This window comes from Sarcophilus harrisii, chromosome 4 (genome assembly GCF_902635505.1).
Source record: "Sarcophilus harrisii chromosome 4, mSarHar1.11, whole genome shotgun sequence".
Taxonomy (NCBI): domain Eukaryota; kingdom Metazoa; phylum Chordata; class Mammalia; order Dasyuromorphia; family Dasyuridae; genus Sarcophilus; species Sarcophilus harrisii.
Genome location: NC_045429.1, coordinates 137,011,397 through 137,155,575, shown reverse-complemented (window position 1 = coordinate 137,155,575; position 144,179 = coordinate 137,011,397). Strand labels below are relative to the sequence as shown.

General features: G+C 33.8%; 1 protein-coding gene across 3 annotated transcripts; it reads left to right on the top strand.

The window, feature by feature from the left end:
* The first annotated feature begins 43,319 nt into the window (after positions 1 to 43,319).
* Positions 43,320 to 139,377, top strand: SCAF8 (SR-related CTD associated factor 8). 3 transcript variants are annotated; one of them, XM_023503299.2, is made up of 21 exons: positions 43,517 to 43,569; positions 48,920 to 48,983; positions 75,214 to 75,297; positions 76,634 to 76,678; positions 93,771 to 93,932; positions 97,553 to 97,709; positions 98,292 to 98,422; positions 102,296 to 102,472; positions 103,306 to 103,385; positions 104,665 to 104,782; positions 115,721 to 115,855; positions 116,048 to 116,157; positions 117,234 to 117,427; positions 118,129 to 118,229; positions 125,851 to 125,964; positions 126,531 to 126,687; positions 127,020 to 127,153; positions 131,720 to 131,864; positions 133,818 to 133,886; positions 135,358 to 135,576; positions 137,230 to 139,377. In XM_023503299.2, the coding sequence occupies exons 2-21, from the start codon at positions 48,966 to 48,968 to the stop codon at positions 138,684 to 138,686; spliced, it is 3,807 nt and encodes a 1,268-aa protein (XP_023359067.1). In that variant the 5' UTR covers positions 43,517 to 43,569; positions 48,920 to 48,965; the 3' UTR covers positions 138,687 to 139,377. The 3 variants fall into 3 exon arrangements, with proteins under 3 accessions (XP_023359066.1, XP_012404879.1, XP_023359067.1); XM_023503298.2 differs by lacking the exon at positions 48,920 to 48,983 and having other exon boundaries at positions 43,320 to 43,569; positions 103,309 to 103,385; XM_012549425.3 differs by lacking the exon at positions 48,920 to 48,983 and having other exon boundaries at positions 43,320 to 43,569.
* Positions 139,378 to 144,179: the final 4,802 nt, after the last annotated feature.

Here is a 144,179-nt window from a genome sequence, read left to right as displayed (position 1 = left end):
GCTTGATTAGGATTGATTATTGTAGGCAAAGTATGGCATGTTTTGGGATTTCTCCAGGTTGCATCTTCTGTGGAAGAATGCAGGTTAGAAAACAGACCTCTGAAATTCACCCACTAATCAAGATAGAGACTAGTATATAAAGAAATATTATATCCTTGAACTCTTCTTGCCTATACAGATTCTTGATCAGCTCCTAAGTTCCCTCCTGATCTCTTAGTCAAGCACAAAGAGATTTTGACAAAAAAAAAAAAAAGTGGAAGTGATGAAAATCTGTTGAACAAGGTAGAGAAAAGATTCAGATCCTCCAAAGAAACAGGATACACACACACTGCTTAGGGATGGTTACCAAATAAGGCAGGATAACAGCATCCAGAAAGCTTGGCTCCTTCAGGAGATCACTCATAGCACACATATTTAGAGTTCTTTCTGGGAAACTATCAGCAAACATGGAACAAGGACCAGCACCAAGATAACTCAAGTAGCACCATGTGCCTGACTTGTTTTTAGAGCTGTGATGGTACCACCTCTTGAGGGGTGGAGGGGGATTGGAGGCCGGGGAGGGGGAGATATTCTTCTGCAGGGGAAGGAGAAGAAAGGCTCTCTTAATTAGTCCCAGATGGGAAGGCAGTTTTGTCTCCTTACTAGAAGGTCATGAGTGATTTTACAACTCAACTAGTGCCTTCTGGCAGGGTCTGGCAGCAAGCCTCTGATTGCTGTCACATGGGGAACACCGAAACCAAACACCAGATTTGGGATGTGCATGATGACTTCAGAGAGAAAATTAGTAGATCTATTTGTAGCTAAGTGAAATAAGAATGCAGAACTAGGTGGGGTCTGTTTAGAGTTCTGTGTGCCAGACTGAAGAGCTGTATCTTTATCCTCTTGGCAATGGGAAAGCAACAAAGATAATTGAGTTTGGGAGTGTCATAATAAAATCTGTGTTTTTTATATAGGATACACAGATCATTGGCTTGCTGAATTTGAAATAAATAACAAATAATAGCCTAAGAAATATAGGATGCTTGGTTAGATTTTTTTTTTTTTTTTTTTTTAATGGGAGAGTAGGGATTAGTGGACTTCAAAATCTATGAGTCAGTAAAAATGCAGCCAAAAAATCCAATGCTATCTTGGGCTTCCATTAGTCCTAGAGAAACATAGCTTCTAAAAATAAGGATTTATTTTATTTATTAATACTCTGTCCTGGTTAGACTCCATTTGGTGTATTGTATTTAACTCTGGGTGTCAGAATTATTAAAAGATATTGATAAATGGTACAACACATCCAGATAAAGACAGCTGGGGTTTTGAAAGACCTTAAATCCAAGTGATATGAGGTTGTGGTAGAAGAATTGAGTATGTTTAACTTGGAGAAGAGAAGACATATAATATCAGTCTTCAAGTCTTTGAAGGTTTGTCTTTTGAAAGAAAGCTAGAAGGCAGAACTAGGAATAATGATCAAAAGTTTAATGCAAAGAAGTAAACTTAATAAAAAAACTTCCTATCAATTAAAGCTACTCAAAAGTAGAATGGATTGCCTTTAGAGGTGATAAGATTTTCTTCATTGAAAATCTTTTATTAGATTTTAGATGATAATTTATTAAATGTATTATAGCAAGGTTTTCTTTTAGGTATAGATTGTACTTGATGGCCACTGAGGTCCCTTCCAACTTTTAAATTCTGTGGTAGCAATTTTATCAATTGAATGTATTTCAATTTTGTTTTGTTTTGTTTTTGTTTTTTTACTGTCAACTTGATATTTTATACCTGGACTTATTCCTTTTACACCTCATGTCTTAAAGCTGGAAATGATGACTACCTTGCGCTCTATGTCCTGTTGCTCCTCATCCTTTGCCAAGCCCCAAACTTTGGATCATTCCTGTTATCCATATCCTCAACTCTTACAGCTGCTGAAAAGAGCTGGATGAAGTTACAATAGAAATAACTAGGTCTCTTATAAATTTGCTATCTACCTTTAACTGGACCTTCAAACTTTGCAAGGAAATTCTTTTATTCCTCCCTAAGCAATTTTCTATCTGTTCCAAAACTTATTTTATCCCATCAAATTTCCAACAAATCTTTTCCCCCCACATTCTCAGTTGATGATCTATCTACCTAATATTTACTGAGAAAATTGCTGTGAGAATCCATTTTTCCCTTTTTCTTCATTTCAAACCCTCTCAATTTTCCTCTCCTTTAATCTCTGACAATGAAATGACTCTTTACTTTCCCAAGGACAACCCCTCTATGTGAGGGGTTATCCTTGATCCCAACCCTTTTTATCTTTTCCAATAAATTGGACCTTTAATCATCCTCTCCTTTCTCTAATCAATATTTGTCTATCTTTTAATTCTTTCCTTACTGGCTTTAAACATGCCCAAGTTTGTCATCCTTAAAAACCTTTCACTAGACTATCATCCCTTTATGTCTCTCAAACACCTAGAAAAATTTTCTTGTTTCATCTTATCCTCTCACTTATCAAACTTCTCCAGTTATCAATAATCTCTTTATTGCCAAATCTAATGATCTTTTCTCAGTCCAGAGAAGCATTTCCTTTCCCAATATAGCATTGTTACTGTTGACCCCCTTATGAATCAATCAACATGCATTTATTAAGCATCTACTATTAATCATCATTTCTGGCTTTTTTTTTTAATAAGAATGCAATTACAAAGAATGAAATAATCTTTACTCAAGGACCAGACCAAATACAAGATTTATACTGTATAAATATTTATAACCCACACACATATATTATTGGTTAAATATAAGATTGGGAGGGAGGGGAAACCAGTTGAGGAGGTCAGAAAAATCCTTACACAGAAATTGGTGTTTGAGCAACATATTGAAGGAAGATAGGGAATTTTATGAGACAGAGATAATAAAGGAATGCATTCTAGCTACTGAGGTGTCCAGTGAAGGGGCATAGAGAAGAAAAATGTGAAGAACACATCTATGTGAAGAAAAGAAAAGGCCATATTGACTGGATTTAAGAATGTAAGAGGTAAGATAATATCCAATGATGCTGGAAGGATGGGTTAGGATCAGAAAATAGGGCTTTAAAAGCAAAACAGAGGAGTTTATATTTATTCTATAATTAACATGAAACCAATGAAATTAATTGAGTTGGGGATTTCAGAGTTAAATCTGTGCTTTAGGAAAATTACTTTGGCAGAATGTGTAAATTAGACTGGAGTAGCAAGACACTTAAAGTTGGGATAACAAAGTAGGGGGATACTACAATAACAAGTGAAAGGCAATGAGGATCTGAAATAAGATAGTGTCTGTGTGGGTAGAGACAAAGACTCAAATGCAAGAGATATTATAAAAGTAGAAATTCAAAGAGTAGGAAATTGATTGCATATGTGGAGTGCAAGAGATTGAGAGTTCCAGGATAATTCTGAGTTAACAAACCTAGAAGTTTGGAAGGATGGTGGTGACTTTGATAGAATAGGTAAATTTGGAAAGAGGGGATTTGCCCTTTTTTTCTCTTCTCTGAGTATTCATTACATTACCCCCTTCTATTATCCTTCTATCTATTCAACCATTACTTAGTCTCTTTTGCTGGGCTATTATCTGTATCACATTCCTTAAGAATGGATGTACCCTAAGTTTCTATGTCTTCTCTCTCTTCTTGTTTTCTCATCAACTCTGTGTTTAATTATCATCTCTATATAGATGATCTATATAGGCACATCTATATAACTAGTCCCAATCTCTCTCTCTTAAGTTCCTAACCTTCATTGCCTACTCCCAGACTTACATCTGTTTATTGAGCCCTTCAAACTAGATGTCCTATAAACTCATAAACTCAACAAGTCATGAACAGACTTCATAATCTTATGCCTCACCACAATTTACCTCTCTTTCCTATATCTGTTGAGAGACCACCTTCTTTTGGATTCACAATTTAACAACTTTTAGAGTTATTCTTAGACTCTACTCTCCTTAATCCAACATATCAAATCAACTGCCAAATAATATTTTCATTTATCTTTGAAACATTTCTCATGTCTATCCTATTCTTATTACTCATACAGCCATCACCTTAACTAAAGCTCCCAAAACTTTGTTCCTTCAGCACCTAAGTGACTAAAAAGCTATTTTCCCTGTACACACATGGCCATGAAGTTTGGTCAGATCTTTATTATTTAAACTGTTGTCATAACCTTAATTAGTTTCCATATTTCAAACTGTCTCTTTTTTTCCAATTTTCCAATTTCCAATTTTTTCCAATTCCAATTTCCAAATTTTCCAATTTTCTAATTCATTAAGGCAAGCTGTCAAAGTGATTTTTCTAATATACAAGTCTGACCATGTCATTAGACTTACTTTGGTGGCTCCCAATTATTTCTTTTTAAATTTTAATATTTTATTTTTTCTAATTACATGAAAAAAATTTTTTAACATTTGTGCTTTTTTTCTTTTTTATAATTTTGAATTCCATATTCTTTTCTACCCTCGCTTCCTTCCCCCCCCTTTGAAAAGACAAGCAATTTGATAAAGATTATACATGTGCAGTCATGCAAAACATACTTCCATAGTAGTCATATTGTGAAAGAAAACAGACTAAAAAAAAAGGAAAGAAAATTTTAAAGAATCCCAATATGCTTTGGTCTGCATTCATATTCCATTAGTTATTTCTCTGGAGACAGAAAGCATTTTTCCTCATCAGTCCTTCAGAATCATCTCAGATCTTTGTATTGTTGAAAATAGTTAAATCATTCATAGTTGATCATCATATATTATTGTTGTTACTGTGTACAATGTTCTCCTAGTTTTATTTACTTTACTTTGCATCAGTTCTTGTAAGTCTTTCCAGGTTTTTCTGAAAGCATCTTGCTCATCATTTCTTAAAGCATGATAGTATTTCATAGCAATAGTATACCATAACTTGTTCAGCTATTACCCATTTGATGGATATCCCCTCAATTTCAATTTGTTGTTACCACAAAAAGAGTTGCTATCAATATTTTTGTACAGATAGGTCCTTTTCCTTTTTGTTTCATTATCTTTGAGATGCAGACCTAAAAAAAGTATTGCTGGGTGAAAGGGTTTTATAGGCCTTTGGGCACAGTTCCAAATTGCTTTCTAGAATGGTTGAATCACAACTCCACTGATAATGTTATTTGTGTCCCAATTTTCCCACACCCTCACTAACATTTGTCATTGTTTTCTGTCATATTAGTCATTCTAATAGATATGAGGCAGTGCCTCAGAGTTGTTTTTTGTTTGCATTTCTGTAATCAATAGATTTAGAGCATTTTTTATATGATTACAAATAGCTTTGTTTTCTTCATCTGAAAACTGCCTTTGACTATTTGTCAATTGGGGAATGATTTGTAGTATTATAGATTTAATTAAGTTATATATTTGAGATGAGGCTTTTATCAGAAAATTTGCTATTAAAAATTTCCCCTCAGTTTTCTGATTTCCTTCCAATCTTGTCTGCATTGGTTTTAGTTGTGCAAATACTTTTAAATTTAATGTAATTAAAATTATCCTCTTTACATCTCATAATGCTCTCTATCTTGTTTGGTAATAATTTTTCCCCTTATTCATAGATCTGATGTATGTGGTGGTGGTAAGGTATAAATCTATACTTAGCTTCTGTCAAACTATTTTCTACTTTTCCCAGCAGTTTTTGTCAAATAGTGAATTTTTATCCCAAAAGGCTAGGTCTTTGCATTGATCAAACACAAGATTAGTATGGTCACTTTGTGAGAACTGGATGTGGGTTTAGTTTCTACTTTATGAAGGTTTAGTTTCCTCATTTATGAAATAAATCAGAAAAATGAAATAGGAAACCTAAGAAATGGAAGTTAGGCTAATGCAAAACAAGGAAAACAAAACATACAGAGGAAAGCAATGTAATCAGGGGTAGAAACTCAGACTCATTTGGGATAGGGTGGTTGGGTGGGGAAATGTAATGATGTAATTAGAGAGAAAGAAAGACTCACATTGAGGAATTAGACTCTCCAAATAAGCTGTAACCTTTGTAATAGCCAGCCAATAGAGAATCAGGAAGAATGAACTACATCCAAATAAGGTGAAAGTCAAGGGAAGATGTAATGATATAATCAGGTAGAGATTCATATTCATGTGGAGGAATTAGGTGCTCCAGATAGGCTGTGACCTCTATAATATCCAATCAATGGGGAATCAGGGGAAGGATTTGCATTTTGAGTGACAAGATAAAAAAAGACGTCTATTGATTCTAAGTGTGCCTGTTCTAACAGGACACCCTCTTTTGCAGTTGTGTAATAAAATCGATTTTTAACCTCATCCTTCTTGAGTCTGATAGAATGATTTCTTACAACTTCTTACTATATATTATATATCTAATCAATTCATCAACCATTGTATACTTAGCCAGTACCATATTGTTTTGATGATTACTAATACAGTTTGATGTCTGATATGGTTAGACCACCTTCCTTCACATTTTTTCCCCATTAATTCCCTTAGTGTTCTTTACCTTTTTTCCCAGATAAATTTTTTTTATTTTTTAGCTCTACAAAATTATTTTTGGTAATTTGGCATAATCATAAGAATTTAGGTAGAATTGTCATTTTTATTAAACTGGCTTGGCACCCTCTTAAACTATTAATGTTTTCCCAATTGTTTAGATCTGACTGAATTTGTGTGAAGATTTTGTAATTGTATTCATATAATTTCTGGATTTGTTTTAGCAGGTAGACTCCCAAATAATTTATACTACTTATAGTTATTTTAAATGGAATTTTCCTTTCTGTCTTTTGCTGTTAGACTTTGCTGGTGGTATTGTTGTTCAGTCACAATTGACTCTACATGGCCTTGTTTGAGGTTTTCTTGGCAAAAATACTAGAATGGTTTGCCATTTCCTTCTCTAGCTAATTTTACAGATGAGGAACTGAGGAAAACAGGATTAAGTGACTTTGCCCAGGATCACACAGCGACTAAGTATCTAAGGCCAGACTTGAACTCATGAAGATGAGTCTTCCTGATTCCATGCCAAATAATCTATCCACTGGATACATAAATGACTGTAATTGTCCACAGTTATTTAAATGGAATTTCTCTTTCTACCTCCTGCTGCTGGATTTTGGAAGTAATTTGTAGAAATGCAGATGATTTTGTGGATTTATTTTATATCTTGCAAGTCTGCTAAAATTGTTAATTATTTCAACTGTTTTTTTTTTTTTTTAAATTGATTCTGTGGGATTTTACAAGAATACCATCATATCATCTACAAACAGTGATAATTTTGTTTTCTCATTGCCTATTCTAATTTCTTCAATTTTTTTCTTCTCTTATTGCTATAGCTAGCATTTCTAGTACAATATTGAATAATTATGGTAATAAATGGCATTCTTCCTTCATCCTGATCTTACTGGGAAGGCTTCTAACTTGTCCCCATTATAGGATAATACTTGCTAAATATTACTTAACATTTTAGAAAAGCTCCATTTATTAAAATGCTATCAAAAAATTTTAATAGTTATGACCATCAAAATCTTTTTCAGCATCTATTGAGATAATCATAAGATTTTTGTTGGTTTTGTTATTGATATTGAATGAGATGAGGTGAGATCTTTTAAGACAGTTATCAAAATCGAGTAAGGCTTCATCTACTTCAGAGTTTGAGTAGGCCTGAAGGACTTTAAGCATTGAGTCAAGGGCATACTTAAGTTCCCTTCCTGCCATCCTTCCATGACATCAGTTTCTCCCTATTTCAGTCAAATATGGGCAACTATGTACTTATTGGTCAAGTTCAGTTTCTTGGGTAGTTCCTTCGTTTAGAATGTAAGATCCTCAGCCAATAAGGATGAGGGTCAATGGTGGGAGGGGGTATCTGTGTTAGGGATTAAAAGTGTTGACCCTGCCCCCTAAGGTGCTTCCTCCCTTCAATTGTCTGCTCGATGGGTGGGATGCTCTTCTGGAGAGAATGTATAATAAACTTTGCTTTGCTTCTAGAGATATCTCCAGCTTTTTTTTTTATTAAATGGTGATCCCTCACCATTTATGAACCACACAATATGATCAATTATACTGATACTTTCCTTAAAATTGAACTTGCTCTGGATTCTTGGTATTAATCCTATCTGCTGATAATGTCTAATCTTTTTGATATATTACTGTAAAAATCTTTGCATCAATATTCCTTAGTGGAATTGGTCTATGGATTTCTTTCTGTTTTCATTCTTCCTTCAGCACCATATTTGTGTGATAAAAGGAATTTGGTAAGAATCCTCATCTATTTTTCCAACTAGTTTGTATAGTATTGGAATTAATTGTTCTTTAAATGTTTGGTGAAATTCATTTGTGAATCTCTCTGACCCTGGGGACGTTTTTCTTAGAGAGAGCTTGATGGGTTGCTCAATTTCTTTCTCTAAAATAGGATTATTTAAGTATTCTGCTTCCTCTTCTGTTAATCTGGGCAATTTATATTTTTGTAACTATCCTTCCATTTCACTTAGATTGTCAAATTTAATGGTGTATAATTAGTCAAAGTAGCTCCTGGTAATTACTCTTAAGTTCTTCTTCATTGGTGGATAATTTACCCTTTTCATTTTTGATACTAATAATTTGGTTTTCTTCTTTAAAAAAAAAATCAAATTAACCAATGTTAAATAATGTTAATTAATTTGTTGGAAACCTTAGCTTAAAAAGGCTGAGGCTATTATGATATCATCTCTCCGATGTCTTGTTCCTCTTTGAGAATGAAGGACAAACACCAATGGTATGTCTATTTTATTGAGGGTTTTTTTCCCATAAAAATAGTTTCTAGTTTATTAGTTTGATGTTTTCTTGCTTTTATTAATTTCTCCTTTGATTTTCAGTGTTTCCAGTTTGCTGTTTAATTGGGGTTTTAAATTTGTTGTGTTTTTTTTTTTTTAGTTACATGTTCAATTCATTAATCTGTTCTTTATTGTATTAATGCATTTAGAGCTACAAAATGTCTCCTAAGTACAGCTTTGGACACATTATAAATTTTTGTATGTTGTCTCATTGGTGACATTCTCTTCAATGAAATCATTGTTTCCATGTTTTGTTCTTTGACCCACTCATTCTTTAGGATTAGATTTTTTAGTTTACAATTAATTATCAATATGTTTCCAACACCCTTTATTAAATGTTATTTTTATTGCATTATGATCTGAAAAGAATGTATTTAATATTTTGATTTTCCTGATTTACTTGTGAGTTTTTATGCCCCAAAACACAGTAAATTTAGGTGCTATATACTACTGAGTAAAAAGTATATTTCTTTCTATTCCCATTCATTTTTCTCCAGACGTCTCTCATCTCTAACTCTTCTAAAATTCTAATCACCTCTTTAATTCCTTCCTTGTTTTTGTTTGTTTGTTTGTTTGTTTGTTTTTTGCTTAGATTTATCTAGTTCTGAGAGGATGTGAATGTAGGTTTTTCTGATTCTAAGTCCAACACTTTAAAAACCATATCATACTTCCTTTCTTTTGGTTCTAATCAATGATCTCGTATCCCCCATGGTTCTTTCCTTCCCTGCCAAGTCTTGTTAGCAATTCTGCAGCCACTGTTGTTCTATTTACCTGACTGTAATGGAAGCAAAAGCTAAGCCCAGCAGAAAAATTTCTAATGGTTTTGGAGGAGCTTGCAGTAAACAATGGAAGAAGCCCATTCTCCTTCCTGTTAGTCTAATATATATGTAAAGAAAATAAAGCAGTTAAAATAAGACCTTTGATTTCATTGAAACTTCCAATGATAATATTTATTTTATCAGTGCAAGTAAGTGAGATCTGATCTGATACTTATAGCTTTACAGAGTGGCCTAGGATCCAAAGAAGTTAAGTAACTTGCATGGATTCACACAATCAGTATTTGTCAAGTGAATCTTGAATCAGGTAGTACTCAATTCTAGATTGGTTTTCTATTTCACAGCATTTAGAATAGTCAACATTTTTAAGATGTGAGGAGAATGAGTATGGGGGAAGACAGAGAGTAATTGTAACAATTAATTTTACTTTAACCAAAAATCAAGCTATAAAATATAGAGCTGGGTTAAATCTTTTTCCCCTGAGGCAATTGGGGTTAAGTGACCTACCTGCCCAGAGTCACACAGCTAGGAAGTGTTAAGTGTTTGGATCCAGATTTGAACTCAGGTCCTGACTTCAGGGCTGGTGCTCTTTCTACTGCATCACCTAGCTGCCCCTGGGTTAAATCTTTTAATGCCAAATGAGACATTTCTTAAGGTGGTTCTCCGTGGTACAGTGGATAGAACAGGTGCTCTTTGAACTCAAATCTGGTTTCTGACCCTTAATAGCTGTGCAAATCCTGTAAAATGAGCAGGAGAAAGAATTGGCAAATTACTCCATTATTTTTGCTAACAAAATTCTAAATGGGGTCAGAAACAGACACAACTGACATGACTTAACAGCAATTCATTACTTACAAAGCATAGTATTAAAGATTCTAATAAGTAACATAAAGAGGAGTAAATTAGAGTTATTTTTAGTCATTGATGGAAGTCACAAGAAGACACCAGGTATATAACCACTATATTTTTATTTCAAATAATATTGAATTTAAGGACAGGAGGAATGGAGAGAAGAAAAGAAATATCCTGAGATAGAGACTAGTTTCATTGTAAAAGAAACAACTTCTAGGGTAGGTAATGCTGCAGAGTTAATTAACCTACATAGTAAGAAAAAAGGACAGCTCACACTTATAATGCATGCAGCAAGAAAGAAGTAGGTATAGAAACTTCTAGACACCCTGGCTAGCCCCAAAAGATTTCTCTTTTTCTTTATTTATTTTTATTTTTTTAATTGTTTAAATGGCATTTTATTTCCCCAAATACATGCAAAGATAATTTTCAACATTCACCTTTGTTTATTTTACGCATTTCTGAGTTTTTAAACTTTTTCTTTGACTGCGGGTTTTTGAGTTTTCTGTGGCTTCCACAGACTCCCCCAAAATTCTCATTTAATTCCTTATGCTGACTCATTTAATTCCCGGTATGGGGAAATGTAGAAGGGAGAACTGTATTCTAGACTCATATCAGAAGCTGAGGAGATGGATATCACTTTTTGAAGGTGAGGTAGGGTAGGCTTCTTAGTGTACCTAATAGGCTAGTTGGGAGTGTGGGGTGGTGAGGAAGGAAGAGTGAGGTAAGATATTGTTCTAAACTTGTGAATTTTATTGGTACAGGCATTCTTGTTTAGAAACCCCTCTTCCAAGACAGAGCTGTATCTTATCTCCAATTTGTAATTTTACAGAGTTTCTTAGGGGCCCTGACAGATTAAGCCACTTGGACCTATCAGCTGATTTGTTCAAGTCAAAGGTTGGACTTAAATCCAGATGCTGTGGCAACCTCTATTCAAATTACGCCATACTCCTTTTAAGTTGGATAATATTTGGGAATGGGGATAAGGTATATTTAGTCTACAAACCTCTTTCCCTTCTCAAAAGAAATCCCTATTTAAATTTCCAAGCAATGACTTTGCATAACTTGATAAAATATAAAAAACTTTTAAAATAAAAATTCTGAACTATGCACAAGAATAACACAGAAAGAAATATTTCAGTTTTATGTACTATTTGTTGGATTTAGGTAGCCAAAAAAATCAACCAATGACTATATGGAAGTTGCAGTGAAGCAAATATAGTCTTGGCATTGGGAAAAAAATTCTAACAGTTATCCAAAAGTAGACTAGACTCTCTGTGGAGAGATGGTGGGATCACCCTCCTGAGAAATTTCTTTTCTTTTTTTTTTTTTTAATAGCTTTTTTATTACAAAACATATGCATGGGTAGTTTTTCAACATTTACCTTTGCAAAAACTTCTATTCCACCTTTTTCCCTCCTTCCCTCTACCCCTTCCCCTAGATGGCAGGTAGTCCAATACATGTTAAAAGTACTTGTTAAATACAATATATGTATACATATTTATACAGTTATCTTACTGCACGAGAAAACTCAGATTTAGAAAGAAGGTAAAAATAACCTGGGAAGAAAAACAGAAATGCAAGCAAACAATAACAGAAAAAGTATAAATGCTATGTTGGAGTCCACACTCATTTCCCAATGTTCTTTCACTGGATGTAGCTGGTTCAGTTCATTACTGTTCTGTTGGAACTGATTTGGTTCATCTCATTGTTGAAGAGCCAGGTTCATCAGAATTGATCCTCATACAGTATTGTTGTTGAAGTATATAATGATCTCCTGGTTCTGCTCATTTCACTCAGTATCAGTTCATATAAGTCTCTCCAGGCCTCTCTGTATTCATCCTGCTGGTCGTTTCTTACAGAACAGTAATATTCCATAATATTCATATACCACAGTTTACCCAACCATTCTCCAATTGATGAGCATCCATTCAATTTCCAGTTTCTAGCCACTACAAACAGGGCTGCCACAAACATTCGTGCACATACAGGTCCCTTTCCTTTCTTTAAGATCTCTTTGGGATATAAGCCCAGTAGAAACACTGCAGGATCAAAAGGTATGCACAGTTTGATAACTTTTTGAACATAGTTCCAAATTGCTTTTCAGAATGGTTGGATCCGTTCACAATTCCACCAACAGTGTATTAGTGTCTCAGTTTTCCCACATCCCCTCCAACATTCGTCATCTTTTCCTGTCATCTTAGCCAATCTGACAGGTGTATAGTGGTATCTCAGAATTATCTTAATTTGCATTTCTCTGATCAATAGTGATTTAGAGCACCTTCTCATATGAGTAGAAATTCAATTTCATCATCTGAAAATTGTCTGTTCATATCCTTTGATCATTTATCAATTGGAGAATGGCTTGATTTCTTATAAATTTGAGTTGATTCTCTATATATTTTGGAAATGAGAACTTTATCAGAACCTCCTGAGAGGTTTTCAAGGAGATGCTGGATGGTTATTCCATTTTCTGTTATGTAATGATATTGATTCCTTTTATGAATAAATTGGACTAGATGGTTGCTGAGATCTCTTCCAAATCTCAAATTTCATTGCAAAAACGGTCTATATAAACAAAACAAAACAAAAAAACCCTCTGAATAATGTGAAGGAAAAGACTACCAATATTTATCTGAACTGAGTAGAAATATTTGCCCTTTTACATTAGTAGGCAAAAGCTTAAGTTCAAAGTTTAATTATTTAAAAGTGAGAAGACTCTTTGGTACTTCAGGAATCTTAAAAGTTTTACACACACACACACACACACACACACACACACACAATTTTTTCATAGTTTCTGTTTAAGCCTTGGCTCACCTCTAAAATTTTAAATCAGTATTCTTTCTTTTTATTATATTGACATGTAAATTTTTATTAAATTCTACAGAAGAGACATAACTTTTAATATACTTTTAATCTGATTTCTCATAATACCTGTTATTTTTATTCAGCAGAGCTCTTGAAAGAACTCAAATCATTTCAAATAGCTCCTTTAATGGCAAATAAATATATTTGTAACTAAACTAGAAAATTTTCAATAATACATTAGAAATTATTTTTAACTGGGAAAACATTTTTACATTTTTTATTATAGCTTTTTATTTACAAAACATATGCATGGGTAATTTTTCAACAATGAGTCTTGAAAAACATCATTTTTACATTTAAAGATTCTGATAAAGGCCTCATTTCTAAAATATATAGAGAATCGACTCAAATTTATAAGAATCCAAGCAATTCTCCAATTGATAAATGGTCAAAGGATATGAACAGACAATTTTCAGATGAATTAACTGAAACTATTTCTAGTCATATAAAAAGGTGCTCCAAATCACTATTGATCAGAGAAATGCAAATTAAGACAACTCTGAGATACCACTACACACCTGTCAGATTGTCTAGGATGACAGGAAAAGATAATGATGAATGTTGGAGGGGATGTGGGAAAACTGGGACACTGATGCATTGTTGGTGGAACTGTGAATGGATCCAATCTTTCTGGAGAGAAGTTTGGAACTATGCTCAAAAAGTTATCAAACTGTGCATACCCTTTGACCTAGCAGTGTTTCTGCTGGGCTTATATCCCAAAGAGATCTTAAAGGAGGGAAAGGGACCTGTATGTGCAAGAATGTTTGTGGCGGCCCTTTTTGTAGTAGCAAGAAACTGGAAACTGAGTGGATGCCCATCAATTGGAGAATGGCTGAATAACTTATGCTATATGAAGGTTATCAATATTACTGTTCTATAAGAAATGATCAGCTGGATGATTTCAGAGACGCCTGGGGAGACTTACATGAACTGATGCTAAGTGAAGTGAGCATGGTAACAACAAGACTATACAATGATCAATTCTGATGGACCTGGCTGTTCAACAATGAGATGATTCAAACCGGTTCCAATGAAGAAAGCCATCTACACCCAGAGAGAGGACTGTGGGAACTGAATGTGGTTCACAATACAGCATTTTCACTCTTTTTGTTGTTTGCTTGCATTTATTTTGCTCTCTCTCTCTCTCTCTCTCTCTCTCTCTTACTGGTTGGTTTGATTTTTCTTGTGCAGCACAATTATTGTATAAATAAGTATGCATATACTGGATTTAACATATATTTCTACCATGTTTATCATATATTGGATTATCTGCCATCTACAGGATGCGTGGGAGCAGAGACGGAAAATTGGAACACAAGGTTTTGTAAGGGCTAATGTTGAAGAATTGTCCATATATATGTTTTGAAAAATAAAAAGCTTTAATAAACATTATTTTTAAAGCTAGCTATATAAGCTATATTAAATACAGCAAATATTAAAATTTCAAATTTTTGGGAAAATTTGTTTGGTCAGTTATACCTACATACTCTTTCAAGTTCTTTCCTTTTATTAAATTAAAAACCTATTCCGCTTATTAAATCATCTGACATTTACTACATGCATCATAATTTGGGCAAATCATCTAATTTCACAGAGGCTATTTTCTTCAGTTGTAAAATGACAGGATAGATAAGAAGATTTGTGTTGGAGTTTACATTTCTAGATCTATGATTCTACAATAATGCCTTTTCCACTTGACAGCATGAAAGTGACCTAGCTTCCTTAAAAAAAAAAAAAGTTTAATTTTTAAGCATTTATCTTTCACCCATTGAAAAATTAAAAAAAAAAAAGATGAGGAAAAACATTTATTAAGTGTTTAGTGTGGCCCATACTATGTGCTAAATATTCTTTTCAAATATTATCTCATTTGATCCTCATAATAACACTATTTAGTTAGGTGCTGTTATTATTCTGCTTTTATAGCTGAGGATTTTGAGAGAATGGTTAAATGACTTGTGTAGGGTCACACAGTAAATGTCTAAGGCTGGATTTGAACTCGGAACTTCCTGACTCCTAACCCATCTAATGTACCATTTAGCTCTCACTACAAATATGAATAGTCCAGCAAAACAAATTTCCACATTGGCCACATTGCATTACATTCTGCTTTATAATTCTATCACTTCACTGGCAGGAGACTTCATTTGAAGTTCTCTGGAATTTTGGGTTGTTATCATATTTATCAGAGTTCTAAAGACTTAGAAAATTGATTTTGTCTGTATTGTTCTTGTTATTGTGTAAATTGTTTTCCCATTCTTACTTTACTCTGGATCAGTTTATAGAAGTCTTCCAAGTTTCTTTGGCAAATATCTATTTCATCATTTCTTGTGGTACAGTAACATTCTATTATATTTATGTCATAATATGTTTAGCTCTTCTCCAAAGAGAGCTCTTCTCTCTTTTAGTTTCAAAAAAATTTTTTTCTTGCTACCATATGCAACTGGATTCTTAAAGGCTATGCTATTATTGTCCAAGCATTGTCTCACTGAGATAGAAAAGCTTTGAATATGGGCCATATATTGTCTCTGCATCAGCTATTAGCAAACCATACTAGCTGAATCCAGGAAAACTAATCATAAGACAGCTGGTCACTGGGGAATAAATATTTTTAGTCCAAGAAATTAATGAAATACTTTATTAATGCATGAAGGATTGTGACCTAGATTGAGGAGGGAATATCCATGGACATTTTTAAAGTATTAATGTTATACCTAGAAGCCAAGATGATTAATTTTAGAAATTTTTTTCAATACTGTTTATTCAACTTTAGGGTCTTTCCTCTCAATTTTCCTGTTTCTTTTGATGGGACCATAATACTTTCAGTAAAGTAAGCTAAAAATCTGAGAGCCATCTTTTACTATACCTTTCCCTTGATTCCCACATTTCATCAGTTACCAAGTTTAATCCCCAATATCTCTCATATTCGTTACCTTATTCATATAGGTACCATCCTACTTCAGATCTTCATATTATCTCTTGCTTAAAGTACCATAATATCTTAACAATGACCTCTCTTTCCAACCTCTGTCTTTCTGATCCATTTTTCACATAGTTGCCAAAGATATTTTTAACATATAGGTTTGATTATGCCACTCCACTACCCCCAAAATGTCAGTATTTCCCTATTACTTATAGAATGAAATGCAAGCTCCTTAGCCTTGGGAAGCAAGGCTCTTCAAAATTTATTACTCTATCTTTCCAGACTTCTTTCACATCACTAAACTGTACTTAAATTTGACCTATCATCAGCTCCTTCCATGCATCCTGGAAGCCTGGAATATATTTATCATTTTATGTCTAGCAAAACCTTTCTTTTTCTTTACAGCCCAACTTGTGCTGTCATGTTTTTCTGCTACCTTTAAATAGAAATGCTTTCTCTCACTTCCACTTTTCTTATAGCACTTTGTATCATTCTTTTATCCCCATCTCACCCTACCTCCTTTGCCTATCTGTGTATAGTGTCACTTCCCTGGCAGAAACTGTTTCATTATGTATTTTTGTCATTTGGCATACACTTAATAAATATTTGTTGAATCAAATTCTGCATTCAGCTTGCCTGGTTTCTAGTTTTAAAACTTGTGGTAATCCTATGGAAGCCACTATCTCAATACTTTGCATTCCCTATCTTAAATTATTAGGTGATATTCTGAGTTAATAGGGCTAATAGGAGATGAGTATCATTTGTTAAAAAAAAAAAAATCAGCCACCCAAAACCTTTAAGATACCAACTACATAATTGCTGATTAATGAAGAGAGTAGTTTCTCTGCTGAATATCCATAGCTAGCTGTGTGAAGTGATTAGTAATTATGTAGGTAACTCCTGTGAATATGCAATTTTTACAAAAACCTCAACATGACTTCTACCTCTGTAGGTTTCTTGGGAAATTTTTAAGGGTGACACACTTTCAACTCTGCAAAGGTGGTAAGGTAGATCTGTATGCTGGACTGGTTATTAAAGTGTCTCATAAAATCATTTGACCCCTGATAGTGTTGCTAGCATTCTTTAATGCATATATTGATTTGTTTTGTAAGTAATAGGGCTGGAGTAATTTTTCCCCCCAAAAGTCCCTAACATCTTAGTCATGGTAATAGAATGGGAATGGCATCTTCAGGAATTGTTGGCTTGAAAGGAATGCAGGGAAATTCTGGTTCTACCTGCCTTTTGTCTTTCATTTCCTAGGCTAAGAAGTCAACTTTGGGGCTCTCTTCTTTGGTGTCATCTTTTACAAGTTATAGGTGGAAGAGATGGAAATAGCCCACAAAAAGGGGAGGATTCTGGGAAGATGGTAGAGTAGGTTGGTAAATTTTAAGCTCTCCAGATCTCCCTCAACAACAGAATAAATTTGCACCTCAGGGTGAACATAGACTGGTGAAAAATCAAGAAGACTTGGGGCAGGACAGGATTCCTCAGGGGATCATCCTAGGAAACTGAAAAACAAAAACAAAAACAAAAACACTCCAGGTTAGGGATTAACCTGCATGAAGTGCAAACACCTCCAGGCTCATTCCCCAGAAACACCAAGTGGGGACCCCAGAGGCTAGCTGGGTGTGGCTGTAGCCTCAGCAGGAACTTTCACCTGCCCAACTGTAAGAAGTCTAGGATCTGAGTCTGGGAAGACTGAGAGAACTTCTACTGATTAGAAATGCCAGGCCTAGCTATACTTCAGAAACATGGCCCTGGGTGAGAAAAAGCCAGCACCTGGTGAGTGCAGAGGCAGTAGGGCAGGGAGGCTGCTGACTGCAGGTACTTGCAGGAGCCGGGAGCTTTGAGTTTGCGGTTCCAGGTCAGAGGGGAGAGCTGAAGTGAAGCTAGAGGCACTATCCTCCCACCCCCACAATTAGAGATGCTTACACTAAAACTTCTCATTAAAAAAAAAAAAAAATGAACTGACAAAGAAGAAACTCACTACAGGAATAGGGAAGACCAAGGTTCTTCTTCAGAGGAGGATGTAATGGGCTGAGGTTTGAGCTGATGCACTGAGGTCCCAAGTACATGAGGCTAGATAGTAATTGGGCTATACTCTGTTAATATACATGATTGGATAAAGAATGGTCCCTCCCCTCTCCTCAAGTCCCGATGTTTTTATAGGAAATGATGATTTTGGTGGGTAGAGGCAGGGGAGACAGGAAAGAGAAGCTGGGAGGGGTTGGGCCTGGGTTGAGGACTCCGAGCTGCTGGTTGTGTGGTGCTGGTCAGGGCTAGCTTCTTGACTCAGCTGCACACCAGCTATCCTTTAGTTCTCTTCCACCTCCGATCCTTCTTCACTGAAATAAAGACTGGCATGTTCCCCTAACCAAATTCCTGTCTATGCTGATCTTAAAATACCCGATCTTTCACATTTGGGTTTGGTGGGAACCAAGGACTAGAAAATCTCCATTGACCAAACTTGGGTATTTTAATAGCAAAAGCTTTTTCAAAACCCAGTAACCTTTTTTTTTTTTTTTTTTTTGGCTAAAATGGGAAAAATGCTAACTAAAAAGACTCTCCCCCCCCAACCCCACCCAAGAGTGGTGCTATAAGAAAGCATGATTAAGCTGAAGAAATACAAGGTTTCAAACTTGGGAAAGAATGGCAGGTTTGGGTTGTTTAAACTGCATTCCCCCTTGGATCTTGGAGGAGGAGCAGATCTCTCAGGATAACTGGTCCCGGGTTTGGACAAAAGATGTCCATCATTTTCAGAGGTATGGTCCTCATTCAATTTCCATAGGCATTTTATTTATACAATGTATTTCAGTTAGCACTAAGAATCCCTAGAAGAAAAAAAAAAACCCTTGGCTCCTTCCCTCCTCAAATTAGCCATGATATTAAGGGGAGGAAGACAATGAAGAGATTAAACCATATCCCAGGGCATGGAACTTAAAGTGAGCAAGGGTTGGGTGACCTTTCCCCTCAGGAGGCGGCTTAACCCCAGGAAACAAGTGATTGACTCTCCCTCCACCAATCCACCCTCCAAGGATGGAGGGAGGAGGAGGACAGTGAGGGGGTGGGGGGCAGTGACAAGGACCAATCTTGGGCTTCAAGAGGGCTTAATGAAGGGCCAAAAGGTGTTGGACATCTGGGGCCAAGCACTTATGTTTCCTATAATTTCCCAGTCTAATCCTCAGGTCAACAAAAGTCGAAAAATCGCCCCCTTTTAACTTAAAGAAATCATTAAAGATCTTAAAAGGCCTGCACTAATTATGAGGGCTACATATTATTTAAGATGCTTTAAACAGAATTTGGCTTTTTAATCTTGACTCCTGAACAAATCTATGGAAGGGTATCCTAGAAACCTGGACAAAAATTACTTTTCTGAATATAAGTGGTTCTGAGGATACAAGCCCAACAAAAAGTCAAAAATGCTGTTCATGCTGCCTTCACCTATTTCTACCAAGGTATGGGTCCATTAAATCACAGCACAGGTTAATTATTCATTGCCAATATGGGCAAATTGCTGCTAATGCTATAAAAGCGTGGGATTAATTCCCACAATAAAAATGATAAAGGAGGGGCCTTAAAAAAAATAATCAAAGGGCCAAGATAAACCCTTTTTGACTTTTGGGACGTTTGCAGACTCTATAAAAGAACTAATAGGAAAAATCCAACAACAGATGTTTTTAAAGGCAACTTGCTAAAAATGCTAATGGTTGTGCAAGAAGGTTATTCTAGGACTGCGTAAAGGTTAACTTTAGAGGAGTTCATAAGGCCTTTTACAGTGGAAAGCACAAATCCTTTTATAGCCAGACTATGATGCAAACTTAAAATCCCAACATGGGTAGGCAGGGTCCCTTCCAGCAAAGGGACTTCTAAGAACATCAATGCTTTCAATTTTGTGGTAAAGTAGGGCATCCTGAAAGCCAATGGTTAGTATAAAGGAAGAGTGAGAAAGCAGGGTGGGAAGAACAAGGCCCAAAGTATCCCAATGTCCAAAAATCAACAGAGGGCTTCCAATTGGGCCTCAGAATGTTAGAACAGGTTCAGGGAAACGGATAGGGGCCCAACCCCAAGGGTTTAAACAAAAAACCTTGGGGCATGATAGCAGTGGGCCCCAGAGAAGTGCCTAGATAGCCCAATACCCAAATGACCAAATCACCAAGGAAGCCATATGATGGCGAAAAGGGATTACACAAATCAATAAGCAAGGAAACAACCTGATGGAAGAAAAGGTTACAATTAGGAGAATAGAGTTGTTATGCAGCTGAGACAACTGAGAATACCCTGGAGGGTGAAATCTGTTCCTCTCCAGCCTAAATCCTTTTCCAAGGCACAATAAACGCCATTTTACCTCCTAAGTCGTACAAAACAGTGTCCATCCACAAACCAATGTGAAACTTGGGAATATTAAAATATCCCCAGTCACCAATACAGGCAGACAATTGGCCATACCCCAAAAATATTGCATCAAGGTTTTCCCTTACAGGAATCCTAATAACAAAGGTTTGCCACCCAGATTCTGATTCCAGATCACAAAATCCAGCAATTTTGGAACAGCAGCTATAACCCCAAACCTAAATACAATCTATAAAATGGCCTTCCATTTAAGAAGAATTGGTGAAACACTAATTCAGAATCGGGGGTCATTAAAGCCAATGGCCCAATCACTGAAAATTAAAAGAACACCCCATTTGGTGAAGGAATCAAAACAGCTAATTAGTACTGCCCCTAGAGATAAGACTTTTGAAAAAAAAACAAGGATTTTACTCCTTTTTATGTTTGGAAAATCCCCATCAATCTGTAGGGAAAGAGACGTTTTACAGCAATTAGGGAAAAAATAAGTACTAGTTTTAAGCAGGGCTGTTGAAAAACCCTTTTTCCACCTTGTTCCTATCCAATGGAAAACTGATACACCAAAGTAAAAGAAGAACAAGTACCCTAAATAACAATAAAATTCAGGCCTTAATTAGATATAGTACAGGAACAACTTGACCAAAGGTTACTTAAAACCTTCTCTTAAGTCCTTGAAGAATTCCCCAGTGTTTTTGTGAAAAAAATCACAGAAAATGGAGGATATTAAGGATTTAAGAAAAAGTAGGTGAACAGGTAAAACTATGGGAACTCTTGGCCTGGACTTTCCATCTCCTATAAGTTACCCCTAGGAAGAATGGCCTCTTTGGGTCATAGATATTGAGATTGTTTCTATTCTATCCCTCTGGATAAGGAAGGGAATGAAAAAGATTTTTTTCAGTGCCCCTTTAACAAGAGCCTTATAAAAATAGAATGGACAGTTTTGCCCAGGGGTGAAAAAACCCCTACTATTTGTCAAATGTATGTTGCCGGATGCTCTTGCTCCCAGTAAGGCATTCCCAAAAGTTATCTATTCATTTGGATGACATTTTGGGATGTCACCTGAGAACAAATTTGACAAAAAGACCATAGAAACACTAAGGAAATTACAAATTATACATAACAAAAAATTAAAAGACTGCTCCTTTTCAATATTTGGGATATGGAAGTATACCTAAGGTCTTTAAGTTCAAAAACTCTCATAAGAACAAAAGAAAAAATGATTTTCAGAAATTGATGGAGAATATCCAATGGTCGACCAATTTGGTTTTTTACCTTCAGTTACAACCGTTTATAATGACATTTTAAGGGGAGACAATTTTCACAAATTCACCCGCCAGCTTCAAAAGAAGCTCAAGAGGCTTTTGAGAGAAGTTGAACTGGCTTTTATCCAAATGGTTGGAAAAAGTCCTCAAAAACCCTTGGAATATCAGTTTTGCCCACACAAAGAAGGCACCCAATCTTATCAAGGACACAAAGTGTGATAAAGTGGTGAACCCCCGGCCAAAAATCAAAGCCTTACACCCTACCCAGTGCTTGTGGCAAAATTTTTATTAAAAGGCCACTAAGCAGGCAATACAATTATTGGGACAGACCTGATAAGATATACACCTTTTTATACCAATACACAAATTAATTGTGTTGTAAAGAGACCATCCAAGTGGCAAATTTTAATTAGCCATGGCTCCAAATTTTTACATGGGTCTCCATTAAAAGATAACTAGAACTATTACACCAATTGTAGGATTTAAGAAAAAGTTTCCTAAAGTTCCTCTTCAAGGACCAACAATCTTCCGGATGCATCCAAACATAATATTTGTGCTTGTCTCCTTTGATCTAACTATAAAGAGAATAGTCAAGAACTCCTTTTCAATCCCACTCAAAAAATGAATTTTGGATCATTCTAGCTCTTCCAATTATCCGGAAGACATAAATATAATATCTGATTTGGCCTATTCAATGGGTGGTAAAAAAAATTTTCAACCCAAATAAAATTTCAGCCCTCTAAATATATATCAGCTCTTTAAAAAACTTCAAGAGCAAGTGGAAAGAAAACATCCAGGTAAGATCTATATATTACAATGTCCCTTTCTAAATTGGACTTAGGTCCCCATATTTGGTAATTCAAAGGAAATAACCCTAACTATGTTTTAATACCCCTTTTTTTAAAAGCCCAAACATCTATTCTAAATATCATCAAACTGCTCCAAGCTTTCATTTAAAAATTTGGAATAACAAAAAGCTAGGAGCATAGTAAAAACCTTAGGCCCTTCCCTTTCCACGCTCTAACCCTCCAAGGAAGAACCCTTGTGGTTTTGAGACCCAATGAAATCTGGCAAATGGATGTGACCCATTATAAATCTTTTGGTCGTCTATCTTTCATCCATGTTTTGGAGCCAACCTTTTCCAAGGTTCACTTTTGCAATACCAGCAACCAAAAAGAACAGCCAATGGTCACTAATTCCTCATACAAGCATTCCATTATGGGTTGTCCACAATAAAAAGACAATTTCCCTGCTTATACTTGAAACATTTTGCACACTTTTTGGAACAGTATAAATTTAACACCACCGGCATACCAATCCCTCAAGGACAGGCAATAGTGGAGGGAGAAAGAATATTAAGACACTACTCCAAAAACAAAGAAAGGGGAGCCACAGGTAACCCTAAGAGCTTCTAAATCCTGGCTCTTTATCTATTAACTTCTTGATTTTTGGCAAAAGGTAACTGGCTCCCCAATTTTGGGTTTTATAACCCACGGAAGGTCAGTGTCCAATTTAACAGCTCCACTATCTTTAGATAATCGCCCGGTGATTGGAAGCCAAAGTGGTGAATGGAAAAGGACCAGATAGGCTAACTGCTTTGGGGAGAGGGTTTGCTTGTATCTCTACAGGTGGAGAAGGAATCAGATGGGGAACCAACGAGCCATATTCGCCTTGTCCATCATAAGAAGATGGAGCAGGCCAATGAAACAAAGGAGAAAGACCCAAGAAAATATCGGGTGGTCTGTTTCGTTTGCTCACCATTGGAAACATGGCAAGTTATAGGCGTTTGACTCGGACATCAAAGATTGTTGGACTTCGCCCTCAGGAATCATTGGATTCTCTGAGCCATAGGAACTTGGAAACCCCTCAGGGAATCATTGGATTCTCTGAGGAAATGATAAGACTTTACCCTTCAAAATTCTGCAAGTCAAATTGGATTCCCCTCATAAAAAGACTTTTCAGGACTTCCAAAAACTCAGGGGATCATTGGATTCCCCTGACATTGAAACAAATGGACAATAGTTGGTTTTGGACTATCTCTTGGCTGCTGAAGAAAGGTGTATTACTGTTACCCATTTACATACCCACCTTCTAGGACTTCTGGGTGATCTTTTCCAACACCATGGATTTATATTGTTTGCTATTCCGCTACTTTGCGTGTACAATTCATGTTTGTTAAACCACATCGAGCCTGCACTGACTGAGGGGAGGGTCATCCCCTAATAACCTCCCTTCGTTATTTGCTTGTGCTTTGTAATACCTCCCATGCTGATGGGTTTGTGCATAATAAGACCCTTCCAGCCCAGAAACCCACTAGCAACCCCCATTTTTCCTTTGGTGGCCTTTTCTCCCCTTCCTGAGATGTCAGGTAGGGGTGATCATCTCCTTTTGGTTGCTTTCCCCTTTTCTACAAAGTCAGGAGGCTGGATCCCTCCTTTCCAGTTGGCCCACCTCCTTCCCCGAGGAAGTTAGGGGGCTGGGTCACCCTCCCCGGGGCTCTGACCTCCCTGAGGAGTCCAGGGTTGGCATGACCACCTGTGTTCTAAAAAAAAAAAGTGGGGAGATGAATGGGTAAGGTTTGAGGCCGTGCACTGAGGTCCCCGTACATGAGGCTAGATAGTAATTGGGCTATCTCTGTTAATATACATGGTTGGATAAAGAATAATTTACCACTCCCTTCCAAGTCCTGATTTGTTTTTATAAAGGAAATGACGATTTGGTGGGGTGGAAAAGGAAGAGACAGGAAGAAGAACAGGAGGAGGGTTGGGCTTTGGGTTGGGGCTCCAGCTTGCTGGTTGTGTGGCTGCTGGTCAGGCTAAGCTTCTTGACTCAGCCACACATTGCTATCCTTATTCTTTTACCTCTGATCCTTTTCCACTGAGAATAAAATTTGATTTTTCCCTTTAATTCCTGTCTCGTGCTGATCTTAAAACACATGATCTTCACAGGAGGACACTTGTTAGGATTCTTACAAGGTGCCATGCTAAGTCACTAAAATTGATAGAAACAATAGTTATCTAATTTAGAATGGTTCAGTATGATTGATCTGATCCTACAAGGAGAAGTTATTGGCCAGAACTTGAAACAAGGTACTAAGTGGGATTGAGGAGACAGTGATTAAATCTAGTTTGGGACTGATTTAATCCAACAAATAAAGGTTTCCCGGTGATATAATGATAGATGTATACTCAGTGTACAGCATATAAGCAAGAAGCTCTCAGGGCCAGACACAGAAACCCACTAAAAGCTCTTAGAACCTCAGCTAGGATTCAGTTGAGGAGATTCACAAGCCAGAGAAGGCAGCTTAAGCTCTTGGATGTGAAGATCGTGTATTTTTAAATCAGCAGGAGTCAGGAATTCAGGTTAGGGGAAAATCGTCAGTCTTTATTCTCAGTGAAGAAGATCGCAGATGGAAGAGAATCGGCGATAGCAATGTGTGCAGCTGAGTCAAGAAGCTAGCTAGACCAGCAGCCACACGACCAGCAGCTAGGAGAATCGAACCCAGGCCCAATCTCTCCCAGCTTCTCTTCCTGTCTCTCTCTGCCTCCACCCACCAAAATCGTCATTTCCTATACAACCCATCAGGACTTGCACGGAGAGTGGGCAGGGATCATTCTTTATCCAATCATGTATATTAATAGAGTATAGCCCAATTACTATTTAGCCTCACGTACTTGGGACCTCAGTGCATCAACTCAAACCTCAGCCCATTACACTTGGAACCAAGATTGCAGAAGCCCTCTAAGGAAAAAGCTCCAAGTGAAGGAGAAGACTTTGAAGGAGACAATAAAGGATTTGGACTTTAACTGAAAACACTATAAAAAGGAGGTGATCATGCCCTTCCTGACATCTCAGGAAGGGAGATGAAAACACCAAAGGAAATGGGAAATCAAATCAGATTAGCGGGTTTCTGAAGGGGCTCACTCTTAAAACAGGTATACATAAATCCATCAGTATGGGAGGTATTACACATAATCACATAAATTACATAAGCACATAGTAACATAACACAGGCTAGTAATGATGTGACAAATAACATGAATCAACATGAGGATTTATACATGTCCGTAAGTCCTAGAAATAGTCCAGAAGAAATCTATTGTCTATTAGTTCATGTGCCTGGAATCCAATAATTTCTGCAAGTTTTGAAATCCTGCAATAGTCTCATCAACAATTTTTCATCTCAAGGAATCCAATAATTCCTGCTGGTTTTCAAGTCCTACAACAGTCTTATCTTGTGTTAGGGAATCCACCAATTCCTGCTGCAGATTTTGTTCTTAGGTCTTCTCCTTTGTTTCAAGGTTTTTCTCTTTTTCTGTCTCTCTCTCATGGACAAGGTGAATACGGCTCTTTGGCACCCATCTGATTCCTTCTCCATCTGTAGAAATATACAAGCAAACCCTTTCTCCCAAGCAGTTAACCTATCTATTCCCTTCTATTTACCACTTTCTAGATCTCTGCTTATCACTTGGCAATTACATTGGAGCTGCTCCCACTGAACACTTCCCTTCTGTTGGGTTAAAAAAGCCTGTATTCTCCCCAATTGTAATCCCTTTCTGCCACCTGATTGCTTTTTGGACGACTGACCCTGTAATCCCTTTCTGCCATGTGATTACTTTTTGGCTGATAGATCACATCAGAGTCCTGATCTTCTAAAGACTCTCTGGGTGCAAACTCAGCTGCCATCATGCCCCACCTGTCTTTTATATGATATCTTGGAGCTGGGCCCTGCCTCTCATTTCCCTGGGCCAAACTACATTCTGAGGCCCAGTGGAAGACCTTGTGGCATTTTGGACATAGGGTTTTAGGTCATCTCTCACCCTGTCTTCTCACTCTCTTTGCCTACACTGAGCTCTCAGATGTCCAACTTTTCCACATTGAAAACATTGCCAACTCTCTCTATTAGTCCCTTGCCAAGAAGGACCCTGTCTTCCCATGTTCATCATAGTCGGGGTGTAATAAGCATTTGTGCCCATTGTGGCACAGTGTTTTATAATCTTTTCTAAAGGAGCATCTTTGTGTAGTCCTGTTCTGTGATTTTAGGGAAAAGTTTGGATTTGCTCCTATAAATGACACTCTCAGATTCAAAGTGAAAGTAAAATTTAATTGCACAATACACGGAATAGAATGCTTACAATGACAATTAGTACAGCAAATAATACATAAAAGACAAAGAATATGATTAGGATAGCAGAGAGAGAGAATATATCACTGATCGGGGTGATTTACTTGCAGTGGCTGGGAAACCCCGGTAATTCAGCCTTTGAGTCCCGAACTGGAAAATCCCAGGTAGATTGTCATCTCTGTAGGTGAGGTTTCAAATAGAGGATGCTTTACCCACCTTTTATAGGAGTCAGGACAAAGAAGGCTTTGAGCCAAATAAAGATATATAAGATAGGGAAGTACTAACAAGGGCTCCAGGTGGTTGTAGTCAAGTGTTGCATTGACAAGGGGGCCAGTCCTTATTGACAGCAACTGTTCCAAGGAGTGGTGAGTTCCTAGAATCATGTAGTTGGAGCTAAAACACATGTGGTACGTTCCCAGCTTATAGGTTAAAAGGTTAAAAAATGGTCAAGTTCTCGCAGGAGAAGGAGCTAAAACATAAACTCCTATGGGTGAGAGAACAGTCAAGTTCTCACAGGAGAAGGAGCTAAAACACCTGTTCTTATGGGTTAGGGAATGGTCAAGTTCCCACAGGAGAAGGAGCTAAAATATATGCTCTTATGGATTAGGGAATGGTCAAGTTCTCACAGAAGTCACATCATACCTTGATTAGGTTCACATGGGGATTAGGTTCACATGGGGAAAGTCACATTTTTACAATGATTTGAAATGAACTTACTAATAATATGGAGATTTCCTATTCAAGTCCCCATATAAAGTCCCCATAGGTTCTGCAAACCTCAGTGGCATTTTCCTCAGCCAGTTGTTTTATCATAGTTTTTGTAGCTGTATTTTCTCCAATGGTTCTTGTGACAGCTGTCTGCAAACATTCCACAAAATCAGCAAAAGGTTCATTGGGACCTTGCTCTATTTTTGTGAAGGCTTTACCTCCATCTTTTCTGGGAGGGAACCCCAAGCTTTTATTGCAGCAGTAGCAATTTGCTCATACATTGGGATAATTAATCTTTGCTGAATTTTCTGCATATTGACCTTCACCTGCTAGTTGGTCAAAGGTGACTTGTATATTAACTCCTGTTTGCCTGTTGCATTGGACTTGTATCCTACATAATTCATGATACTCCGGAAGCCACAACAAGTTTTGTCCTGGTTCTAACATGTTCTTGCTATGGATTTCCAATCACTGGGAGTTAAGATTTCATAAGTCAAATTATCTAGTAACATTTTAACATAAGACGATGTATCCCCATAAAGAGTGCAAGCTTTTTTCAAATCCTTAATTTTTTCCAGATCAAAAGGAGTGTGTCTTCTCCTGTTTTGACCTGGAGTCAAGCTCTTCAATCACAGACTATGCATTTATACAATCAGATATATCCTGTCCTTCATTTTTTGCCTTAACCAATTCTTTTTGTAATCTTGATATAGGCCTGCTGCATAAGTGGTGCTGATTGCATTACTGCCTCTCCCTTTCCTCCTTCTCCCTCCACCCATGAAGGGTTAATTGAGGAAGTAGGGTCAGGGGATGAGGAATGACTTAATTTCTCCTGTGTGAAGCACCACACTTAAAATTGTACTTAACTCCATTCTTATCTGATTTTTCATCCTTTTCACCTAGTTTATTTAGATCCTCCCTCTCCTGCTCTTTCTTCTTTTTTCTTGTTCTAGTACTTATATAATTTCTTAAAGCCAGTTGTATTAAATTGCATGTATGTGTATTTTTGGAAATTGAGTTTGGATTGGAGTTGTAGTATTCACCTAGTTGCTCTCCTACTATTTTCCACTAGTCTGGATTCAATTCTTTTTCCTTAGAGAACCAAGGAGATGTGTACTGTTCAGTTTTTAAAAGATCAATGATCTGCTCCCAAGTTACAATTAAACCTTGATTTTTTTTTTATCAGTCTGACCAAGCTTTTGACACATTTTCCTTGAAGAGGAAAGGAAGGCTGTTTTCTAAACATGTCGCATTTTACTTGAAATACTATTTTAGCCCTTTATGCTCTTTCTCTAAGAGTGGGATTATAGGTTTCCTCCCAGAGTGCTCTCTGGCCCTAAGAGCTTCAAGAGAGGTGTGAATTCACAAAGTTACAAAGTTAACTTTTGTGAATCTCCCATACTTGTGAACTCTAATAAGTACTTAAATACTTCTTGCTTATATGAGTTCTCTAAAGGTGTGAACACAAGCATTGTTTCTATTAGTTCTACTTAGTACCTTGTTTCAGATTCTGGCCCAAAACATTTCCTTGTAAGATCAGATCAATCATACTGAACCATGCTAAATTAGATAATTATTGTCTCTATCAACTCTAATGACTTAATAGTTTGTAAAGATTCCAACAGGTCCCCTTTAGCTAAATCTCTCATTATAAAAAGAGTCTAACTAAAATCCTCTCTTTGCAGAGGTTCCAAACATGCCAGCTATACCATGCTTGGCATCCCAAGGAGCCTCTGCTCAGTGGAATACTCTTTTTCAGTGCCATCTTCTCTTTACCCTCACCTATTTTCTTAACCAGACTTTAACCTTACTTCCAATCCCCATAATAAACCTCTTTTATCAATATAGGTTTTTGGGTCTGTAAATTCCTTTACAGGGAACTTCTTGTGCTGCCAGAAGGGAATCCCCAAAACTCCCTACCTTTGCGTCGAATCCCAAGGGGGCGCATGGGAGCCAAACCTACCCTGAACCCCAAACCTGCCACTAGACCTCATTTAACTCCCTGACCACCAGAAACCCTAATTTCATTTGGGTTCCCCAAATCTAAACCTCATCAGTTTCAATTTCTCCACCTGAAAATTTTCTGTTCATATCCTTTGACTATTTATCAATTGGGTAATAACTTTAATTCTTATAAATTTGAGTCAGTTCTCTATATATTTAGAAATGAGGCCTTTAAGGATGATGAATGTTTAAGAGAAACACAGTCTTAAAAGAATAACGTTTAAAAAACATAAAGCTCAGAATGAGTTGAACCTTGTAATGAATACTAAGCATGACACAAAATGCTTTTTTTTAGACATATTGGGGACCTCAAGTGAAGAACTCCTGCTCTAAGGTATGATAATTGCTTTACTGATTCCTCATCAGACCACAAGTCAGTTGCTTTTACTGTGGTCAATAATTTTCTATCTCCAACTGTCCATTTTAGTTTTCAATCTTCAAATGAATTGTTATAAACAAGAGGACCATTATCAAACACTAACTTTGGTAAAATAAAACTGAACATTGTAGTGATAATGAGGGTATTAACAACATTGCTGAGTATTTAGGGATTTGAGCTTTTCATTTCAAAGAGAATAGAAGACTTGTGTATTAATGTAAAACTTTCAGTTATGTGCCAATATTGATTGCCAGGTAATAGAATCAGCAAGCTAACTTAAAATCACTAACACATAGAAAATAAGTGATCCAATTTTTTTTTTTCAAAATAGATTTTGTTTAAGAAAACAAGTTGAAATATGAGGCAATCAGAGTGAGTCATAAATTGTTAATAGGATTTGCCTTTCAAACTTCAAAGTAAACTGTATACAATACACCAACCAGCTCAGACTAATAGAAGAGAGACAATGGATACTAAGACAGTTGGGTCAATAAATTATAATGGCCCCAATGAGCCTAGAGTTTGATTCTAAGGGCCATTTTAGCTTCCTAAAGAGCAAAAGTGTTCCATAGTCAAATACTGTTAAGCTCATCCATCAGTTTATATCTCAGAAAGCCATTGGAAATGGGCAATAAATTGGGCCCAGCATTAAACAGGAGGAGAGTGGGCTGAATGGTCTTTGGAAAACTTCAGAGTTGTTTTAATCACTTCCAAGTTTTGCCTGGAAACAAAAGCCCACAGGATTAATATCCATATCCTAGTGATGTGACACTTTCTGATTAAGTTAGCCTAGAGATAACAAGAAAACTTTCAACCTGGGAATCAAGAGGTTTGGAATTTACTTATCTTCCATCTAGTTCTCTACCTCAAACATGGATGCCCCACCATCCACATAATCTTTCTTTTATTATCTTCTGTACATCTTTCTTCTAACTATATTTTACTTTGATATTTTATACTGATCATGCAAGTCCATTACTGAGAAGAGTAAAAGTTTTAAGAGTGGCTTAAACTTATTAGAAAACAAAATATGCTGGGTACATTTTCCATATTTGATAAAAACTACCATTTTATGTATTCTGGTTTGGCTACTTAGTTCCTTATAGTTTGCTATGACTAGTTTGGAGTAACCTCCAAGAGAAAACACATTCTTTTCCAAATGTGAAAATTTTTATATTTATGTCTACCTCAATGCCATGAATAATGAAGGTTCAGTAAATGTTAGTTGTTGAAACTAGTATTTTCTCTACTGACTTGTGTAAATTGGGCAAATCACTTTGTTTCTCACTTTTCTTCCTATATATGAGATGAAAGAAATAGTTTCTATTTTCAGAAATGTTCAACATACACAAAAAGTACTATGAGCAACTTCCCTTTTCCCCTCATCTTCCCCCCTCCCCATAGAGAAGAAAAAAAAAAGTATGGAAATTATGTTGTAAATTTGTCTTTTTATATTTTTATCTTGAAGATGTTATTAGTGTTCAAAGTGATTCATTGTTAGTTCAAGTATGACTAACTGAAGAGTTTATAAAAGCAAATTAGTCTATTTTGTTCTTTGGCTTAGCATACATTATTAAGCATATCAATACTGTTAAGAAAGGTAATATGTGAACATATTTATTAATACATATTTTAAAAACTTGTGGCACTTTATTTTCTTTAGTGTTTGGCATTTATAGGACATACTGTCACTTAAAACTTGCTACTTGGTGATTTTTTTTTACAGAGAATCAAATTAATTTGAATGTTATTTCTGCTAGTTCCTTTGGTTGTTTTTTGTTTTTTTTTTGTTATTTTTAACATGTCCATTAATGTAGTCTTGAATGCATTTCCTTCAGTTTTGCTTTTTGGGGGAGAGAGTCCTCTTAGTAGAAAGAACATTGCAGAGGAAATGAGAACAAGGTTGAGGCAACAAATCACGTCATCTCAGTTTTCTCTATATAACGAGATAATGTATTAGATGATTTTGAAAATGTAACATTGTTACTTGGACTTTTTATCACAGCCTCCCACTTTAAAAATATGTGATTGTTAATTAAGAAATAGTTTAATTTAATTAATTTTTGTTAAGTGACTATTATGGAAAGTGAACTAAAGATATGAAGATAAAAAAATGACAAGTTCCTGCCCTCAAGGGACTTACAACCTAGTATGCAATGATTGGTGATATTAGGCACTGAGAATGGGGAATATAAAAATGAATACAACATTTTTCCTCATCTTAAGAAGCTTAACAATATATTATAAAAGACAATAGCTTACTTTTCTATTTGTAGCCCCAGCACTTAGCATAGTGTTTTGCATGTAGTAAGCACTTACTAAATGCTTTATTCATTCATTTAAATGTAATAAAAAGTAGAATGTGATAAGAGCTTCAAGAGAGTACTATATAGTTTGGAAGTACATAAGGGGAGGTATGTGTGGTTGTGTGACAGAAAGACAGAGAGCTTAAAAAAAAAACAGATGAAGACACTGAGACAGAGAGAAAGACTGAAGGAGACAGAGAGATAGAGAGCCAGGGGGAAGGGTGAGAGAGTTCATTTCAGGAAATAATAATACTAATGGCTCAGGCTTAATAGCTCAGGCTTTGCTTCTTTTGAAGACCTCTAGTGAACCTACTATTAAAGAAATAGACTCATTAATTAAGAGATTGTTGCTTTTTAAAGTATACACACACACACACACACACACACACATACACACACATATATATATACATATATATACACAAGTGTATATATATATATATATATAAATATATATATATATATATATTAACAAGTATAGTATATATATAACAAGTCTATCTTATCTTTCATATGATGGTACGTTAAGTATCCTAAAGTAGTTATGTCTCCTTTAAAACATTTCTTTCCCAAACTCCTTTAATCAATGCTTGTGTGACATGCTCTCCATATTCTTTATCATTCTAAGTGACTTTTTATGGGTGCTCTACAATTCATCAACATCTTTCCTAAAATGACACCATAACTTAGTAAAAAAATCCAGATGTGTTCTGACCAGGGAAGATTATAACAGAATTAATTACCTCCCTAGAATTGGATATTATGACTCTCTTAATATAGCTTGAAATCATATTAGCTTTTTTCCTGGCATTTCTCGTTGTTATAAAGTACAGAGAGAAACCTTGTGTAATTCTGTTTCAGCAAAGAATTATGTGATTTACCTCTCTTTTGATTTAGTTTAAAAACACATATTTTACTTTGGAGGAATTCTGTTTTTTTTTTTTTTAAATGGTAAAATAGCTTCTCTACTTTCCCCCTCATATCTAAATCCCGTTCATGCTTCAAGTCCACTTTCTGCAATTTCTTTCACATAGCCTTTTTTTTTTTTTGATTATGCTAACACCAAATAAATTCTTCTTTTTGAGTTTCTCTGGCTCTTAAAATCCATAACAAATCACTTTCTTTTTTTTAATTTTTTTTTTATTTTTTAATTTAATAGCCTTTTATTTACAGGATATATACATGGGTAACTTTACAGCATTAACAATTGCCAAACCTCTTGTTCCAATTTTTCACCTCTTACCCCCCACCCTCCCTAAATGGCAGGATGACCAGTAGATGTTAAATATATTAAAATATAACTTAGATACACAATAAGTATACATGACAAAACATTATTTTGCTGTACAAAAAGAATCAGACTCTGAAATATTGTACAATTAGCTTGTGAAGGAAATCAAAGATGCAGGTGTGCATAAATATAGGGATTGGGAATTCAATGTAATGGTTTTTAGTCATCTCCCAGAGTTCTTTTCTGGGTATAGCTAGTTCAGTTCATTACTGCTCCATTAGAAATGATTTGGTTGATCTCGTTGCTGAGGATGGCCTGGTCCATCAGAACTGGTCATCATCTAGTATTGTTGTTGAAGTATATAATGATCTCCTGGTCCTGCTCATTTCACTCAGCATCAGTTCGTGTAAGTCTCTCCAGGCCTTTCTGAAATCATCCTGTTGGTCATTTCTTACAGAACAGTAATATTCCATAATTTTCATATACCACAATTTATTCAGCCATTCTCCAACTGATGGACATCCATTCAGTTTCCAGTTTCTAGCCACTACAAAAGGGCTGCCACAAACATTCGTGACATACAGGTCCCTTTCCTTCTTTATAATCTCTTTGGGATATAATCCCAGTAGTAACACTGCTGGATCAAAGGGTATGCACAGTTTGATAACTTTTGAGCATAGTTCCAAACTACTCTCCAAAATGGTTGGATTCGCTCACAACTCCACCAACAATGCATCAATGTCCCAGTTTTCCCGCATCCCTCCAACAATCATCATTATTTTTCCTGTCATTTTAGCCAATCTGACAGGTGTGTAGTGTATCTTAGAGTTGTCTTAATTTGCATTTCTCTGATTAATAATGACTTGGAGCATCTTTTCATATGACTAGAAATAGTTTCAATTTCTTCATCTGAGAATTGTCTGTTCATATCCTTTGACCATTTTTCAATTAGAGAATGGCTTGATTTTTTATAAATTAGAGTTAATTCTCTATATAGTTTGGAAATGAGGCCTTTATCAGAACCTTTGACTGTAAAAATATTTTCCCAGTTTATTGCTTCCCTTCTAATCTTGTCTGCATTAGTTTTATAACAAATCACTTTCTATAATACTGGAAGAATCTATGATCTTATTAGAGAAGGACATCAATTATATCCTGCCTATAACTGAGTAGACAGTAAATCAACAAACATTTATTAAAAAGTTATTCTGTGCCAAGAACTGTGTTAAGCACTGGAAATCCAAAGGCAAAAAACAAAGTCCTGCTCTCTGTGGGAGAGACCATGTGAAAACAGCTATTTACATGCAAGATATATATATAGTATAAATGAAAGGGAGTCTCAGAGGGCAGGGACAAGTAGCAGGAGAACCAAGAAAGGCCTTCTATAGAAAATTAGCTTTGGGTTGAGTCTTGAAGCCAAGGAATTCAGAAATTGGAAGTAAGGAGTGCGAATCGACAAGTGGGGAGGAATGTTCTGTTTTAGGAACAGTAAATAGACCAATGTAGCTGGATTGTAAAGTGAATGCAATGGAATAAAGAGACTGGAAATGTGGTAAGGGGCCAGGTTGTAAAGGGCTTTAAATGCCAAACAGAGCATTTTACATTTGATCCTGGAGGCAACAGGGAACAAATGGAGTTTATTGAATAAGAAGGTAACTTGGTCACATCTATGCTTTAGAAAAAGTTACTTTCGCAACTAAGTGGAAGATGGAGTGGTGTGGGAAGAGATTTGAGGCAAGGAGTTCACTAGAAAGCTACTGGAAAGTTTGTACAAGGGTAGATATGTAGAATGGAGAGAAGAGAACATAAATGAGACGTATTGTGAAGGTAAAAATGACAGGATTTGACACCAAATTATCTATGTAGTATGGATACAAGTGGGGAATTAAAGCTGGCACTTATTGTGAATCTGGGTGACTAAAGATAATAATAGAAATGATCTACAATGATAAAAATATTGGCAAAAGGGAAGGATTGGGAGTGGGTAGGAGAAAATGAGTTCTATTTTGGACATTGTGAGTTTGAAGTGTCTGTGGAATAACCAGGTCAACACATCAAAGAGAAACAGGTGGTATTGTAGGACTAGTACCCAGGAGAGAAAGGGCTGGATATACAGAGCTGGGAATTGTCTAGAGAAGATAGTTGGGTCTGGAGTCTGAGGACCTGTTTTCAAATCCACTAATGCTTGATCCGTGTATGACCTTGAGCAAGTAAGTTATGTAACCTCCTTGGTCCTTAGTTTACTTATCTATAAAATAAAGAAGTTGGACTAGATGGTCTCTGAGGCTCTTTTTAGCTTTAGATTTATGACATCCAATAAAAGGTGGGATTTTAACTTGCCTTCCCAATTCCAAGCCTAAAATACCCACTGCTTGCCTCTTAGCACTGCATTGTGAATTACTGGTCTTTGCTTTGTTTTCCACATCTCTCCATCCATACCAGAATTCATCTGTGTCTTCCCAGTTAGGAAGATCCGTGATGTGCTTTTTAATGCTCTTTTTTGATAGGATTATATACTCAGAGCTGGAAGAAACTTTAAAGAAAAACTACAACTTTTTCCATTCTACAGATGAGAAAACTGGGGCCCAGAAATATTATTTGGCCCAATGCTATACAGGTATTAAGTAAAAGATTAACCTAAATTCTCTGTCTGCAAATCTAGTTATTCTATTCTTATTCCAACCCATATGTGGGACAGATAGTAAAGACATAATCTCAGAAGTGGAAACAGAGACATTTAGTCCAACTTAAATTGTACTAAACTCTTTCTTACTGTCTCCTCAACTTTTTGACTACTAATCGATCAAGTTTGACTCTTGAGTGTTTGGTTTATTTTTTGGGGGGGTATTCTGGAAACAGGACTCCAGGCTTATCTTTTTAATATACTTCTACAATTTGACATTAATGCAAAGGGCTATATGCAAATTAGATATTGCACAGGGAAATCATCTTTCCTATGGAAGTTATCTCTGGATAAAATAGAAAGTACCTGTTCAAGCTGCCATGTCCTATAATATATTAGTCATTTCCAGCTACATACTACCATTATTTGCCTTCTTGTCTTCTTAACCAAGCATGAAAGGTTATGGAATGTTTAGATTTTGCCAGCTTGGAGAAAATCTTTACTAGGGAATTATTAGGAAACAGTCAGGGACTATAAGAAATAAAAAAATATTTTGCCTAAACAAGAATTTGTAGTGAGTCAAATCTTCAAAAATACTGTTGCTTCCTTTTGGACATTATCAAGGATTGATTTGACAAAAACCATAAAACTAACATCTCATAATAGAGAGCAAGATAAATCTTAAATGGAAAGACCTGGGTTCTACCAGATGCTGATGAGACCTTACTGGCTCAGGAATGATTCTTAGGAGCTTGTGTCAAACTCTTATCTCTGACAGAACTCTGGGTGATGACTAAAAACCATTACATTGAATTCCCAATCCCTATATTTATACACACATGCATTTTTGATTTCCTTCACAAGCTACTTGTACAATATTTCAGAGTCTGATTCTTTTTGTACAGAAAAATAACGTTTTGGTCATGTATACTTATTGTGTATCTAATTTATATTTTAATATATTTAACATCTACTGGTCATCCTATCATCTAGGGGAGGGGGTGGGGGGGTAAGAGGTGAAAAATTGGAACAAGAGGTTTGGCAATTGTTAATGCTGTAAAGTTACCCATGCATATAACCTGTAAATAAAAGGCTATTAAATTAAAAAAAAAAAAACCTCTTATCTCTGAATTTCATGTATGTAGTTCAACAGACATTTCTGGAGCCTTGAAAGTAAAGTAAAGCTTGCAAATCACTGATTGATTGGCATAAGACATCATATAGAGCAGGGCTTCTTAAACTTTTTTGAACATGCATCCCATGTTCAAAGATAGTGGAAAACCCCTCCTACAGAGTGTGTTTGCCTAATATGCAATTAGCTTATTAAGCACACTCATTTCTCATTTACCTTTATTAGGTCATTGATCTCAACTAGTTTAAGCCAGATCCCAACAGTTTGGTAAGACTGTAGTGAAAAAAAATACAGGGACCCATTTCTGATTGGTGCATCTACCTTTTACACAACTTTGTTGATTATTATCACAATTCTTAGAATTCTAGATCTCTATGGAAAACAATCTTTTTTGTTAACTCATCCTGGGGCCCATCTATTAAATAAATCAAACATTTACTGACAATAAATCACAGAGAAAAGTATTTTAAAACAATTCTTTGGGGTGTGTGTGTGTGTGTGTGTGTATATATATATATATACACACACACATATATATGTAATTTTATGTATAATAATAAATAATGCATATAATTTTACCATTTTTAAAGACAAAAGCAAATTTGCATACTAATGAGATGATGTATTTGTTTATTTTTATATAAAGAATTCAATCTTGGCAGAATATCATTTGATACCTTTTACTGTTACGAAATTTTTTGGGACTCCCACATTCAGTTATGCAACCCCATATGGATCATGCCCCACAGTTTAAGCATCTTTGATGTAGAAGAAAGATAAACTGTGTGACTCAGTGAAGCCTTTTTAAATTAAGACCAAAACAGGATTTTATAGAGATACACTCACATAAAATATTTGTTCATTTCTTTGTTGGGGCAATGATAAAGACCAGGAAAAGCATAGCTTTGCATTTTGCAAACATATCAATAAAAATTTATTTGAATTGATTTTCAGATCTGCCAACAATTAGCTGTATGAGTTCATTCTAGATACTTATCTCAGATCAGTTTTCTTCTCTGTAAAATGAATGGATTGGATTAGATAACCTTTAAAGTCCCTTATAGTTTTAAATAGTTTTGTAGGATCTCTATTCTGGATAATTCCCCTCAAAGAATCGATACAAATCTTATAGGTTTTCTAGAATCCTCTGTGGGTTCAAACTAGTACTAGAATTCATGAGCCCCTACTGGTGTGCTTTCTTGTTAAGTCAATACATATTGCTGTAAGAAAATACGATTTGTTCTTAACAGAGACATTTAGTCTGAGATAGTATAGTAAAAATAGCTGCTACAAAATACTGTCATCCTAAATAATAATAATAACAATGATAACTAACACTTAAACAATGCTTATTGTGGGCCAGGCATTGTGCTAAGTGCTTTACAATTATAATTTTATTTGATCCTCACAACCACCCTGGGAATTGTTGTGTTATATGGTTATTATCCCCATTTTACAAATGAAGAAACTGAGCAAATAGAGAGAGATTTAGTGACTTGTCCAAGGTCATATAGCTGATAAGTGTTGGAGGCTAAACTTAAATTCAGGTTTTCTTGTCTCCAGACAAGGTTATACAATTTGGGTATAACACTTCATTTTCCTCATGGAATCTATTGGAACCCTCTTCCCGTCCAGTGCCTCTGCTAGGTGATTTGCTTAGTTGGGCTTCTAACATCTACCACCTATCACTTCTAGACTGCCAGGGTTAGCACTCTTTTATCTAGCTCTCTTCTTTGTTTCCAGAGGTTCCATTCCTTAAGCTGCTTGAACATTGCATTGCAGTATCCATATCTGTGAGGAGAGTGGATGTCTCTGCTGCCTGCTGGATATATGTCTCCTGTGCATCAAGCAGTTTTGCTCTCAAGTAGCATGATTAACAAGAAGGTGGAAAAGACAAAGAAATCCTGTTTTTTGCTCTCTACAGGGATTGAACTTCTTTACCATTAGAAGACACTCTGGACTTCTCTGTCATGCCCCACAGCCTCTGAATCTTGGAAAATGATTTCATCCCGGGAATCCATACTTTGAAAGTACCCCCTCTTTACTGCCCATCCCACACAGCAGTAAGAAATATATAGATATATATTTTTTATTATAGCTTTTTATTGATAGAACACATGCATGGGTAATTTTTACAACATTGTCCCTTGCACTCACTTATGTTCCAATTTTTCCCTTCCCTTCCTCCACCCCTCCCCTAGATGGCAGGCAGTCTCATACATGTTAAAGTATATCTTAAATACAATACATGTGTACAGATCCGTACAGTTCTCTTGTTGTATAAGAAATATTGGATTCAGAAGGTAAAAATAACTTAGAAAGAAAAACAAAAATGCAAGTAGTCCACATTTATTTCCCAGTGTTTTTTCTCTGGGTGTAGCTGATGCTGTCCATCCTTGATCAATTGGAAGTGAATTAGATCTTGTCTTTGTCGAAGATATCCACTTCCATCAGAATACATTCTCATACAGTATTGTTGCTGAAGTATATAATGATCTCCTGGTTCTGCTCGTTTCACTCAGCATCAGTTCATGTAAGTCTCTCCAAGCCTTTCTGAAATCATCCTCCTGATCATTTCTTACAGAACAATAATATTCCATAACATTCATATACCACAGTTTATTCAGCCATTCTCCAATTGATGGGCATCCATTAATTTTCCAGTTTCTAGCCACTACAAACAGGGCTGCCATAAACACATGTGGGTCCCTTTCCCTTCTTTAAGGTCTCTTTGGGATATAAGCCCAGTAGTAACACTGCTGGATCAAAGGATCAAAATCACAGTTTGATAACTTTTTGGGCATCATTCCAGATTGCTCTCTAGAATGGCTGGATGTATTCACAATTCCACCAATAACGTATCAATGTCCCAGTTTTCCCACATCCCCTCCAACACTCATTATTTTTTCCTGTCATCTTAGCCAATCTGACAGGTGTATAGTGGCATCTCAGAGTCGTCTTAATTTGCATTTCTCTGATCAATAGTGATTTGGAACACCCAAGAAATATTTGTTGATTGACTGACTGATGCCACAAAACCTCCTAACTTGGACTCATTCTAACTTTTACACTCTTGAGTGCCATTTCCAGAGTTTAGCCTTAGTAGCTTTGAAGGGCCTGGTCACTTCGCTCATCCAGGAAGCCTTCTTCAAGAAGCTTTCCCAGTCTTCCCTCCTTCTTTACAAAGTAACACCTTATTTAGGCAGCAAGGTGGCACAGCGGATGGAGTCCTGGGCTTGAAGTCAGGAAGATTTATTTCCTTAGTTCAAATCTGACCACAGACGCTTAACCGTGTATGACTCTGGGCATGTCACTTAACCCTGTTTGCTTCCATTTTCTCATCTATAAAATAAGCTAGAGTATCTTTGCCGGGAAAATCCCAAATGGGGTCACAGAGAACAACAACAACAACAACAATAACCTATCAGACAGCTGTGCTTTGACTGGATTAAAACACAAAGTAGTGTGAACAAGATCTAGTTAAGGTACCAGAGACATGTGTCTATATATATGTCTCTATTCCCTATACACTTACAGTGTGTACATATGTCTTCTCTTTAGCATATAAGCTCATTAAGGACTCAACTGAGATTCACTTTTGTTTCTGTATTCTCGGCCCAGAGATCACCTTGATTAATGATGTAACACTGGCCTCCGAGCAGAGACCCTCCTCTGACACCGGTCAAGTCATTTAAGGGTCCCTTTTCTAAGCTACCATTTTTCCTTGTGATCTGAGGTCACTTAAAGATCCCTGAAATCCTTTCAGAGGATCCACAAGGATAAGTTAAGTATTATTTTCACAATAATTCTAAGATGTTATTAGATAGTTTTCTGTTTTCCAATTACTTATATTTGAGGCCGGATTTTCTTCACATATATCAACCAAACCACGGATCGCAAGAGTGAATGCAAAAGCAGATGAGAATCCAGTTGTCTCTATCAAGTCATATATTAAAAAGATATATATGAATAAATTGTGGTATATGAAAATTATGGAATATTACTGCTCTGTAAGAAATGACCAACAGGATGATTTCAGAAAGGCCTGGAGAGACTTACACGAACTGATGCTGAGTGAAATGAGCAGGACCAGGAGATCATTATATACTTCAACAACAATACTAGATGATGACCAGTTCTGATGGATCAGGCCATCCTCAGAAACGAGATCAACCAAATCATTTCTAATGGAGCAGTAATGAACTGAACCAGCTACGCCCAGAAAAAGAACTCTGGGAGATGCCTAAAAACCATTACATTGAATTCCCAATCCCTATATTTATGCACACCTGCATTTTTGATTTCCTTCACAAGCTAATTGTACAATATTTCAGAGTCTGATTCTTTTTGTGCAGCAAAATAACGGTTTGGTCATGTATACTTATTGTGTATCTAATTTATATTTTAATATATTTAACATCTACTGGTCATCCTGCCATCTAGGGAGGGGTGGGGGTAAGAGGTAAAAATTGGAACAAGAGGTTTGGCAATTGTTAATGCTGTAAAGTTACCCATGTATATATCCTGTAAATAAAAGGCTATTTAAAAAAAAAAAGATATATAAAAAAGATATATATATATATTAAAAAGATTTGCAGGGGGAAAAAAAAAGTAAAACAAGGACACTTTTTTCACTAATTTTTGGTTTTGGATAAGTTGATTTCCACAAAAATATATGTGCTATTTAACATCTAATGGGTTTTTGTTATTTTAATTTTTCATTTTGAAATAATAAAAACGATAATAGATTTTAAAAAACTTATCAATGCTCATTTCTTTATAATATATAATATTTTTATATTTATAATGTATAATATATGATCTCTAGCTATAACTCACGTAGACACAAGCGCTCAATAATTTTTAAGAATGTTACGCGAAAAAAAAAAAGAAAAAAAAAAAAAAAAAAAAAAAAAAAAGAAAAAAAAAAAAAACAAAAAAAATAAAAAAAAAAAAAAAAAAATTAAAAAAAAAGTAAAAAAAAATAAAAAAATAAAAAATAAAAAAAAAAGAATGTTACGCGAGATGCTCTCGGGACCGAGGGGCGAAGAAATCGCCCTGCCCCCTTCCTTCTCATCTGGGGGTTTGCTTTATCAGTTCTCCTCCCGATGCCCAGGCTCGCAAAGGCTCGTTAAGGGAGTGATCGCAAACTGTTGTTCATGTCCCGGGAAAAGGCACAGAGCCCACCCCGAGCCTCCCCCTTTGCCCCGGCAGTAAATCAGCAGAGGAGAAAATCAATTTTAGAAAGACCAACTAACACTCCCCCTCCTCGCCCCGCTTTCTGACTCGAGGCAAAGTGGACTCTTAACTGATTGAGAACAAACTATAATCAGGTCAACCCGGCTCATTACAGGGATACTTGTAGAAGGACCAAGCAAAGAGGGCTTTCTGAGAGGTGCTGAGCCCGAGAGCGCGTCTGCAGTACTGCCCTTTGTCCTGTAGGGAACACCACCGTCCCGCTGCCAGGCTCGCAAAGGAGCGGAGGCTACCTCCTGATACTCAGCGCGGGACACTCTGGCCCACCCGCGCAGACATCTATGATTCTCTCCCCCTTCCCCCCTCCGCCCCTCGACACTCTCCCACCCCCCCCCCCACCCCACTTCGTCCCTCCACCTTCCTGGGCTTTCCGTGGCGGCGGCTGTCCAGCCGCCAGGGGGCGCGCTCGCCGCTGCTGCTGTCGCCGCCGCCGCTCTCCGACCTGCGCTGCCAGATCGCATCCGCCATATTGGCTGCCGCAGCTGCCGCCGCCAGCGCTGCCGCCGCCTTTGCCTCTTCCTCCTCCTTTCCAGCCGCCGCCGCCGCCCTTTGCTGGTTCCTGTGTCCCGAGCGGTGGGGAGGAGAAGCGGGAGCCGGTCGGAGGAGGAGGAGGAGGAGGTGGAAGGGGGTGGAGAGTGTGGGGATCAGGAGGGAGTAGAGGGTGGAGAAGAGAGGCCAAGCGCGGGGCGGAGAAGAGCAGGAGCCGCGGCGGCTCGGCCCCTCCCCCGCCCGCCCGCCCCGGCTGCGCTTCTGTTCCCCATCCCGGAGCTCCGCTCGTCCCAGCGGCCATGCCGAGGCCTCGCCGTTCCTGAGGGAGTCCGACCCCCCACCCCCACCCCTTCCCTTCGATTCCCACCCCGGCCCGCAGCGTCTTCGACCGCTCCCTTGGGCGGCCCCTGGCCCAGTCGCCTCTCTCTAGGCCGCCGCCACCGCCTCTTCCGCCACCGTGCGCTGGGGCCTTCGCACCGACAACATGGAGGCCGTGAAAACCTTCAACAGCGAAGTACGTATGGCAGGCCGGTCCCCAGCCTCCTTCCCCTCCCCACACGGGAAAGGGCAGCGGGTGGGGATCCGGGCAGAAGGGGTATGGACAGGGAGAAGAGGGGTGCCTGGGCCGCCCCTCCCCCTCAGCCCTCGGTGGGAGGAGGGACCCTGAGCTCTGGGTCGGGGAGGTGGATGGGGGGGGGGGGCGAGGAGGGCTGGAGGCTTTGGCGCGTCCACTTAAATGCCCTTGGGTTTGGAGTGGAGACCAAAGTACCCGACGCTCCCCTAAAACTGGCGGGGTTCGTTTCTAGTAGTTAATTCTTCGTTGCCATCCTTATTCTCCGCTCTCCTCTCTTGATTTCTTCCCCTCCCCCGCCCTTCCCTAGGACCAGGCTCAGGAAGGGCCCCAGGGATCTTGATGGCTCAAACTAGATAAAGGGATTGACTTTCCAGGGGGGTTACTTTAAGCATCGACTGAATCTATCACGGGGGTGGCGATCGGTTGTGGCCCCATTACACGTTGTGTTTATTACTGGGATGCTGTTGACTAGGTAACGTACCACCCAGAGAACCCTGCAAATGGGATGGAGGATAGGGAGGAGAGGTTAGTCTACAATCCCTTCAATCTTTCTCTTCCTTCTCTATCCCCTACCCCCTAACACACACACTACAGTTAATACGGAAATGGTGAGAGCGGCCTGTGTATCACTGTGCCATCTAGGGAGGAGGATGCTGAGGCAGAAAGTAGAGGCATCTCACAGGGGGTGCCTCAGATACAATGGTACCTAAAGCTTATGTGACTGTTAACTGAGCAGGCTCACTTGGATTGTGGCATTTTCATTATCTATTTTACTGATTCAGCTAATCTGAATAAATTCTTGGTTAGATTCCTGAAGAATTGATTTTCTGTTATAATTAAACTTGGAGAAAAAAATTAAAGGCAAGCTTTTTGTTTAAAAATACTAGGAAATGTACCAATTCAAATAAATATGTATATAAGTTTGGATGCTTTTGCTTACATATATGCACATGAAAATCACATGCTACATCAAGAGATCTGTGTATGTGAAAAAAATTGCACCTTGTCCACTTTTAGGTGCCTAGTTTGGCATTTATTTTGAAAGGAGTTTAATTCCTATCACTACATGTAACTTGTTACATGTTACAAGTAAAGCAAACATTTTCCGTAATATTAATGCTAACCTATATGTCCACTCATTTCTATATTTTAAGTAAAAGGAACTTAAAAAGACCTTAACAGCTTAGTTTATTTTCATTGTTTCCTCTTTTTAAAATTTTCCCATTTGGTATTGGGAAAATATGCTTTTTTGTCCATTTAGGAAAATAAGCAAAAATGAAAATAACTCTTGTAGAAGCAGTCTTTCCATAGTAAGATAGAGTGTAATGGAATTATTGGGGGGGAGGGGAGTTGCTCCTAATTAAATTTTTTTCAAGTCAACAAGTATTCCTTAATCACTTATGTGCAAGTGCTGAGTCAAAAATTGACAGTTTGATAGATTTTTATATTCACTGATTGGAGGAATTGAAAAATTTTATTAATCACAGAACTTTGAGTATTTTCTTCCCAAGTTCATTATTATCTAATGTGAACACCTATATTTAGAAGGTTTTAGTCGACACTGGGTAGTGTTAGGTAAAGCCTTGAAAGCATCGATTGAAAAATACAAATACCATATACTGTTATTAATATTTTAAGATGTTGAGGCAAGAAACAATAGCTTTAAACAGTTTTTCATTAGTGTTTGCAATATAAAATATCACTTTAAGGATGGGGAAAAAATTTACTGAAACTCCCTTCACTTATTTTCACCTAGATAGGATAAAAATAATGTGCCCATAGATGTGTGAGGATTGCCAGTTGGTCTCAAAAGATTTACACAGGTTGTGGGTTTCTTTACATAATAAATTTAACTAAATGGTTTGCATTTCTTATAAGGACAAGTCAAGAACAGACCTTTAAAACATAAAAAGTTTTCAGTGTAGCTGTAAAATAGTGATGAGACATTTGATCTCTAGCATTTTCAAGGATTTCAAAGCATCTCTTACAACCTATGTACAGTTATTTTATAACAAAATATTAAAAATTTTTGTTTTCCATTTGAAAATGAGATAAAATTGAATTTGGATGAATTTTAAAATTAAGAGTAAAAATTGATCTGGTCCCAGAGTAACAAAGTATTATAAATTTGAAAAATATTTCTTTTATTGAAAACTGTAGGGGCTGCTGTTATTCCTTGAATTTGAATTCAGTTTCCATGAACTGTTATTGACACATGATAAATTTCACTGTAAAAATAAAGTTAGTTGTGTTAAGTGAATTTTTAACTTTTTTTTCCCTATACACACACACACACACACACACACACACATTTTAAAATGTTACTTTGGAAGATACCTATTTATTGAGAGTTTTACTTTAAATTGAGACTTTAGAAAGTTTTCTTTTAATATAAATTTTATGACTTCAGTCAAGTTTTGACAAAAGAAATGTGGTTGAGTGCAGTGCAAGGTGTAGAACCTTAGGGGTCAGAATTTTATCTCTAGCTATAAACTGGCATATAACTTTAATTATTTTGGATTTAAAATCCTGTAGATGAAATAAAATGAAAATTAAAAATAGAAAATAGTTACATTGCTTCCCAGTCTTTTCAGTGTCTGACAGAATACTAACACTCTTGGAATAAAGAATAACCTATTCTTTATTCACAACTAATGGTAGGATATATATTCTTATTTTGAGGCACTTGGTAAACTCCTCCTATTTATCCTGTCTTTAAATGGTATTGAGGCCCAACATTTGGTCTATCATTGTCTATGATATTAGTTAGTTTTGACGTAAATTAAAATTTCTAATAATTGCTGTTCTGTAAGAGACATTCCCCCCAGTCCTTTTTCCAAGTTGATATGAGGTAGGGTCAAAATATTTTAGCTAAGTTGGTGAGCAAAATGATTTCTATAATCCACTATCTGATTGAGCCATTATAACAGTTGCATGTGTGTATGTATGTATGTGTGTTGGTGTGTTTTTAGGGGAGTTTATTGCTGTAGCAATGGGATGAGAAAGTCATCTGGGGGCCAGGCTTTTGTTCAAAGGTGTTTCGCATATGGGACTACTTGAATTTATGGTCTCTGAAGATTCTTCTTGATTACTGATGATATAACATGGCTATATGTATTTTTACATATATATGCACATGCATTGCTCACACATCTGTATGCTTATTCACAAGAGCACACACATACACAGAGCTGTGTGTATACACATGGTTGTATGCATACATGTTATTTGATAGTACTAACTAGGTGCAAGTTATTGTGGTGGGAAGGTAAAAGAAAAAGGTATGGTATTTGCTTTTCATTTCTTAGGATTGTGGGAAAACTCTTGTATATGTGGAACAGTTCTGGCCATTTAAAGTATAAGACTAATTGAATGAGTTGGGTAGGCTTAGTCAGGACCTTTACTTCCTCGAATATTAGAGCTTTAAGGTAGCTAGTTGTTGAGTTTTTGTTCCTAGGAGGATTTCCAAGATAGTGTGAGCTCAATTTCATCTATTTATATCTTTTGCTGTTTTTATTTGTTCCTTGTTTCTCACTGCTTTTAGTATACTGGGTTGTAGTCTTGGTTAAGGTGTAAGACATCTGGGTTTATATAAGTTAGGAAACATTTTAGAAGTGTCTGGAAGTTGGTTTTATTTTTGCATTTATTTTAATCTGAAAGACAAAATCTAAAGATCCCTGAGGCCCTTTGGATTCTTTGATTTTTCAGGATTTTTTTCTTTTAGGACCTTTAAGTTATCAAAGACAGATTAATATTATGGTTATTTCTAGGCCTATGAACTTGAGAACCATCATGGCATATGATATTTCCCTTTCACTTCCCACTGCCTTGCTGTCTTTATCTTCACAGCTATGCCCAAACTATACCCTATCTCCATTTCCATAAACATAGTCTGCCCTGTGTCTTTCTTTACTTTGGGTATTTTTCCAGGGTACGACAGTAACTACATCTGACTTTGGGGAGAGCTAATAGACATGAAATGAATTGATAGAAAAAATGGACAACAACAATGAACTTACCTGCTAGGGAACATGAAATTTATATGTAGGTTATGCATTAATATTGCATATGTAGAAAAAATTCATAGAAGTACTGAAATTTTGAAATCATTGCATTTTTCCTTAATTTCATTTATAGTTCATGAGTCTACAGCATGTTTATTAAAATGACATGGGAATGGAATGATTCCAGCTTATGGATTTTTCTAGTTTGCTGAAGGCTAAAAAAAAGTTCTACATTGTAGTATAATCCAAAAAGAATTAGATTTGAGTTCAAGAAACCATAGTCCAATCCTATGCTCTGTAACTTGAGTCAAAGCATCTCATTGGGTCTTACTTTTCTCATCTGCAAAATGAAAATTTGAAGTAGATGTCTTTTTCTTATTAGAAGATTCTTTGATTTGAAAATATACTACTTTATTATTTCTTTGATTGTGAATTCTATACCTTAGTTATTCTGAAAATTTTTTTTTTGGTGGGGGGGATAATACATGGAGAATGGGATAGAGTATTGAAACTGGAAGTTAAAAGAATTCCGGATAATAGTTGGTAAAGAATTCCTGAGTTTAAATGGTAATTTTTCTTTTCTGAAATTAGAGTATTTAAATTCCATTTAATTAGTGGTTCTGCAAAACAGGATTTTATTGTATTTCAGATTTTAATACATTATTCTTTCGTGGGTCAGAAGTTTTGTTTTGTTTTGTTTTGTTTTTGGTGGTTTTTTTCCCTCAGCATAAAATTTATAAGGAGTAAAAAATTTTTTATAATGTTCTATCAACCAGAAATACTTTTTCAATTCTGCCACTATAGCTCCATTTGCAATAAAATAATTGTTAGATAAAGATCCTGAAATACTGTAAGGTCCTTAAATGCCACCTTAATATTGCAAGAAAAATTAAATTGTGTTCAACGTAATTCATGTTAAGTGTATTTTATTGCATTCTAAAATTCTAAAAATTGGTTATCCAAATAAGGCACATGGTAGTTTCTTGCATACCAAGATAATTGATTAACTGTAACATTCACTCATTGTTCCAGATCAGTACAGCTTTAGTATCTTTTGGGGGAGGGGTGACAGGGATTAAAGGAGGACCTCTATACTGATTGAGAATGAGTGATGTTGCTTTTGACAACTTTAGATTTCTCTTTGTAAAACTAGTTTTACTGCCATTGGGTTTACTTCTAGCTCATATGGCTATGTCCTTGAACTTTGGCTGAGCCCCCTGAACTCCTAGGTGAGGTCAATGTGTAGGTTTATTTTCTCAACATCTCTCTCTGCTCCTCTCTCTCAGGATTGTGCCTCTACTCCTGCTTGTACAGACTGCTTTTTCCAGCAGCATGGACACGAGAAGCATAGTAAGACCAATGCAACCCACATAAGGCAGACCATATGGAAAATGTTGGGTTTAGAACTAGTAGTAAGATGGTACTTTACTTATATGGGCAATAGTTGGGAAATGGAAGACTCTAACTTTTATCACTTAAATATAACAACAATTGAGGGGAGGATATTCAGGAAATTTGTTGTGTAATTTCTTTTTTAAAATATGGGCTAAATTCAGGAAGAGTATTGCTACTTAATAGTGATATGTGAATACTTGCAAATACTTGTTCTCTCTGCTTGCATTCTTTTCTATAACAACTTTACTGTTCATTTAGTTGTTTGATATTCAATATTAATATGCATTTTATCTTTGGTGAAAATCTGCAAAGATGTCAGACTTCTTATTGAAGTTCACTTCAGTATTACATTTATCTAATACTGGTAAAGCTGTTTGAAAATCCAGTGAAGGGATGGGGAAATGTTTATTTCCTAAAATTGCACCTTTCCTGTTTTTTTAAAGAGTTGTTTGAAGTATTGATTTTTTTATTACAGAAAAGCACACTGTACCACAAGTATTGTGATGAGGCATGCTTATGAGAAAAATTAGCAATGAACTACTATTTTCCTATAGGAAGCTGTTTAATTAAAATTTTCATTGGTAGAGAACTATTGTGATTACATTTGTTATTTTTGTTGATGGTTTTATTTTAGATCATTCTAATTTATTTTTTAAAAATTTTGTCAAGGAATGATTTTAGATTTTCTATTACATGGCAATATGACTGCATAATTTTAAACTTAGGGAATATATGTAGTATGTCACTTAAAAACATGGGATTTATAGAGTTTTGAGAAATTTTCAGGTTCACATATACCAAATTCATTCTTTGCTTTAATAATTCTTAATTTTAACATTTGATTGAAAAGGGTGGTCATAATACTATTTGAGATTGGATTTCCTTTCACCCTTATTTGCTAGGATTGTGTGGAGTTAATGAGTATGCCAGAGCCAGTTTATTTGTCAATTAAGGAATCTACTATAAGATAGGAGATATTTTATTGTTTGGTGCTGATGGCATTATTTCCACTACTCTGTGTTGGCATAAATCTCTCTTGACACTCCCAATATATTAACATACTGTATTGTTACTTCCAATCTGCCATTGGAGATAATGTCTTCATTGGCATGTCCCATTTAGGGACCAGGTAGGGGGATACTAGACAATAAATGTGAGTATTGGGGACACTATTTTGCTTTAAGGGAGAGCTGTCAAGTAAATTATATAAAGTTGTATTTTATGACCACCACTTAGTATATTAAGGGATAGTTTTACTTGATATTTTTTGAAGCCTCACAGTGATATAAAATTATTGCTTCAGGAGATGTTGTGTATTTATAAATAATAAGAATGATACTTCCAATTAACATGTGAAATTAAGGTCAAATGAAATAGAATGTAGCACTTTGCAAACCTTAAAGTCTTAAGTCAATGCTAGATATTGTTAATAAATGAGGGTACTTCTTATATCCAAGTGTTAAGGTGGGCTAATTTAGGAGTTTGGAAGAATGAAGTGCTAGATTAAATTTAATGTAGTTTAGACTTGTTTTAGTTTCTTCAAGTGTTACAAGGAATTTGGTCAGCATACTAACCTTTAAAAGCATAGTGGATAGAAGTCTAGTGTTGGAGGCAAGGGATGTGAATTCAAGTCTTCTTTAGACACTAGCTATATGGCTATAGGCAAATTACTTCTAGTTGATTCAGGGATTTAAAGTAATGGATGTGTGTCACTCATCTGCATTTGGTGGAGGGGTTTTCTTAGTGAAAGTTTCCTTCACAGATGAAATCATAGGTCCAGCACTGGGTTAAAAGAAACCTTGGAAATGTTTTTATTATATTTGAGATAAATCTTAGTAAACTATTTTTGAACTTCAACATGAATGTGAAGGCTGAAATTTTGGCTAGTAATAGCTATATCTACTATTATCTATATGTTATAATTCTATGTTATTCACGTAATATTTGAATGATCCCAATGTTATAAAATAAATTCAACTTTTAATTAGTTACTTATTATTGAAATAATTTTTGATAGGATACAATATCATCATGAAGTCCAGAGTGTCTTAAAACATTAATTTTTATTGTGATCTTAAATAATCTTGACCTTTTTGGCTACAACAAGCCATCTATATCATTATTATTATTAGTAAAGATGGTTCAGTGATCAGAACTACTATATAAGTCATAATAAGCATAGCAGTGATAATAAATTATTTCCAACCTTGTTTTGATAAATGTTAAATTTGTTCATTTATAAATACTTTTCTACAATTAATACCTTCAAATTCATTCTATTTAAGTATCTTGTTTTTTAGTTTTTTAAAAAGTATTTTTTATGTTGGCCAATTGGTACTTTGTATTTTTAAAAAGCGATTTTTGACTTTTTATTGTAATCATCCCAGTAACCCTCCTTTTTGGATGACAACAGGGCTGCTAAATGGTGTTATGGAGAGCGCATCAGACCTGGAGTGAGGAAGACTCATCTTCCTGAATTTCTATCAGGTCTTAGACACTAGCTGTGTGATCCTGGACAAGTCACTTAATCCCAGTTTGCTTCGATTCCCTTATTTGTAAATTGAGCTGGAGAAGGAAATGCAAACTGCTCCAGTATCTTTACCAAGAAAGCTCTTAATGGAGTCAGGGAGAGTCAGGTAGGACTGAAAGTGACTGAATGAATGAGGATATTCAGGCATGGCCTGATTAATCTATTCCTTATGGCTGATGAAAAAGGAAGGGGGAAAAAAAACAAATTAAGTCTTTGCTTGTATTTCCCCTCGTTGCTTTTTTCATGATAACACAACAGGCAAAGAGAGAGGCAAAGTTAATAGGAGAAATTATACTTTTAATTATTTTTTCTAACTTTGGCACACTAGAGTGCTGGACTTGGAATCAGGAAGACCTGGATTCAAATTCTGCCCCATGTACTTTTTAGCTTTGTGATTGAGCAATTCACATAACTTCCCTGAACCTCAGTTTTCTCATTTTTAAATGGAAATAATAATACTTGCCTCATAGGATTGTTGTAACATCAAGTGAATTAACAGATATAACGGGCATTGCGAAACCAAGTACTATATAAATGCTGTTATTTTTCATGGATTCTCTAGATACCATATTTAGATTTTTTTATTAATGTGGCACTATAACAAAACTTAATTTCAGTGAAAGATATGGATCACTAGTAGAGATTATTGTAATAGATTCAGTTTATAATATCTTGTCCTTCCTCTTACAATAGTGCTAATAATTTATGAGCTTTCAGTGCTGTTTCCAGTAATATTGATGGTTTTTCAGTAATCCATGCACATTATCTTATCCAGTGTTGGATGGAAAAAACAATAATCATCTAGTGAATACTCTGTGCAGATAATAACTATTCTTTGTTGGTAGACATAAAAAGTTTAGTTAAGTTTTTGTCCTGGTGGATAAGTGCTCTGTAACGTTGAGTGGGGATGGGGATCAGGAAATGCTTTGTGAAAGATCCCACTGTTATAGTGAGCTTTAAAGGATGATTAGGTGCAAAGGAAAGAAATACTTTAGGCTAGGGAGCAGTATGAGCAAGGATATGAAGACTGGAGAATTCTGAAGCACTGTTGGGGATTAGGGTGCACAGAGCACTGTAGTTTGCCTAGAGTAGAGAATGTTTTGATGAGAGGAATATAATAGAAGACAAGAAAAGTGAGCTAGTGCCTGGTTGTAGAGAGCCTTCCTTCTCATGGTTTCCCTAGTTTGTCTTCTAATTTTATAATTCAACCTAAACTGCTCTCTTCAGAGTCATTATCATTTCCTTAATTACCACGTCATATTATGACATTTTACCACTCTTCATTCTTGACCTCTCTGCAGCTTTTGATACTGTTGATCATTCTCTTGATGCTTTTTTCTCTCAGGTTTTCATGACATTATTCTTCTGGTTCTCTTCCTATTGTCTGAGTGCTCTTAGTTTCCTTTGCTGGATTTTCATGTGATATCTACTAACCATGAGTGTTCCTCAAGGCTTGGGCCTGTGCTTTCTTTTCTTCTCCTTCTATAATATTTCAGTTGGCCCTTGTCAGCTTCCATGGATTCAGTTATTTCTCTATGATGCTGTTTCTTGGTCTACATATCTATTTCCAACTTTTCTGCTGACCTCTAGTCTCCTATCTCCAGTCTCCTATTAGACATCTCCCAACTAGATGTTCTGAAATGCTTTATCCAAAAAGCACTCATTTTCCCCCTAAAATCTTTACCTTTACCTAACTTCATTATTCTTCCATTTCTTTAAGGTCAAAACCTGAGTGTCATCCTCATTTCTTCATTCATTGTCCCCCAAGTCCAGTCTCTTGCCATGGCCTGTTGATAATTCACCCTTCTTTGCCCTGTCACTGCTACCATCCAGTCTCTTAGCACCTTACACCTGAACTTTTCTAGTAGCCTTCTGGTTGGTCTCCCTGTAGCAAATCTCTCCCCATTCTAGTCCACCTCCCCTCAATGTCAGGGTAATCTTCCAGCACTCTTCCTTCTCCTTTCCCTTCCTTTTTTCCCTCATGCAGTGTCTCCTCATCACTTCAAGGTACAAATATAAAAAATTCTGGCATTCAAAACCCCTTATAAGCTGCTTCTACATGACTTCTTTCATTCTTTCATATCTTTACCCCACTCAACATATTCTTTTATTTACAAGACTGGTTTCTCTTGCTCTTCTTTCAGCAACAAACTTCATCCCTATTCTCTGGGCATTTTCACTTGCTCGGAAAGCTTCCTTCAAGTCCCAGGTAAAATCCTACTTTTTATAGAAAGTCTTTTCTGATTCTTCTTAATTCAAATGTCTATCCTTTTTTTTTTTTTTTTTTCCTTATTTATTTTGTACCTAATTTGCATGTATTTATTTGCATGGTGCTTAATAAATATATATTTACTCTAATTCTGAATACCAGAATAAGGAGTTTTGAGTTGTTTGGCAACATGGATCCACTGACATTTATTATCAGAACACCAGTGTGATCTTATCCATAAGAGAAGTTTTTCTGATCTCAATATGAAGGATGGATTTGAGGGATCAGATTATATATTTGAAGTATTATTGTGTTTAGTTCTGGATGCTATATTTTGGAAGGACTTTTATTAGCCCGAAGTCCAGAAAAAGATGATTAAGAGACTTAAATTCATGCCATGTCGTATGACTTTGAGAAACTGAAGATGTTTAGCCCAGAAATGAGACTTAGAGATAATATAGGTGCTTCAAATTTGAAAGGCCTCATGTGAACAGGTTTTATAAGAACAGTAGGTAGAAGTTGTAAAGAAATTTAATTTAGGTTTATATTAATTAGAGCCATCTGAAAGTAGAATGAGCAGCCCTGGAAATACTGAGTTTTTTACTCAGTGGGATTCTTCAAGGAGAGTGTGAATGACCACTTGTTGAATATATTGTAGAAGAATTATTTTTCCTGTATGGGTTGAATTGGATTGTCTTTAAGGTTTCTTCCAACTCTGAAATTTCTTTCTATTGGCTATAGGGAGAGATTGCAGGTCTTTTTAGCACAGGTGTTTGGTAGTGAATGATTGTCTTATGCCTTGAGATAGAGAGGAGGAAGAAGTGTTACTGACTTGGACTCACTAGTTAGGTAAGCACTGTTGTGAATAGAAAGGAATAAATTTGTTTGTAAAGGGATTGAATCTTTGATATTAGGTTTAGTATTGTTGTGCTTAAAAAATTGTTGTGTTTTTAGAAAAAAACGAAGGTCATGGCAATTGGTTCCATCATTTCCTGGCAAAATAGATGAAGAACAAATGGAAAGTGTCAGATTTTATATTCTTGGGCTCATAGTTCACTGCAGACATGAAATTAAAAGACACTTGGTCATTGGAAGGTAAGCTGTGACAAATTTGGACTGTGTGAAACAGAGACATCACTTTGCCAACAAAATATAGTCAAAGCTGTGGTTTTTCCATTAGTAGTTTATGGCTGTAAGATTTGGATTATAAGGAAAGCCAGGTACCTGCAGAATTGACACTTTTTCAAATTAAGGTGTTGGGAGAAGACTTTTGAGAGTTCCATGAACAGAATCAGTCAATTCTAAAGTTAATTTAGGCTACTCTTTTGGAAGTACTGAAGCTGAAATACTCTGGCCATAATGAAAAGAAGGGTTCCCTAGAAAACACCGTGACATTGAGAATGATTGAAGGTAAAAGGAAAGGGGCAGCATAGGATGAGATGATAGTGTAATGAAAGCAACAAACATGAACTTGGACAGACTTTGGGAAATAAGGGAGGATAGAAGGGCCTGGTATGCTATGGTCCATGGAATCAAGCAGAGCCAAATCTGAGTGAAAAGACTAACAACAAATGAAAGCATTAGGGCTAACTGATTTGATAGTTTATCTCTCACTTTGTGTATAAAGGGAGGTTGCCATGCATTTGATTTTCTTTGACTAAAAAAATTATCTTCCTAGATGCTTATGATAAGTTTTGAATTAATGTAGATGTATTAGAGCTTTTCATTATGTATGCTATGGATACTATTTGAAAATGCTTATTTTCAAAGGAGATATGTTCAAAGAAGATATGTGGTTTTTAATCTTAATGTTCAAGTTTTTTTAAATGGAAGAAGAAAATTGTGTTTTAGATGATGTGACATTTCTAAAGCTCATTGAAATCATAAAAATAGCATATTGCTAACAGGTCTCCTTAAAGATTAAAGTAAAACTTCAATTTCTGAAAAATTGATGCACTATGTTATAGAAGACGGAGAACTGGGTAGATGAGGAACCAGGAAGATGTAGCTTCAACTCTTGCCTCTGATATCCAATGGCTCTGTGACTGAGCAAATCGCTTAACCTCTCAATGCTCTTTTCTATAAGACAGATAAGGTATCTATTTACATTAGTGGGAAGATGTCTGTCTCATCCTGAGTAATCTACACTAATGAAGTATCAGGTCTAGACTTTATACCCATGAAAGGAAAAATAAATTGCTTTTCCTGTCATGTTGGAAATGTATCTTCTCTAAATCTTCTGTAGTTAGAATTTTACTATTATAAATTGCATCATGGGTGTGCAGTACTCATCATGAAACCTGACAGATTTATGTCAAAATATGTAGTCTTAATTGAAAATTTTTCTGTATTTTATTTCATTTTCATCTTATTTTAGAATTAAACATTTGGCTGCTTTTTAAAATTTTGAGGGAAAATCTGCTTAGTGACTTCAGAGAATAATGTTTGACCACATTGCCTAAATGTAAAACCTAACCATGTATATCTCTAGAGCAGGGGTCCTCAAACTACGGCCCATGGGCCAGATGCGGCAGCTGAGGACGTTTATCCCCCTCACCCAGGACTATGAAGTTTCTTTATTTAAAGACCCACAAAACAAAGTTTTTGTTTTTACTATAGTCCGGCCCTCCAACAGTCTGAGGGACAGTGAACTGGCCCCCTATTTAAAAAGTTTGAGGACCCCTGCTGTAGAGGATGTGTGGGGGAGAATTGACCAATAAAGGAAGGTTTATCCTTAAATAGTAAAAAAAGACTTCATGTACAAATGATTTTGGAGAAATGCAGTTTCAAACTGACCAATGTTAATTTCAGAAAGTTCTTCAGTCACTAGAAGAGAATGAGTTGTATTAGAAGTGTCAAAGAATCAAACTATAGAATTCTAATGTCAAATTTTTTTTAAATGTAGGATTGACTTTTAAAAGATGTTCATTGTTGTATCTTAGAGGCTTAAAAGCTGTTAGCTTAAATAGGTAAACAATGCTCTATATCTTTACATTATTGGTTTTCTTAGCAAAACAATTTTAATAGCTAATACTAAAGTTAATCAAACCAGTTAGACTAGTTACCTTTTCCTAATATCATAGATTTTCAGTTTGTGTAGTAGGCATTTAGAATAAATGAGCTGTAACTAAATCACAAGATTATAGTTATTGCTTAAAATTCAGTGATTGTTTTTGTTAAAGATTATAAACGTCTTAAGAAGTTATTTTCAAAATAAATTCTTAATTAGCTATGCTTTTGTTCCAACCCCCAAAATTATTAAATTTATAGCCTTGATTGTTCTTTCTTAAATAACAACATACTAATTTATCCAAATCTTTTATGATGATATTTTTTAGGCCTCTTCTGTTGAAGGAAAGAACCATGAAAGACAAAAACTACTTGGTAATTGCTTAGTCTAGATCAGTGGTTCTCAAAGTATGGTCTAGAGAATCCTGGGGATCTCTGAAACCCTTTTAGAGGATCTACAGATTCAAAAATAGTTTTTATTTCCAATATGATAAATGTCTATAAATATAACTCAGATAAACAAAAATGCTTTGGTGACATCCTCAATAATTTTTAATAGGATAAAGATACTGAAAACAAAAATTTGAGAACCACCAGTGTAGATAACATTGTTTTATAAAGTCTAGTTCAGGGATGTAACCCTTTTAGAGGATCTATGAGGTCAAAACTATTTTGTTACTAATTCTAAAATTTTAAAATTTTAACCCACTAGTGTGGAATCAAGTTTTCTTAGACAATAAACTATTAGAATAATTATAATTATCTGTACAATAAATTCCTAAGGATTTTTCCAATTATTTTTGATGTCTGAAAATTTGTGTTGGGTTAGTACTTAAAATGAATGTGCCTAAATCTTAATTTAGGGCATGGTCATTTGCATTTATTATGAGATTTGTCTTAATAATGGTTAAAAATTAGGGTTTTATGTCTGCAAAAATAAATAGATATGTATTAAAAAAAAAAAGGTGTTAAAATCTAGATCAAATCAAGGAAGTAAAATTGAAGTTTTATTTTCCATCCAACTTAAATTTACTTTGGCACAAGAGCTTCTAACTATTACTTGATAAGTTACTGTTTTTGAAAAATCACTCTCACCTATTTATGCAGTAGTAATTTCTATACCAGCCTGTGTTTTCAGTATGTAATCTGGGAACCAACAAAGCATGACTGGTGATGTTTTATCTTTTTCTGAGGTGAAACTATTAACATTTGCTTACTCCATAGAATTTCCTTTTCTCCTTTAAGCTATGAGTAGTTCCTGCTACTCTGTGCCCTCTGGGAAGACCTCTCAGCTGGGAGGTTTTTCTTGGAAAATCAATAAGATGCTCTTCTGGTGTCCTGTGTTTGATGAATGTAAGAATGTAATCATGATCACTCATTTATGTTTTTATCTAAGCATGATTATAATTATGCATGTATAATTATTGTATGTATACGTACACACATGTAAATATATATGTACATCCAGACTATTTATCTGGTTATGTTCCCAATTAAAATTTAAAAATTATAAATTTAGTATTCTTAGGATCTAATAATAATTTAAAATTTTTTAAAATTATTCCAAAATATTGAGTTAAATGTTTTAAAGAATAAGTAAGTTACATCATTGTTGCTAAGCAGATTAAAATTTTGCTTAATGTTTTCCTAGGATACTTATATAAAATATGAGCCCAAACTATCTATAATGGTTTTATTAAGCACCTATTATGAGTCAGGTACTGTGTACCCTATACCATGAACCAATGTGGCTACTAATCAACTATAATGCTGAAGTTGTGTTAAATTTAATGAAAACCCATTTTGGAATAGAATCCTTATCTCTGAGATGTCTTGGTTTTACAGTTTATATGATTGATTGTTAAAAGCGCTTCTCATTTTGGCCATTTTCTTTCTATTTACTGCAATTTTCTAGCTGCCTGATACTCTCATTTTTTTAAATAAACTATCTGCTTTTGAGGAAAACAATTATAATGTCATAGATTTCATACTTAAAAGAGGATCTTTAGAGAATCCAATTCCCATATTGGACAGATTAGCAAACTTAGGCCCTCACAGTCCTTTTCCAAGTTTGCACAGGTTTTAATAGTGGATCTGAGATTAGAACCCATATGTGTAGGTTATATTTACTAACTTAGTTGTCTGTCAACCTTCATTTCCTCCTGAAATCAGCAAAGGATTAGGGCTTTGACACTTGTCGCAAACATGAGAATAATGAGAAGCCATAGCAATATAAAATAATATTAGAAAAGTGCAGCAATGTGTGCTTTATTATGGGAGTGAACCACATTAACCATTTCATTAGTTCCTGAATTATTTTGTAGTACAACATTTAGTCTGAATAGTTGCTTTGGCTCACCAGTTAATTAGGTTCAGTGTATTGGCGTAGGGAATTATGTGATCTGTTTTTGGAAATTTCCCCTCTAAAGGGGTTAATTTTTTTTTTTTTTTTTTTTTGCTCAGTTCTTAAAGGAATGTTTAAATTATTTGGAAAATTGCCAGAATATTTTGTTCTGGATAATGCTGGATAAATGGAAACATAAGTGTATTCTTAGGGGCTTTCTCAAATCTTCTGTCTTCTTTCCAGTAATACATAAAGTTGAAAACAATTTAGTCTAAGCTATGACTTTCCGCCTCCTAAAACATAATGTACCATTTCTCTTTCTCCTCTTCTGCCTACTCTACTCTCTTCTATCCACATAAAATCTCCCATTTTCCCCTAGCATAATCTTACAATTTAAGTACTTGAAGTTTGTAAAGTAGTGAGAATGTGTGTGTGTGTTCATTACACACACACACACATGAAAAATGCTTCAGTTCATATGAAGATTTCACTTAGTTTGGGCAGCAAGCTTTTTAGTAATATTGAGCAGATGGCATAAATTCATGTCCATGTTTTAGAAGAGAATGGTAAGGTTAGTGAGGTTTGGGGAGAGAACAAAATTTTAGGATAGTCTATTTTGATGATCAGTACTTTGAAAATGCTTATTTATTTCTTCTATCCAAATGTAGTGTCCTTACTAGAGGAAGAAATGCCCTTCCTTTCCAAAGCGAACCGTCCCTCCTGGTGAGACAATTGGGGTTAAGCGACTTACCCAAGGACACATAGCTAGGAAGTGTTCAGTGTCTGAGCTCGCATTTGAATTCAGGTCCTTCTGACTTCATGGCTGATTCTCTATCACCTGCACCATCTGGCTACCCCAGCTCTCTGTATTGTTGCTGAATTTGATGTGGACATTCTAAGAATAGCCCCTATAGCAGCTCAAGACTCCTGAGTCTAAGTGGTCTGCCAGCCTCAGCTTCCCTGCTAGCAGTGATCACATTTTTCACTCTTTTCTTGAGGTGTTGTCCTCTTCATTATTTTTCCTTCCTCTAGAAGATATTTTGCTGTAGTCTGCTTATTTTCTCACTTTTTATACCCTTATATCCTTGTTCGTGCAAAGGCCTAGTCTCCAGGTATAATGACATTTTTTTCTGTCTTCATTTTGCCTGACTTCTGGGTTTTGATAAAATGCTGATCAACCTCTTTTTTTTTGAAATTTTTCTCCTGTGAATTTTTTATATTGAATTCTTCTCATAGGTGAGCATATAGAGTATTAGATCTGGAAGCATTAAATTTGTCCTCAGACACTTATATCCGCATGATCTCGGGCAAGTCACTTCACCTCTGTTTGCCTCAATTTTCTCAACTATAAAATGGGCATAGTAATAACAAATGTCTCTCAAGATTATGAGGACAAAATGAAATGATATTTATAGTGTTTGGTAACTATTAAGTGCTATATAAATGCTAGTTATTAATGTGTTTTCCTGTTTTTCTTTTACCTTTCTGTTGGTTGTTTTATACCTTGTTTGGCATCTCTTCCCAGGAGTTTTTCAGGGATCTCCTCTTCATTCTTTTTAACACTCTCTTCTTTGTTGAATTCATTGTTCTAAAGCTTTGACTTTCTTTATTCATATCATGGAATCCACAAATTTTTAATATTTTGATCATTATCTTTCAGATACTGTACTTGGCTTCCTTTGTAATCCTGTGTATTCTGTACATTTAAAAAAGAATTTTGAGAAATGATCCATAGACCTCACCAGACTGTGGAAAAGATTCATGACACACAAAAGTTGTCTTTCCAATACCACTTCAGCACTTCATTCCAAGTCTCAGACCTAACTTAACTGCCTGTCAGAAATCTGCCTGAATACTTCAATAGCCCTTCAAACTCATTATCACAAACCAAACTTAGGAAGCTATAGCTTTCTTAAATTTTTTATTTAGAAGAGAATTTAGATGTTAGCTAATTAAACCTCCTTTCATCTGATACAAGAGAAAACTGAGGGCCCAGGAAGGTACCTTGTTCAAGGTAATACTAACTAGAGTTAGTCAGCAGATTTTTATTAAATGCTTACTAATGAAGGAGGAATAGGCACTATCGTACTAGGTGGGTGGAAAACTATGCCAGTAACCATGTTACAGACAAAAATATACATTTTAATGGATGGTAAGGAAAAATAGGTACTGAGAATGGGCCTTCTCCAGGAGTTTGGATTTGTGTTGAGTCTTGAAGGAAGTCAAGCCATAATAGTTGAATGTTGAGTATATAGTGGAGAATAATAAAGTAAAAAAATATTGGAAATATTATAAGGGGGCCACGTTGTGAAGAACTTTAAATGCCAAGTAGGATTTTATATTTGATTTTGGAGTTACAGAGAGCCTTTGGAATTCATGTAGAAGAGGGAAACCTGACATGGTCAGACCTGTGTAGGAAAGTCTCTGGTAGAGGTGGCTTTAAAATTTAGGTTGGGTAATCCACACTATGGTATTTCAAATTCTTGATTTTCGTGGGTTGCTTTGATTCTTTTAGACACACACACTTTTCTCCTTGCTGGTTTCCCCACCTTGTTCATTTTTTTTTTTTCTCCTCCAAAGCTAACCAACTCTTCTGCTTATATCTTAGATTCTATCTGCTCATCTGAAAGTTTACTTCATTAGTTATTTTGTTTCATGCATCTAAAATAATTGAAATCTGTTAATGTTTAGCATCCTAACTAATCTCTGGAAGCTTCCTACCTCTGACTTCAGCCATAGGAAACTAAAATTTGCCTTATAGATGACCCCTCTCACTATAAAACTCTTTGAGTTTATCCTAAGCCCCAAATTGGCCTTTTATATAGGATTACCTGGTTGTTTCAACCTGTAAAAAGGAGTGACCAAAGCCTTGTATAAACTGGATGTTAGGAGGATGTTCATTATTTTTTTCCTTCCTTCTGCTATGACCTAAAGATTATTTCACTTGAAACACCTCATACCTTTCCACTGTGCTTGAGTGCATATTGCCTTCTGTAGAGATTTTGTTGTATCCTTCTTTCTCCATCTCTTCTTTGGATTTATTTTTTTGCTCTTCTTCCCTAATAGCCTTTATTGATTGACTCAAGTTAAAATACAAACCTCATATGGGTGTTCCAAAATTCTTAATGCAAACAGCATAAGGAATTAGGGTATGCATAAATTTTTTTAATTTTTAATTTTTTTATTATAACTTTTTTTTTAACTAAACATATGCATGAGTAATTTTTCAATATTGACCTTTGCAAAACCTTCTGTTGCAACTTTTCCCCTCCTTCCCTCCATCCCCTCCTCTAGATGGCAGGTAGTCCAATACATATTAAATATGTTAAAGTATATATGAATAAGTTATTAAAACTTAAAACTGCAGCAAGACTTTTGGGACACCCTGTATACTGCATGGTAGCTTTAGTATTGGGATATCAGGTTGTATAGTTCCAAGTTCATTGTTCTTTTACCATATGATATCTCATTTTAATCTCAAAATCTATTTTTCTCTGACTTTTTTTTAGTCAATGACAATATTATATCCCTATCACTTTAAAAGATTTGTACTATTTTTAGCTCTTTGTCCTAGATGTTTAATTGCTGCATCCTATTGCATATCATTTCTTTTGTTTGTATCCTGTCCTTGCTTTTGATACTTCCCTACTTTAGGCCCTTATTATTAACCTCTCACCTAGATTATTCTTTCTCATAACTAATCTGGCTCCTGATCTGGGCTACTCATGTTATCCAATTTTTTCTATAGCACAGCTTGAATGATTTCATCCTCCTATTCAAAACTTTTTCCCCATTGCCTAAATAAAATTTAAATGATTTTACCTCTCAAAATTTGTCCTTAATTTACATTTGTATCCTTCTCTTTTACTATTTTCCTGTTAAAACACTCACTTCTCCAATTAAATTAGATTTTTTTTTGTTCCTCAATTGTTTTTCTCTTAACCTTGACCTTAATTCTCTGAACTTTATATAAATTTATATATAATATACTTTTTGCATGTTACTTTCAAAGATTTATCTAGAGTAGCATCACAAATACATAAGTTTATAAAGAATCTCAGGGCATCTAGTTGGACAGTGAATACAGATTAGCAGTCTGTATTATGGGCAAGTCACTTAACCGTCTTTACCTCAGTTTTCTATAAAACTGTAAAATGATCTGAGTGGCAAGCCACTCCAAAATCTTTGCCAAGAAAGTCTCAAATAGAGTTGTGTAAGTCAGTCATGTCTAAAATGACTTAGCAACAACAAAATAATCTGTTTGCTTTATGAATTTTCTTAACATTTTAAATCATTTTATTGATATCTTTTTTTTTTACATTACCTTTATTTTCCAATATATTGTTTTTCTCTTTCCTCTCTACCATCATGTTAGCCATGTTTAAAATTGTTTTCAATGTTTCATACACATAGTTTCCCATCTCTTCAATGAAGATGAGGGAATCACTTTTTTTATATTCCTTATTTGGAGTAAAACTGTCATCATAATTTGACAGCAATAATTTTGTATAATAATTATACATTTTGGTTTTGTTTACTTCACTTTGCATATGTCCATGTAAGTTTTCGCTCTTTGTATTTTTATTCTTTTTTTAAACATTGATTTTTTTAAAAAAAAATTTATATTACAAACTTTTACAGATTATTCAGACTTTGTGATAGGTTTCTTGTAATAAAATAAAACAAAATAATAATTACTTTATCTGAAAATTTGTAGAACAGTTCAAATCTGTAGCATCCCCTTACCTCTATAAAAAAATAGAAATATATTTTCTCTGTTAAAGTGCCATTGAAAAATTTCTTGTAGTATATAACTCAGTGTTTGTATATATAAAACATTTCCTCAGTGTCTTTATAGAAAATATATGCATACACACAAATATGTATGGGTATATATGTATATGTAATTGTGTATACATATATACATACATATGTGTATGTGTGTGTGTGTGTGTGTGTGTATGTGTGTATTCCCTAATTCCATCTTGTCACGCAATTGGATAGTATTTTCATCACAGATCTTCTGGAATCTAGCATGGTCATTGTATTGATCATAGTTCTTAACTTTCAAGTTTGTTTTTACAGTATTGTGTAAATTGTTTTCCTGGTTTTCCTATTTATTTCATCTTTTTTATCTTTTTATAAAAATCTTCAAAATTGTTCATTCTTATATGGATGTTATAGTATATAAATGGCTATTCTATTTCTGCATACTTTGTACTCTGTCAGTTTATGTCTTTTTTTTTTTTTTTTTGAGAAAGATAGTTGGGATAAAGTGATTTGCTCTGGGTCACACAGTAAGTTTCAGGTGTCGGAGGGCAGATTTGAACTCCTGACTCGAGGGCTGTTGTTATATCTACTGTGCCAATTAGTTTATATGTCTAAAAAAAAATCATCTATTTCCTTATTTCTTAATAGCACAATAGGACTCCATAACAAATATTAAAATAAACACAAGTTACTGAGTTTTCTTCAGTTGTTAGACATCCTCTTTGTTTTCAAATTTTTTTTGTCACCACAAAGTATTTTTGTACATCAATGTACATCAATTGTACATCAATTTGCTCTTTTCTTTATTCTGGTATAGCCCTCATAGTAGTATAGTTGGGTGTATTATATAGGTTTTCTGAGATCTCATTTCTAAGATTTTTAAGGAATTAATTCATTTTTATAAGAAAAAGAACCGTTTCCCAATTGATATTTGTTTTATTTATGAACTGACAGTTCTTAGAATTTAGACTAAAATTTAATGTTCAGGACTATTGAAGGACCTGTCTTTTTGAGTTGCCATATTTTCCAGAAACACTGAACCCAACACAAGGCATGAAGGAGACCCTGAATGTGTCAAAGATAAAAGTCCCACCTCAGCCCTCCAAATTGACATAATTTGCTGTTAGTACCCCAAACTGAATTCCCTCTGAGTCCTTGGGAGGCAAGACAGGCTCTAGCCAGTCTGTGCCAAGCTGGGATAATGCTTGTGCAACTAGGGCCCTTTACAGATAAATGGATCCTCCTATTTTCATAGTGTAGCAATTCCCAAGGGAAAAGAACATAACTTGCCATCACCTTTCTTCTCTTTTTTGAGAGTAGTTTTGCCTCTTTTCCCCATCTTTACTGCACCTGTCCCCTCCCTTGCCAGGTCCTTTCCTGTTTTCTTCCCCTCTTTTTATTGTAGTGTCATAAATATGCAAGCTTCTGCAAGAACTGTACGTTCTCTGAATTCCATAAGCATTTTCACTTCTCTAATAATAAGCCTGATTGTCACATCTCATGATATTGTGATAACTTGTTCACAATGGCTAATATGAAAGGAAATTTTCCAAATCATTATTAGTTAAAGAAATGCCATTGAAAGCCATTTTGAAATTCCATCTTGCCCTTCCTTTTGGCACAGCTGGCAAAAAAGGAAAATGTTGAAAGGACTTTGGGAAAACAGGCATGCTGATGCGTTATTGGTGAACCCATAAATTGGTACAGCTGTTCTGGAAAGCAATCTGCAATTATACCCAAAAAGTTGTTTCTTACATTTCCTGATTCTGTACTTTTTCTTCATGCTAATAACTCTTATCATTCCGTCTCTTCTTTGAGAAGGTTCAGAGTGTCATTTACTGCATGAAGCCAATTAAGTTAAAAGAAGTAATTGTTCATCTGTCTGAATTACCATATCACATTTTCCCTCAGATTGTTTTTTCATGTTTCACTTTGTAATATATTTATTTGTATTATGTCTTACCTCACACTGTGTTCTTAGTCCCTTGGTGGAAGCTTCGTGTCTTATTTATTTATATTCTCCACAGCATCTATCATATAGTATTCCAAATGGTTTCCACATGGTTTCCACATATTAGGTACATCTCCCCAATTAGACAGTAGATTCCTTTATTTATGCTTCCCTTATTTAATATTATTGCTCTCTATATAATAGAATCTTAGTTAAAATGATTGGAATTTCTGTTCAAATGTAAGTAAAATTTATGAATCAAATAGAGTTTGTGAAAGCTAAAAGTATAGCTCTATTTATCACAATTAGTAGTGTTACTGATAATCTCTTTTGATCAATGGAATATGTAGTGTGGAAAGAGTTGATTTGGAGTCAGAAAATCTGGGTTTGAATTCCATCTACCTTGGTGCCCCTGGATAAGATCTTTAACCTTTCTGGATCTCAAGTTCTCATTTACAAAATGAATGAGGTGGACTAAATGGCTTCTGAAGTTCTTTCTGGCTATGGTTATGAAATTATTAATATTTTAATGTAGCATAGTGTTTTTCTCTTAGTTCATTATATTTAGTGGGTTTTATTTTTCTCTAAAACTGTATCAATCCCTTTAAATTTCTGGTTCTTAATTTTTGGGAAATGCTGAATATTTAGGTTGAGAGAACATTATTAAAAGTTCATTTGGTTTATAGTCCTATTAAGGGAAACTAAGTTTGAAATTCAGACTTGGGAATTTTAAGTAACTGGAACATTACTTAGTCTCAGTTGTATTTTTAAAACAATTTAATTTGTGATTTTGTTGATATAGAGAATATCCAATAAAGATACTTTATCAAAGTAGATCAGCAACTGCTCTGCCAACTACAGTTTTTGTGGTAACTTGGATTGCTAAAAAATGATTTGCTTGCCACAGGTCACAAAGATAGAAAATTATAAATGGAACTTATGCCTAGATCTTTCTGATTTCAAGGTTAATTCTCTGCTACTCTTTGTTGCCAATATAAAATATATTCCTGATTTAAATTTATTTGTTTAATATTTTTTCCCAGTTACATTTAAAACAAATTTTGCATGTTTCTATAACTTTTGAGTTCTAGATTTTTTCCCTTGTCCTCACTTCCAGCCCCCATTAATAAAATACATGTGAAGTTATACAAAACAAAAATATATTTTTTGAAACAGATTTTTGATTGATAAATCTAAATGTTTATAGGTTATGTGTGTTGGGGGGTGTTTTTGTTTTGGCTTTTTATTTTGCTTATTTCAATTGCTATTGTATTTGATTGCCCTCTAGAGGTCCTTTGACACTGATATTTTGGTGCAGTAGATTTGTGTCTAATTGCTGACAGGGAGAGCTAGCTTTTCTGATTCAGAAATGTTTCAGAAAGATTTAAAGATTCACTGCAACATTTTTTTAACTAGTAATTACTCTAGGGTCCTTTTCTCAAATCTCTGTCAGGGATTTTTAATTGGTCTGTAGACAAATAATTTGTAGTCCTCTTTAATTTGTATTTGTTTTCCCTCAAAAAATATGAATTACAAAAAAATTTTTTATAAGAAATACATCAATAAAAATAAACTTCTAGACTGACCAACTGTATAGGTGTGGGTGTTTGACTAACTGCTCTCTAGCCAAGATTTTTTCACCTTATGTACCCCCTGAAATTGAAGTTTGAACCTGTTATAACTTGTACATTAAGCTGCATTAAATTTCATCTTAAGAGATTTATTTCAACCTAATAGCCTTTTAAGGCGCTATTAGTAAGCCGTGTTATCTATAAATATCTATTTTATCCATGTCATTGATAAGTAATGTTAAATAGCAAAAATCTGGAAAGTTATATTGATCTTATCTTCTTTTGGTGTCTTGCCATTTTGAATCCACTCAACTGTCAATGTTGTCTTAGCTTTCTCTGCTCTGTCTTACTCATAAGAAAGACATGAGGAACTTTTTCAAGTTCTTTGCCAAAATTAGTAATAGCTATAGTATTTTCCTGGTTTACCAGTATGGTAGTACTTTCATCAAAGGAAGTGAGCTTAGCGTGACATGGCCTGTGTTAGAAAGCTGTGTTATCTTTATGTGTTCACTACTTTCTTTGACAAAAGGTGAACTTTTAATAATACATCCTAGAATGTTGTTGGAGTCTAAGCTCTGGTGAATAATTTGTAGACTGCTTTTTTTTCCCCCTCTCTCCTTAAACACTTATGCTCAAATTTTCTGGTTTTTTGGGGGGGAAATTTTTCAAAGATTAGTGTCAGTGGCCCAAGAGTCACATCAAACGAACTCTTTAATGGTATCTTGGAATGAATATGGTTAATTTATAATGTAATTCTTAGTTGGGGGCTTGAGTTCGTCAGGGACAGTTAGGTGCTCTTTTTCTTCTTTATGTGTATTCTCTCTATGTGTGCTTTTTTGTTTTTATATAACATTTATTTATGAATAAGTTATTGCCAGTAAGTTTTTATTTAAAAAAAAAAAAAGAAATGGTTAACCAAAACCAACAAACTTATGAGCCACATGTAACCATCATTCAGTCAAGAAACACATATATGTAACTAGATGGCTCAGTAGATAGATTGCTGGAACTGGGATCAAAGATGAGCTCAGATCTAGTTTCAACACTTACTAGCTTTGTAACTTTGAGGTTTTTCAATTAACCTCTGTTTAGCTAATTCACTGGAGAAGGAAATGGCAAACCATTCTAGTATATTTGCCAAGAGAACCCCAAGCAGGGTCATGCAGAATGGAATCTAACTGAATAACAACAAATGTGCCATATATTGGAAAGTAAATGTAGGGGTGTATAAAGAAAAGCAAAAACAGGCACTACCCTCCAGAACACTTTTTTTTTTAAAATTAAAAAAACATGCATAGTTTTCAACATTCATCTTTCTGAAACTTTGTGTTCCAAATTTTTTTCTCCCTTTTATTCTCTCCCCAAATAGCAGTTATCCAGTATGTTAAACAAGTACAATTCTTCTGCACATATTTCCACATTTATCATGCTGCACAAGAAAAATCAGATCAAAAAGGAAAAAAATGGAGAAAGAACAAAATGCAAGCAAATAACAACAGAAAAAGTGAAAATATTGTGTTGTGATCCACACTCAGTCCTCTCACAGTCCTCTCTCTGGGCATAGATGGCTCTCTTCAACCCAAGTCCATTGGAATTTGCCTGAATCACTTCATTGCAGAAAAAGAGCCACGTCTATCACAGTTGATCATCACATAATCTTGTTGCTGTGTGCTCTTGGTTCTACTCACTTAACATCAATTTATGTAAGTCTTGCCAGGCCTCGCTGAAATCACAAGAGCTTATATTCTAATAGAAGAGATAATATGCCAATAACTATACATATAATATGTATGTAGTCTAAGTGGAATGTAGTCTTGAGAGAAAGCCCTAGTTGGGGGTCGGGGGTGAGAGTAGAGACTTAAGAAAGGTCTGCAAAAGAAGGAATTTAAATTGAGGCTTGATATATGCAGTATTCCACACTCAGTGTCCCCCAAATTTGCACCGAAGAGGACGTGAATTTTTTCAACTATAAAAATCATAGATGTTTCCTGGAATTCTTCATACTTGTAATTTCTTAGGGTTCAATAATATTCAATTATGTTTATATAATACATTCTTGCATCTTTGGACATCTAGATACTTTCTTAATGTCCTCTTATTTTTCTTCCTTTTTGTCATATCATTACATATCTACTTAATGCCACATTTTATTGATTTTTCCTTTTTGATATTTCTTACATTTTTCCTTTCCTTACAGTCTCAGTGCCAACCTGCTAGTTCAGGTTCTATATGACACATTTCAATATTCATCTGTCTTGTCGCCCTGTTCCAGTCAGGCATATTATGTTACTGCATCAGTGTTTTGAGAATATGTAATCTTATTATTTGAGTAGTTCTCTATTGCTCCTCATAGTAACTCATTCATGCCTTCTCATTCTGTAACATTATGACCATTGTGCCTCAGAAATTTCCTATATATGGGTCATATGCCCTTTGAATGGAAAGAACTTCCAAAACTTCCATTTGAAGAAGGCACCCAGCCCAACCAATCTCTTCATTTCCTTCTCATTTGCATGAGTCGGACACTATCTAACCTTTACCATCCTGCTTCCTTTTGTATTTTGTATTCCTTAAATCAAAAACTTTTTGAAGGCAGGAACTGTGGGACAATTTATAGTAATTCTTGGATTACCACTATTTGAATATAAATTATTATTTGGAATATGATGCAGTTTAACTTGTACTTAATATGTCTCCACTCTCCATTGTTCTTTAGATCACCTTGAGATTTGAGGGGTGGAATTGGTGAAAGTTGGGTTGACTTGTGTTTTTATTGGTGAAGTAAATTCTGAAGTTCAGGCAGTTTATAGTCTTAATTGCCTGAAGCACTGGTACTGTCACTCCCTTACTCAATAAATTCTGATGACTTCCATTGCCTTTACATTAAAATTAAAAATTTTAAGTTAGCTTTTAAAGCCTTATGCAACTTTTCTAGTTTCACTGTACATAACTTCCCTTTCCATTTTCTGCAGTTCAGCCCAAATGGGCTTTTTTTTTTTTTTTGTCTAAGGCTTGGTATTCCATCTTTAGTTTCCATGCATTTGTTGTAGTTCTCCCTTGAACCTACAATGCCTTCTCATCACTACCTCATGGAAGACTTCATTTCATTTAATACTGTAAATCTTTCCTTTTCTCCCAAGCGGGAAGCCCTCTCCTTGCCTAGCTTTCTATTAACTTAAGGTCCGTATTTATTCATCTTTATAAAATTCTTTTGAGATTGATTTATATACATAGTGGTATTATTGATTGAAATAATTGGACAAGTAGGTTTTTGCAAATAATTTTCTGCAGCAGACATCCAGATTAATATTTCTAAAATCTACATTGGCTCCCCATTTCTTACTGAACAAAATCTAAGTTCTATTGCTTAGCCTCTTAGGCCTTTTATGATCTAGTCCTGTTCTCCTTTTCTGATAACATTTCCCCACATAATCTCTTTTTCTAACTCTCCCTCAATGTCATGTATGTTTCCCTCTCTAATACAATATAAGCTGAAATTTATATCATATTTTACAGATGAACAAATTGAGGTAGTTTCCTTTGATAGCTTAGATTTGAGAATGTTTTTCAGGCCATTTTAATAATTCACAAGATGGAGGTGACACTATAAAATTGGGTTTTACTATCTTTTTCTCTCTTATACTTCCCTAAAGCCATATTGAATTTTACATCCATTTGTGAATATTGAAATGATGGTTTTATATATTTGTGCTTATTTCTCTTCTAGGATTTTAACATTTTATATAACAAAGTGCTGTACTAATAATGGTTTTAAAAAGATGGTCTTAAAAAATTCATGTAGATATTTATCCCACATTGTTGACTTTGTGGACAATTAATTTCTCTTTGTATGTTGTACAGTTTGAATTTAATTCAATGTTGTGTTGGGTTTTTAGTATGTTTTGAATAATGGAGATGATGAGCAAATAGGCATTTGAATTTCTATGAATTTTAATGCCTCAGAAATTGCATTATTCTGGACTTAAATCATTATACTAAAACACTTCACATCCTTCAAAGTGACTTCTCAAGTTTTCTTTTTTAAATTTGTATGAAGTCATAAGTTTTTATACAAATCAAGATCTATGATATTCAACTTTTTTTTTTAGAGTGATATGGTTAAGTGTTTTTAAAACTTTATCATCATGGGGGTAAGAGGTAAAAAATTGGAACAAGAGGTTTGGCAATTGTTAATACTGTAAAGTTACCCATGCATATATCCTGTAAATAAAAGGCTATTAAATAAAAAAAAAAAATTAAAAGAAAAAAAAAACTTTATCATCATGATCATCTATTAATTCCAGATTTCTCTTCCCTTAAAAAAAAATTGATAGTCTGGTTGCTTCATTACCACATAATTAACCATGATTTTCATGTTTATGATAACAATTTATTAAATATCTAATGTGTAGTAGTTGGCACTGAGAGGATACAAATAGAAAAATGAGGCTGTTCCTTCTGTCAAGAAGCTATTTTCTACTAATTGAAATAGATGCTGCATCTCAATTTTTTAAAAAGCTTTAATAATGAGAGATTGGAGCAGCTAGGTGGCACAATGATAGAGTACTGGGGCTGGATTCAGGAAGAATTCAAATTTGGTCTCAGGGAGTCACTATTTAAGTGGGCAAGTCACTTTAATCCTGTTTGTTTCAGTTCTCATTTGCAAAATGAGTTGGAGAAGCAAGTGGCAAACCAGTCCCCTTAATTTGCTTAGAAAACTCCAAATAAAAGTAAGAAATGACTGAAACAATAACAAACAAGAAAAAAAATGAGATTGAGAACCTGAGCCCTAAAGGGTCTAAGTGATTTGTTTGGTTTTCAATACCTGGTTAATTATTCAATAATATATTGAGAAAGAGACTTGGCTCTAGGATGCCCAAAGGTATGTCCATTTGCCAAAGAAGGTAAGGTCTCTCAAGCTCTGAAATAGAAGAATTCACACTATTGGTTTGCTTGTCTTTTCTACTAACTTGTTAAATTTAGAGTATTTTATATGAGACTGTTAATTTCTGAAAAATCTTATCAACTATTAACAGAAAGGCATTTTCTTTTAGTTCTTTTTTATTTTGAATTTTCATATGAAAGATATTAATTTGTCAAATCTATTTTGAGAGAAAGTGTTAGGTTTATTTGTACAAATCATGAAAGAAGATCTTTTTTTAATTCTTTTCTCTCTTCCAGTTTGTTTTTTATGTATTCTTTAATGGATTTAACAATATTATTTGTTAAATCTATGAAATCATTTGTGGTAAAATTTAGAACTCTATATTGTACAAAGCTTAAAAATGTACAAAATGCAGTATTTTTTTGTTTGTTTTTGATCAAACTTTTCAAATTTAGATGGAAGACAAATAATAGGAGTTTTGTAAAGTGGCAAAATGGTTCCAGTTATATAGGGCAAAATAAAAAGATTTAGTTTTTTCATTTTATTGGGAAACAAATGGAAAGTCCAAAATATTAATTAAATATTAAATATTTTATGATCTAGGTGCCTGCAAATTAAGACTTTATACTGGCTCTATATTCATTCATGCAAATGAAGAAAAGGTGGGGCTTGTTGATAGTGTATCATCCTTTTTATGGCTGTTCTGAATGACAAACATTTAGATAAACTATTAGCTTTCAAATTTTATTTTTATTTATTTATAGTTGATAGCTTTTCATGAAGGGCACACAAATAGAAAGAAAATGAAAATCAAAGTTTGGGGAAGTCTTAACTGTTTTGGTTTCCATCATAAACATTAGGAAATTAGATAACTTGGAGTCATTGACACATAAAAGGAATTTGTTGAACAAAATTACTCAAGTAGTTTTAGTTAAATACCTCTTTTTGTGTCTATAAAAATTTTAAATTACTAGTCATGACACTTTATTACGTCCTGATTGTGATAAAGAGCTCTTATTTGCTGATTTTTGTTTTTCAAGGAAAATGAGAATAAAATATGTTTTTTCATTTTATTGGAAAACAAACAGATGGAAAATCTAAAGTATTCATTAAATGTTTTATGATCTAGGCTCCTGCAAATTAAGACTTCAGATACGTATATGGGGAAAGGATTAGGTAAATCTGTAAGATTGATTGTTATAAATGTGATAGATATAGAGACAAAATGAGAAAGAACCTGTAGACTCTTTCTCTTGTTAAAATCCCAGCAAGAAAACAAAAATTATTCTTATTTTGTAAAGAATTTGAGAATATACAGAATATATCTTAGAATCCCTTTTATTCTTTATTGAGGCACAGAGAGATTGACAGGACCAAAAGCAACACGACTCCTCAATTACAGTACTTTAGCTCTTTGCACTATTTGCTATATCATATGACCTCATTAGGTGGTCAGTGATCAGAAATCCATCTGTTGGGGAGACTTTGATAAGTCCGGAGGCACAAACAGGAGGTTAGTTAGTAACAGAGCATGGTATGTTGAGTACTAGAAGTCTAAATTTATATAACCAGAATCTAGTCAAGGATTTCTGGGAGGAGCAGATGATTATTGGATCTTTATTATTTTTGGAATCAAAACATTGTTTAAACAAATGCTACCTGTGTAATATTAGACAAAACACTGAATTCCTTTGGACCTAAGTTTTCTCATTTGTCGTATAAGGAATAGATCTGAACGTCTCTTAAGTTCTTAAGTTAGAGTCTTAGAGAACAATTCAAGTACGAGATCAGTTCCAAGTCTTTAGATCAGTAGAGGTCAGAATGAATAGTTCTAAATAGAGAGGTCAAATTAATGTCTTGAATATTAGACTGAAGGGATAAAGATTCCATGCTCAAAGTCTGAAGACTCACACAGACTACGAGGGTCAGATGCAAGGAGGAGAGGAATCACAGACCCAAGTAGGCCAAGGAGAGACTAGGTGGTAGGTACATAAAACTGACTGATTTTAAACCAGTGACTTTTTTTTCTTCTTTTAATAAAAACAAATTTTATTTCTTACATGACAGCAATGATACAGCCAAACATATAAACAAAACACATATTTAAAAATCAACCTATCCTCTCATTTTTTCCACTTGGAATCATAAAACCCATGCCTTTTCCATAGAACTTTAAACATTCTCTAGCAGAATCAACACTTAAAAAGAAAAAAAAAATTGATATTAGATCCCCATCTTCTTTAGATTGTAACTTGCCTTTTCTTTTCAGTGACTTTTGGGAAAGGCCTGATCATTTGAGAAAGATCTTACTTATATTTAAAGCCAGAGCTAGAATCAAATAGTAGTATCTGAAACCCTAACTGCAGACAACTTGAGTTGAGGATCCAGTTTCTAACAACTATGCTACTTTGTTGTCATTGTGGTTGACCCTTGTTGGATAGCCAAGAAGTTGACTTAGTGAGTGGAAGAGGAAAATGCATCTGGTAAAACCCAAAACATGTAGTCTTTCAACAATTCAATGTTAATATATATTTAGAAGGACTTTGATGAAAATTGTGGTTTGATCAAATTTTGTGACCATATTTTTCAGTATAAAACAAAGGAAATATTCTACATGGGGAAATCAGTAAGTAAATTTTGAATGTTTTAAAAAAGCTCAGAATTATTAGACTTCATCTTTACACATTTTTGGTCAAATCTTTTTTAAAAAAAACATAAATTAGGTCTTAGAAAATTTAATACTGCATAAAAAAGGAACCCTTATGTTTGAGATGAGGAATTTATCTTAACAAAAGCAACATTGTAATTTAAATAAAGGGTATTGTCAGGAAAAAGTTGTCCGGTATTTTCATAAATTTTATCACTTTTACAGGATTAGTCTTGAGTTGTATTTAAAAACATGTTCTTTTTCTTTAGCTCTATTCCCTGAATGACTACAAACCACCTATTTCCAAGGCTAAAATGACACAGATTACTAAGGCAGCCATCAAAGCTATTAAGGTGAGAAAAAAGTGATTTTTCTTGAACTATTATTGTGTTTTCAAAAGAAAAGAATAGCCTCTAAAATTGAGAGTTTTTTTGGTTCCCTGCATGTTTATTTCATAGAGATATTTCCCACTGAGTTTTTATGATATCTTAGAAATTATTAGTATAGGCTTCTTGGAGATGGTGCCTTATTGGCCTGAATGTAGACGATATTCCTCTATGATCTCTTTGAAAGGGAAAAAAAAAATCTTAAGTATTGACTAAAAAAAAAAAAAAATGATAGTGATTTTAGATTGCTCTCAGACTTGATACTGGCCAGATTTGGGGAAAGGTATAGCTTTATATGTAGACCACCATGATTGCTAAACTTGCTTTTAAAAAAATACACCTCTGGCACAGCAAAATTTTGCTAAACAGATAAAGAAAAGTTCTAAGTGGGTAGTTGAGGATAGTTGGAATTGGGTGAACAGAACATAACTATATATAATTCAGTAAGATTGATTATGGATTTTCACATTGTTTTAAGATAGTTTACATATTCTTATAGTTTACATGTTCTTAGACACAAAGTGTCCCAAAAGTCTTTATGCAGGTCTAAGCTCTTTCCCTTTATCCACCAAAACCTACCCACCCCCACCCCCTCCTTAAAATAGCACTAAGACTTTTGAAACACTATATATAAGAAGCTCCCATTTATCTCAGGTTTTCAAAAAGCTCAAATAATTTTTATTTTAATTTTTTCATTGAGCTTTTATGTTGGCAAGACAAGCTCCTATCAATCAATATTTTTCTTTCCTCTCCTCTCTCCCCCAACTCCCAGAAAAGCAACATTAGATTTGTCATAGTACAGTGGGATAACATGAGAGACTTTATGTCCAGTATTTAAAATGTAATGGTCACTGAAGAAACTCTACTCTGGAAGGAATCTAGAAACGATTTTGGGTTTATCAAACATATTTTACATAGTTTTAGTGTTAAGTGTATTTTTATTGTATTTTAATTCTTTTAAATCACAGTTTTTCCTCTTGTAAAATGAGGGATTTGGACCAAATGCTTTTTGTTTCAGAAGATTTGTGGTTCTAGTTATTATGTATACTTTATATGGAAATTTTTATTTAAGGAGATTTGATCTGTCCACTCCATTCCCTCAATCATCCTACATTAAAAAAAAAAAAAATTATTTATTTTTTTCATGACTAGGTAAATTTAATTATTTTAATGCAAGACACTTGATTGTGTGTGTATATGTATGTTTATATGTTTAAAACAACATATATATGCATCCATATATACATACAAAGTATTTGTACTTCAAAAATTATGTCTTACAAATTTTTTTTTTTTGCTTTAGTTCTATAAACACGTGGTACAGAGTGTTGAGAAATTCATTCAAAAGGTGAGTATTTGATGTATTATGTAAATAAGATAAATATTGATACTAGCTATGTAATTTTTTTAAATAAAAAGGAGTAATAAAATATATGTAACAATTTAATATCCAAGTAGTGTTTAAAAGGGAGAAGTGAAATGTTTTCATTAAATAACTTAATGTAATAGAAGGGCATTGAACTTGGTAAAAGGAAATCTTGAGTTTGAATGCTGCCTCTTATGTTAATTATTTGATTGACCACAAGTAAGTTATTCATCATATCTAAAATAGAACTCATCAACTTTCCTCCCAAACTTATCCCTGTCCCTCAGTCAGATAGTTAGTCAACAATCATTTATTAAGGACTTATCATGTATGAAGTACTGTGCTAAGTTCTTGGCATACAAAGAAATGCATAAAGTCCTTACATTCTAAGGGGGAGATAGACACACAGCAACACACATACAATAAATGGGAGATGATCTAAAAGGGAAGACAGTATCAAGAAAATAGGATGAGGGAGATTGGGAAAAGCCTCTTGGACAAGATGAGACTTGGGCCAATTTTTGAAGAAAGCCTTTGAAACTAGAGGGCAAGAGGTAAAGAGAGAGCATTCCAAACATAAGAGATGATGTAAAGGGTACACAGATTTAGAATATAGAGTGCTGTGTACAAAGAATAATAATAAGGTTAATATAATATAGCTGGATTTTAGAGTAGGTGGAAGATAGTTAAGTGTAAGAATACTGAAAAGGTAGGAAGAGGCCAGGTTGTAAGAGCCAAGCAGAGGATTTTATATTTGGTCCTGGAGCTAATAGAGAGCCCCTGGATTTTATTAAGGAGAGAGTAGGGTAACATGGTCAGACATCTGCTTAAAGAAGATGCTTTTAAAAAAAATTTGCTGAGGCAATTAGTGTTAAGTGACTTGCACAGGGTCACATAGCTAGGAGGTATTAAGTTTCTGAGAGCAGATTTGAACTCTGGTCCTCCTGACTTCAGGACTGGTGCTCTGTCCACTGCGCCACTTAGCTGCCTCAAGAAGATGAATTTGACAACTGAGTAAAGTATGGACAGAAGTGGGAAAAGATGAAGCAGAGAGGCCAATTTGAACTAATCTAGGCAAGAACTGATAAAACCCTCTGTACAAAAACGGAGCCTGTGGGTGTAAGAGGAGACAATATTGAGAGATGTTATAAATATTAAAACAATAAGATTTGGCAAATAAATTTGACAGAAATGAGTGAAGGATTGAGAATAGCATTGAAGTTGGATGACAGGGAAAGGGTATTGTCATTTCCACAGTAATAAGAGTTATATGGAGAGGAGGATTTGGGGGAAAGGTAATAAGTTCTCTTTTGGACATACTGCATTTGCAGTAACTAGAATATGCAGTTTTGAGATATTGGGAAGTTGGTAATGAGTCAGGAGGGTGGGTTTCTGCTAGTATAGAGAAAAGAGAAGAGATCCTAGGGCAGACCCTTGATGTAGTTCCAGCAAAGGAGACTGTGAAAGAGATAGGGAGGAGAAATGAGAGGCCAGCATCATAAAAATTCAGACAGAAGAAAGTCTCCAGGAAACAGAGGCTGTACACCAAGGTTTCAGAAGGTTCAAGAATGAGCATTGAGAATGGGTTATTCGCTTTGGTAATTAAGATATCATTAGTAATTTTGGAGAACACAGTTTTAGTTGGAAGATGAAGTCAGAAATCACATTGCAGAGGTTTTAGAAGAGAATAAGGGGAAAAAATGGAAGCATTATTTCTATTTGGCTTTCTCTTAAGGAATTTAAATATGAAAACAAAGAGATATAGGACAGTAGCTACCTACTAGGGATGATTGGACTAGTTAAGAGGTTTTTAAGGAATGGGGAAGAAAGGGCATTTGTAGGCAGCTTAGAAGTAGCTAGCACATAGTGAGAGATTAAATACTAAGGAATATGGGGATGATCTTTTGGAAAAGGTGGGATAGAAGAATGGGGTGAAGGTTGCATGTAATTTTCATTATTTTTCTTGAGGTCATTACCATTCTTCTAATTGCCTGGGTTTCTGACTTCACAATCTTCCTAAACTCTTACTGTCCATCACCCTACCCCCCACAAATCCATCCATTCAGTTTTCAGTTCTTGTCAGTTTTATCTCAATGGTGTTGCTGTTTTGCTTGGAGAGGATAAGTTTGTGATCAGTCCAGCACTCTGTACCATACATTGCCTTAGTCACGCTTACATCCTGTCTGTCTCTTCTTACAATCACAGTCTATTAAATGCCAGTGTTTGCTATGAGGTTGCATCCAAGAAGTTTTTTCCATTTAGTTAAACGTATTACAGTGTGGTGATAAGGTCATGAGGTGCATAAGTCTTTGGTAGTAAATGACCATTGAGAACATGCTCAAGGTATCTCTTAAGAACTTTAGAATCGATTGTATATGTGAGACACTGCCATCATCATCACATGGTGTGCCCTTATCAGAGAAGGTGCTATGTTCTATGAGCAAAGCAGAATTGAATTAGCCCAAAAGAAACGTGAAATGTACAGTTAAGAGAGCCCACCCCAAATAAATGTTCATGTGGATTATTTGTGTCCTGTGACAGAGCATTCCAAGCTTGTGTTGGAATTATCACACACAGTTGCACACACGGTAACTTGTCTCTTAACATAGTGATGTTATTTTAATCCTTTTTGATAACAAACGACAAAAAATTGTTTCTTTCCGTTTGTATTGCAATTATCCTAATTCATGCCTTCATCCCTTATTACCTAGACCAGGGCTTTTTAAACTCTTTCCATTTGCAATTCCTTTTACCTGAAAAATGTCTATGCAGTTCCATCTCAAATCTGAGCTGATGTGTTTCTGGCAGCATTTGTGTGTGCATGCATTTCATATTCAGAACCAAGGCTGCAGTGAAGTAACATGATGCAACATGGGCAAGTACTGCCAAAAACACCCTGATTTTTTCACACGTTTGATTTTGGATTAATTTTTGATTATTGTATTGAGAAACCTTTTATTGTTAGCAATTTTTTTGAGCTCCACCCCTTAAGAAACTTTGGCCTAGGCTATTATAGTAACTTTCTAATTGATTTCTCTGCCTCAAGTTTTTCCCCTTTTTAGTCTCTCTTACTTTAGTTACCAAAGTGACATCCTAAAGCACAGATCTGATCATGTCAGCTTCCCTGCTCAAAAAAACTCCTGTACTTCTAGGATGAAATATAAATTTCTCTGTCATTTAACACCCTTCATGATCTATCTCTAGTTTACATTTCTAGGCTTATGACATACTGCTCTTTTCAAACTATATTATTTTAGCCAAAATGCTCTACTTACTGTTGCTTGTGCTTGACCTTTTATCTGATGCACTTCAACTTTACCTTTTAAGAGTTCCTTTTTTTCCATTAAAACTCAGTTCAAGTATCATCTCTTTTATATGATTTTTATGATTTTCCTGACTGCTAGGGAGATCATTACCCTTTAACTTTGGTGTGCTTTGTATGGATATATGTTTGGGTATGCATACATACATGCATACATTTAGCTTTACAACAGTGAAATGTAAACTGAAGGATTCTTCATTTTGTCTTTGACTTTATGTTCCCAATACCTGGGATATAGTAGATGCTTTAAAACTGCTTGTTAATTGGTGATTTTTATTTTAGTTCTTTTGAGTCTGTTTCTTAATCTTCATTAAAATAGAGATAACATACTTATTTAAATAATGTGTGTAAAATACTTTGCAAACCTTGAAATGCTAGAAATAGTCAACTACTACAATTTTCTAGATAATTATAAGAAAGAATTATGCATTTTATTTTTGCTAACATTTTTCAGATTTACTAAGGCTGTTACATATCTATTTTACACACACATGCACACAAACACACATGCTTATAGTAGTAGTAAACACTGATCATTGATAAAGTATATTTGTATCAAGGATACAGATATTTGTATCTGTATTTTCACCTTTTATCAAATGTTTTTTAAAGTTGAAGGCTTCTGTGAATGGAGTTCAACATAGTGTGATTTCATGGGAATTCTTTTCTGTTGTCATTTTATTTGATCCACCAGCCAAATATAACAGTTTGCTGCTTATGATGGACTTACCACATTTGTCTTCCAAGGAAAGCAAATTGGGAGGAATAGAATTGGAAATGATTCCATTGCAAGGTTTCAGAAATGCTAATAGTCTGGGCACAAAGATAACAGTATCCAGGTTGTTAGAGGTCTGAGTTCTGTGCTTTGGGTCACTTCTTGTGATGATATTTTGACAGGAAAAGTAAGTACAATATTTCTAACTAATGTCTTTTAGCTTTAGGTCCTTTATAGTCATTTTCTAGATTTAATATTTACTTCTATAACCTGATGCTCAAGTGCTGCCATATGTGAATCAAGTTGTGATTTAGGCTATGATATTAAAGATTTGGCTGATTCCCATTGTGGCCCTTCAGGTGGAACAGACTTGGTTTTGGACATAGTGTAAGTTATGATGCAAAAGATATTTGATAGTAATCAATAGTAATGACAAGTAATCCTTGTACATAAGGAATTACAAGGGAATTTGGGGGGGGGGGGGATTTATGGAAGCCACAGATGACAGGCGAAAGTCAGCAGATAGCACAGAAAATGTTTAGAAACTTAGAAATGCAGAAAATACATGTGTAGTGTTGTATATCAACATATTTTATTTTTTAATGCCATAATAACAGACTTCTCTGGCACTAAGGGAGGGCCAAAAATTAAGAAGATTTTCCAGATTGGGGCAAGGTGTCTCTGACCTCTCGATATGGAAGAGATAACTAGTTCTGAGACTTTGGTCAAGTAATTTGAAGCTTTTTGTGCCTGGTTCCTTTATGTTAAAATTGGGAGGAAGAAAATAAGTATTTATTAAGCCCTACCCTGTGCTAGGCTCTATACTTAAGTGCTTCACAAATATTATCTCATTTAATCCTCACAACAGCTCCAAGAGGAAGGTAGCAGCATTATTCCCATTTTACAGTTGAGGAGATTGAGACAGGCAAAGATTAAATGATTTGCTCAGGGTCACACAATTACTAAATACTTGTCTGAGGCTGTATTTCAACCTTGGTCTTTCTGACTTTGAGGCTCATTTCAGTGGGTAATTTATCCTAACTTCATTTTAGAAAGAAAAGAGATTGGAGGAGTAGGGGATTGTTGAATATTTTTTCAACACTAATTTAGACCAGTGACTTTCAAGTATAAAATGCCCCATTCGTAAAATGTTATAAATGTTTGCATGCTGAAATATGTATATTGATAGTTGTCTTGAGTGATAAAAAAAAATTCACCAAATTTATGATTGATAAAATTTTTCAAATCCAAAATGTTATAAGTTCATATAATATTAATTTTAATTCTAAACATATTTTAAAAACTACATTTAAAACCATTTTTCATAATTGTCTGTTCTACATGTGTGTATGCATATATGTATAAATATACATAGATAATATACATACACATATGTGTATTTTTAAAAAATTATTTAAATCACATTTAATCTTATAAATCATTGTTGTCAAGATGATTTTTTTTGTCATGTGCCAAATTCAAATATTTTTTTCCTATTTTTGGCTCATTTCTTTCAGTTCAGCAAACTATATGTGTGCTGTGTATAGAGCTTTGGGCTAGATATTGGAGAGATACAAGGTTTAGACAAGACATTAAAAGTGTTCGCTAGTCTAAAAATCAAATAATAATACCATTAAGTTTTCCAGGGTGAAGTTTCTTTTAATTGTAACCCAGGACTGTTACTTTAATAATACATCTTGGCATTTTTTAGTGAGTTTAATATTACTTGGTCACAGAATCTCAGAATTGGAAAGGATTTGCCTCAGAATGTTAATATTTGAATAAAAAAAAATCTCCTTTACAGCATACTTGATAAGTGGTCATCTAACCTTTGTGTGAAGATGGTGTAAGGGGCTGAGTCGTAGGGAGTCACTATCATCTCAGGGCAGTTCCCATCTGACTTTTGTTGTAAATCTCTTAAATGTTAGGAAATTTTTCCCTATACCAAGCCTGATACCATGTAGTCTCTTAATGAATTTTGCTCTTTTTGTTCCCCAAATTCTGTCTTAAAATCCACGAGAATAAATTTAATCTCCATTTCACATGATGACCAATCTACTTTAAGATATCCAGCATATTGTTAAATTTTCTCTAGATTTAACATGTTGAACTCCTTGAATTGATACTCATGTATTATGATCTTGAGGCCCTTTTTCGTCCTTGTTGCTTTCTTCTGAATACTCTAATTAGTATTGTCGCAAAAATGTGCTCAGAATTATACTCAATTCTCCAGATGTGATCTGACCAGAATAAAAGTTTAGAAAGACAATCTCTTATAGTACTGGAGTTATACTTCTCTCAATTTAGCCTGAGATCACCTTTTCTTTATTTTTGACTTCCATATAATACCGTTGACTTATTGAAATATAGTATTCCACTCAAATCTTCATCTTTTTCAAATCAACTGTTGTCTAGCCCAAGATTCTTCCATCTTATCTTTGATATTGTTATTTTAAATCCAAATGTAAATTTTATATTATATTTATCAGTATGAAATTAAGCCTAAAAAAGTTTGAGTCAATGTTCTAGCCTGTCCAAATCTTTCTGGATCTTAATTAATTCATCCACTAGATTACCTATCTCTTCTCTCATCTGAAAAGTTGATAAGAGGAACCTCACGCCTGTATCCATATCCTTGGAAAAAATGTTAAATAGTACACAGGGTCAAGTACAGATCAATGGGGCACTCCATGGTTCAGCCAGTTCTAAATTTATCTTAATCATATATAAAATTGTGTAGACCACCTTTCCTACAAAAATAATTGTGAAAGACAATTGTTTTACTAAAATCTAGGTCAACTGTATGTTTCATTCTCCTGTTAATAGTTTAATTACCCTGTCAAAAAAAAAAAAAAGAAATGAGGTTAATCTGGCTTGACCTATTCTTGATGAAACCATGCTACATCTTTGTGATCATTGCTTCCTTTTGTAAGTATTCACTATTTCCTTAATGATACATTGTAGAATTTTGCTAGGAATTCAAATAAGACTCCCTGGCTTGGTTTTTAGAGTATATTCTTTTTTCTTTTTTGAAAATTGAGACAGTTTTTTCCCTCTCGTTCTATATTATTTCTCTCAGATCACTGCCTGGCTCAGGAAAAACATAGGCCATTTAGTACTTGATATGTAATTTGCCTGGAATTGGTGTCTTTAACTCATATAGGTTATCTAGCACTATCTTATTTTCTCTCTACTTGGGCGTCAACTCTTTTTTTTTTATCCATTCTTATTCATGCCAAAGTTATTTTGTTTTTAAAAGATACAGAATGAATTCTAAATTTTCTTCTGTTCCCATTTTTGATTATCCTCTTCCCCTCAATATAAAAATGCCTTTTTTTTTTTTTTTTTTTTTTGACCTATCCTTTTTTTCCTCTCACCACCATAGGCCACATAATACTCTTTCATATTTTTTCATATTATAATTTACTTTTTCCCCCCTCTCAACCCTTTGAATTCTTCATTTTAATTCTTTCCCACAATTACATATAGACTTTTCAACATTTATTTTTCTTCTCTCCTCCCTAAGGCAGCAAGCACTCTGATACAGGTTGTACATGTATGACATGTTAAAACATATTTCCATAATAGTCATGTTGTGAAAGAAAAATCTGTTTAAAAGAGTAAAACCATAATAAAAAACAACAACAACAAAAAAAGTATGCTTTGATCTACATTCAGCCTCCATAGTTACTTCTCTGGATGTGGTTGGTATTTTCCATACAATTTACTTTACATTATTCTTTGCTTGCCTTTGCTGTCAACTTTTGTGATTCCTTTTCCCAGTCAAATTTAGTAATTGAGCTCCCTGTGTATCAATATCAGTCTTCTTTTCTTTTCTTTTCTTTTCTTTTCTTTTCTTTTCTTTTCTTTTCTTTTCTTTTCTTTTCTTTTCTTTTCTTTTCTTTTCTTTTCTTTTCTCTCTTTCTCTCTCTCTCTCTCTCTCTCTCTCTCTCTCTCTCTCTCTCTTTCTTTTTTTTTTTTCTTGCAGTTCTTAAAATACGGTCCAGGAAACTTATTTGGGTAACCCAATACCCTTTTAGGGGATCCTCTGTTTCAAAATTATTTTCATAACATTAAACATGTTTTAATTTCAAATATAGCAAATAGGTATAGGCCACATAAACAAGCTTTTTGAGGGGCCTGCAATACATTTTAACAGTTTAAAAAACTTTGAGAACCACTGCTTTAGAGAATTTCTCCTTTTTTTTTGCATTAGCATTTTTTCTCTCTATGTCTTCAAAATTTCATTCAAGTGTCCAGTTTGGATTGACTATTCTACTCACCTTTACTCTGAAGTTTCGAAAAATTGTCTCTCTCACAATCTAGGATTATGTCAGACCATATTACTTGGCTTGTTTTCATCTATCACATAGAGATGATAGTGATTAATTATTAGTTACCAGTTCTTCCTTGTTGTAAATCCTTAGATGCATAATAGAGATTCTTCTCATTCTTTTCTTATTGTTACAAGACAGAAAATTCTTAGTTGCTCTGCTTATGAGTGGAAGAGTTCCAATGGTTGCCTGAGTAATTGAAGTTTTCCCTTCACTTCTGTTGCATGTTCCTGTTCCAGGAAGTGTCAATGTTGTGGGGTTTTTCAAGACTTGAATTCTTATTCTTGTTTCACCAGAGTTGGTATTCCTTCCACTGAGAGAATGCACCAATCCTCTGTAGTTTTATTGTAGAGTCACTTTTGATGTGATTAGCTCACAGAAGTTAATACCCATGTAATCACTTAAACATCTTTCCACATTAATCATATTGTAAAAGAAGAAACAGAACCAAGGGGGAAAGCAACCACAACAACAACAAAGTGAAAATAGTATGCTTCAATCTGCATTCAGACTTCATAGTTCTTTCTTTCGATGTGGATAGTGTTTTCCATTGAGTCTTTTGTATTTTTCTTGGATCATTGTATTGCTGAAAAGAGCAAAGTCAGTTATAGTTTATCATCACACAATGATGTTGTTACTGTGTACAATGCTCTTCTGGTTCTGCTCACTTCAGTTTATTTAAATCTTTTCAGGTTTTTTGAACTCTACAGCTCATCATTTCTTACAACATACATTCATTTACAGCAGTTTGTTCAGTTGTTCTCACAACATGATGGACATTCCCTCAATTTCCACTTCATTGCCTCTACAAGAACAGAATGCTTTATGTCAACTACAGTAGTTATATATTATAGTTTTTAGAAATAAAATAAAATTTTCCTAAATTATTGAATACCTTTAATAACACAAGGACCATGTAAAAGATTGTTAGATTTCATCATATAAAAATCTCAAAGCAATTCTAATGTGTTTGTTACAGTTTTTAAACAGAAATACGTTGTTTATTGTTGAATACTAATAGGTTTTCATATAGGTAGTATATGTAATACATTTTGTTTAAAGGTACAGAAATTGTACCATATAACCATTTCTGTTTCATAATCATATATTTTTCTAACCTAGATTAGCCAGAAATACCTATAAAAATTTTTTTTAAAGCTCAGTATTAACATTTAATTGAATGGAACTATTGCCTTATATAAACTGTAGCATTCTGTGTTTGTTGTTGTTGTTGTTATGATGAATCTGATTTTTCCCTAGTTCATGCAGGCTGGAAGTTCATTAACCATTTAGGGTCCTGTTCCCATTACTAATTAGCATGGAAGCCTGATTTGTTCTTTTTCCAACCTAATTCTCCCCTCCTTAGGTAGTCTTATTGGTGCTAGACTGATTGGATCTAGTCCTACTTCTGCTCAGAGCTCTCAAGCTTGAGTAATTAACTTGATTCTTTTACCTAGGAGTACCACATAATAAATACCCAGTAGCATCACTTTGTTTTTATATAGTTATCTAATTGAACCACCTATTAGAAGGGAATAAATTAACTAAAATATGTTAGATATCCAACAATAATCTTATGAATTATCCAGTTTTGTGGAAGATTGTAATTCTGGAAAGAAATAAAAATAATCTTTCATTTCAATAAACATATATTGACTGCCTGATACATATAAGATACTTTAAAGGTATACACTGGTAATGGGAGTATACAAGCAGATACAAGAGTTAAGAAAAGTAGCTTTTTGAGCACTCATTAACACAAGAACATAGAATCTGAGAGTTAGATTTGAATTGTGGTGCCAGACTTGTCCTGTTTCCTTCCATAAGCATTCTTTTTCCTACAATATCCCTAACGTTGATCATCCTCTCTCTGTCTAAAGTGTTGTATTGAAGTATTATTACTTAATTAATTATTAAATTAATTGCAAATTAAATCATAAAAATCTTGCCATCCATTCAGTAGCCCATTACAGTTTTAGGGGAGCTTTTGTCAGGAAGTTTCTGCTTTGTTTTGAACTAGATTCTCCTTCTTTATAAATTCTGCTCATTGGTATGTAGTTCATCCATTTAAGGCAAAAGTAGGTCAATGAAAAAAAAAACTAAAAGGTTATTAGAAAGCAATGGGGGGGGGGGAGTCAGATGACTTTAGTTCATTTTTAAGGTTGTAAATTTTGTTATTTTTATGAAAATTGCTTTACTTCTGTAAAATTTACTTTCCGTAAAATGAAGATGATTGTACTCTTTCATTCTGTAAGTTTCTGTGAAGAAAGCTTTGTAAAAGGCAAAATACTATAAAATCTGAGTGACATACAGTTGGTTGTCTTGATCAAGAAACAAGTATTTTGATTGGTTTCTTTTTAGGTTTGAGCTAAATTATCATCTAGGGAAAGCTTTTGCCCCAGTCCCTCTTATTTCTAGTATGCCTTCACCTGTTGATTATTTCCTATTTATTCCGTATTATAGCTTGCTTATACATATTTGTGTATTGTTTCCCTTTTGTATTGTGAGCTTTTTGATGTCAGAACTCTTTTTTGTCCTTCTTTGTATTCACAGAACTTGACATGGTGCTTGGCACTTAGTAGGAATTTTAAAAACATTTATTGATTAATTGATCCCAGCCTTTTTAAAAGGCTACTTTTCTATTTGAGAGTGAATATACATGGGAGATCTGACAAGTTGCTGCATAAGAAAGAAGTTACTTGGGAAAGGGATAATCTTTAGGTCCTTAAGAGTAAGGTTAATAGAGTAAAATTTTAAGTAATAAATTTGGTATTAAGAGAGAAGTGGGTTTTGACCTCTGCTAAGTAATAGCCATGAGATTATGGGAAAAGCACTTGTTCTTTCTTATCCTCAATTTTATCTTTTATAAAATGTTACTCTCTTGAGGGTTGTTATGAAAATTAAAAAAAAATATATGACAACACTTCACAAACCTCTCAGCATTGTGTGCCTTGCAACTATTGGAAAGAATGCTGAACCCTGGGCAAGTCATTTAACCTTTCTGGGTCTTGCAAGGCTTTTTTTTTTTTTAAGAAAGACAAGAAGATTGATATTATTTTATTATTTTTTTTTTTTTAAAGAAAGACAAGAAGGTTGATATTTTATGATTTATTTTATATATAAATTTAATCCACTTGTAGTTGAATGAGCTCAATGTAGTTTTGGAAAGATGCTTTTCTTTATTTCATAATGGAACCAGAAGATCTTGAGGTTGTAGAAATTTTTTGTGATTTTTTTTTTTTTCCCCAGAGAATTCATTTTAGCACATTGCCCAGATATTTTAAAATGTGATGAAATTAGTGTATTTTGTTGATACTTAATACTTCTATTGTGATAGTAAATAAGATTTTTCTGACTTCCATAAAATAAATCTTTAAAGATTAAAAAGTTTTACCATGTCATAGTTTTTAAAGGTGATATAGATAGATCTATTGATCTTGCTCAAAGAGTAAGAAAATGTTTTTGGGCAAAGAAATATTTTCTAATGTGTTAATTTTTATGCATATATTGAAAGATTGTTTCTGAACTATAGATTCACTTAAGAGCAGGAAAACTTTTTTTTTTTTTTTTTTTAATTATAGTAACTTTTTATTGACAGAATCCATGCCAGGGTAATTTTTTTTTACATTATCCCTTGCACTCACTTCTGTTACGATTTTTCCCTCCCACCTTCCACCCCCTCCCCTAGATGGCAAGCAGTCAGTCCTATACATGTTAAATAAATTACAGTATATTCTAGATACAATATATGTGTGCAGATCCAAACAGTTTTCTTGTTGCACAGGGAGAATTGGATTCAGAAGTTAAAAATAACCCGGGAAGAAAAACAAAAATGCAAACAGTTTACATTCATTTCCCAGTGTTTTTTCTTTGGGTGTAGCTTCTTCTGTCCATCATTGATCAATTGAAACTGAATTAGGTCTCTTTTTCAAAGAAATCCACTTCCATCAGAGTACATCTTCATACAGTATCGTTGTTGAAGTGTATAATGATCTCTTGGTTCTGCTCATTTCACTTAGCATCAGTTCATGTAATTCTCTCCAAGCCTCTCTGTATTCATCCTGCTGGTCATTTCTTACAGAACAATAATATTCCATAACATTCATATACCACAATTTACCCAACCATTCTCCAATTGATGGGCATCCACTCGGTTTCCAGCTTCTAGCCACTACAAACAGGGCTGCCACAAACATTTTGGCACATATTGGTCCCTTTCCCTTCTTTAGTATCTCCTTGGGGTATAAGCCCAGTAGAAACACTGCTGGATCAAAGGGTATGCACAGTTTGATAACTTTTTGGGCATAACTCCAGATTGTTCTCCAGAATGGTTGGATTCGTTCACAGCTCCACCAACAATGTATCAGTGTCCCAGAGCAGGAAAACTTTTTGTTGCTATAAAATTGTAGAACTCAGTTTGATGAAGGTTAGTGTCTAGAAAGTTTTTTTTCCTGTTCTCATATAATAACTTCTTTGGTTCAATCTGTGCATCAAGTTCTTAATATGAAATATTACCAAAGCAGGTTCATGAAAAGTAGATGAAATTTATTGATTTTTTGCACTTTTAATGTTGCTATGATTTTAAAGCTGCAGTTTTATGTGTTCATTATTTCTGAAATTTGCAGAGGAAGAAAAATATCAAAAAAGTTTTGGGGGATAGAAATTGAGGAAAACTTTTTGAAGGTAGATTTTGAGATGGTCTTTGAAGAATGGATTAGGATGGAGATTGGGAGAAAGTTATAGAATATAATGAAAAATGATTTTATATGAGAGGGAGGGAGCAAAAACAAGCATTTATAAAATGTCTTCTGTGAGCAGGCACTGTGATAAGCACTTTACAAATATCTCATTTGATCCTCACAACAAACTTGGAAAGCAGGTGCTTTTATTATCCCCATTTTACAATTCAGGAAACTGAAACTGACAAAAGTTAAATGACTTGCCCAAGTTCACCCAACTATGTGACACAGTGAGTGAGAGTAGATTTGAACTCTGATCTTCCTGACTCTAGGCCCAACCCTCTAGGCACTGCCTATCTTCATTCCTACTTGGGAAAGTACACAGTGTGTAATAGACTAGTTGAAGTAGTCCAGTTTGGCTAAATTATAGGGTCTGAATGGATTGATAGTATAAGCTAAAGCTAGAAAAATGGATTGTACTCATTTTTTGACTCAGGTTCTATATCAGATACAAAAGAAACTTAAATCATATTTAGCACTCATAGTTATATATAACTTATATGCCACTTGTTGATGATAAAGTAGACTAATTTGCCTAGTGTAGGCAGATGTTAATTATGCTCTGAGCAGAGTTTCTCAAATTTTTTATCTGGAGAGATTGTCTAACTCGAATATTTGAATTGGCAACAAAAAAGAGTTCCAGAACATTAAGGCATTAAGAAAGTAACTAGGCTTTGGCATTCCTGTTTCTTCTCCCTCCTCTTCTCCTTTTATTTCCATATGGTACAGGAGGGAGAAGTTAGTTATGCTCCTCTAGATATAGTTGCTTTATGACCATATTTATACCAAGCCTAGAAGAACTGGTAGCAAACTGCAGCTAGAGAATGAAGAACTGTAGGAAAGTGGGAGAAGTTTCATTGCACAGCCAGCAAAACTCCCTTCAGACCTTTTTAAGAATAACTGATCTATAGAGGATAAAACATTTGACCTGGATATAGGAAACTTGGTGTCTGAGACCATTTAATCTTCTCTTAAATCTTCCTGCTCCTCCTTGTCTGAGTATTGGGCAGTCTCATTTGATATTTGATATCATCTTGAAAGTCCTTTCTAGCTAAAATTTTGTTAACATGGGTGTATCTTTAGAAGGAATCTGCCATTAAGGATATGTTATGTTGTATAGCATATGTATCGCACTTTGTTTATATAGTACCTCCCCCTCATGCTCCTCCTTTATTTCTCCTTATTTTTATATTTTACATGGATTCTCCCACCCTGGCCTAGTTAGACCTGTGATTTTATAGTTCAGGAAAGATTTGGCAAGGAAAACAGATCACCTGCCATCACAGATCAACAATTCTTTAATAAAATATTTATTGATAACATTTGTTTTATATCACCAACATTTCTTCTAACATCTCTTATCCCATCTACCAAAGAACTATCCTATATGTGAATAACATTTTTAAAGGGAAAAAAAGCTACAAAATGATTTATACTATAATTAATACATTGAAAAAGTCCAAATCTGTGGACTTCCCACCTCTGAAAGGAGTTAGGATGGGTATTTCCTCTATTTCCTTTTTAGAACCATAATAATTCTTTATATTTTTAAAAACATTTCCTTTTCGTTGTTTATTTTTTAGGGGGAGGGGTGTTCTTTCCATTTACAGTGTTATGGTCATGTAAATTGTTTTCTTGGTTCTACTTGCTTCATCTATATGGAGTTATCTAGATCTTTCCTAGCCTCTCTGTATTCATCATATTTGTTGCTTTTCATAACAGTGTTCTGTTGGGCAGGTAGGTGGTGCAGTGATTTGTGCTGACTTGGTGTCAGGAAAACCTGAATTCAGATGTGATCTCTCAGACATTTTTTGTTTGAACCTGGTCACTTAACCCTGTTTGCTTCAGTTTCCTCATCTGTAAAATGGGCTAAAGAAGGAAATGGCAAACTACTCTAATATCTTTGAGAAAAAAAAACATCAAATGGAGTTACAAAGATGCAGACATGACTGAACAACTGAACAAAAATAAAATATTCCATTACATTCATATACCACAATTTGTTTGGTCATTCCTAAATTGATGAACATCTACCTCAGTTCTAATTCTTTGCTACCACAAAAGAACTGCTATAAATGTTATGCTGTATATGAGTATTTTCTTCTTACTAATGCTCTTACTAGGATATGTACCTAATAGTGGAATTTCTTTGTCAGAGATAGATATTTCAGTCACATTTTAAATTTCAAATTGCTTTCCAAAATGGTTATACTGATTATATTGATTTCATAGCTACATCAACCATGCAACCTCTCCTCCCCCATAACAGTCTCTCTTACAATCTTTTGGAAAATCAGCAGTTCTAATAATGTCTTAGAGTTGCTAATGCCTTGAGCAATTAAGTGACTTGATCATAGACATAACCTGTATGTATCTGAAGCAGTTCTTAAGTTTAGGTTGTTCTGATTCCAGTTCTGTGGTTGTTTTTCTATGATTAGGTAACTTCTAAGTAGTGCTGAGAATTAAGCTGTAGTGTGGAGTTAGGAAGAAGTGAATTCACATATGACCTCAGACTATGTGACCCTGGGCAAGTCACTTAACAACTGTTTGCCTCCATTTCTTCATCTCTTAAATGAGGATAACACTTACTTCCTAAGGTAGTTGTGAGGCTCAAATGAAAATAGTAATTGTAAAGCATACAATGGCTTGGACAAAGTAAGTACCATATAAATGTTTTTAATTATTATTACTCAGTGCCCTTTGTAATTATAGGAATTATAAAGTTTTATTTGTAGGTTGTGTAACAAATACACAAATTGTGTATTTGTAGGTTGTGTATTCTAGATAACTCTGATGGTTTGTAAATGAATTATATTAAACAGATACCTGAAAGCTAATGAATGTGCTTCTTAATGAAGAAAAGAACTGCTTTCTTCCAGTTTCTAAGTAGTAATATAATAGTAATTTGAATGGCACAATTAATAACCATGTTTGAAAAGGTAAACTTGAACTGATATATTTCCAGCTAAACCTTCATTTATTTTTACTTGTTGGAATTTCCATTTGAGGAAATGGATTTTTTCAAAAGTAGTGTTTAACTTTTAATATTTGGCTTCAATTAAAAAACATTTTAGCTTTTATTGTATCTGTTATGCACTAAATAATACTGATGAGGCAATAAAGCTAAACACATTTCATGTCTTTATTTTCATGTGGATAAAAAGTAAAGTATCTTAATGCCTAACGTAGAACTTATTTTCTCAGATGTCATGTCTTCCTTTTATTTTTTTGTTGTGTGATGGATTTCTTTATAGTTTGGTAGAGATACTGCTGCTGCTACTATTACAAACTTACTATTTGTAGGATATTTGAAAACAACTTTTAGACTGTTAATAGTTTTAAAAACCATTTAATACAAGGTATCTTAATTTATCAATTAATAATTATATGTCAAGTGCCCACTCTATGCCAAGCACTGTGCTAAGTAACAGTTGTTCTGATTGCCTATCAGTCTATCTTATTTTTTTCCCCTCATCTGTATAGAAATATATGATCTTATTAATTCAAGAGTTTAGGTGAAATATGATACATATTGGTTATAGTTTTCTCAGAATTTCTCCCAGTTATTTTATTGTTCCTGGTCTCTTTCATTGTATTAACATCGTTATAGTTTTGTCATTAAAATCACACATAGAACTTATAACTGGAATTTAGGATCTGTCAAGAGTATGTATAGTTGTCACCATTGATTCTTGTTGTTAAAACTATTAGAATTTGAATATTTTCCTTTCATTTTTAGATTTTTGCCTTGCAATTTTTAGCTATTGTAGTGCCCTATTAACTAACTTCAGTTACAGATTATAAGGTTAAAATGCCCTTTTTTTTTTTTTTTTTTTTTTTTTTTAAGTGTGGAAGAACTACAATCTTAAGAACTCTTACCAAAATTGAAGTTTTGTTTTTGGCACAGGATACAGTGCTTTAACTGTCATGAAGAATTCTAAAATTTTGCCTTTCTTTCTTTTAGTGTAAACCAGAATATAAGGTGCCTGGACTTTATGTTATTGATTCCATTGTACGACAATCTCGACATCAGTTTGGTCAAGAAAAGGATGTTTTTGCACCCAGATTTAGTAATAACATCATTAGCACTTTTCAGAATTTGTATCGTTGCCCTGGTGACGACAAGGTATGCTACTATTGTTTTTAGGGGATTTCATATTTTAGAGATTCTTGATTTGGGGGCTCCTCTTCCAAGAGGCTAATGGATAAATTTTACAGGGTCTAGGAACCTGAATGGAAGGAAAGGAGGGGGGGGGATGATGATATATCTTTATTTTGACTAATTTGTTACTGAAATTTAGTATGTTATTCTATTGTGAATGTAAGCAGAAAAACCACAGTAGTATTCTGCTGCATGAGAGTACCAGAAGGGTCATTGACACAAAAAATATATTAATAACATTATAAAACTGGAGTTTTGTTATGAAATATATACATTAAACATAAGCTCGATCATCTTTGGCCAAAGCATGTGACCATTAAGGATCTGGTTTTTAAAATGCTTTGACATAATTACTTTCTCAAATGGTTACCCAGAGAACTCTTTCAAGTACATTTACTTAAAAGTTAGGCTTCCGTCATTTTTGAATTCTTTTATGTCTTAGGGAAAGATTGTAATTTTTTTCTTTAACATTTTAGTGTTTTAGTATAGGCAGTATGATGATGTATAATAAATAGCTCTGTATTTGGAATTAAAAGATGTGAATTCACAATTTTCTTTGTTTTCTGTGAAGGATAAACCAATTCTAGTATGACCAGGTGAGGATGATTTTAGGTATAGGAAAATTGTTATATTTATCTAGAATGGAATTAGTGGATATCAGTAGGACAAAGAACAGGGCAGTTATTCAAAAAGACTTTCGTCAGAGTTTGGAACACACTTGTGGAAATGAGAATGAAGAAGGTGGTGAGACTCAGGGAATAATATGCAATGTAGCAAATTTGTACCAATTGCTTAATCTGTGGGAGGATTAAAAAGTTAGATTAGAGTTATTCCAACACAGTATTATCATCTAACATAGCATTTGTGTTTTTTAAATGCTTTGTGTGGTCTGAGGAAGGATAATCATTAATAAGAAAGAATTAATGGACCTTTAATGGGCAGATAGAATGGAGGGACTCTGGGGGGGGGGGAGGAATGGGGAGGGTTTAGAAAAAGGGGGGGGGGGGAGAGGAAAAGAGAAAGAGACAGTGTGTTAAAATGACCTAAAGCAACACTAAAAGGATAACAGTAATGATGATAATGGAAGAAATAATAAGAGAAGATGTATAGATATGTATAATAATAGGGTTTTTTTGGTAGTGTCTAATTATGGATGTTTGCTAGCTAACTGAGAATAAAATGTTTACAGAGATGTTGCAGAGAAACTTTGGTAAAAGTAAGTGAAAGGAGAAAACACTCAAGTTAAACCTAAGGATTACCTTAATTTCAAAGCAGGGGGAAGAGGAAGCAGTCAGAATGTTAAAAAGAGAGAGAAGAAAGCAATATTCCTTAAACTGAGGCTAGATATGGGAACAAGAAGGAAAAAAAAATGGTAAACTTAACAATGGTAGAAAAGAATAAAAATAGTCATTGGATTTTGTTAAACTTGACTATTGGAAGTTTGGATCATGAATTAGGGAAGATACTGATATTAGAATCTCATAAGAACTTTTTCTGACTTTTAATTATTGATTCAAAAATGTGTGAAGACACTATCATGTCCCTTTTAAGCATTCCTAGCTCCCTCAAGTGATCCTCATTCTGACTGCTTTTTTCTGGACTTTTTAGAAAAAAATGTGCTTCCAAAAATGTGCTCCCAACTATGTACAGTGTTCCAGATGTGGTATATCTAGAGCTCATTACAGCATAGTTCTTTCTTTTATAATACTGAACATTATGCCACTTTTCAGTGCAAACTAAGATCAGATTTTCAGAGTGGGAGAGAATATTAGAGGGTTTCTATATTACATCTTTGATTACATCTTGAACTTACAGTCCTCTAAAATTCCCAATTATTTTTCTACACCAAAGATCATCTAGCCAAGGTTTTTCCTCCATTTTGTATTACTCTAATGAATCTGAGTATAAAATTTTACATTTATCAGTATGAAATTTCATTTTAAGACTATCAGTCCAGTGTTCCAATTTTTTGAGACCTTTTGTATACTGACTCTGTCATCTGACATATTATCCTCCCATCATCATTATTCCTGTCAAATACATATTTATCCATCATTAATAAAAATGACAAACAATACACATTCATGTACACTCCTTCCATTGGTGTCGTCCGTTAAAGTTAATATTGTATCATTAATGACTAATCCTTGGATTTGGAATTCAACCAGCTTTGAGTCCATCCTAAACTGTTTCTCTCCTAACTTATTTACAAGAATTGCATGAGATTTTATTAAAATCTTTTGGGCAGTTTCTTTATCATTGACTCTGAGCACTTTCTTTTTGTATATATTTATTATTAACCATCCCTTTAATAATATTATATTCTATAATTTGGCTAACCCATAGTTTAGAAACTTTTTGAATTCTTTCTCTTCCCCTTTTGAAACTCATGTAGTATTTGAGTATTTGTCCTTCTGTTTATTTTCTCTCTGATCATTGATAAAGTGATCTACAAATACTTCTCTCAATTTTCAGTACATGATATACTTTGTTTGGGCTTGATTACTTAAACCAATGATGGGCATATTGATGTATATGTAATAATATATACTCCATGTTAGCCATTTTTACTGTCATTTGCAACCTGTTATCTTTTCCATAGAAAACAGGAGCAAAATAAAAGTTCTGCTCTCTCTATATTTGGTTCTCATTGTCCTTTCCACTCTAAGCCATGAGAGGTGAACTTTAGTTGTTCCTATTCTTGGTCTATTTTAAGAAATTGGAACTTTGGAAGTGATAGTTCTATCATAATCTGCTCTGATGAGAACACATCTGGAGTACTATGTAAAGTTTTGTGTGGCATATTTTAGGAATAAATAAACATTTATTAAATACCTGCTTTATACCAGGTGCAGAATTTACAAATGCAAAGAGCTTATTCAAAGACATCAGGCACGTGTATTATAAGAATACACAATATATAAAGAGAATAAATATAGATACATGCAAAATTATTTGGGAAGGAAGGCTGTAGTAATTATCAGTGTACATTAAGGAAAGATTTCTTGTAAAAAGTGCTCCTTGAGTTTTGTTTTGAAAGAGTGGGACTCTAAAAGGAAAGAAGTAAATTTGTGGTTGTGCAAAGTTGTTGGGTGCTTTGTTGTATTTGAGATGCCTCTAGGGCATCCAGTTGGAAATGTTCATTAGGCAATTGGTGTGATACTGAAACCCAAACAGTGAAACCTATGAAAGCTAATGGTTATCAATAGAGAATTTATGTAGAAAGGACATTGATAACTGATGGTAAAGAACGTCTTTGTGTAGCACTTTGGGGGAAAGTTTCATCAAAATATGGTTATTGCCTATTGTCTTTTAGATAAATTTGGGTAAGCACAAAGACAAAGTTAATGTACCTTCCAAAATGTCTTCTATACTAATAACATTGAGAGAATTTGACTTTTCTTATATTTAATTCATAAATTCAAAAGCTACTTTAAATAAAGACAACAGTTAAGTCTGCCATGTTTTTACATTATTCAAGGTAAATGTTGACAAACTATTTTTCCATAAATAAAACATTAGTATGATTATGACAAACTTTCTAAGTTTAAATTATTATGTTTTTTATCTTTTCTCTTTCCCAGAGTAAAATAGTCAGGGTTCTAAACTTATGGCAGAAGAATAATGTATTTAAGAGTGAAATTATTCAGCCTCTTCTTGATATGGCAGCAGGAATTCCACCACCAGTTGTCACACCTGTTTTGCCAAGTACAGCAGCATCTATGAGCAACAATACCCCAGGTATTTTGTGATACTGTTTATCCATTATGGATTTTTAAATAATCTTATTACCGTGTTTTGAAGTGCTTATTCATTGGTGAAATAATAGTTTGTCTTCTATTGGAGAGTTCACCTCAGTTGAATACAATTGGGAGGAAAAGTTATATTTTAAAGAGGTGATACTTTAAATAATAAAATATGGAAAAAATAGGATAGAAAATTACTATTTTTATGGGCTAAATGACTTAATATTTTTAAAAACAAACATTAAAGGTTCATTTTACGTCTCATATTTCCCTTTAATATATGCATTAAGTGTATTTTTAAATTGTAGTGTATAAATTGAAAATTATAATACAAATTCTGTTTTAAACAAATTAGAGCTATTCTCAGGATCCCTGAGAAGGATACATCTGTAAAATAAAACATCTAAATAGCATAATTGTGCTCCTTCATCTGTTTCATAAGCCTAGATGTTTATATATTTTAAAATTTTATGATGGTCTTGTGTATGTATAATTTAAAGTATGCATATAGTAAAAGCTTATTAAGAAGGTATTTTAGGATGGATTGCTCTTTATATATAACTTTTTTATTTTTAAGGAACTCCTGTGACACCTGTTACTCCAGCCAATGTAGTACAAGGTTTGCCTGACCCTTGGGTATCTCAGATAGCCAATACAGATACACTAGCTGCTGTGGCACAGATTTTGCAAAGTCCTCAAGGCCAGCAGGTTAGTACTTTTTAGCATGATGTACAAAAATGAACACAAAAAATATTTAATGATATTAAATGTCATAGAGGATTTCATTGTTTTGTTTATGTATATGGAAAAAATAATTTTCATCACTTACTGCAGAGTTGAGAACATAAAAAATAATAGAGAATATATGTAATAGGTTTTAAGATTTAAAAAGTATTTTTTCAATAACCAATTTGTATGTAAATATATCTCTAGTCGTTTATATTTTATTGTTTCCATGAGTTCTGCTATGTGAATATTGTTGTTGTCTGTACAAACCTTAAGACTATTATTCTGTGTGACTATTACATACCCTCCTGTGAATCCTCCACAAGGGATCCACTCAGCATGTTATAGGTATGCAAGCTGGCTATCAGGTTGTATATACAAGCTATCAGTATACCATTCCTCATCTTTTCCTATGATCTTCTCGCCTTCCTTTTTATTCGTTTGCTAGGCTTTCCGTCCATTATTTCTCATTGTTTAATGTAGTGATAGTGCTGTACACTTTTACCATTCTTTGTAAGATTTTAGAAATAAGTTTGTATTCTATACCAGTATTACACAATGTCTGGGCTTTTTTTTTTTTTTTTTTTTTGGTGATTCATTTATCTTGATTAAAATTATCCAGAAAATTGTGATAGTTTTTGTCATTATTTATTGCTTTGTACATTTTCCTTTTTGTTTTTTGGTATCAGTATCTCATTTAGATAGGTCTGCTTGGAATTGTTTTAATTGCATACCTGTTATGAGCCAGAACTTGAAATAAAGTGTTAAGTCACTAGAGTTGATAGAAACAATGCTTATGTAATTGGTTCACACATTGGAGTTCATACCTTTGGAGAGCGTATATAGGCTAGGAGCCTCAACTAGAATTGACTTCAGGAGATTTACAAGTCAGAGAGGAGTCCAGGAGATTATTCACAAGTCAGAGAGGAGTCCAGGAGATTATTCACAAGTCAGAGAGGAGTCCAGAAGATTCACAAGTCAGGAAGGACAAGACCACTAACCCACAATCCCATTCTGGGAGGAGATGTCAATTCGTTCCATATATATCACCTTTGTGCGGGCTGGAGGTTGGGGATTCGGAAGAAGAGAGACTGAAGCTGGCAGAGGCAAAAGACTAGCAACAGGAGCTCTTGGAACCAAGGAGAAAGATAGGCCTCTAAGAAAGCTAACTGGGCTATTTTGAAGGAGACAATAAAGGACTGGACTTTAACTCTTGGCTGCATTTGAGGTGATTATTAATCTGAACTGAAACTAAGGTTGCTTCCAGAATCCCCTCAAGAAACCTGCTCCCAGAGAACGAATATATTTTAGAGAAAAGAACATTACACATACCATGTCTTTTATTTCAATTTGATTGCAATAGTTATTTTTGTTATAAGTCAATAGTCTGACTGGATTAGATTGGAATAATATTGATAATTAGGCATTTCCCATGTTAAGATATCAGTGAGTTTTTATTTTTGTCAGTTTTACATGTTTCTGAATACAAATAATTGTGCTTTTGGGTATACATACGTACATGTATGTATATTACATACATTTTTTAATATTTGTATATTGTATATTATATATATATATTTATATTTATATACATATATGTGTATATATATATTTTTTTACTAAATCATCCCTATGCAGAAAGCATCTAAGTTGTTACTTCTATTTTATAGCTGAGGAAACTGGAGACCTACAGAATCTTCAGAATAAACTGGAATTCTTTTCTCATTCTCATTCCAATCGATTCTCTCCCTTTCTAACCCCTTCCCTTATGTGCTAGTTTGTTCTGAAATGTAAGATTAGCATGGAAAAATACATTTCATCTCAGTCCCATTATGACTCTGTAGATTTTCTAATAGTGGCATATTTATTAATGTTGTTTTACTTCGTTTATGAACTACTGCATAGTTCCCCTTTAATGTTGTAGGCTTGAGTGATAATTGTATATTATTTTATTAGTAACTTCAGTAATAGTACCTTGCACAGTATATTAAAATGGATCTTTTTTAGTGTCTTTATTGCCAATAATCCATGTTCTCATTATATATTACTACTGTATAATTGCAATATTCTACTAATTAATGTACCTTCCCAGTCTTTGTTTTCTAATCTATTTAGTACCCAGCACCAAATTTAATCTTCTCAATTACTAGGTTTCACATTTTTATTTTTCTGAAAACCTTCCAGGGCTTTCCATTGATCATAGTCTGGCACTCAAGGTCTTCCATAATCTGATCCCTTATCTTTCTCTTTCAGCCTTATCTCTGTAAAATCAACCCTTCTTTTCAGATGTGTCAGGGTATTGTCTTGTCATTTTCAGTAACATCTTAATCTTTCAGGATAATCTTTAATATGTATGCAATTCTTAAGAATACAGATTTTCTTCCTTTTATTGATATTCCCAGTGCTTAGCATTATGACTTGCACAGAGTAAGCATATTATAAAATGTCTTTTCATTCATTTATTCATTTTATAAATGTTAGCAATGTTTACAACTACAGTGTGACTTTCAGGGACTAAAAATGTATCATTATGTTTTTGTATTCTTAGCAACTAATACAATTTCTTATACATCATATCAGTTTATTGATGGTGATTAAAAGATTTTACTTTCATTGTATCCACATTTAACCATATTAGATAAACTAAAATGATTGAAACTTTTATCTTAAATAAGCAGTTATTTACTATTGAAAAGTGAATTTTCATTTAAAGAGGTATTAATTGTATAAATAGTAAAATCCTTCTAATATACATTATGTTGAATAGTAGAATTTTTTTCAACTTTATATTTTAAGATTTGATCTCAATAACTAATTCATTCAGCTCTTTAGTTAACTCTGTGAAATAAGGCAATCACTTAAGGTTAGGTTGTTTAAAAAAAAAAAAGGTGAAAGCTTTACTTTTAATTTTTCTGTTTATATTATTGCCTATGAGTTTTTTCCCCCTTATTTTCAAATTCACTTGTTATAAAAAAGGACCTTTAAATTCAAACTTAGATAGCAATACATTCAAGTGTGAGGAACATAACCAGCATGTGTGGATAGAAGGATGATAAGCTTTTAATAGAAATAATAGTGTTGGAAGCAGAATGCTTGGGAGATGAGTTATCCTTTGGGCATGAATTTGAGATGCCAAGTGGCCTTGTGCATCTGGCAGTTGGTAATACAAAATTGAAATTCAGAAGAGACAATAGGATTGAATGTATAGATTTGCCATTAAAATAACGTCATAACCCCTGAGTTGATAAGATCAGTGAAAGTTTAGATTGATCAGTAAAAGGTCTCAGTAAGATTGAGTAAAAGTGATGATTCATAAGGGACGCAGAAGTAATTGTCATACATACAGAAAATGAAGCAAGGATATAATACCATAGACACCAAGAGAAAAAAGAAAATCTTAAGAAAGAGGGTAACTGATACCCTCACAGAATCAAGAAAACTGAGACTAGGAAAAGGCTTGGTAGTTAAATGATGGGATTATAAAATACATTGTAAATGGTGAGAAGAGAGCAAATGGAGTATAGATTCTGCCTCATAATGAGTTTATGTGTGAAAGGGAAACCATAATTTAAACATACAGAACAGTCAATTTGTGATTTATGTGTGTTTGTAGGTGCTAAATATTGATTGCTTGGGATAAGGAGAGATGAAAGAGATCGCAATGATAAAAGGGATGAGCTGTTAGAGGAATTAGTGAATGGAATGAAGTGCTTAGGAAGTGGAGTTAGTAATTTCCACAATGTCATAGATAATTGAATGCAACCTACTAGCATTTTTGGAAGTTGGGGATGATTTTATTAATATTACAATTTGCTCCTCTCCTCCCCCCCTTACTCAAATCATTTTTTTCTTCAGCTTCAACAATTAATACAGACACTACAGATTCAACAGCAGAAACCACAGCCTTCACTACTTCAAGCACTGGATGCTGGTCTTGTTGTTCAGTTGCAAGCATTGACAGCACAACTCACAGCTGCAGCTGCAGCAGCCAATCCTCTTAATCCACTAGAACAAGGAGTCTCTTTTAATAAGGTATACGTTAAAGCAGCAGATTTATTTTATATTGATTCCTGATAGATGATTTAAGTTTTTTTGTGTGTGCATTGAAGTTTATTTAAGTATTAAAATCAGAGCCATATTAGAGCATTTTGAATATACTTTGGACTGAAGAGCAGTTTCCTTTTTTAGCAGTGTTTTTTTGGATTTTTGAGATACAGGTAATATTTGTATATTTAAAAACGAAGCTTAAAATTTTTTTTTCTAAAATTAGTTAAAAATAAGTATTCCTCTAAGTCATTTGAATAAGATTTTAATAATTTATGTTTATGTAGCTCTTTTTAACCATTTATAAAGTACTTTCTCTACAGTAACATTGCAAAATAGGGGTGTTTAGTAGTATTCCTATCTTACAGATTAAGAAACCAAGGTCCATTATATATTGTGAAGTGACTTAATGACAAGAGTTTGAGTCAGGATTTGAACACAGGTCTCCTGACTATCAATTACTTTCTATTATACTACTTTATGTTGTACTTCAGCACTTTAGTAAATGATTTTTTAATTCAGTTCTTTTATTTTTATTAAGAAATACCAATTAATTTGTTGGTTTCTGGTAGTTTCTACAAGGAAATTTTAGTGTTTGGTTCCATGTCTGATTTTGCCTGAAGTGATCAACTATTTGACACATTGTATAGGTATTTATATTTTGTGCAGAGACATTGTTTTGGTCATATAAAATGTTGAATTAATATTTTAATGGGCTATTTTTATATTTTAAAAAGCATGAAATGTGATATATCATTTTAATCTTAAAGTCAGAATTTTCATGAAGTCCATTTATCTAATAATTTTTCCTCCTCTTTTAGAAGTTGATGGATAGATTTGATTTTGGAGAAGATTCTGAGCGTGGTGAAGAACCTAAAAAGGAAACGTCATCTTCCCAACTGTAAGTATTATATTATTCTTTTTAATTTTGAGCAAAATTGTGTCAGGTAAAACAGATATTTCAATTTTAAGATGACATGTTGTTCTGAACTGGTTTAAAAATGTTTTCTGCATTAAATTAAATCAGTCAGTCTGGGAAGTTGTTTGGCTACAAGTTGAGGAACTTGTTCTAATTAAATCTTGGGATTGGTGACTGTTAATCTGTGCTAATTTGATTATCTGGTTCTTTATAAGGAGTTAGGGACCTTGTCAAAATCCTTTCAAGAATAATGCTGAACATTATCACCAAAAGAGGCTAATGCATTATTCTCTTGACAAATTAGTCTTTAAAATATAAAACTGTTGTGAAATCATTTTGAACTATGGGAAAAAATTTACCTGTGTTGTCACAATAGGATACCTCCTAGACTACATACTCAAAATACATCCGGATTTGTAATACAGTACGAAGAAAGAACTTTTTAGAAGATAATTTTTAATGAGTAGAACTAGAGGACCTGACATGTCAATTTGTCCAGCTTCCCCTCACAGGGAAAAACTTAATTCAGCATCTCTTGACAGATTGACCTCCAGTAACAGCCCACTATTTGCATGACAGCTTTTATTATTAGAAATTATTTTTTTTGTGTTAAAACTGAATTATTCTTTTTTATTGGTTTTAATTTTTCATTTTACTGAAACACAGAAGTAGTTTTGATAGACTTGCAGATATTTTGATAGGTACCATGTCTCACAGTCTTTTTCTAGGCTAAACACAACCAGTTTTCTCATCTGTTCCCTGTGTGACTTTATGATATTCTTTAAACATTATTACCTTCCTCTTCTCACATTCTAATTTAATATTATCCTTATTGACCTAGTATTTACTGATTATGGCATAATACTACCTACCTTTCTTGAATTGGATGCTGAATATTTCTATTAATTAAAGATTGCATTAGCTTTTTGTTGTTGTTATTGTTAGCCACAACTGTTAGTTTATAATGAAACTTGTAGTCATTTGAAGTCATGAACTAGTTCTACTCCTAACTAGAAGATATATTCATTCTAGCTTAAATTCTATAACCATTTTTTGTAAAGCTTCAATGTATCAAATATCACAATTATAAAATTTTCTAGACATGTTTCTAAAACTTAACAGGCAGTACATGAAAATAATTCAGAGTCTTGTTAATTAGATTACAATTCATGAAAAAAGTTTCCTTTTAGATTTTAGACTAATGAGCCCATCTATAGGACAGATGTTTTACTGAATTGGATATTTGTTTTTTTCTTTTTAGCTCTCATGTTTCAGAATCTGTAAACAACTCAATTTTTCATCAATTAGCAGAACAACTGCAACAACAAAATCTTGAGCATCTTCGACAACAGCTCCTAGAACAGCAGCAACCTCAAAAGGTATATAACCCCATCTTGTGGTATTTAAAGTTATTACTTCTCTGCAAAAAATTGACTTTACACACTATAACTTTTTCAGAGAAAGAATTATAAACTGAACTTTTAAAAATGTTTTCTTATCAATTTACTATTTGTGGGGTTTTTGTGTATGTGTGTTTTCTGTTGGTTTGTTTTGTTTTGTTTTGTTTTGTTTTTTGGTGGAGGCAGAATGAATCCCAGAGCTTTAATTTCAATGGTGTAAAAAAATGTCTTGTGAGGGAATTCACAGTTGCTGGGCCACTGAGATAAGTGACTTGCTAATTAGTCACATAGGCAGTATATATCAAAAGCAAAACTCTTGAGGCTAGCTTTCTATCCACACTTTTTCATTCTGCTGCTTTTAACATATTTTTAGTTTATCCCTTCCGAAAATATATAGGATCTGTCTCCAACATTACAAGTCATTCTCAGAAATCTTGAATCTATTCTTGTAATTGTGTGAAAAGTGAAGTAACCAAAATCCAGCCAGGCTAACAAATGAATCTTTTCTAAGAGATACGCTATCAAATATTAAGAATTAACTTCTATGCATTTTAGCAGTAGTGGAAAGAAGGAAAATAAACTTTTATTTGTATAATTACTTTACAGTTTTTTAAAAAACTCAAGATTGGATTATTTTCTCATTTGGAGGGAAAAAGACAAGCAGAGGTGTCAGAATTGGCACTTTTATGTCTATCTTCCTTATCTTCCTGTCTTCTCTATTCAGGCATTACCTAATAGTTTAGGTAAAAAAATCAGTCAGTCCAGAATTGATTACTATGTTATAGTCACTGTGCTATCTTATGAGCAAAAATCCAGAATTCCTGTTATCTAGTGGCAGAAATAATGTGTGCAAAAATATAAGAGATATATATATATATATTATACCTATATCCCAAGGAAATCATTGAAAAAAAGAAAGGCTCCATAAACACCAAATAGAGCAACGATTTTTGCAATAACAAAAACTGGAAACAAGTAGATATTCATCAAATTGGAGAGTGGCTAAACAAACTATGGCATCAGCATATAATAAGATATTATTTTACTAAAAGAAATAAGCACAATAAATAATACAAAGAGACATCAAAAGATACATACTAATAAAAAATGAAGTAAATGGAGTCAGGAAAACAATGTGCAAAATGATGGCAGTAATGGAAATGGAAAAAAACACAGAATGATTGAAATTCAAAGTTTTGAACATACAAAGACCAATTTTGGCTTCAAAGGGGAACTGTGTACTTCCATTCCTTTTAATATTTCCTCTGTTCTTAGGAAAAGTTTGGGGTAGTCATGTATAAGACATTGCATTAAATCTGCAAATTTTTTTCTCTCGAGATTCTATTATGAAGATTATCTCTTAAGGAGAGAGAGGCTTATTATAAAGAGACTTCTAAGTGATGTGAATGAGGTCAAAATAAAAAATTTCAGTAAAAATTATTTGGAAAAAAAGGTTTTAGGGAAGTCTAAGAAGGGAAAGTAAGAGCTCAAAGATAATGCCAAGGTTATGAATTTGAGAAATTTGAAAAATGATAGTTTTTTTACCCAAAATAGAAATGTTGGGAAGAAGATTGGAGACCGCTAGTGTAAGGGAAAGAATGAATCTGTTTTGAATGTGCTGAGTTTGAAATTTTTGTAGGACATTCACTTGAAATGTCCTTTAGTTGATTTGGTAATACTTAAAAATGAAATTTAGGGGAGAGATCAGTGCCAAAATTTTAGACTTGTGATTCGTTCACATAAAGGTGATTAATTAAATCAGTGGAAACAAATGAGGTCATCAGGAGAGAACAGAGATCAAAGAGTATTCCAGAGAAGTGGGTGGTAACCAGTTTTAGGAATTGTCTGCATAGAGATAATAATTAAGCATCTAAGGAGTTGATGAGATAAGCTAACATAATATAATATGAATGATTCTGAGAAGGACAAGTAGGAAAATCAAGACAGCAAAAATATACAGAGTAAAGAAAACATTTAGTCAGAGATGTCAGAATTGAGAAAAAAAATTGGATTTAGAAATTAAAAGATTATTGGTAACACTTGAGAGGACTTTCATTTGAACTCAAGTCTAATGACAAAAAAGAAAATCATGTTTAATGACTTTTATTTAAATATTTTCTAAACCCAAATATCATTTTATTTTCCCTTTTAAGGTGCCTAAATTGCTCTGAGGTCTTGAAATTAATAGGTGACTTCTAATTTTATTTTTTCATTTTCTTCTTTTTTCCTTTAAATATATAACTTGTGTATAGGATTCCTCTGGATTGTTCCACTTTAAATATTTGTCATGTTAATTTGAAGAGTAATTTAAAAACCAATTTAACTCATGCTGAACTTCAGATGTTATTAATATTAATATTTTAAAACTAAAATTGAAAAATCTTAAATTTAGTATTTTTCTTCAGCTTTTAGAATCCTCAAACATTTATTAGAATATCTAATAATTTTTAACTCTGATGTATTAACAGGTTATAGTTTGCTGATTTCTAAAATGAGGTTGTTGGAATAGATTATCATCAAACTCTTAATTTTAAAGTTCTTTAATACTTATTCAGAAGAAAAACTTGCTTCTATTATTTGAAAAACCATGTGTTGCTTAACAATATCCTCTCAGGTATTTTTAACTCATTTTCAGTGTTAAATTGTTTAATTATCCTTGTAACTTTTTTCTAAAGAAAGTCATTTTTGTTTCATACAGTCTTTCATACTCTCTTTGAATACAAAGTATGAGTAATGAATATCATTGGAGTCCATTTGGCTTGGCCAAGACACTACTGACACTACTGACATGATCAAGTAACAGTAAAAAACATAAGTAGGTAATAGAAATATTAGATACTCTTAATAATATTTTTACTACATGAATGATGCTGAATGTCACTGAAGTAACTGCCACCCACTGAAGTTGCAACTGCACCAAGTGGGTCCTCTACAAATTAAATTTTTTATTCTCAATTGGATCTTTCTGCTGTCTGGCAGTCCTTTTCATTTTCCTTCCCCTCCAACTTTCCTTTCCCCTCCCTCTCTCCTCTGCCCTCTTTCCCCTCTCCCCACAAAACAATAATGTTGTATTACTATAACAACATAAGATAATATATTACATTCTATCAACAATATGTAATAATCTAATATTACTAAAGCTCAACTTAAGATATTAAGCTTTAATAGCTTAAGATAGCACCAAGATTTTTGGGATGCCATGTATTAGATACTAAAATCTATTTTTTGTGTGTATGTCTGTGTGTCTGTGTGTCTGAAGTGAATGGGAATTTTTAATAGCATTATTACTCCTGTGATTTCTATTGAACAGTAAAAATAATTATTAGGGAGCTATTTTTTTTTTTTTTTGATTATTTAGGTATTTGTCACTGTAATTTTATGCTTTTTTTTTTCCCATGCTAAGCTCCAATTCAATTTTTACTGAATGTTTATAAAATAGTATTACTGCATATGTAATCATTCTTGGAAGTAATGGGTGTAGTTTTTTTTCTGATCTGATTCAATTAAATACATAATTAGCCTATTTAAATTGTATTTTATAAAATGTGAATGTCTACTCTATGTAGAACATTGTGTTAGGGCATCATGTAGAAATGCAAAAGAAATTAGTAAACACCTTGTTCTTGTTGTAGAATCAAACGAGGGAACAGGAAGAAACAAGTAATGCTGTGGTTTTTAAAAACTTATATTTCCTATGTAATTAGATAATAATAAAAATGTCACATCAGATTACTGTTGGCCTTTAAAAAATTTTTTTGAAATAAAATAAGTTTAATATCCATTTTTTTTTTCCCTCTGAAGCAATTGGAATTAAGTGAGTTGCCTAGGGTCACACAGCTAGGAAGTGTTAAGTTTCTGAAGCCAAATTTGAACTCAGATTCTCCTGACTTCAGCACTGGTGCTCTATCCACTGTGCCATCTAGCTGCCCCTAATATCCATTCTTTTAGAAATTAGTAATGAATTAAAATAAGATTAATATCCATTCCTTAGTAATCTTTACTATTCACAGTGAAGAATTCTTTTTAGTACACTCAGTATATATTCTATTTGTGCTGTGTTAAGAGGAGAAATCTTGAATGTTTGCTTGAGGGGAAAGAAGAATCAAGTGATAAAATTTGAAAGTAGCCAGGAGAAAGTCAGTGAATAAAGAGAAATTAGAAATTAGAGGCAGAAGAATTGTGGAAGATAAAGTGTTCAGAAGAGACGAGATATTTCCAAGAAATTGGATTGGCCTAAGAGAACAGCCATATCTTCATCAGAGAATAGAGAAAAGCAGAAGATGAAGGATGGTGTCAAAGGATTTTGAGAAGTAGAATAGGAAGAATAGGAATCTTCACAAAGGATGATTTTTCAGTAAAACTGGAAGTATAATCTGCCAAGACAGTGTCGGTATAGGAGTTGAACGATGACCTCTGAAGATGTCCTCAAGTAGCATTCCCTTTAATGGGGTGACAACTTGCATACATCTAGTTATAATAAGTTACATCCAGGATATAACAAGTAAGAAATAATGAGTAGAAGGGAAATGCTAGAATTAAGAGAGATTGGGAAAGGCTTCCTATATGTAGAATGCAGAATTTAATTTATTTATTTATTTATTTTAATAATAGCTTTTTATTTACAAGTTATATGCATGGGTAATTTTACAGCATTGACAATTGCCAAACCTTTTGTTTCAATTTTTCCCCTCCTTTCCCCTATCCCCTCCCTTAGATGGCAGGATGACCAGTAGATATTAAATATGTTAAAGTATAAATTAAATACAAAATAAGTATACATGACCAAACCATTCATTATTTTGCTGTACAAAAAGAATCGGACTCTGAAATATTGTACAATTAGCCTGTGAAGGAAATCCAAAATGCAGGCAGGCAAAAATATAGGGATTGGGAATTCAATGTAATGGTTCTTAATCATCCCCCAGAGTTCTTTTGCTGTATGTAGCTGGTTCAGTTCATTACTGCTCCATTGGAACTGATTTGGTTCATCTTATTGCTGAAGATGTCCAGGTCCATCAGAATTGATCATCATATAGTATTGTTGTTGAAGTATATAATGACCCAAAGGTAGAATTTTAGCTGGAAGTTAAAGGAAGCCCAAGAAGCAAGTAGATGAACATGAGAAGGAAGACCATTCTAGGCAGGTGTAGGGGTTAGCAAGTAAAAATATCCAGAGCTAAGGGCTGGAGCTTTTCATTTTGAGGGGATGCAAGAAGACTAATCTCTGGATTCAAGAGAATTTGGAGGAGAAGATAGTGTAAAGGAAAAGACTAGAATAAAGAACATAAATTTTTGTGAGCCCCCACTTAGTGTGTGACTTCTTTCAGTAGCTTTCAGCATCATTCACATTGTATTAAAAAGAAATTTTTAAAAAACTGAGTGGCTGCTACTATTTTTTATATTAAGACAACAACCCCCACTTCCCCCCCAATAATATTGCGATTTGGTTATAGTTCCTACTTTTAAGGTTCATTAATTGCAAATGTTGTCTTATTTCCCCTTCCAATTTGTCAGTAATAATTTTTGTGATTAATAATATATAGGGGTCTACTCCTGATTCAGTTATTTCATCTTTAAAGTGAGGAGGTTGGATTAGAGGATCTTGCAGGTGTTTGTCTCTCTCCCTCTTCGAGAATTTTTTATTGTAATAAATAGAGTGATTGACAAATTTGGCTTAAAGTATAGCAAGAATTTATTAAACATCTATTGAATTTGTTTTGCTGATACTTTGACTATCCTTTATCTCCAGAGAGAGATAGGAAATAGGATTTAAATCAATTGAGCTTTACAGGCAGAATTTATGGAATCTTGTGTTACGAAGGATTATTTCTGTGTTAATGAAAATTGTAATTAGCTTATTTCATTTTATTCTCATGTGAAAGCATTGGTCTTTACTAAATAGTGGTCCATTCCTACATATTTCTCCATAAAGAAAAAAGGAAAGAACATCTATAAATCTCCCTGAAGGAAAAAGTTGTTTAAAGTCCTGGATAAATTTATTGTATAATTAGATGACTGGATGGGTTCTCAAATAAAAAAAAAAAAAATTATTTGTTTAACAAAATGTTAAGAGGCCACCTAAATTCACATATCCTTTTCTTTTCCTATATTAATATATTTTATTCTATTTACATTCTTTGTTCTTTGTCCTACTTTTCTGTCTTTGTTTCATTCTATCCACTTTATGCACTTTATTCTTGGTCCAACCATTCATTGTGTTATGCAGACTGAAAAAAAGCACTATTGATGCTTGCTTACCTGTATAACCAAGTTTTGTAGGGTTTTGAGGGAGGAGTAGCACCTCTGGTGTGAAGGTTTGGCAAGTCCTCATCAGGATTACTTATCCACTTTTGGTGTCTAACTGCCACCCAGCTCTCTCCTTGTGGCTTCCCAAAACTCTTTAAGCATGTGCAGTAGCCACACCCAAGTAAAACTATCTCAGCAGATGGACTAAACCAGATTGAGAGTAATCGACAAATCTCAAAACACATTGGTGAATTAGAAGGGTGTCTGCCTTAAGCATAAGAAGACTTCTCCTAGTGGAATTAGCAGATGAGAGTATTTTATTCCAATAGGCCAGGGGTGCTCAAACTACAGCCCGCTGCCAGATGCAGCAGCTGAAGACGTTTATCCCCCTCACCCAGGGCTATGAAGTTTCTTTATTTAAAGGCTCACAAAACAAAGTTTTTGTTTTTACTACAGTCTGGCCCTCCAACAGTCTGAGGGACAGTGAACTGGCCCACTATTTAAAAAGTTTGAGGACCCTTACAATAGGCCATGAACGTGGTAGAAGCAGGTTCTGTGGAGAGATTTAGAGTGTAGACAGATGCTGCATCCAGGTGTCTTGAATTTTGTCTTGCCACTGGACTCCATTAGTTATCATCCATTATTTTAGTATCTTACTATTTAACTTTTATTATTTTCCTGTCTTTTTTGGAGTCCTTTAGCAGTATGTGTTGCTATCTTGGGAGCTGTGGTCAAAACTCTATACATACATAAGGCCCAGACCATAAAGTTATTTCACTGTACTGAAACAGTAGTGGGATTGGGCACCTTGCCAGATGTCTGAGCAGTTTTCTTTCTTTTTTCTTTAATAATAGCTTTTTATTTTCAAAATATATGCAAAGATACTTTTCAACATTTGCCCTTGGAAAACCTTGTGTTGCAAATTTTTCTCCTCTCCCTTAAACAGCAAGTAATCCAATATATGTTAAACATGTTTAATTCTTCTATATATATTTCCATATTTATCATGCTTAAGCAGCTTTTTTAATAGACTGCAGTACTTACCTCTTGGCATGAGAATGGAGTTAAAAAAGGTGCCCCCAAATTGTCTATTTTACCCAACCCTGTTATGCCTACAATGTGAAGATGATTCCATTCACCATTGGTACATGGACAGCAAGAATTCCAATAGACTTGAAAGATGAATAGTTCTTGTTCCAAGAGAACTCAGCAGATGCCATATCTAAATAGCAGCCCTGACTGAAGCAAAGCTGGCAAATGAAGGCCAGCTTACCAAAGTCTGTATACACATATTTTTGAAGTGACATCTATGATCAATCAAATCTAATTTAGTAGCAAACTTGTATGCCTCTTAAAAGGAGTGAACAATGGGGTTCATTCACAGTGTGACTGCCACTTGTAGGAAAGTCACATTGTCATCATCAGTGCATATGCTCCTATCAAGATGATCTCCAAAGAGGTCAAAGAAAAATTTATAAAGACATCATCATCACTTTGCTGAGAGAGGACAAGTTTTTAATTTTGGGTGACTTTAACAACAGAATAAGCATAGATTATCAGATATAGCAGTGAATCCTATCATGACTATCAAGATGCTCAATGTCAATAGACAATTATTTACTCTATCTGAATAGTTTTTTGCTCATCTGGAGAGAAAACTGAGTAAACACACAATTAGCAACAGTGGAGCAGAAAAGGAGTGGGCATCTTTCAGAGATTTATATACAACACATTTGTTCATATAGGCCATCACACACCAGAATTAATTTAATGAAATTGATGGTGCAAAATTCGGCAAATGGTAACAATTAGCTCCATTAAAAATAAAGTATAAGTGAAGCTTAGAGAGATTAAGGAGTCTTGACTCATTAAGAAGATAGGTAAGATTCAGTTTTATTCTGATAATAATCTAAAGGATTTCTCTACTGCCCTGAAGACTCTTATGGGCCAAAGACCTTTTGTGCATTTGTGATAAACCAGCATTGATTGAGCCACACTGATCGGTGAAAAGGCTGAAGAATGATTGACATGGTGTTTGGTGACCAACAACTCTAGAGAATTGCTAGGAACAGAACAGAGGTGTGAATATAATGTTTATCGACCTGACTAAAACCTTTGATACTGTCATTCAGGAGTGATTGTGGAAAATCACTGCCAAAACATGGTTGCCTAAAGAAGTTCATCATAATTCTGTGATGGCATGTTTACTTACGTAGGTTCTAAATAAAGGAAGATTCCTTCTTTCCTAGTCACCAGTGGAGAAAAGCATGTCTGTTGCATGTTTTTTTTTTTTTTTTTTTAAAGCATGATTTTTTCAAGATGTCATCAGGTACCTTCAACAAAGATGAAAATGGCATCAAGATCTGCTACCACATTGATGGTAAACTAATTTGAAAAGATCATAAGCCAAGACTAAAGTAGAGGGAGGGAGAGTTGGTGTATGACTTTGTTTGCTGATGATTGTCTCCTCAATGCAGCCTTTGAGGCTGAGATGCAACAGAGTATGGATCAGTTCTCTGCTGCTTATATTAATTTTGTCCTGACAACATCAAGAAAATAGATTCTCCAGCGGCCATTTCCCTACATGGAACCACTGGTTATAGCAAATGGAGAAACCCTGAATGTTGTGGAAAAGTTCATTTACCCTTACTCCAAGAATATACACAAAGATGATTAAATTGATATAAACTTTGAAAGAGTTAGTTCAGTGTTTGGGAGAGAAGAAATATTAAGAGTCCCTACCAAACTGAAGGTCTGTAGAACCATTGTGTTGACTTCATTGTTACATACCTGTGCAATGTACCAGTGCAAATTGAACTATTTGAATTATTAGGAGAAGATTCTGACGATTGCCTAACAAGATAAGGTATTGGACATTGAGGTCTTCTTTTAAAGTGAACTTTCAAGCAATTCCACTGCAGAAAGCACACCTCTGATGGGCTGACTACTTTATTCAAATGCCAAAAGTGCATTTGCCTTTATGGAGAAATCACACAAGGCAGGCATTCACACAGTTCACAAGGAGCAATACAAGAACACTTTCAAGGTCTCTCAGAAGAACTTTGAAATTGATTGTGAGACATAGGAGAAATACTGGAACAGAACCTCCCAGCATGGCATGATTATATCAGAGAAAGTGCTGTATTTTATGAACAAAGCTTAATTGCAGTAGCTAAAAGTAAATATGAGATGTACAACTCTAGAGACATCTCTGTCCCAAATTTTCAAATGAAATTTGTGCCACATTCAAAACATAATGTACCTTGACCCAGATATAGAGATGTCATTGTTCCTCTTTTGAGTATGATGAACAATAACATCAGTGTGGCTTTGGGCACTGAAGTTCTCTGAAGCTCAGTTTCCTTAACTTAAAACTGGGAGTAGGGTTTAGTTACACAAGAGGTATCATACATGAGACCTGCAACACTTGACTTCTACCAGATTAAATTATTGGGAAATAGTTAACAAAATACAATTAAAAAATAGATAATACTTTATTTGAAACTCAAGTTCAATGTGCAGGTCCTAGAGATCCTTATTTATGGATTAGTGAATGCCATTTCTTTCTGAATTTGACATCACCAGACTAGATTATCTTTCAGGTCCCTTCCTGCTCTTCAATTTATTTCAGAGGTATAAATGCTCACACTAAAACTTTTAACAGTCAACATTTGTGTGCTTGTACAAGCTGTCTCTAGCACATTACTGACCTTACCACTTTTACTTTTCTCCAAGGTTATTTTCTGTCTGTTTTGTGTATACTTTATATCTGCATATTGTTTCATCTATTACAATTAAGTTCATTGAAGGGGCAGGCATGGTTTGGCTTTTATTCTTTTATCCCTAGAGCCAAGGATAGCACCTGGCACTTAGTAGACTTCTAATGAACGCTTGCTAGGTTGTACTAATTAATTTACATAGGGAGGTTAGCTTAAAGAGGAGAAGACTTCGGGGTATTTGATAGTGGTGTATAAGTGTTTGAAGAATTGTCATATTGAATCAATTAATAGACATTTATGACAAGCATTATTATTAATCTTCTGTGTATAAAGTATTATATGATTAGATTTATAAATTTTTAAATTATTATAAAATTTATAAATTTATAATAGTTATGCTCCAAAGGGCAGAACTTGGAGCAATGAAGTGGAAATTATAGAGGCTAATTTTAGATTTTTTGTAAATTTCCCAACCATTGTTCAAGAAGTACATTGTGCTTTCTTGGAAAATATTGGCTCTCTATCTGTAGAACTAGAGGTTCTTAAACATGCTGATTGCCAACTTGTTAGCGATATTATAGGTAACTTGATTAGATAACCTCATAGAATACTTTCATTCTGCTTCTCTCTCCCACCCATCCCACACCCCCCTAAAACAAGAAAGACAGGGGAAAAAAAAACACTAGGCCTAGAGTCAGAATCAGAAAGATTTAGGTTCAAATCCAACATCTAATCATTATTAGGTATGTGACGCAGACCATTTGTCTGCATTATTTTCTCACTTGTAAAATGGGAATATCTTAACTTTTAGATTGTTCTAATTAGAATCTAATTAGATAATATTTGTACAGTGTCTCACACATAAGAGTCACTTATTAAATGTTTCCTTCTTATTTGTGAAATTACTTGTTTATGTCCACTTGTCATTTTCCCTGTGTGCTTTTTTCCATAGGTAACTGTTACTCAAGAGAATCCAGAAAGTACATTTGGTTCAGAGCACTCTGCATCACCATCACAGGGAAGTAGCCAACAGCAATTCCTTGAACCTGAGACAAACTTGGATGATTCTATAGATATTCAGCAACAGGTAAAATTCAATTTATAGATCTAGAATATCTACTATAAATTACAAATGAAAAATGCTGCCAAATTTATAGTATACTTTTTAATAGTAACAGTGTTGAAGTACTCTTATTTCTTAAGACTATTCTTTGGTATAAAATTTGCTTTGAATTTTGAGATATTTTCTTTCAACTTTATTGTTCTTTCCTGTTTCAAGGATATGGAGTTAGATGAAGGGCAAGATGTTGCTGAAGAGATCTTTGAGCAAGAAGAAAAGAAAGTGCCTATTCGCTCTAGATCAAGAACACATTCAAGATCTCGGTCAAGGTTTTTAAATCCTTAATCTTTAGAACTGAACTTTTGTGCATTAAGTGTGGTCTTTGTGCTTTTACCTAAAATGTAAGGATGTTGTGTTTGACGTAACATCCTTCCCCCGCCCCTTTAGTTTTCATTTTTTTCAGAATTAATTAAAATGATGTGTTTATGCAGAAGTTTGAAACTGACTTGCTCAAAAAGTAAAAAGTATTTAAGAATTTTTTTAAAAACCAGCCTATTAATTATATTATGTCACAATATAATGTGTGACTTGTCTTTTACCTGATTTTGCATAATTATACCAAATCATAAATATACCATTAGGGATGTAAGGAATTATTTTTGAAGGCATCTAGATGGCACAATGGATAAAGTACTGAGTCTGGAGTCAGGTAGACTCGGCTTCCTGAGTTAGTTTAAATCTAGCCACAGATACTTGCTGTGTGATTCTGAATAGTGACTGAACTTATTTGTGAAGTAGTGATATTTAGCCATTAGGTTTACATTTGCCTTGCCAGTCTAAATGTTTAAAAGATAATTCATTAATTGGAGCTTTTTGTGATAATGAGATGTCATGTAAAGCCTCAGAAACAGACTTAGTCCATTATATTAATAAAATTTTGAACCAGAATTAATTTTGCCAATCCTCTAGTCTACTTTGTTGATTTTTATGGATAAATCTTCTGATCCATAATCAAGTGTTCTAACAGTTACCAAATGCAGTGACGTCTTTAGCATTGTTCTTGCTTTACTATCTCCCATGCCAGCAGTGTTGTTTTACTAGGAACAATGTAGTGGAAGAGAGACAAAAAAAGGTGAAGTGCTTCCTTAAATAACATATTTCATTCTCCCCACACACCTGGCAGACACACTTGGGGTCTGAATGTACAGAATGGCTGAGTAGAGATAGAAATTTTTAATTTTGAATAAAAAATTTTATAATGAGGACTTGCCTATAATGGAAAAAGCACAAGGTCCAAGACAATAGTGGTAGTCTTACTGTCCCTTTCTCTTGAAATCTGAGCCCTTTTCAATGCAACTTGCTTATAAGATTCTAAAACATAAAATGTATGTTTATTTTTTAATAGATCACCAAGAAAACGAAGGTCCAGGTCACGCTCTGGTTCTCGAAAGCGCAAACACAGAAAGCGATCACGTTCACGGTCAAGAGAAAGGAAAAGAAAATCGTCCCGTTCCTACTCTAGTGAAAGAAGAGCCAGGGAAAGGGAGAAAGAAAGACAGAAAAAAGGATTGCCTCCAATCCGATCTAAAACATTAAGTGGTAAGTATTACCTGTTCATATATTCCTAGATCCTTTACTTTTAGAGAAAATTTTCTTTTCCACTGTGAGTCCCTATTACTAAGTATTCATTTTGAATGATAAAATGTGAAAAATATACATATAACTCATAGTATAGAAAAAAGAAAAGTAGTAGGCAGTCTATAAGAACTTATTTTACTTCCCAAATTAGGATTAAATAAAGAAGTATGGCTTTCAATATCTTTTCTGGTAATTACATCTGTTGCATAGTTTAATGTTGCATAGTTGCATAGTTAGAAAACAATTATAAATCAGAACCAAAAGCAAATTTTGCCTACTTTGAGTTTGAATGTATATTTTCAATTTATATTGAAATACTATCTTCTCTCAATAGTAATCTTTAATAACAGGAATTTTTCCTTTTTCACAATTACAGCTAGCCTATGTATACTATTACACTTATGTATTATAGTATAGCCATTGATGTAGTGAATAGAATGGTAAGCCTGTAATTGGGGATATGTAGGCTCAAATCACTAAAGTTAGTGTGCTACTCCAGGAAACTATTTGAAACTTAGCTAACAAGTCATAGCCCACTGAATTAGAAAAGTTCCTACCAAGATATCTCTACTAATAAAATCATAACTTATTCCCATAACCTACTGAAAAATAAAATTTATACACAAAAAGTTCAAGCTATTTGTCTGATTGTCTTTTCACAGTTTGTAGTACTACTCTCTGGGTTGGTCAAGTAGATAAGAAAGCTACACAGCAAGATTTAACCAATCTTTTTGAAGAATTTGGACAGATTGAATCCATCAATGTAAGTATTACTTTTCAAATAATAATTATTCATATTATGTTCAAAAATTTTTTAAAATGCAGACTGCTTCAACTTTTTGCATTAGTAGCTGCTTATTTAACACTTCATTTTTCAGCTTTCATTTCAACTTGTGCCTAATGGTATGAATGACATTGTAACTGAGTTAATGTCCTAGCAAATTTGTGACAAGTTATTTTGAAGGTTCTTTTAAGTGTTTTTATAGTATTCTAATAAAATATGGACAATCACTCCAAGTTATGTATAAATTAAAAACTTAGGAGCATTTAACTGTCAACCTTTATTTGGTCTTGTGTTAAGCAGCTCTAATTGCTGGTTTTCATAAAGTGAAGAGGTTGTAGAAATGGGAAGAAGAGGATTAATATTGAATCAGCTTTTTTAAAAATACTTTTAGAAGTGAGAAATATACCACCATTATACATCCACTGATCCATATTGAGCACCTGAGATTTTAAGGAAGCTCTGATGAGAGTAGAATACTTCTGAATGTCCAAGAATGAAATATGAAAAGATAAAAGGAAGTTATAAGATTTTAGTTCTCCTTGGATAAGTTTTGTTGTTATTGTTTTTTACCCTTGTATAGGTTTTTAATTATTATTTTAGAATTTAAGATTAAACATTGATACAGAGAACAAAATTTGTTTTATTTGTAATTTAAATTAATTTCTATGCATAAAGTACTGAAGCCCTTTTCCACTTCATTCTTTTTGGTCTTCATCGTGATTTTCGGTTGATTTTTTTGCATTCATTTTTCTTGTTATGATGTTTTCAATTTTTCTGATTTTGCCTTTTTTGCTTTGCATTATTTCAAGAAGATCTTTTCCTTTCATAATTTTCCTCATTTGTTCGTCTAAATCTCCTTGTAGTGTGTTGTTACATTTGTGTGTCACAACTTATTTAATTCTCCTGCTGTTGTTTGGACTGTTAGGTTGCTTACAATTATTGTTTTTTGTAATTATTTCTAATGTCCCTATGAAAATTTTTGAGCAGATAACTCTTGTAGCTAGTACTGTTTTGAATAGATTTTTTTCCCCTGAGGCAATTGGGGTTAAGTGACTTGCCCAGGATCAGAATTAGGAAATGTGGTTTTTTTTGTTTGTTTGTTTTTATATTATAGCTTTTTATTTACAAGATATATGCATGGGGAATTTTTCAGTGTTGACAAGTACAAAACTTTTTGTTCCAATTTTCCCCCTCCTTTTCCCTACCCCCTCCCCCAGATGGTAGGTTGACCAATATATGTTAAAGTATACGTTAAATACAATATATGTATACATATCCATAGTTATTTTGCTATACAAAAAGAATCGGACTTTGAAATAGTGTACAATTAACCTGTGAAGGAAATAAAAAATGCAGGCAGACAAAAATAGAGGGATTGGGAATTCTATGTAGTGGTTCATAGTCATTACCCAGAGTTCTTTCATTGGGTGTAGCTGGTTCAATTCATTACTGCTCTATTGGAACTGATTTAGTTCATCTCATTGTTGAAGAGGGCCCTGTCCATCAGAATTGATCATCATATAGTATTATTGTTGAAGTGTATAATGATCCTGCTCATTTCACTCAGTATCAGTTCATGTAACTCTTTCCAGGCCTTTCTGAAATCATTCTGCTGGTCATTTCTTACCGAACAATAATATTCCATAATATTCATATACCACAGTTTATTCAGCCATTCTCCAATTGATGGGCATCCACTCAGTTTCCAGTTTCTGGCCACTACAAAGAGGGCTGCCACAAACATTCTTGCACATACAAGTCCCTTTCCCTCCTTTAAGATCTCTTTGGGATATAAGCTCAATAGTAACACTGCTGGATCAAAGTGTATGCACAGTTTGAAAACTTTTTGAGCATATTCCAAATCGCTCTTCAGAATGGCTGGATATATTCACAATTCCACCAACAATGTATCAGTGTCCCAGTTTGCCCACATCCCCTCCAGCATTCTGCATTATCTTTCCCTGTAATTCTAGCCAATTTGAAAGGTGGTATCTCAGAGTTGTCTTAATTTGCATTTCTCTGATTAATAATGCATCTTTTCATATGGCTAGAAATAGTTTTAATTTCTTCGTCTGAGAATTGTCTGTTCATATCCTTTGGCCATTTATCAATTGGAGAATGGCTTGATTTCTTATAAATTCGAGTCAATTCTCTATATATTTAGGAAATGAAGCCTTTATCAGAACCTTTGACTGTAAAAATGTGAAACCATCTTTTTTTATCATTTCTGATGGCTCAATACTATTCTATTACATTCATATGACGTAATTGATGGACAATTGATAGACACCTATTTTTCCAATTCTTATCTACAATTTTAAAAAATCAGAGCTGCTCTGAATATTTTAATACATTTAGTCCTTTTTCCTTTTTATATGATCTCTTTAGTGTATAAATTTAGTAATTGTACCAATACTTATAAGGTTATACCCAGTTTAATGACTTTTTTCAGAATAGTCCCAAATTGCCTTCCAAAATGGATGAACCAATTCACAATTTTACCAGTTGTGTATTAATCCTTCCTACTTCAGTCCTTCCTACACTTCTTATTTTCCTTTTTTTTTTTTTTAGGTCAGCATTGCCAATCTGACAAGTGTGGAGTGGAAACAAAATGATTTTAATTAATATTTTTTCTAATTATTAGTGATTAGAAACTTTTTTATTTCTCATTTGAGAACTTGTCTGTTCATAATCTTTCACTATTCAGGAATGGGTTCTTATATCTTTGAATCAGCTCCTTATATATCTTGGAAATGAGACCTTTATCAGAGAAAGTTGCTACAAAGATATTGGAGAATGGCTTGATTTCTTATAAATTATGGTCAATTCTCTATATATTTTGGAAACGAGACCTTTATCAGAACCTTTGACTGTAAAAATGTTTTCCCAGTTTATTGCTTCCCTTCTAATCGTGTCTGCATTAATTTTGTTTGTACAAAAACTTCAATTTTATATAATCAAAATTTTCTATTTTGTGATCAATAATGATCTCTACCTCTTTGGTCATAAATTCCTTCCTCTTCCACAGGTCTGAGAGATAAACTATCCTATGTTCTTCTAATTTATTTATAATCACATTCTTTATGCCTAGATCATGAACCGATTTTGACCTTGTCTTGATGTGCGTTGTTAAGTGTGGGTCAATGCCTAGTTTAGGAAGTGTTTAAGTGTCTGAGACCAGATTTGAATTCAGGTCCTCCTGATTTCAAGGATGGTGCTCTATCCACCACGCCACCTAGAGCTGCCCCTTGAATAAGTTTTTTTTTTTTTTTTTTAAGAGATGAAGAATATCCATCTTTGCCTTTGATATTCTAAGTGGGCAGGCATAATTGTTGTTGAACTGTATGTATTTCACTAGTACATTGAGAGCTCTTTTATCCAGTTATTTATACTCATTTAATGGCAGTTGAAGAATAATTTAAATTATGCCATTTTTACTTTAGAGTTTATAGTTTTTATCTTTGTTGAAAGGAATAAAAAATAAATTTAGAGAAAGATGGCATGATTTGTATGAAGTAATGCTGAACAAGAAAAAAAGCAAAGCCTAAATAACATTGCTAGTATGACAAAGTAAAAGTCAACACCGAGGGGCAATAGAAATCTGATTAAATATAATGATAAATGGTGTCTACTATGGTCTACCAGTTATTTATACTCATTTAATGGCAGTTGAAGAATAATTTAAATTATACCATTTTTACCTTAGAGTTTATAGTTTTTATCTTTGTTTCTATTATGTGTTAATTGAGTCATAATTGATTCCTATGCTATAGATTACTTGGTCAGCAGTATAACCAGTTATAATCATTCATTTAGGAAATGAGAAGAGATGAATTTTATGAGTAGTTTCTAGGAAAAACGGCATGATTTAATGAATGGAGAGGTGGTCTCAGAGCTGGGAAGACTTGAGTTCAAGTTCCACCTCTGGCTCATGATGCATTTATGATCCTGGACAAATCACTTAACCTATCTAGTTGTCTGGGCAACTCTATTAGACTATAAGTTGCAAATATGATGTTTACTTATTGGTAAGAGAGTTTTCTAGGAGTTCTCTATACCAATGAATTCATGAGTCTATCCCTATCCATTAATTCTAGAAATGTACTCTGATGATGTATAGGAACTGTCTAGATATTTTAATACTATGATTAATTTTTTAAGTGTCTATTAAAATATATACCATTATATATACTTTTGGATTTTTCAGATGCCACAATGTAAAGCTTTAGTTTAAAAACAGGTTAGTTAAAATTTTTTTTGCTGATTTTTGTGCTGCTCATTTGATTTATTTTTCTGAATGAAGTCTACCACTTTTTTCTTTTAAAATATCTTTAAAGCAAAAGATAATTCCTTATAGACATGCAAACAAATTGTTCTACAAAGAATATTTCCTGAAAAGTTAGTTTCCTGGTTATTAATATAAAAATAGAATATACAGTTCTACCATTCATCATTATATTTAATCAGATTTCTCTTGCCTCCCGGTGTTGACTTTTACTTTGTCATAATAGCAATGTTATTTAGGCTTTGCTTTTTATCTTGTTCAGCATTACTTCATACAAATCATGCCATCTTTCTCTAAATTTATTTTTTATTCCTTTCAACAACATGCTAGTCATTGATTTCATATGCCATAGTTTGGCTATTCCACTATCATCTGGCAATTTTGTTTTCATTCTTTTGACTTTTACAAATAATGAATGCTACAGTGCATTTACTGTATGAATTTTTATGCCTATTAGCCTTAGTAGACTCTGCATCAAAGGATATTAATACCTTAGTAACTTTTCTTGAATTATGCCAAATTATTTTCTAGAATGCTTAAAACTAATTCAGTGTTCCATTAACAATGAATTATTATAATTGTAAAAAATTCTTCTCGTTTTTAAAGCAATTTGGTTGGTAGCTATACATTAATAGTTTAAAAAGTTTTAAAAATTAACGACTGCTGTGTGTATGTATGTATGTGTACGTGCGTGGGCGTGTCTGTATATCCTGAGAATTTTTATTTTAGAGTAATTATGTGATTATTTTCTCAGTGATAGTTGAAAGAACATTAGATTTAAAATCACAAGACTTGAATTTGAATTCCTGCTGTATTACTGTGAAGAAGTCGGACTCTTTAGGCTTTATTTTTTTCTTTTTGTTAAAATGAGGGAGTTAAAGTTCTTTCTAACTCCAGAATTCCAGTGGCCTAAGACTAAAATATTGCAAAATAAATTATAATATTGTTATCTGATTGCAAAAGATATCTTATTTCTTCCTTAGAATTCATAAGTTTAGGTGATTGTTTAAAATTTTAAATTAATTTTATTTTACTGAGATGTGAAATGTTCCTCCATTTTAAAAAATGTGTTGATAATTATTTTATGGTTTGCATTGTCTAAAATTTTTATTTTCACCAGTTTTTAAAATTAAGAGAAAAGTTCCACAATTTGTATTGTTTATACATTCTTTTTGCATTGGGAATTAGCAAATGGATATTGTTGAACAGTTCCCCTTATTCTGGAATGAAAATTTGCCATTTAATAGCTAACAGTTGAATTGTACCACTAGTTATCTTAGTTCTAAGGTAATCCATCTTTTTTGTCTGGAACCCAAGTTTTAAATCTGCATGATAATCTGAATCTTGATCATAATCTTTTTTAGAGTTTAAAAATATGGTCTCCCAAAATGAAATAAAGTAGCTAATGGTGAATTGGGAATTCCTTTATAATAGATGTTCTTAATTTCTTATCCATTTTGCAGTTTTCCTTTATGAAGATTTTGGTAATGTTTTGAAACCGTAGAAAAAAATCAGTAAAATGTTGGCATTAATAAAATTGGTATTGTGTCAAAGATAAGTGTGGAAGTCACTAAAAGAACTTTTCTATTTCTCAGAGCATTCTGGTGTACTATCTTATTCCTATTCTAATTCTGGGTCCAACTCATTGATTGCAGTGTCTTTAAAAGGCCTATACTGATGGAAAGTATAGGTTCTGCCTTTCTGAATTTCATCCTAGAATGTCAACAGTGCTCTAGACCTTGAGATGCAATCATTATGACTTCCCTCACAAACAGGCGCAGCTTCAGTGCCTCTCCATCTATTAAAAAATCCTTCTTCAACTGCGACTCTGTTATATTCTCAGTTTTGATGGTGAACGTGTTTCGTGAACATCTTTCCTTATCTTATGCCTTATGTGACGTTCATTGTCTGACCATCATCCAGAAATTTTATATTTCTGTTATACATTTCAAATTATCTTATATAATTTTATAATATGTAGCAAGAGACATCTTATTGGAGGAAAGCTTTTAAGACAATATTTTACTCCAGTGACTCGGATGCTTTTTTTGGAATCAGCAAGCAAGCACTTTGGAATCTTTTTATTCTCTGCATCAGAGTAAAGCATGTCATCAAAGAAATATGTGATTGAAAAAGATGACCTGGTCATATGGAAAGGAAAAGCACCAGACAGCTGTTTTGCCTCATTGTTACCTTTCAGTTGCCAAGAAAATGTGAGGAAAGCCCTTAACATGTTGATTAGAAAACTCTAGTAAACTTATTGCAGGATATGGAAAAAGAGGTCACACGTGATGGAAAGACATGCATAGCTTACCATCTGCATTATTGGAAGGGAATATTAGCATTCCCCTGGGCTATATGAATCTTTAAATATAGTATGTATGCTCTGTAGAGATAAGTGAACTTAATTATTTTCTATAAAGAGATTTGGGGGAAATTGGTTTTTGTTTTTTGCTTGTCCAATTTTCCAAGTAAACCCAGCTATTTCTTTTTTTTTTTTTTCTTCCTGAGGTAATTGGGGTTAAGTGACTTGCCCAGGGTTACACAGCTAGGAAGTGTTTAAATGTCTGAGGCCAGATTTGAACTCAGGTCCTCCTGACTTCAGGGCTGGTGCTCTATCCACTGTACCACCTAGCTGCCCCTCAGCCATTTATTTTTTTGGGGAGTAGGAAATGTAAGAAAGTGGCTCATTGTTTTTGTTTTGTTTTGTTTTTTCCAGCTATTTTGAAAAAAAAATAAAGTGCCTTTGTAAATCACCATATCAAAGTCATCTGCTGATATAATAGGATACATTATTTTGTCATGCTTGAAGGTATTTTTAGTACCTTTCAAGATCTGAAATTTCTATCCTGTGCCTACATCCAGAAATGTGGGCTTAAGAAATACTTCGAAAAGTATAAATCATCTAGGAAAGTAAGATTGTATTGTTTTGGAATAGCAGTAATTTTAATGTGTTAGTACTTTTAATCAATTGATCAGGGATTTGCCATTTCCCAAATTATTCAAAACATTTTTTTTAAATAAATTTTAAAATACCATAATTTATGTTTATTTAAAATAAAGTGATAATAGAAAGTTTTAGAAATTTATAGTCTTACATTTGGTATGTTAGCTTAGGAAATGACATTTTTTGTACAATATTTCCCAGGGTTGTCAGTATCAGTTGAGTTCTCCATTTTCTTGTTTAGTATGATATTAATGGTTATACATTGTGGGAAAGATTCTCTTCCTCTGTCGGTCTTCTTTATCCTTAAATCACTTTTGTAATTTAGCTCAATGGTGGGTTTGTTTTGTTTTGTTTTGTTTTTCCTGTAGATGATTCCTCCAAGAGGCTGTGCCTATGTTTGTATGGTTCATAGACAAGATTCTTATCGGGCACTTCAGAAACTTAGTTCTGGATCTTACAAAATTGGATCCAAAGTTATAAAGGTAAGGTATTTTTGTAGTGTTAAAAGATATTTGATAAGTGATTTGTTTGTTTATTTTTAGTACCTCATTGGAATTTAACTAAGAAAACATGGCTTTTCTTTTTAATGATTTTGGGCAGTCTTTTTATAGTGAAGCTCAAGAAGTAAATGGTAGTTGCCTGTAGCCCATAGATGAAAAGATTGAGAACTGTTATGGACAATGTTTCTTTCAAAGAAAGATGTAGTAAGGTAAAAAGAAAATAGAAACCATGAAAAAAAAAATGTACTATAGAAGTGAAAAGTCTTACTTTTGTCTCCCTGAGGCAGTTTTTAAAGAACTTCTGTAATGGTACTGAAATACTCCATAAATGAGCTTTCTTTGAAAGGGAAAAAGAAATATAGAAAATGGTGATTATAGGTCGTATTTAGGTTTTATTCAAAGCAAATTTGGGGAAATTCTGCAAAACCACACAGAAATATGCCCTTAAAGCAAATTGAATTAATTTTAATATTAGGAACGTTGTACTTAATTTTTGAGATATGTTTGCTGCTGCTATATAAGCCTACACAAGTTGTTTGTTTTTGCAGATTGCTTGGGCTTTAAATAAAGGTGTAAAAACAGAGTACAAACAATTTTGGGATGTAGATCTTGGAGTTACCTATATACCATGGGAGAAAGTAAAGGTGGATGACCTAGATGGCTTTGCTGAAGGAGGCATGATTGATCAGGAGACTGTGAATAGTGGTAAGAATTCTTCTAATATTTTGATTCATAATAGTCTTAATAACTGAAAGCAAATTTAATAGAAATTTTATTTCTCTACTGTGGTATAATGAATAGGTTATTCTAGAAGGCTTGATGGAATTTCATCCTACCAAAGCTTAGTTTTCCCAGCACTGTTATTTGGAGAATTTTTGATTGGGCAAAAACAGGAAAGTTGAAATCAAATTTTTCCCAGAATCTGATGTGTTTAGCTCAGATCTCTATGAAATAGCATATGGAAAGCGCACAGGCTTTTAAAGTCAACTAGATTCATAAAATTAGTGGTAATTTTTTTTTTTTTTTTTTTTTTTCAGAATGGGAAACTGTGAAGACTTCAGAGCCTGTCAAAGAACCTGTCCAAACTGTAGAGAGTCCAACAACAGTTGAAAAGACACCAGTGGTTACTACACAAGCTGAAGTTTATCCTCCACCTGTTGCTATGTTGCCGGTTAGTATGCTTATCTAAAGTGGTTTATATTTAGTCATTTCATAAACATTTTTAGGCACTTACCCATCTTTAATTAGAAAGGTTTTTGAAATTATGTTAATTTTTTATTATTCTGTATTTTCAATTGTAAATTATCTTTCTGACCAGAGAGAATCAGTCAAACAGATTTTTTTTTTTTTTTTTTTTTTTTTTTTTTTTTTTTTTTTTTTTTTTTGGAGACACTTGGGGTTAAGTGATTTGTTTAGGATCACACAACTAGTATTAAGCATCTGAATTCAGATTTGAACCCAGGTCCTCTTAACTCCAGAGCCAGTGCTCTGTCCACTGTCAATTAGTTGCCTCAGGCCAACAGATGGTGATACTTTTTCTTTTTTCATTTGGTGAAAGAAGAAGTTAAGGTTATTAGTCAGAATATAATTTTTGGATTATCAGTTCATATTAATTTAGACCATTTCAGAATTTGCAACAATTTGACCTAAGCTGTATAAATAAAATCCTATTCCTAAAGATATCAAAAATTTTGCTACATATTACACTTCTAATATTAAAGAGCTGGAAATGAAATGAATGAATCCCATGTTTTTCCTCTAATGAATGAGTAGATTAAAATAATATTTTGGGAAAGAAGGCGACTAAAGAAGTGATGTATATTAAAATTATTTACATGCTAATAAGGTTATTACATTTTCTTCAAGATTCTAGATCTTTGGTCTCATGTTTTCATAAGCACAAAAATTAAGGGTGTTCAAGTTTGATTTGTTTTCCTACTATTACATAGAGAAGTAAAGATTGAAAGGTAATTCTTACAAAAATATTGTGTGTTTTTTAAATCTCTCTCCTTTTGAAACAGCACACATTGAGGCATTTTTATTCATTATGTTAATATGAACTAGAACATTTATTTATATTGCCTTTTGTTTGTTTGTTTGTTTAGAAAGTTCTTTGTAACCTGAGCAATACATTGCTATTTCAGTGTTTGCAAAATAAAATAAATATGTTAGAAATTAACTAGAGGAGTTCTTAATTTGGGTTTCATGGACTCTCATGGGATTCTGAAAACTAGTATGGGGCAAAAGTTACACCTTTTCCGAATAATTGTTTTCTTTTGTAAGCCTTTGGGGTTTTTTTTTGTTGTTATTATTGTAGTTTTGTTGTTGGGTTTTTTTTTTTAAATATAAAAGTATTTAGAAAAGAGTTGCGACTTGATTACACTTTGTAGAATTCTTTGATACAATCAAGATTTAAGAATTTACCATATGCCAGATTCTGTTATGTTTTGAGGATACAATAAAAAGGTTAAAAGAATCCCTGCTCCTGAGGAGCTTATATTGCAGTGAGCAACACAACTGATATAAATCAGTACATTAGAAGATAAAAATGGAGTGGATAGGAATGTAGTGTTTGATGTTTAGCCCTACACTTTAGGAAAATCATTTTGGCAACTATGTAGAGGGTGGATTTGAGTAAATTAGCAAACATTTAGAAATGAGAGGAAAATACAAAGAAATGCCAAAAAAAAGTTATGATTACCATTTTTTAAAAAAAATTAATAGCCTTTTATTTACAGGTTATATGTATGGGTAACTTTACAGCATTGACAATTGCCAAACCTCTTGTTCTAGTTTTTCACCTCTTACCACTCCACCCCCTCCCCCAGATGGCAGGATGACCAGTAGATGTTAAATATATTAAAATATAAATTAGATACACAATAAGTATACATGACCAAACCGTTATTTTGCTGTATAAAAAGAACCAGACTGAAATATTGTACAATTAGCTTGTGAAGGAAATAAAAAATGCAGGTGGGCAAAAATATAGGGATTGAGAATTCAATGTAATGGTTTTTAGTCATCTCCCAGAGTTCTTTCACTGGGCGTAGCTGGTTCAGTTCATTACTGCTCCATTGGAAATGATTTGGTTGATCTCATTGCTGAGGATGGCCAGGTCCATCAGAACTGGTCATCATAAAGTATTTTGTTGAAGTATATAATGATCTCTTGGCCCTGCTCGTTTCACTCAGCATCAGTTCGTGTCTCTCCAGGCCTTTCTGAAATCATCCTGTTGGTCATTTCTTACAGATCAATAATATTCCATAATATTCATATACCACAATTTATTCAGCCATTCTCCAGCTGATGGGCATCCACTCAGTTTCCAGTTTTCTAGCCAGTACAAAGAGGGCTGCCACAAACATTATTATTATCATTTTATAGTAAAGAGAAATGGACTTATGTGAGAAATTTTGGAGACAGAATTTATTTTATTCATAAATATAATTTCATCATTCTTTCCAGATGAGAATAAAATCAAAGTTAAAGCAGTAATCAGACATAAATTTAAAACTAAATATATTAAAAAATACTTGGATAGGGGCAGCTAGTTATGTAGTAGATGGAGTACCAGCCCTGAAGTCAGGAGGACCTGAATCCAAATCTGGCTTCAGACACTTAACATTTCCTAGCTGTGTGATTCTGGGCAAGTTACTTAACCCCAATTGCCTCAGTAGCAAAAAAAAAAAAAAAGTAGATGTTGAATGAGGCTTCTTTTTCTGAATTTTCTAGTTTGTGATTTTCCCCAAATTTCAATTTAGTTATATGTTACAGCCTTTGAAAAATTTCTTTCTGAAGAATGTCATTACGGTTTAAGATTAGGGAGTGGCCCAAGTGATTTCATTTTGTTTAGAATTCATCATGAGGAAATTCCTTCTATCAGTGCAGTTTGACTAACAACAATAATAACAATAATGAACGCATTTATTATTTAAGACTTGATGTGTACAAACACTGTGCTGAGCATTTGTCAGATATTTCATTTGGTCCTCATAAGTAGTCAGGAGGGGAGTGATATTAATATTACTCTATAATTTTATAGATGAAGAGAATATCTACTGGGTCATGCAGATGACTCATATCTACTTGTCTAATCCTTGTCCCCTATGATAAGCTATTTAGTGGACATTTCAAATTAGATGTCTTGTAAACTTCTCAAATTCATTTTGTTCAAAATGGTGAGTTATTTTCACTTAGAGTTCATTATCTTAACATTATCTTAATCATATCCACTCTAATAAAATTCCCTGTTTTTTTCAAGGACACCACTCACTATTCTTTTAATCACTCATGCAAGTCTTAGTATCTTTACTTGTACTGCGTCATCTACTCTTTTTCTAATATAACCACTACCCTAGTTTTAGTAATCCCTCATTGCCCCTATTTGCAATAATTGCAGTGGTCTCATTAATCTTCCTGCATCAAGTCTCTACAATTTATTTTTCATGGAGCTCCAAACATATCCAAAATGCCTATGTCACAGTGCTGCTGAAGTTTCAGTGCTTTATCTCAGTGCTCATGGCATTTAAAATGCTTCACAACTCCACTCTTAACTTATACATTATTCCCCTTCATACTTTTAAGTTCCAGAGAGATCAGTCTTAAAATCCCTGTCACACAGCCCTTCATCTTTCATCTTTGTGCATTTGCACTGGATATTCCCAGTGCATGAAATGTTTTTTCTCCTCACCCTAGAAACTTAGTTGTTTCCCCAGTGCCCTAGAATAATGCATGGCACATATTAGATACTTTTTAAATACTTAGTGGCTGATAGATATACATATCTGCTGTGTACCAAGGTATAAGTGCCAGCCATCCAAAGATAAAAATAAAACTGTCCATAGCATCTCCTCAGGATGCTTAATCTATTTCTAAGGACAAGGATATATGAAATATGACAACTTGTATACAAATAAACATTAGATATATATGCAGAGTAATTTTGAGAGGGAACAAGTAATAATAATTCTTAGGAGGAGGATTAGGAAAAAATCTCAGGTAAATGAATGAAACTATACAACCATCTACACATGAATTTAATTGTAACTTCTGCTGGATAAACACTGTACTCTATGGTACTTGATTTTCTACATGTCCTATTATGATGTAGGCTTAAGTGTTTGAAATAAAAGGTGTAATCACCCTTCCAACCAAAGATTGTGGTATTCAGGCTTACTGTTTTTAGGGTAAGTAGAATTCCTATTATATTTTAGTCTGTATGGTTCTTTATACTTTGCTAATGCTCTCTGTCTTTTGTGCAATTGAATGAAAATCTCAGTAATCATAGAATTGGATTAAAGGTATGATGGAGAAAAAGTTTTCAAATTTTATATTATGATGAAGAACAGAAAATGGTTAAAAAGGCAAATAAGGATGAATTATAATTTCAATTTAGTCTATAGATAATACTATTGAAATACTCTCTTCTTTTCTGGTTAAATTTACTTTGCTTTTAACTTTATATCATTTAAAAAATTTACTCTGAAAGCCAGTTTTAAATGAATGTTATGATCTGGAATTTCTAGGATGATGAGAGTAAATGTATCAGGATATTAAAGGAATTGCTGATCAAAAAAGGCGTAAAAGGAACTTTAAAGTATTAGAAGCAGAAATGTAAAACATTATTGTAATTTTCATTAAAATCAAGATAATGCACAACTTTTTTTTTTCAGAGAAACTTCTTTAAATATTTGAATAGTGAATGTTTTATCTTTTTCTTTTCTGTCTGCAAAAGATTCCAGTAGCACCAGCTGTACCTACTGTTAGTTTAGTTCCACCAACATTTCCAGTGTCAATGTCCGTGCCTCCTCCAGGATTTAGTGCAATTCCTCCACCTCCTTTCTTAAGAGCAAGTTTCAACCCATCACAACCACCTCCTGGTAAGAAATCCTTCAGAGTCTTGTTATTGTAATGCCACTGTTATTAAAATTCTCTCTTTTCCATTTTTCTCAGTATAGAAGACATAGAGATATTTGCTTTTTCATTATTAAGGAACTTTTTAATGAATATTCTAAATTCACATTCAGATTTACTTGTACCACGAGTACAATAATAGGGGCTTGACCTGTGACTTCAATAGTATAAAGAGCCCTCCCTCCCTGGACAAGAAAAGTTATCAGTACAGGGGTCTGTACCTTTTCTGCAGTTTCTAGCCTTAGAGCATTGCATAGAGTGCTGCAGAATTTTAACTTGGGCCTCCCTGATTCTGAAGCCAGCTATAGTCATACTGCATCTATTTAGAATACATTATTAGTGTCCTTAAGAATACAATTTAGTTAAAGCTGGGGAAAAAATCTTGTATTTTTATGGGGGGAAAAAGACATTTTGAAACATATTAGTTATGTTTTATATTCCCGTGTATTACTGATTAAATGTTTAATTGTATTTTTCTATGACAAAAGAATTAAAATTTAAGAACAAAAGTTCCCTAAATTAAGTATTTCTGATTTTAAGACAAGGCCATTTTGAGGTACAGCTATACTAATCTGAAGTGTCTTAAAAGCTGTGTGATTTAGAGATAGCCTTGATTATATTTTTCAGTGTCCCATTTGCATGTTATTTTGCATGCCAATAAAAAAAATTAAAGCAGAAAGAGGAAAGCTTTTCAGTGTTATGTTGTGCCAGATTGGGGAAAAAAAAGGAGTATTTATGGGATGAAGAAAGGTGGTAGAAATTAGTTCCCTTATTTTGCTTAAAGAATACGGAACTTTTTTTAAAAATGACATTCATCAGGTGTGTGTCTGTGTATCCCATATACATCTCTATACATTGTCATAGAATGATATTAATAAATTAATCTTATGAGATTATTGATGAATTTAAGAGATTTATTGATGAACTTAAATATGCCTACATGAAGTTTATTTTAAAGAACCATAAGTCTTTGTGATTTGGATTCTATACTTGACTCAAAAAAAAAATGATCTGTGATTCTATGTCACTGCAACAAAAATTAAATACCTATTATGAGATTGGCATGATGCTAAGCACTGGTGATACATAGAAATGCAAAAGACTGTTCCTCCTTACAGGAAGTTCACAGTTTTCATAGAAATATTGTGATTGTTGAATGAAATAACAGGTTAAAGTAAGGTACTTTTTTTTTTTTTTTAATTTAATAGCCTTTTATTTACAGGTTATATGCATGGGTAACTTTACAGCATTAACAATTGCCAAACCTCTTGTTCCAATTTTTCACCTCTTACCCCCCATCCCCTCCCCTAGATGGCAGGATGACCAGTAGATGTTAAATACATTAAAATATAAATTAGATACACAATAAGTATACATGACCAAAACGTTATTTTGCTGTACAAAAAGAATCAGACTCTGTAATATTGTACAATTTGCTTGTGAAGGAAATCAAAAATGCAGGTGGGCATAAATATAGAGATTGGGAATTCAATGTAATGGTTTTTAGTCATCTCCCAGAGTTCTTTCTCTGAGCGTAGCTAGTTCAGTTCATTACTGCTCCATTGGAAATGATTTGGATGATCTCGTTGCTGAGGATGGCCAGGTCCATCAGAACTGGTCATCATATAGTATTGTTGTTGAAGTATATAATGATCTCCTGGTCCTGCTCATTTCACTCAGCATCAGTTTATGTAAGTCTCTCCAGGCCTTTCTGAAATCATCCTGTTGGTCATTTCTTACAGAACAGTAATATTCCATAATATTCATATACCACAATTTGTAAGGTGCTATTTTTAATAAAAAAATTTTTAGAGTGTAGAAACTAATAATATAGAAATACTTTGTCCACATGTGGCAATGAAATTTTTTCCATGAATTTTTAATTCTATTCCTTTTCTATTCTTTGTGTTTTAATCTAGGTTTCATGCCACCCCCAGTTCCACCACCTGTTGTGCCACCCCCTGCTATTCCTCCAGTAGTAGCAACATGTGAGTTTTTAAAATTTGTTTGATTATGAAACTTTGATCACATCAATCTTGTATTAGTTGGTTTATTAGATTTTTAATATCTTTAGAATAAACCCTTCAACCAAATGTACTACCATCTTATCTCTTTCTCATTATTAGGGTCTTGATATTTTTAAAAGAAAATTAAATTATTGTATTAGTCATTTATTTATTGGAATATTTAAACATTTTCATAGATTTCAGTTATGATTAATATGTCCAATTTTTTTTTACACGTTTGACAATTCTTTTCTCATCAGTTCTCAGTCTTCACTTTTCCTAATTTAATTAAATTATAAATTATAATCATATAGATTATAATATATTAAATATAATTATGTCATAGATCATAATAAATTTAAAAAATCATAAATTATATATTGATCATATATCATAGGTTGTAACAAATTAAATAAAAAATTAAAATTTCCATATCATGGATTATAATAAATTAATATTCACAGATTATAGATATCATTTATATATTATATCCTAGATATATCATTGATTATAATAAATTAAATTTTAAAACTTAAAAAATTTCCATTGCTATTAGAAATGACTTATTTTTGCTTTCTTAATCTCAGTATATACTGCATTATTTTATAAATGACTTAAATCATTATTTTTATAGTTAAAGCCTATTTATCCCTATTTTAAATACCACTGTTTTCCTATTCAGTTGAAGTTATACTGGTAATTATTCTGTTTCTACGCTTTTCTGTTAGGTTGCTCCAAGTTGCTCCTTAGCCTTGACAGCAAATTGCTTCTAATGTGTCTTATTTTACACACTATTGTTTTCACAAATATGCCTCTTTGGGGAACAAAATATATGGTACTTATAGCTATTGCATCTATTTTGGTATCATATCTGTATTGAAATTATTGAAGTTCAGGATGTTAAAAGTCTGACTTGAGATAAGTGGAACCTTAATAGATGTGAAATTATGAAGAAGACAAAAAGATATTTTTATATACTACATACTACTCTATTGTACCAATTTTAGTTTATATTTTATTTACATAATTTTTCTTTTATAATACCATACTTCTAAAGCACTTTATATTACTTCATTTGAGTCTCAACAGCCCAGTGAATGGTACTATAGAGATCATTTTCATGTTTATATTAATTTGGCTAATGGCTGCACAAAACTGTCTACTTGTTTATCTATATCAATACATTTGTGAGGAGAAAATTTAGGAAGTCTGGGGATAGAAGAAACACAACCTTGAGAGCCACCTAAAATATTGACAAAGTCACTAATGGTAAATGTGAATATTTTAATTGACATTTATTTATTCAATGAAATAGGGACTATATCTTTTATCAGCTTTTTATTCGCAGCTACTAATATATTTTACTTAATCATTTCTTTTTTTAAAAAAATATTTATAGAATTGGATTAAATATGGAATCTTTAAACAACTCTTTTTTTCTTTCTTAAAACAGCTCTGGTACAGCCTCCAATATCTATGACTCCAGAGACAATGAAAGATGTTGCTTTTAGTAACCTTGTTTTGCCAGTTGGCTCTGTGTCTAGCAGTCTTGCTACTTCAACTATGTCAGCTGGAAGTGTTTATAATCCACCAAATAACCAGCCTGAGGCAGAAGAAAAATTATCACACCTCACAGACCACCAGCTTTCTTCCAGTGAAAGTACCAGACCAGGTAATAAATATCAGAAGTATGATTCAAAAATTCTCACTTAATTACATACACATCTCTGTTCCTTTCAGACATACCACACACATACAGTTAGGGAAAGGAATGGAAAAAATAAAGGAATATAACATGCTAAAGTATTACAAGACTTTGTTGCATTGATATATCCCTATCCTGAAAATGCCAAAGAATCCATAGTATTACATTGTGATCAGGACTATACAGAGCAGTATTCACATTCTTATCTGTCATAGTACTGTTTTATTTGATGAGATGTTTAGATCTGGACTAAACTTTTAGTACTTAATATTTTTCAGTCATATAAACTTGTTTTGATTTCTTTTATCTGCTAGAATTTTTTCTAACTTGATTGATATTCTATTTGAAATTGAAAATTATCTGTACTAGAGTCTTCATAAACATAAAATGTAAAAAAATGATATAGTTAATATTTAGCTTTAATGTCTACACAATTGTTTATTGCCATTTAGCTCTTCTTGGATTGCAAAAGCAGAGTAGCAAGAGATAAGAGCATATACACTATTTCCATGAGAGATCTCTGTCATTATATTACCCTGTAGCCAAAAATCATAAAATAAAAAATTACTACAAACCCTAGAACATTTTAGTCTAAATTACATGTTTTACATGATTGAGACTGAAACATAAAGGAACAAAGTAGTCACTTTGAATTCTAACAAGTGGCCAGCAAAATTTAGTTTTAACTAAATGAGTTTAATATCAAATGAATTTGATATAACAGTGGTTATCATTGTCTCTTGGAAATAAAAAATAATTTTTTAAGACATTAAAAATAAAACACAAAAACTTAATTTCTACAAATTATAGTTGGCCCAAGTGACCTACTTCTGCCTTTTATTGAGTCAGTTAATTGAGTTTCTAAAAGCAAGTCTTAAAACATATTCTCAAAATACTAAAGATTCCTATAGTTTTTATTACCTATTTCATTTCCAAAATTTGATACCATTTCCCCCAACTATCACTCAGAGGCTTAAAACAAGAAGAAAATAATACAGTGTTAAATCTAGAAACTATTTTTTTTTAAAGCATGTATTAAAAATCAACTGAAAGTTTGGTATACAGAAAGCATAATCAGTTTAGCAGGCAATCTGACCAGAAGTTCTAGATTTTAAATTTATTTTAAAAATTTTAAAATAACTGAGCAAGTAAATGTATTAAGAAGAATCTTCAACCAAATAGGAATCATTCACCTCCCCTAATTTAATAAAACCAGCATGGACCATATCACCAAAAAAACTTTTTTTAAAATCTCCCATCTCATTTTAGTTTTTCAGTAGAACCTAGGGATGGAGGAATGAATGGTTAAAGGAAAAAATAGCAAGATTCAAGTATGATGTTGTCCAACTCATACACATTTGTAAAAGAAGCCTTTAAGATTTAAAATGTGGGCAAGACTTACTATAAATAACTTTGGGTTTTTAAAAAGTTAAGTTTTTTTGTGTAATTGGGTACTTTTCTTGACTATCGTAAGTGTCTTGATCCCTCCTCCTACAGTAATTGTTTCATAATGATATTTCATTGTCAGTAACTTAAATTTCCTGTTGTGATTACATTTTATATCATGTACCTTTCATTTTAATGAATATTTTAATGGTGCTTTCTGTCTTTCCATTTTAGTGATCCACAATGATGTCTCAAGTAGCTCTGGAATTCTAGGTGGACAGCCACCAAACATGTCAAGCAATTCTGGGATGTTGGGTGGACAGCCACCAAATGTATCAAGCAGTTCTGGAATTCTGGGAGTACAGCCATCTAATGTTTCCAGTAGTTCTGGAATGATTGGAGCACAGCCACCAAATATTCCAAGTAGTTCCGGAATTCTGAGACCACAATTACCCAATGTGTCAGGTAGCTCTGGACTCTTAGGGGTACCACCCCCAAATATTCCTAGCAATTCTGGACTCCTGGGAGTTCAGCCACCAAATGTTCCAAGTAATTCTGGAATTCTGGGACCACAGCCACCAACTGGGCCTCAAAACTTGCCCCCATTAAATATTCCTGGTCAGCGGATGCCTGGAATACCAATGTTAGATATTCGTCCAGGACTTATACCACAATCTCCTGGGCCAAGATTCCCTTTATTGCAGCCTGGACTTCCACCACAAAGAGGAATCCCTCCTCCTGCAATCCTTGATGCATCTCTTCATCCTCCACCTCGTGGTCCTTTTGCTCCAGGAGATATTTTCAGTCAGTCAGAAAGACCTTTTCCAGCTCCTTTAAGACAAAATATAGATCATATCCCTAATCCAGAAAAAAGGCTACCACTTGGGAATGATAGTATTCAACAGGAAGGAGATAGAGATTATCGTTTTCCTCCTATAGAAAACAGGGAGACCATTAATAGGCCTTCACCAGTGGATGTTAGGGACGTAGTGGGGCGACCTGTAGATCCAAGAGAAGGTCCAGGAAGACCTCCAATAGATGGAAGGGAACACTTTGGAAGACCACATATAGATATAAGAGAAAATCTTGTAAGACCAGGTATAGATAACCTTGGTCGAAGAGACCACTTTGGTTTTAATTCAGATAAGCCTTGGGGTCATAGAGATTTTGATGAAAGAGAGCATCGTGTTTTACCTCTCTATGGTGGTCCTAAAAGCTTCCATGAAGACCGAGGTAGATTTAGACATGGAAATTTTAGGTTTGATCCTAGAAGTGGTCCTATTTGGAACAGAGGATTTGGACAGGATGCTCACAGAGATTTTGATGACCGCAGAAGACCCTGGGAGAGACAAAGGGATAGAGATGAAAGAGATTTTGATTTCTGCAGAGAAATTAATGGAAATCGTTTTGGAAGAGACAGAATTCAGAACACCTGGGTCCCACATCCACACCCCCGAGTTTTTGATTATTTTGAAGGGGCCACTTCTCAACGAAAAGCTGATAATGTACCCCAGGTAAATGGTGAAAATACAGAGACAGATAATCAACCACCACCTTTACAAGTACAGAATGATCCTGAACTTTATGAAAAACTGACATCTTCAAGTGAAATAAACAAAGAGAAGAATGACACAGAAGCTGATATAGAAAGTGAACCAGTGGTAGAAAGCACAGAAACTGAGGGGACATAATCATCACTCAGTAGGTAAAAGATACCTTTTGTAAAGTTGTCATCTCTCTGTAATAGATAAATGGCTGACTGGACCTTAGTAGTTCACTTTTGTCTGCCAGAATTAAGTTAATCTGATGTTCATGTTCATCTTTCACTTAAAATAATTGTACAACTGACTTGTATAGACACTGTTCTTAATTTGAACATGGTAGGTAAACATTTTTTTATTTTCTGATAAAATTCAGATGTTGCCCCAGATACTTTTAAAACGTCAAAGAGATGAATAACAGCTTGTCAAACAAAGACTTCCTATGGAAGAAAGTGAATTTTTTAGAATACTACTATTAGGTTGATGTGGAAATTGATATACTTGAAAACAACAGTCGGGTGGTGTATCTGTCCATGTCTTTAGGTTGCTGCAGAATTTTAAAGTATAGACAAAGCTGTGATAGTTTATGTTTCTGCTATTTGGCAAAAAACAAAACAAAGACTGACTCATAGTCATTTGAGGAGCACAATACAGAGATTTAAAAAAAATGATTTTGTAAGATCTACACCATGGTCTCTGTTATCTCCAAAGTAAGTGTCTGTGATTTGTTCCTCGTACTGCAGTGAGTAAAAAGAAAGAAAGAAAAAAAATATATAAAAAAGTTTCATTGTTGGGTGAATTCTGTTTTTAGCTGCCAATAAAACATATTTGTTTGATAACAGTGTTCTAGGCATTGTATTTTTTTTTAACCCACAAGTTATTAAAATCCTGGATCAGCAGTAGTACTTGCTTTAGTTGTTGCAAAAGGTTTATATTACTTTTGTAAGACCAATGCAAGAACAGTGTGGTAGAAAAAGCATGTACTTTTTTTTTTTTAACCAAAAATCATGCGGTCTCATTAGTATGTATATATAATGTATGTATGTAAATACCTATTGTGTACATTGTATGTAGACATTTTCTATTTCTCTTTGGTTATGTACTTAATATGCATACCCACAGAGAAACACAAATGAATAAAATTAGGTTATAAAATAAATACTGTCTAAGACTTGGTAGAAGGAAAATTAGAGAAGATTGGCTAATTGCTTAAAATTACTCATGTTCATAGTTGCAGTTCTTACTATTTTGGGAAGAAGAAATAAGAAACACTAAAAAAATACATTGAAGGTTTGGCTTAAAACAAAACAAAAACCCAAATACAAAACCGTAGCTTGGCATATAGCCAAATTTTAAGCAAATACTTTCATTGTCTTTTTTTTTTTTTAATATGTTTGATCTTTTGGATAGATAGTGGTAACATTAAATTTGTTTACTGCTTCTTTGCCTGAAGTGAATTTCCAAAGTCCTGAATTATTGCACAAAAACTAATAGTATTGTTGGATTAAAAAAGAAAATTTTATACCAGAAACAAAGCGAGCTGTGTGTTTTGAAGGCTTAAGAGAAAAGTAGAAATCTTTGGGTTTCATTGCTCAGATTACCCTCTATAAAAAAACAAGTATCAGTAGTATTTTTTACTATTTTATTTATTTGTTTTTCTTTTGTTTTTAAATAATGGCAATTAGGCATCTAGTGGAAAACTTTGAATCATTTCTTTGTGTAATTATCCCCCCTAGTCCATCTCCAACAAGTCATCATTTGATATTTTGTTAAATTCCTTTGCAAATGGAGTTGTCAATTTTTATAAGGGGTAATGTGAGGAGTGTGGACATAAGATACATTTGAGTTATTATATATTTTGCTCACATAGAAGGATCTGTAGCAAGAGGTTCTTTGCCAAAAATGAACAATCTTTTTCATTGTCAGTTTGTCTCTGTCTCTCATCTGTTCATATATATGTATATGTGTGTATGTATGTTTATATGCTTGTGTTTTATATATATATATATGTATATATACACATATATGTTACATATGTGCCATTATATTTATTTTTTTTCTTTATCTGGATTAGAGATGTGAATGGAGTTTTATCCTTTACCTTTCAGATAATTTAATCCCATTAACAATGTGTGGTTTTAATTCTTTTCTTAGGGAAAGGAGATCTGTGATATATTTGTATAAAGTTTAGGTCTTCACATCTGTGAAAGTATTACATTTGTCCTTAAAACAATTTTTTTTTATGACTACATTTCAGTTTTTAGTAATTGGAATTTTTTTTATGCATAGAAACTGTAGCCTTACCATTTTAAAGAATGGACAGTGAAATTCATTTGCATTAAATAGTAATAAATTAATCCCAGGCTTTTTCCCCCCACCTTGAGCTTTATTTTATTTTTAAAGCTGGAGACAAAATGTTAAAAAGTGTCATTTGTTGGAAGTTCTGGTGGAAGTTATTTAAGTTAGCGAGCAGTATTGTTTATTGAAAAAGGAATAACCATGCACATTTTGGAATTTTTTTTATAAAGAACTTAATATTTTTCAAATGCCCTTTTTTCCATTTTGTTCTTATATAGGAAAGATAATATTCATAATAAATATTTAGAATATCTAGTAGCTTTGCATTCACCAAATTGATTTTATTTTCATGAATTTGACTTCTGTATATATTCTCTAGCTAACCATGCTTTTTGATCACAATTTTATTCCTGTAGTGCTGATAGTTTGAGACAAGTTAAGGAAACATTACCATTCTAATAACAGAATTTTAAAATGTAGCAGATGAAAATTATATTCTACTCCAAATCAGAATAGCATTTTCATTTGTAACTTGCTGGAAAGGCAGGCTTATTTGTTTTTTGTTTTGTTTTTGCAGTGTACATCAGTGAAGGAATTAACGGACAAAAAATTCCAACATTTTGTAAATGTCTTAACATTTCATTAAACATTGGCTTATGTTCATAGCATAGATGTACACTGTATTTTTACAGTTGCCAACAGTTGTTATGATTATTATTGGAGAATAAAAACTTATTTTACAGCAAAGTAGTTTTTAGCTGCATCATGTTATAGATAGAATTCTTATAATCTGCATACTGATTTCATTTTATTATGTGTAGTGTACACAAATATAACAGATATGTAGTGAAAGATCAAAAGAATTTGAAATTGTTTTTTTAAAACCATGGAATTGGTTTTACATAAAATTCTCTTGAAAAAAATTTTATTCACTATTTTAAATTGTTATTTTCTCAGAGGAGTAGAATATTTTGTTTTCTGAGGATTTAGCTATTTTATTGTCATTTTGTTATATTTCCTTTGTATAAAAATGCTGTTGGAAGGAACTTTTTGCTTTTGTTTTGAGAAGGGAGAGAGGCGCGAATTTCACTTAAAGAAAAGTTAACCTTTAAAAAACAATTATTTTCTGTACTACTTTATGCGTGTGATTTCATCACTAACTCTTCCCACTATAGGCAGCTTATTATAGCTGATGATTTTAGAGAGTAGCATAAGGTTTTGAGAAGTTAAATAATTGTCAGTGACTTTCCATATGGTATGTATGTATTTGAAGTAGGGCTTTGAATTCAGATCTTCTTAATTCCAAGGCAGACTTTTTAGCTACTTAATCATGTTATGCTGCCTCTCATTTTCTCTGCATGTGTAATTGTAAAACACTACATTTAGTTCTTTGTGAGAGTGTCATTTGAATTTTGTCAGGCATTGAGTTTCTGTTCTGAAAAAAAAGCCGCCAGTACACAGAAATATTTAGTTATATTCTGAATAAAAGGCTTAGAAATTATTTTGAAATTGTTTTTCTATTTAATAAGTTCAAGCCCAAAATCTTGAGTTTTCATAATCAAATTTCATGTTACTTCAATAAGAATTTATTGAGCACCTATTAAGTATTAGTATCTTGGTATGTAGATGCCTGAGTTAAGCTAATAGCACAATTCTGTGTATAATACCTTTCTAAAGAGCTCAATCTTTTAAAAATGTAGATAAAAATATCTTCTGTCTTTATGGCATATGTGAAGAAGTTGTACAGGTATGCATTTTTTTAAGCCCAGTATATACAATTGACATCATATCTCAATAGGTAAATGTTAAAGGCTCAATATTAAGATATTACAGTGTATTGAAACATTACAAGTATTTACAGAATTGATCATGTCATGATCTTATACAGATTTTCCTCCAATCAGTCTAGCTCACTATAATTGTTAAGAAAGAAGAATTACAGAACAAAATAATTTAATTCAGCAAGCTTCTTAAAACTAGATTGTGCCAATAATACTGAAGAATAACATGTTGAATAAATCCATATTCTTGTATTCCTCTGATCATACAAACATTTTATTTTTGTATCAAAGGTTTGTTTCTCTAAAGGACTTGAGAATTTTAAGTTCCATCTAAGGGTCTATTCTTAATAAATGGGATTGTCAGTTTCAGCAGCTAGGCTTTAGAGAATGGATGAAATATATCCATTCATATCTATCTATCTATCTATCTATCTATATCTTAATATGTGAAACTGATATTGAAAAGTCAATAGTATAGTAAGAAATATAGTATATTAAGAAATGGATAAAAGAAAGAAGATAGGCAGATAACTGAATATAAAAATTGGAAGGAAACTTAATAGTCTAATCCATCTACCAAACAAATCTGCAACAATACATATAACATTTGTTATCCATCCTTTATTTAAAGACACCAAGGAAAGGGGAGAACATGCTGGACCTCAAAACAACTCATTTAATTTTTGGACAGCTCTAATTGTTCTGAAGTTTTTCCAGACATAAAGCTTAAATTTTCCTTGTTTGTAGCTTCACCTGTTATTCCTAATTCTTCCCTCTCTGTCATTAAGTCTAATCTCTGTTTCATGTACCAATCCTTTTTGATACATAGACAGCTATCCTATATCCCCTGAAATTTCTTTTCCCAGGAATAAACATGCTCATTTCATTCGGTTGTCCTTGATATGTCATGAGCTCAGCTCTCATCATTTTGTTTACCTTCTTTTGAACATTTATCTAATTTATAAATGTTTTTGTTTAACCACTATACCTGGAACTGATCACATTACTTCTGTGTGGGAATATTGAATTCTGATTATTATTTCCCTCTCCATTCCTAGAAACTCTACCTCTCTTAATTTATCTCGAGAGTGTTAGCTTTTTCAACTGCCACATTATGCTATATTCTCATTGATTTTGTAGAATACCAAAATTTTTAGATCTTTTTTCATTCATGCTTCTCGTTTTATACTTGTGAAGTTGATTTTTGCACCAGGTATAAGTATTTTGTATTTATCCCTATTGAATTTCATCTTGTCAGATTCAGCTCAGTTCTTTGAATCTGCCTAGATATTTTTAGATGTAGATTCCATTAGATACTGTATAGGAGATTTCTTCCTCTTAGCTTTGTGACATTGATTATCATAGCATAGATTCAGAGAATTATTCCTCTGCAGTCCTCTTGATATGTTTACATTGAACCACTAATAATGACTCACTCTCTTATACTGGCCAACCAATCAAATTTGAATCCATCTTCCTAAGCCTTATCTCCATTTTCTCCACAAAAATTGCACAAGAGACTATCAAAAGCTTTGCCAAAATTTAAGTAAATTACCCACAGCAT

Excerpts from the sequence above, each read along its gene's own strand:
- SCAF8 (XM_012549425.3), top strand. The coding sequence starts at position 43,540 with ATGGAGGCCGTGAAAACCTTCAACAGCGAA. Across the intron at positions 117,428-118,128 it reads CCGATCTAAAACATTAAGTG|TTTGTAGTACTACTCTCTGG; the intron begins GTAAGTATTACC and ends GTCTTTTCACAG. Across the intron at positions 125,965-126,530 it reads TTGGATCCAAAGTTATAAAG|ATTGCTTGGGCTTTAAATAA; the intron begins GTAAGGTATTTT and ends TTGTTTTTGCAG.